Genomic DNA, 144,179 nt, shown 5'->3' with positions numbered 1-144,179 from the left:
AGAAATAAGCTCAGGATAGAAATAAAATGTGGCAAGTCAGAGCCACAGAAAAGATAAATAATGAGATGTGCAGCCTAAGGATTTTCTCCTATTTTCAATGGCTCCCCCAGCCAAAAAGGAAAAAATAAATTGGTGTAAATTTTATGTAATCATATGACCTTTCACCTTTTCCAGTGGAGCTAAGGATGCCAGTAAGCTGATAAAATGGAGTCTCATTCAGAATTTACAGGGAAAGAAAAATACCTTGTGTGTGGGGTGCGTGTGGGGGGGGGGGAGAAAGAGGATGAGAGAAAGAAAGAAAAAACTTTGATTGAAACAAAAGCCATATAACGAATGATTGTTGTCCTTAATGTACTATGTTGTCTCTCATCTCTTTTGCTGTCCCTTGGGTATCTCATATTGTTACAGTATCTCACTTTGTTATCTGATATATTGAATTTATTTGTATTTGGTTATTTGAAATTTGATAGGGAAGGGGGGAAAACCAAGATGGGTGGAGGGTGTGGGGGGGAGGGTAATGGGTACCAAGACATGTGAAAGGGTATCAATGTATGTGAATTAATGCACCTTCTATCTGGCAAATATCATGTAACCCTTTTACTAATTACAATAAAAAAAGAAAAAATAAATAAAAATAACACAGAAGATTTAAATTTTAGATCAATTTCAAACCAAATATCAAGAATGAAGAATGCTAACTGTACCCCCCAAAAAAGGAGGAACACTGTGATTTCTGTTTTAAGAGAAGAGACAGAGAGATGAGAAGAGACAAAGAGACAAAGATAGGGAACAGATTTTAATGAGCTTCCCTGTTCACCTTGATTAAATCAGAGTCTTGCAGAAATTAACCTAGAGCAACTTCAGAAATGTGAAGTTCAAGTTCAACTAATGAAGGAACAAAGAGCTTAATTTTAGCTGAATGGTCCTCCCATTTCTGTGTCAGTTTCGCACTCTATTAGATCCTAGGAACAAAGGGCTCAGACCCTCCCACTGGGAATCTTTCAGTGGAGCCCTGGGTTCCATTGTTGATTTTATCCTAAAGGGCTTGGGAACACATTCTACAAACATGAAAACAGAGAACAAATAAGTGTGAGAAACATCCCATGAAAGACGAGTGAGCGAGGGAAATAGCTCACACGCTGTCAAGGCCCCACTGAACTGCTTTCAACATGATGTAGGTAGATGCATTTCTGGTTGGTGAGTTCAGTTAGATATGGACCTGAAAATGATACTCAATCGTCCCTTCCCTTATATGTGAAAAAGTAATCACAGTTTCTCAAGGAAGCCTGCCCTGCTCCTTTGCCAACCTCCAGGCTCATCCTCTCATAACACCAACTATATTCTTTCCAGCCCAGGACTCAAAGATGCCTTCTTTGGACTAATTGACATTGGCTTCATCCATGGAAATTCTCCTTAGGACTGCCCACACTGCAAGTGAAACCCTGGAATTCCCTGACACCTGCAAGCCATTTCTGCTCTTCTCACCAGACCTGGCATTCAATCTAATTTGGCATGGCCAAGCCTGGAATCAGAGCCGGGTCACCTGCCAACTGAATGCTACTGCAGAATGTCTTCGAAGTTGTCATTTTCCTTTTAAACAAAAATGAGAGAACAAATCACATGATAACACCACAATGAATTCTACACATGACAAAAATATAAAAGAGAGATGATTTTCTCCACCTTCCCATACACACAAAACACATTTTGTACTGAAATAATGTGAAAATAAACGCATTATATTCACAAATGGCATGTGAATGGAACAGTTGCTTACAAGACGCCGAAAGAAGAGAAATTCCATCCCTTCGCAGTGGGCTGCCAAAAGTGGATATTAAAAACCCCAACTCCTTTTCGGTTTAAGTCAAGAAATAAAATTAATCTTCTACAAATCCTACCCCTAAGTCAAAAGATGAAAATCATTCAGCTTTTGTACACAGACCTTTCCAACTAACCCTATGAATAATTCAGCCTAAGAAAGTCGCTATTGTCTAGCCTGAGTTCACTAATATGTAACAGAGAATTTTCCTGGAATTTCAGGGGAATTCCAAGATTGATTTTCTCAAGACAAATAATGGTTATGACAGACTTGAATTCCACCCTTGAATATAAAGATGAGGACAGACTTGCAGTCATCCAACATTCAAGTATGAACCTGTCAGAAAGGATGCAGCCAGTACAAAGCAAATGGTATCCAGTCGTCTATTCAGTACCTATCGGTTGAGGGCCTACTATGTGTTCAGTACCATGCTGGGAGTTGAGGTGTGAGCCAGACCCACATGGTGCTTTTCGCTAGCAGGATAAAAGGGTCCCCCTTCCTGATGTCAGACTTGCCTATGTCAAGTGACTGTCATCTCAAATTGACAGCTCAGGTCAAAAATGGTACAATTATTATCCTAGTGTGGGCATGACACAATGCACTGATAGAATTCTCCCACGGCCAAACCACGGATAGAATTGCAGAAGAAAAGCAAAACTATGCTCCAGTCACTTTTTTTTAGTAATCGTAATCATGTGGAGTGCACGTGAGCTGCTTTTGGTTGTTTTGGCTTCGTTACTGTTTCCTTTTGTCATCTCTCCCTGTGATCATGTCACAAAACCCAGGACTCTTAACTCTCATTTAGAACCTTTTGCACAAAGCGAATCCAGATTCGTTATCATCAGAATCATAAAAAAGGCCCATGATGCCTCGTCATCAATTTTACCTGAACTTCCTGCAGAACGTATATTACTATCACCAAAATGGCAGTCAGGACTCACACAGAGAACACTTTACAAGGCACAACTGCATCCAGGTAATGGATTTGGTATTTGAGGAACTGCAAATAGGCTGGAAATGAAGATGGGCTGGGGCTTTATGAAAATGTAATATACTTCTAATAAAACCCTTGCACTAACTTGCACATCTGTAGACAGATGGGAGGCATTATAAAATACAGGTCATTGTTCCAGCAACCTTGACACCCTAGTTGCCAGCCCTGGGCCAAGGTTGAGTACAAAGGCCCCTGTGAGTTTTCCTTCTCTGTCAGCATTCAGAGGAATCGTTTTTAATCTCTCGAAGATGAGCTATTAAAACAGACAGCCTTTGACCCACACCCATGAAAACGACAAGCAAAATACCTCAAATCTTTGACCCAGGACATAAGGCCTCACTATTTGTATTTGTTTGTTTTATGAAAACATAATATTTCCATGAACACATTTTAGTTATTTTTCCAGAAGGTTCTGTCTCTGACAAACACACTACATGGTGCTGGCTGAGGTGGACTCTTCAATGTCACGTTGGGGAGCCATTTCAGAAGGGGTCAACCAGCTACACAAACCACAAAACAAGATGAGAGATAGGTCTGGAATTTTTTAAAAGGCTTCATTTCACCAGACTGTGAATAATAAGAAAGTAATACTTTGAAATTCCCATTTGAAAGAGATTGAGGATGTATGTGTGGGTGTGGGTGCGTATAAATTTTATTGGATTCTGGAATAACATTAGAATTTCCTCTTTCCATCTATTGAACATTCTTCAACATGATATTCTGGAATTTCTTTTCTAGATGGAAATCCTATCTCCTGGGATTCCTAACACTTAAGGTGGATGAGTCTGGGAAGCTGGGGTGGGGGGCAGGGAAAGAAAGGGAGGGAAGATGTCAGCAGCCTCCCAGTGAAAAGCCACTGGAGAGAAGCTGAGGAACACTGATACCCCTCCCATGTTTCTTTCCCTCTTTCCCTTAAGATTCTATACATATGTGAAATCATGCACTAATCCTTTTTTCCTGGAACTTTCTTTCTTCCCTTGGCATAATGCCCTCTAGGCTCATCTGTATTCTAGGGTGGGTGTGTGTGTGTGATGAGAGACAGAGAGAGAGAGAGAGAGAGAGAGAGAGAGAGAGAGAGAGAGAGAGAGAGAGAGAGAGACAGAGAGAGAGACAGAGAGAGAGAGAGAGAGACAGAGAGACAGAGAGAGACAGAGATAGAGAGAGACAGAGACAGAGAGAGACAGAGACAGAGAGAGACAGAGAGACAGAGAGAGACAGAGAGACAGAGAGAGACAGAGACAGAGAGACAGTCACTATTTCTTTATCTGTGCAAGATCCCATCTCAATCATGGCTGTGCACAAACCCATAACTGTCACCCCAGCTAGAGAAGAAGCAGAATGACTGGATGTTTTGATGTACACCGTCATCTCAGCAACTTGGGACATTCTAATAGGAGGATCACAATCCAGGCAGGCCAGACAAAGAAAGACGCTATCTTTAAGAAAAAAAAAAAAGACATAAAAAGGGGCTGATGAAGTGACTAAAATGATAGAGTGCCAGCCCAGCAAACCCAAGGCCTGAGTTCAGTCTTTGCTAAATGGGAGAAAATATGATGAAGAAAGCCAATTTTTAAAAAATGAATTAAAATCCCTAGCAAATCGTGGTTGTTTCTGTTTGCCTGTTTATAATCATAGCTGCCAGGAACTTGAACTTCTTTTAGCGACAGATGAGTCTTATCCTCTAGGAAGAGTGGTGTGCACTGTGTCTCCAGAGCACAGCCACACGCCAGGCTGCCTTGCGTCTGCGCCTGAGAAAACACTGGGAAGGAAAAGGAGGAGAAGGCGAAATGGTGCTTGAATTGTGCTCATTCTTTTTGTCTTAATTCCTCCAGTTCATTTATAAACTTAGACTATTCCATGCGGAATAAAAGAAAACAATATCCTTTACCAACTCCACTCACTTTGTATTCCTGAAATGACCAAGCCCAGGGAGGACTGGTGGTGATGGGGAGCAGGATCACAGAGTCTACCTCCTGGTCTAGCTTGAGGAGGGCTGCACATCCTTGCTCTGGAAATCCAGGTTCTCCAAGTAGAACAGTCCGCCCTACAGAGCAGTAACCAAATGGCCAGTTGCTGTCCATTAGTCTTTTCTTAGCCTTTCCTGATGTTTGGGGCAGACTCAACCCTCATTCTTGAACAGGCAGCTGCGAGCTTCTGTGCGTCTTTGTGCCAAATACAACAATGCACACCCTCGAAGTGGGTTCCATACATTGGTGAATTAGTAAAAGGTACCCCTGTACTCCCTTAAAAGAGAGAGCACAATGCTTACAGAAAGTAGCCTGTGGCAAGTAAGAAAACAAAAATGCACTCATTCACTCGTAGCAAATTTAGCCCTCAGCCAGGGTTTTGGCTTGGCAAGTGTGGTGGCTCTGAACACAGGCCCCACCACTCAGCCCTCAGACTAGTGCATAAAGACAAGTAAGAGTGACAACCCTGCATTTGACATTAAGCACGGGATGCAAAACTCTCATGTCAAATGTGTTCAGATGTATATTTTCCCCCAATACATTTCATTCTCTGCTTCTTCAGCCCAGCACTGGCTGGTTTAATTAAACTTGGCAATGACGTGAGCCAGCCACTTGCATCCATTCTCTATTAAGAAAGGAGCCTGAGGTAACGCAGTGGTTGGAGCACAATAAGACCTTTCTCTTCCCTGTAAGCAATACATCAGGTGTCTTGCCCGCCAATGGGCTGGAGCTTGAGGGGCTTGCTGGCTCTCTTTTGCAGTCTCTTGCTCCCTCTCTTGCTCTCTCTCTCTCTCTTCTCTTCTCCCTCCCTCCCTCCCTCCCTCCCTCCCTCCCTCTCTCTCTCTCTCTCTCTCTCTCTCTCTCTCTCTCTCTCTCTCTCTCTCTCTCTCTCTCTCTCTCCTCCTTCCCTTCCTTTCCCTCTCCCTCTTTTCCTTTCCCTTACCTCTCCCTCTCCCCCTTGCATTTTTCTTTTCTTCTCCCCTTTTCCCTCTTCATTTCTCTCCTCCTTCTCTTCTTCCCTCCCCTCTTCTCTAATTTTGAATTTTCTTCCCCTTTCTTATTCAGTCCCCCACATTCAGATCTTTATCTTTTCTTGAAAATTGCCAACAACACCGGGAAACATTTGCAGAATTTTCCTCCAGACACCTGCTTCAAGCCTCACACGTGTGCGGCCCGGGCTATCCGAGGAGTGCCCTGTGCTGTCGTAGTCAAGAAGCAGCTCTGTTTACTGTTGGGAAAAGCCATTGCCCAAAGCATTTCAACAGTCTGAACTGTGCTTTGAGAGCTGGCTTTTTATGTTTGTACAGTTTCCATTTTGCATGTGTGTGTGCACATGTGTGCGTGTGTGTGTGTGTGTGCGTGTGCGTGTGCGTGTGTGTTCAGTGGTGACTTGATGTTCTAAAGATTCCTAGTTACAGTAATAGCACCCATGAATTAAGCAGAACCACCTCATCAGAAGTCATACAAAGCACATGAAATGGAACGCGAAAACAAAGGTTTGTTCAAATGTTGCTTGGTGCCAAGGTATTTCAGTGTAATGTGAAAGTTTATCTTTTGCATTACATTGTTTTAATTGTTTAAAAGGAAATCCACGTATTCACCTAATAGAAGATCAATGTGACTCCTCTTTACAATGTAGTCAGACTAAGTGTCTATGTCTTTAAATAAAATAGTGTACACATTTTTAATGCATCAAGATCCTCCTATGGTCTTTGCCACTTGATTTTGATGTGACGATTACAATGGGATGTTTCCACTTTAAGCAATGACAACTCAAACCAAACAAATAACAAGATAATAATAATAATAAATGATAGGCCAGGCAAGAAGGTAGACATTGATAATTTCAGCACTCTGGAGACTGAGGCAGGAGGATTGTGAGTTCAAGTCCAGTCTGGACCACCTGTAACAACAGTGAAACCCTCTTTAAAGCCCAAACAAGAGATTATTGCAGGCAATAAGAGAGAGTGAGGATCGTGGCCGGATTGGAAATCTTGGTGGCTGATGTTACTACCAATGCCATCCTTTGTGTTGGCTTTAGTTTCGAGCTGGTTCTAGAACTCATGTCCTAATAAAATACAGAAATGAGCTTTCTCTTCTATGTCTCTCCTTTAAGACCAAAGGAAATTCGTACAAGGCCCCCTGAGGGCTTCCACACACCATTCCCAACCCACTGCCAAGAGGAGTGCAGTTCCCTGAGCCTAGCTGGGTAGGTTTGAGCCACCCCTGCGCACAGGGCGCCCCTGCCGTCACTACCACAAAGGTTGAGGTCCAAAAAAACAAAAAGAAAAGAAGAAAAAGAGGAGAGGACGTGGCACTGTGGCTCGAGGAGTAGGGCGGTAGCCTTGAGCTGAAGAGCTCAGGGACAACGCCTAGGCCCAGAGTTCAAGTCCTACAACTGACAAAAAAAAGAGAGAGAGAGAAAAGAAAGTGGATGGCGCCGGGAGTTTGGCCTAGTGGTTAAAGTGCTTGCCTAGCATGCATAAAGACCCGGGTTCAATTCCTCAGTACCACATACATAGAAAAAAGCCGGAAGTGGTGCTGAGGCTCAAGTGGTAGAGCTCTAGCCTTGAGAAAGTCCAAGGACAGTGCTCAGGCCCTGAGTTCAAGCCCCAGGACTGGTAAAAAAAATAATAATAATAAAAGAAAGTGGATGGCAAATGAAGACCCATGATCATCACAGAGTACAACATGCACTAATGATTTTAGAAATCTCAGTAAAAGTGGCACCAAATGACTACTGAATTGAAAGCTCTCTCAAGAAATGAACCACTTTCTTCATAAGTCTTTAAAAAACATAAATTCCTATTCATTCATTCTGAAGGATACACTGATTTGGATATTTACTGTTATATTATTTCTTATTCTTATTAAATAACAATCATATGAATTGTTAAACAATTATTAGATTTATCATTTTAATAATTATTAATATCAAAACATTCCTCCCAAATTTTTAACAGGGCTTCCTTTTTAATTTTATTTTTTTGTCAGGGTGGTATATAGAGGGGTTACAGTTATATTTTTCAGGTAGTGAGTATATCACTTCTTGACTATTGATATCCCTTCCCAAGGGCTTCTTTTTTCCATATATTTTTATTGTAATTAATAGAAGGATTACATTATATTCACCAGATAGAAGGTGCATTACTTCACATACATTGATACCCTTTCTCATGTCTTGGTCCCCATTTCCCTCCGCCCACCCCCACCCCTCATCTTGTTTTCCCCCCTTCCCTATTCTATTTCAAATAACCAAATAAGCATATATACAATATATCAGATAACAAGGTAAAATACTGTAACAATATGAGATAACCAAGGGACAGCAAAAGAGATGAGAGATAACATAGTACATTAAGGACAACAATCACTCATTATATGGCTTTTGTTTCCATATCCTGGAGGTCCTCTCATTTAGCATCATACTATATGGCCTTATGTATCTAGGTTTTGCTCTATTGTAAATCTCTGCTAGTAGAGCCCAAGGTTTCTACTGATTATGACAAATGAGGGAAACCATTGAGCCTATGTTCCTTTGAGTCTGGCTTACCTCACTTACTATGATTTTTTTCTAAGTCTTTCCATTTCCTTACAAATGGGGCGAAGTAGTTCTTTCTGACAGCAGCATAGAATTCCATTATGTACAAATACCACATCTTGTTGATCCACTCATCAACTGAGGGGCATCTGGGTTGGTTCCATATCTTTGCTATGGTAAATAGTGCTGCAATGAATATCGTTGTGCTAGTGGATTTAGTCTGTCCAAGGGCTTCTTTTTAATTGCTGCACACTCATACATATTTGAAGGAAGCTAAATAGATTTATGGTTAATATGAAGACTTACTGAAAAGCTTCTCAAAAGATAAGGGAAACATTCCCAGCTTAATGTTATCTGTTCTCTTCCTGACCTGATCGCTACTGATTCTCATATATTTGGATTCTGAGTAAGCTGACAACTTGCTGAGCCAATAGCTTTTCTGGCAAATGATTAGGAGTGCAGACTCTCAGTCCTCACCTTCAGCATCCCTACAGAGTTGCCCCAGGGATTTACCCATGAATTGACACTTGAGTGTGACTAGCACAAGATCTGTGTTCTCACTCCCATGGCTCCATGTTATATGTACATAATATAATACTAAAAATATGCACTATATATTGCATATTGTGTAGATGATGTCTAACATTATTATATATAATACATAATAATATGCATTACACACACATAATAAGAAATCTTGACCAAGTTGCTGCATAGTATCAGCTGTACCCACAGTCATGTGAAACTCTCATGGCTTTCATGCAGACCTTGAAGAACCAAGGGAATGTAACACACTCAGAGAACAAAATTCCTGTTCATCTCTTATCTTGTTACAGGAATGCAAATCTATGGAGATCCGGCTTAAATCCATAGGCTCAGACATGTGAGAGATAGCCGAATAATGTCTGAGCTTCTCTTCTGATGACATTAAAACAGTCTGGACATTTATATAAGGGTTAGCAGTACATGGTAGGGAAAGTAAAGATCAAATCTCCTTGGAGACATTTAGATAAATACTGGCACTGTTTCTTCCAGCCACGGACTCAGAAGACATGGCGGCCAATGTGTAGCTGGTGCCTGATACCTCATGTGAAGCTTTCTAAGTGATAATGCAGCTACAGTTACAGGCTGGAATCCAATCCTACCAGGTTGGTCGTTTGGACAAGTACAGTATGTTCATGGGCTTATCTACCCCACATTTAGCACACTCCCCCTCTTGGCATTTTTCTCATTTCCTCGAAAAGCCTTTTCTAGAGAACTTTCAGATCAGGAGCCAAAGAAAATTCAGCTCAATTTGCCCTGCTCCCCTTGGAGTTCCCAGTGACTGAGGGCTTTCATTCCCTTTACTCCCACATTAATTCTGGTGTGCATAAGTCACTATCCAAGTTTCCTCGGGTTTGATGAGGAAGTGCTGGGCTAGTCTAGACTAAGTTTGCAGGCTGCTGCTTCACCTTTATGGGCAGTTGTTTTACTTGGTTGTGTTTGTTGTTATAGGTTTGTTTAACTGTCTACTATCAAAGAAAATTACAGCCAAAGATTTATTTTTTAAAAAAGAACAGTCAAATGTATGAGCAGCAAAAGATCTACTAGCACTTAGCACCCAATACCTTGGTTGCCTTCTTTGTCTGCCTTTATCAACCTGTTGTGTTACATTCATGTCTCTGGCAGTATTTCATAATTTGCTTTTCACATTCTGTCCAATCCCCCACTGCCTTTCTTCTGGACAGATGCTCTGGCATCCTGTTTTACAGAAAACATAAAGCTTCCAGGAGAAAACTATTTAAGCTCCTGATCTTCCAATTTCTACCAACTCCTAGTTCGCCCTGCTCTCTGCAGTCAGGACGGAGCCATATCTCTTCTCCATTGCACACTTATCCCTTCACTATAATGAGCTGAATGGCAGTTCTAACTAATAAATGTGTCTACCTTTTAATCACTGAAGCCTGAGAATCTGGAAAAATAATCTTTTCAGACGAGATTAAGTGAAGGTGTTTGAGATGAAGTCTTCCTTGTCTGCATGCTTGCTTCCCTCTCAGAGTTCATGCTGCTTCACTTGGCTTCTTCACACATCACGGTACCAACATGCTCTTTCCAGGCTCGCCTGTGTTCTCATAGTAACGCCAGTGGCTCCTTACACCTGCGCTTGACAGTAGTGCCAGTTTCCTTCTTCAAATGTTTCTTTCTTTCGAATACTAAGCCCTAACTCCTGATTTTCTTTCTCCCCTTGACAATTTCTTCTTACATTCCTATTGCTCCTTAGCCATATAAACATGTTTCGCTTCCCAGCTTCCTCAGGGAACTGAGCAAATACAAGAATCAGTCTGCCAGTTGTGGCACCAGAAAGATGGCCCCCACCAATCAGATCCTGCTTCCTGCTGCACACAGCAGAGACTCTCCAAGGCAAACCAAGTGGGCAACTGGTGATTGATATAAGAGGAATGCCAAGAATCAATAAGAAAAACTAATAAAAACGATCTTTCTCTAGTCTTCTGCATCTCAGTTACAGGCACTATTTTCCATCCTTCGAGTTAAAAACCAAGGAATTCTGTTACATTCTTCTCTCCTAACCTACTGTATGCAGTTGGTGAGTACACCCTACAAGCCCCACTGCTAGTACATCTCCATCTCAGTGCCTTGTCACTGTCCACTTGCATGGCTCTGTCAAGCTATTGTTACTTTGCACCTAGGCCCGTGCTATGGTTACTTAAGCCTTCTCTTTCCCGTAAGTCTGGCTTGGCCTCATTCTTATCTACTCCACTGTGAAACACATTCCACCGGTCCCTCTGCCTGCCTGGAGCGCTTCTGGTATTCCAGTAATGCCCACAAGATAAATTCTGACTTCAGATATGACACAACAACAACTCTCCAGCCTTTCCCTATATCTGCAATTGTATATTCTTTCCTTGCTACTCACTGAAGTACCCAAAACATCGAACTATCTCCAGTTCTCCAAAACACCCAAACCTTTCCCAGCTCTGCCTTTCTCATGCTGCTTTCTCTACTACTCAGTTCTCAAAATAACCATCACAGATGTAGCCTCTTCTTTGACGTTTTTGTCCTGAATTGGGATCCTAATTGGATTCTGTACATTATTCAAAGTACCAATAGACTTTTCATTTATACATTTACATTACCAGTTCCCTCCATAGCAGATTAGTTGATTTTTTTTTGCCAGTCCTGGGCCTTGAACTCAGGGCCTGAGCACTGTTCTTGGGCTTTCTCAAGGCTAGGGCTCTACAACTTGAGCCATAGCACCATTTCCAGCTTTTTTCTATGTATGTGTACTGAGGAATCAAACCCGCATCTTCATGCATCCTAGGCAAGCAATCCACCACTAGGAAAAACTCCCAGCCCAAGTTGATATTTTTTTTTTAAAGTATATCTTTGTGCTTGGCACCTTGCTCTGTCTGGTCAGAGTAAACCCTCAAGAAATGCTGGCAAAATACATTAATAATGAGTATTCTAAATACAGTAAGAATGTTTCTTAGATGGATGTTGAGTACATTAGAGTGAGTTAGAATGATTGAGGTACTATTTTTACATATGGTAAATGAAACATTATACATTAAAACAAGCAAGGACTTATTGTGCATTCTAGTAAATAGCACTTAAGCTAAAGCATTCAAAAGCCATTTGAATATGATTTGGTCTGCTGTGGTTCAAGGCCCACAGCTCCCTCGGGCAGACACACTGTGCTCATGTTCTCTAAGGCTAAAGGGGTTCCAGTGTGAACACTGCAGCAATAATGGTTCGGGAGTAGTATATTCATTGCAGGTAACAACATGGAACTCACGAGACTGACATTTTGAGCTGGAAGACAAGGAATGTCCGGCAATTGTGAGTGGCTGCCAAGTTCTGGATGTTGGTGTCCATTCAAAATCCACGCATTGGAATCTGGGGCTTTGGGAAACTGGAGCTGGTGCTTCGAGAAAGTGGTTAATTCACGAGGACTCCACCTACCCAAGGGAAGAAAGAGGCTCAAGCTCTCTTCACTCCTTCTGCCATGTGCGACGGAACAGGAAGAGACCATCTTTAAGGCAGAGAAGAAGCCTACACAAGACTTCAAACATGCCCGCACTTTCAACAAGAACTTGTCAGCAACACATTTCCATAGTTTAGAGGGACTAACACAAGCACGTACATCGATGATAGCTAAGGTCTGGATTTACACCCTAAATGGGTTTTACAATAATCCTTTCCATAGGGAAGGAGAAAAGGACTCAGTAGAGTGCCTTCTCCAAAGGCACTTGAAATACAGTTCCAGCTACACACATGGGATCCTTCCCAATATTTTATAAATATGAACATTTTTACAATCCCAGATTTCAAATCAAGTCTGAAGTCAGTGCTAACCCATTCAGAGGCGGAACTGAGTAGGTGCTATGGGCTCAGCTTTTGTCAGAAATCTTGCTTCTCTGGTCCACAGATAACCCGTCATGTAAGCTAGACAAAAAGTGGAACCCTGATGTCTCTATAAATCATGAGTTGAAATCAGTATTCAGTGAATTTAATCACATGACAATGTAGTTAAGAGGACAGAATTATATTAAGCAGAGATGATCAGGTTTTAGTCTACTGCAGAAGTTTTTTTCTCTCTAAATTCTTCTTGCTAAAGAAGAAACTATAAAAACAATTTTAACTATGGGAGAGTCCAACTAAAGATTATTTTCCAAATAGAATTAGACAAATTCGAGGAGAGGTAAGTACATATGTTCTGAGTAATTATATATTGCTAGTAAATAATTTTGCTGCCGTTTGATACTTTCTGAAGCACTAGTATAAAAGAAAAAAAAAACTCAAAGTGGCCACAAGAGTTAAGAAACAAGAGAAATCCAAAAACACAGGGTGGAGGCAGCTGAAAAATTACAAGTTGCTCAAAAGACTATCTTGGGTCAATGCAAGAGGAAAATCTGAGAACATGTTCTTAAAAAGAAATAAATAAAAGGAAACGGAGCATTGCAACTCCGGAGCTCAACTTGTGCCTCGTCTCTCTGTGTGGGATTTTTTCATTCCAACATGCACCTCCCAAGACAAGCACAAAAGCAATCTCTACATCATGTTCATCTCGGAGAAGAGTGCGCAATAAACAGAGCCTTCTTCAAGGAGATATGTGGGTCAGGGCAAAACACACTGTGTATCTTCCATTTTGCAAATCACAAATGTTTATACAGATAATATCTAGTGAAAGCAAATAGTAATAGCCACCTTACTTAGGGAAAGCAGAAATATAGATAAAGCAGAAGAACACGTGGCTTAGGGAATAGGAAAGGAATGAGGAGGTTCATATAACAAGGTATATATATATAACACTGGAGCATTGTATGAATTTTATCCCTAGTTCTTCTTCTGACTGGGGTCAGGGGTCACTGTCACAGATTCAGAAAACAGTCATGCCTCTCTTCTAGCAACACCTGAAACTATCTGCATGGCAAATATAGCACTTGAAATATGCTTATTTACATTGATGGATATATATATATACATGTATATATAATTGTGTCTTTGGAAAGTATTTAGTATATAGATCCTCAATCATTTGTAGATTGTCCCTTCATTGACTTTTTTTCTTTTCTTTTTTGGCAATACTGGAGTATGAACTGAGGACCTTATGCTTATTAGGCTAGAGTCTTCCTCCTGAGACACATGTTCAGCCCTGTTTTGTGGCTGGTTATTTCTGAGATAATGAGTCTCGCTTCCCACCTGGGTGTATGGCTTGAGCCATGGTCCTCGTATGGGACTCCCGTAGCTGGTGAGCTCACAGGAGCTACCCCCCAGGTTCAGCTTCCCTTCATGGAGGTAAGGTCAAAGTTTTTCTGATCAACTTCTTCCCAGTCTCAGCCTCTAAGCCCCTAGAACTGCCAGGCATGGGCCACCAGTGCCAGCTTAAAACAAGAAAAAAAAATCAACAAACTAGTTTGTGTACAGCTCAAAGAAATTTCAGAATAAAAAAGATGACAGACATATTACTATTATTCTATATCCAAGTGAAAAGACAAAGAACAGATAGGAGCCTCCATTCCCAGCCACGAGATATTTTTATCACCCATGCTGTAGTCTTCTGGAAACGGTTTCCAAGTGGTATGGATTGGAAGCCAGGAGGTACAAGTGCTGGAGAAATGCCCTGTTGTGCCATGAGGTGTTTCTCTGGGACACCTGCTATGTTTCACTGAAATTCAACCCCCACAGCCCCATCTCTCCAATACTCACACCTGGGAGCTAGTGTAGGGGAGGAAGTTCAAAATTCCATCATCTGCCTTCATTTCTGAATAAATAACTCTTGGAACTCTATGGTTTCCTATGTCATTGAATTTGGGTCTAACGATATGAGGGGATTCATATGCTTGTGCTTTAATTCACACACACACACACACACGGGGGGGGGCTACTGAAAACAATATTTGGCAGGGCATTTTGTTGTTACATTTATGAAGTACAGCCTAATAGTGTTGTTACTGTAGCACTGCCTGCAGATTGCTTTCTTCTGCTCTTCAAAGGACAAATTTATTTTCTCTATATGCATTTGTTGGCAAGCAGCTCTGGTAGGACCTCCTTGAAAAGAAGCCAGAAGATGTGAGTTTGGAAAAACTGCATGCTCTCAAGCGCTGGCACACAGTTGTAGGAACGGGACAAACACCACCCATTCCAACAGAAACCAGCGTGGCCGCATCAACTCACCAAAGGGTACAGAGGGAAACAGCGTACCCCACCACTCAGACAGAAGCCCAGTCAACAAAAGTGCTCTCCCTACTCTCCATGTCTGAACAATGAAACAATGGCCAGGGCCCTGGTTGACGTGGTTGGCTAAGCAATGGGAGATATGCTACAAGTTTGCTGTTCTCACAGCCAATGTCCCACACAAAATCAGAAAGGGGACTTTTTCCTTCTGATGACTTCCCCTTTCTTTATGAAGGAAGAAAGGAAGCTATCAGCTCAGAGTGAGGGCAGAAGTGACAGAGTTGAAAGACTCCCACGCCCAGCCTACCACTGTCCTTATTCTACGTTAGATACCCACAGGTGATGGTGTAACCGGTTCTCTCAAGAGAAGCTCAGTAGTCTACATTACATTAAACAGAGGTTTTAATGAAGGAAAATTGTGCCTTTCCAATGTGAATCCTAGAAAGATGAATTGTGTCATCATGGGAAGGTAAATAGACAGATAGTGAGTAAGGAATAATTTTTGTGGAATAAATATATGTGAACAATGAATACAGAATGGGATTGATGGGAGAAAAAATACTAAATCAATGCTTTCTCATAACCAACTATAGCAAGTTCATTTGAAGTAAAAGAAAGAAAGTAGCAAGGCCAGGCAGGCACCGGTGGCTCAGCCTGTAATCCTAGCTACTCGGGAGACTAAGATCTGAGGAGTGCAGTTCAGAGCCAGCCTGGGCACTGAAGTCTATGAGACTCTTATCTCCAATTAACCACCAGAAAAGTGAAAGTGGTGCTGTGGCTCACGTGGTAGAATGCTAGCCATGAGCTGAAGAGCTCAGGGACAACGCCCAGGCCCAGAGTTCAAGCAAAGCCCAATGAAGAGTCCTGAAAGTTTATTCTTTTATGAACTATGAAGAGGTAGGCCCTTAGTAAGTAAGGATTGGGCCCTTAATAAGTAACAGATTAGCTTAGTCATCTCCAGAGGCAGTCTTCTCTACAAGACAGCAGGGCTAGGGCTCTCTTTAACCCTGTGATTACACTACCTCAAAACTGCAAGAAAGTCATCACCAGATGCAGCCCTGCCAATCTACACTAGCATCATGAGCCAAAATTTGTAGCAGTATGTTATTAGCACCCCCAAACAGATTAAAATAGAAAACAAAATTAAAGTGTAATTGACAGATAAATCTTTTTTGGATCACTTTTTATTGTAATTAATAGAAAGATTACATTATATACAGCAGGTAGAAGGTGCATTACTTCACAAACATTGATACCCCTTCTCATGTTTTGGTCCCCATTTCCCTCCCTGACAGATAAATCTTAAGTATAATAGAAAACAACTAGGAAGTAAGGAGAAAGACTAGATTTGCTGAATTTTTAATCAACATACGGCCCTAAGCAGTAGTTCTTAGTCAGGAATGACTGCACATTCGGTAACATCTAGACTCATGCTTAATGTCACAGAAGCCAAGAAACGCCACCAAACATCCTACACACTAGAAATGATCTGGCTGGAAATTTCAAGAGGGCTGAGGTCGAAAAACAAACAAATCAAAAATTATGTAATATAGGAATTATTATGAAAACACATGAAGTGTTGCTGATAGCTCACTTCAATCACCACAGTTATTCAGGAGACAAAGACCAAACAGATCACTGTTCCAGACTAGAACGGGCAAAAAAATCTAGATATGCTGGAATACATTTGTCATCCCAGATATGGCAGGAAATATAAAATGGGAGAATCTCAGTCCAGGCTAGTCAAAGAAAAGCAAGAAAGACCCTACCTTGAAAATAATCAAAAGAAAAGCAAGAAAGACCCTATCTTGAAAATAATGAAAAGCAAAAAGGGCTAGGCCCATAGTTCACTTGCTAGAATGCTTGGCATTAAGTGCAAAGTTCAAAATATAACCCAAAAAAGATGGAAAGACAGAAGGAAGGAAGAAATAAAAGAAAAAGGGAAAGGAAGGGAGGGAGGAAGGGAGAGAGGGGAGAGAGGGAGGGAGGGAAGGAGGGAGGGAGGGAGGGAGGGAGGGAGGGAAGGAGGGAGGGAGGGAGGGAGGGAGGGAAAGAGGGAGGGAAGGAGGGAGGGAGGGAAGGAGGGAGGGAAGGAGGGAGGGAGGGAAGTCTTCCTCATGAGGGCAATTGCTCCTCCTGAGTAATTAGAAATAGAATCTATTATAATTGCCCATGTTTCGATATTCTGCTTATGCAAGTAATAACATTTTGTTATTCATCTGTCTCCTACCTATTTAAAAGATCTGGAAATAATTCATGCTTTTTTTGGATCAGAGTTCTGTGTCTTGGATTAGTGTCAAGAAAATCTAAGATTCCTGGGGAGAAAATGTTTTACAAATACAATCTCTGATAAACAGATAAAAAAAGAAAACTAAATAAACATTAAGTTGAATGCTCTGGAGAATAAAGTCCGTTCTCTATTATGTGCTAAAAGAAAAAAACCTCCAAAAGTTAAAATATAAGAAAAATATCAAATATACTAAAAAAATGAAAAGAAAAACCAGATACCACAAAATTCTTAATGAATGAGCCAAAACTCTTATATTACCAACATCAAACTATCCCAAAGGCTCAACATATTTTGATAATATGCATTTTATAGTTAGAAATATGGTAAAAAAAATAATAAAGAATCCCAAAGCAGAATAAACAATCTTTAAGTCACTTGAGTAGACAAGAATTTAGAAAAGGAATAAGGTACTCAATATAGACTTAAAAATGATCATTTTAAAGACTGGGAAATGACAAGCAAGTTTTTGTGGTAAGTAGTTTATTTTCATGAAGCTGAATTGAATGAAATGACACAGTGGAAACATTTTGTGTGGTCCTGTTCTTATTTCCATTGGATAGGCACTGTACAAATTCTAATGTGTGCTTTGTAGACAAATATGAGAAAATGTGACTTTAAACACCCCCACATCTATATATACATGTGAATGTATATATGTCCATACACATATATCTTTTATTTGCTATTTAAATATTAAGTATTACCTCAGAAGAATAAACATATACTAGTTGAAACACACACCCTTAACTATGTATGGACATAGAATCAGTTCAAATATTTTCTAAATGTTTTTGACTTAAGGTGGTTTTGTTTCATGTTTTTGTTTTTGTTTTGCTGGTCCTGGCGCTTGAATTTGGCATGGGCACTGTCCCTGAGCTTATTTTGCTCAAGGCTAGCACTCTACTACTTGAGCCACAGCACCACTTCCAGCTTATTCTGAATAGTTTATTGGATATAAGAGTCTCACTGACTTTCCTGGCAGGCTGGCTTCAAACTGTAATCCTCACAGCTCTGCCTCCAGAGTAGCTAGGATTATAGGCATGAGCCACTGTTTTAATTCACTGGCTAACACTACTTCAAAAATGCACTAAAATTTTATTTTGATAATACATAGTCAGATCATTTTAAAAGGCATAATTGGCATCATTTTCATGTAATGTGACTTAGAAATAAAGAAAAATGTGGAAAAAAATCTTAGAAAAATTGTTACCTCATGAGTAAACAGAAATGCCAATCTACTATTAAGGATAGTCTTAAAGTTTTCTTTCCTAAGAAGTAGAGAAAAACAAGATCTACCTACTTCAACTCTTGGGAATTTAGGAATTAATTATGTTCAGCCTGTTCCTATATTGCTACCTTTCTCAATTCTGAAAATTTCCCTGTCATTTTCTCATCAAATATGGTAATCACCATTCTTTTTTACTTTTTCTGTATTATTTTCTAAAACTCTTGATGAGACAGACATTAAAGCCCTTGTTTTACACATCTGGAATTTTTTTGTTATTGTTCAAAAACAGCCACATGTTCAGTTCAGAAACTTACAAACTCTAAGACTCTAAGATGAATAAGGGAGAAAGAAGGAAACAAATAGTATTCAGATCAACCTCAAAAATAATAAAGCTGGGCGCTGGTGGCTCATGCCTATAATCCTAGCTACTCAGGAGGCTGAGACTTCAGGGTCATGGTTCATAGGCAGTCTGGGCCTTATCTCCAGTTAACCATCAGAAAACCGCAAGTGGCACTGTGTCAAAGTGGTAAAGCACTAGCTGGGAGCTGAAGAGCTCAGGGACAATGCCCAGGACCAGGAGTTCAAGTCCCACAATAACAAAACCTCAGACTCAAGCCCGGATGTGGCTAGAAATTGGGAAGTGGGGCTTGGATCAAGGGCAGAGAGGTAGCCTTGAGCTCTTCAAACCCAGACTGAGTTCAAGCCCTATGACCGACAAAAACAAACAAACAAACAAAAAAAACCCAACAACAAACCACAGAATAACCCTGTTATTCAAGGCCTAAATGCCATTGAGCTGGAGAGATGGATTAAGTGTTCTGCCAAGCAAGAGACCCTAGGTTAAATCTCCAGTATCTACACACACACACACACACACACACACACACACACACACACACACACACACACACACGAGGATCTGGTGGACTGGACTAAGATCCAGCCAGGTATTAGTGGCTCAAACCTACGATCCATCCTAGCTACTCAGGAAATCAAGACCTAGAAAACTGGAAAATCTAGAAGAAACTCATAAATTTCCAGATACATAGGACTTGAAGAAAATGAATTAAAACGATGTAGGGAAAGAATACAGATTTAAAATGAGCAATTAGATTAACACAGTATTAAACAGTCAGTAAACGAAGAAAATGTCTGGACTAGCAAGGCTCACCACTGAATTCTAACACCAGTGCTTCTCAAACTACTCCAAGGGAAAGAGGAGGGAAGGAGAGGAGAAGAGAGGGGAAAGGAGAGGTGGGGAGGGGAGAAGAGAAGCGGGGAGGGGAAAGGAGGGGAGGAGATTCCTAACATTTGGAAGACAGGGTCCTTATTGTACATTCTGGCTCCCACAAACTGTATACAAGCTGTTCAAGGAACGTATGAAAGGTGTTTAATCATAGAGCTGTGGTGGGAGTGGAAGCTGGTACTGAGCAAAGAGCCAATATCTGCCGAAATTAATTGCAATTTGCCATCCAAGTATTCTTCAGGAAGTTTCAAGCCTTCTATTGACTGTAGAGTTCCAAAACGATTTCACACACATATTGCCAGTGGATGGCTGGGCAGGGGAGAGGCTCCCCAGTCCCGCCTGCTCTCTGACCCCTCCCTGTGGTTAGACATGGCAAGGGAAAATGGTCCCAAATCTCAACACTTCTGTGAACTGAGGGGGTTTCTTTCTCTCTTTTAAAATGGGGAAAGAAAGGATTAACATTACCACCTGTTTCTACTTGGGAGAAATTCTAGTGTATGGAATATTGCTTCATGACATCACCAGAAAATACTGGTTGACTTTACATCATTCCCGAATCACACGAATATTCCTCTTAATGAAGCCAAGATTGTGTGATTCAAGCTGTGGGGGAGAGGGACTGGACGCAGCCCTGAAGTAGAAGGAAGTTCAACATAGGAGAAGTCTGCACTCCCGCAGCTCCGGAGCACAAATGAGTATCATTTACAGCTCTACTCCCTCATCCATCCACTCAGCCCATAAATACTTACTGTGTGCCACTGTGTGCCAAGCACTATCCTAGATGAGGAATATGAATCAAGGTTAGAAAGACAATGTCTACCTCATGAAGGTTACATATAGATAGACACACACACACACACACACACACACACACACACACACACTAGACAGTACAAACAAGCTATAGCTTTTTGTCAACGGCTTATCCTAGAAGAAAATATAAAGCAAGGAAATGGAATCATGAGTGAAGGGATGACATATGTGCGATTTCTTTGTTTTTAATATAATTTTAGTATTATTATTATTAGGGTGTTGTATAGAGGGATTATCGTTTCACAAGGCAGGTAGTAAGTACATTTCTTTTCTGGACAGTAACCCCTTCCTTCGCTCTCCCCCAGTTTCTCCATCCCATCCCTGCCCACGAGTTTGAAAGAACTACTTCTTATAGTGACTGGGAAAGCCCAACCTCACTGACACAAACAGTATATATTTCAACCACAGTGGATTCATTCAGTAGTCAAACCTTCCATCGGTTAATGTGCAGAACTGAAATTAGCCTAGCTTTCTTCACCTAAAGATTCTTTTGATCATTTTTTTCTCATTAAATTAAAATGTGCCCCCCAAATCCCGTGTCTATTGCATAGTGCCGCTCCGATGTATGAAAGGCTGAATAAATTCCCCCCTTCAACACTTCCCTTAAAGCCGAACATAATTATTAGAGTGATTCTTTAAAGGACTTGTTAAAATGCCAAAACAGTGCCACAGAAAACACGTCAAATAAAGATTTGAGTTTTCTTTGTGGAAAAAAAAAGTGTTTAACGAGGGTTTATAGGGTTTTAGAAAAACACCTTAACACCTTACAGACCTAAGGGAGAAAAAGCTCTGTTTGAGTCTCATGCACCCATACCAGACCACCCAATACTGGTGACTAGAAGCCTCAAACAGCCCATCCTTAGGAGCCTCTGTGGAGACCCTTAATTTTATGGGCACTTTAATTGTATTTGGGTTATTACCTCATGCCCCAGCAAACACCTACAGTATTTCATAAAAAGTGACTGCAGAACACTGTTCTAGTTCAAGTATGTATTAACCCAAATCATAAACTAACTATGTTTCACCATAAATTAACTGGGTGTTTAGTGTTTTGCCTTTAAGTTATATTTATTTTCTTATAGCATGGTATGCTTTGCTATGTATCAAAGTCAATGAACTTAGACACTGCTATCTCTAGCTCAAATACACCTGTCCTGCTTGTTATAAAGTGCTAAGTCGGCTAATCAACTCTACTGATACTCAGAACAACTACCAAAGATCAGTGCAGTGGAAAAGCAAGCAAATCTTAAAATGGAAAAAAAAAAAAACAACAAACCAATGTTGGGGGCATGGCTTAAGTGGTAGCACACCTGCCTACCAAGCACAAGGTCCTCACTCAGTTCAAACTTCAGTGGAAACTAAATAAAAAGAACAGGGAGGAAAGGAAAACAACTTTGCAATCAATTTTACAATTGCCTAAAATCCAGGGCTGGGAATCCAGTGCTTAGTGGGAGAGTGCTTGCTTAGCATGCATGAAGCCCAGGGTTCCACTCTAGTACCACATAAACAGAAGAGGCCAAAAGTGGTGCTGTGGCTCAAGTGGTAGAGGACTAGCCTTGATTAAAAGAAGCTCAGAACAGTGCCCAGGCCCTGTTCAAGCCCCAGGCAGGACTGGCAAAAAATCACTTAGAATCTAACATAAGTGCTTATTCTTATATCAGTATTGTTTCCCATACAAAAAGTCTGTCTTGCATAGCAAACAGAAAGAAAATCTTTGACCATGGCCTCTTTCATTCAGTATGTATCCCTAGACTTCAAACAATGGAGTCTAAGTTTTTGCTTCAGTGTTCTGCTGAAAAAAAATTAATATGTAAGGGCCACATACGGAATTTGAATTAATATTTGCCATAGTAACAGCTATGTTACATCCCTATGGCAAGACACGAGGACACTTCCTCTCCACATCCTCCCTGATGCTTATTCCTTCAGGCGTGGTTTAACACCACCCACCTCTAAGAGAAGACGACAATCTGAGGCTGGCCCAAGCGAAGTATGAGGCACTATCTGACATGCAATCTAAAAACAGAAGGACCAGTGGCAAAGCTCAAGTGAGAAGTTGCCTGAGTTCAATCACCAGTACAACACACACACACACACACACACACACACACACACACAAGCTAAGATTATCCAAAAGTAATATACGTGTGTATCACATATATAGATCACATATATAGGTATGGATATCACATGTATCTATATTGTGTATATATACATATATGCAGTGCACACATTTCCCAAAGAATACTCTGGTAGCATTCAACATGACTAGGACCCAAATCTTGGTTTCTAAATGCCATTTTTCTTATGGCAAAAGAAGTCTGTTACTCAGTTTTTCATTTCTGTAACAAAATACCTGAGATAATCAATGGAGAAAAGGTTTTACTGGCTCCCAGTTGGGGAGGTTTCAGTCCAGAAACTTTTGCTCTGAGGTGTCTGCCATGATAGGAAGCAAATGACCAACAAAAACTGCTCGCTTTGTGGCCGGCAAAAAAGACAAAGAGGAAGAGACCAGAGACCTAAATCTCCCTCCAAGGTAGGCCTCCAGTAACCAACCCCTCCACGAGCCCAAACCTTTCAAAGCCCTCCCACTTCCCAAGAGTGCCAACCTGGAGGCCATACCTTTCACACATGAGCATTTTTCTAGTCTAGATTCAGACTAGAAAAATAAGGACCCCAGGACTTTAGTATGGCAGATGGTGAAATTTCAGTAGGTCTATAGATCTCTATCAAAGTTAATTCACTGATTTTATTATACAATGGGTACGATGAACTATATTTCAGGACTACTATTTTGGAAACATTTTTAAAACCCAAATTTATTCCAAAATTAATTTTGGATTAAATTAAATTAAAATGTTAATAGGTTAATGGTTATACTATTATATATCACCATCTGTCCCTCCCCACTTCTTAGTTCTGTCAAGATGCTCTATCTCAGATGATAGCTCGGCATCTGTGGCTCCTTTCTTTATGGCAACACATGCTATTCATTTCTAACAGATTTGGACATTTATATCATAGAATATTTATAGGAAAAAAGTTAATAACTTTGCAGTTCATTATTGACAATGGAGATCTCTGTATTACCAATGCTAAGATATCAGCCACAGGAAGACAGACCAACAGATATAACATAATGAAATATCATGGAATATTTTCTGGGATGGGCCAAGAGATGGTAGAATTGGCATTAAGAAAGTCCTGCCAGGCAGTGGTATGACGTCCTACGTTTGGAAGGAAAGCGGATCATGACCAGGCAACAGCCTATGGATATCTTAATGGGAGGGGGTGGAGACCCAAACCCTGGCAGGCAGTTAGGAGAGGAGGGCAATAGTAAAGAAAATTTACATTTTAAAGTTCGGAACCTGGTGGTTGCATTTGAAATGGAGTCACAGATGCTTAGCCCTCCTTGGAGGCAGGAGCATCTCCACAGAAATGCGCAAGTTGGAAGGGACAGATGATGAACCCAATTTTGGCCATGCTGAACTTTAAGGAATGACAGAACATTTGGAGATATGAGGCAGGAACTCAGAAAAGCGATTCAAGCTGGAAGTACATGTGTCACCAGCAAAATGTTAATTGCTAAAATCATTAGCATGGATGAACTCTTCAATAAAAAACTGTTAAAAAGAATTGCAACAAAGAAAATCACAGGCACTGGGCTACAGAAGAGAGTGGCACGTAAGATTTCTATGCCAAATTGTTAACATAAAGCTAATTTTAATTTAAAACCTATCAGACAACTTTTAGGATGGTACCTGCCTGAAGAAGACCCTCCATCTCTGGGACTGCCTTATGCCCAGAGATAAGACTGGAGCTCCCATGTCTGTTGTGTGACCCTGAACTTGACTCCGGATGGTTAAGGGGATGAGAGCCTGACTAATTCACTACCACCAACAAGTATATTTTTCTAAAGCAATGTAAATCTAGGAAGAACAGTATGCATCCTGGGGTCCTCTGCTGACTCCCCGCCTTACCAACGGCTCCCTGCCTGGGAAACGTCTGTGGTGAGTGAGCTTCCTTCTCATGCCTAAGCAGAATCCAGTAATTGGTCCAGTGTTCCTTCAGGTAAATTGAGACCCCTGGGAATGGAGCTATGACTGGCCTTCTGCCTAGTTTCTGGTTTTCATCCCTAGCTCCTGGCTGGGATAGGAGCCCAGTTATAAATTCAAGCCAAAAAAATGGTAGGCTTTGTACTATTTAATTCTTGCCAGTCGAAGGCACAGACTCCATAGTGATACCAGTACTGTGGCCATCCTACACTCTCCCCTCCCCCCAGATACCCATCCACCTGCCCAAGGTGAGCCCAGCGACCACGCCCTATCAGCACAGTAGCCAGCACATTGAGGAAGCTCCCCCCAGGCATGACACCAGCCGCAAAGACCATCAGCAGGTGACTTTTTTTCACTCACTGCTTAGGTAGAAACATGGCAGCACATTGTGAAGGTACATTTCCTATACTAAAAAAGTAGCAGCCACTAAGTTTAGGGAGTGAGATGTATTTGCTTTCCAATTGACCACACACACACACACACACACACACACACACACACACACACACACAGAGAAACACTCACATACATACCTTCTGGATAGATGATGCTCACAAACATTGAAATTGAATTGAATCTGTAAGTAAATTGCAATTGTAAGTAAACTGAATTTATAAGTAAATTTCCTTGCCAAATAACTGCTTATTGCTGGGACCTATAACAATGGCTTGCTTCTGTCAGGTGTACTGCAGCTAGAGAAGGCTCGGCTTGTATAAGGTTGTATGACCAGTTGTCACCTGAGCTTTTCTCCTTCAGTTCCTCCTTCTCTGTAGCTGGGTATCTATAAGCACTGACTAGACTGCAGACATTCACAGCAAACATTTCTAGAGTACTCCACAGACTAACCAGACTTGCTAAATGAGCTTTGGCTAGAAACCAGGTATATTCAAACGCCCTGGCACCTTGAGCTCCTTTGGCTATGTGATGATAGGAAAGTGAAAAAAAGTAATTATTTTATAGATCAATACAGTCCACCTTCTAAAGAATAGAAGGCAGTTCTGCAGCAGATCAAGGAATGAGAACTTTCAAGCTCCTCTTCACTGAGACTTAAATATCCTGCAGCTATTTCTACAGAGAATGGAGGAAGAAAGAGAAGGAGGGAGAGGCGGTAGAGTAGAAAGAAGAGGAAGATGAGGTGAATGAGAACCTCAGCGGTTCCTTAGATCTTCTGATGAATATTTTGTACACTACATAAAGAATTTTATTAACCCATTAGAAAAAGAATGCTTGAGCCCACAAGAAGAGAGAATTGTTGAAAAGACATTTTAAACAAAGGCAAACTCATACTTCCATTCAAGTACAAAAAGAAGTACATGTTCAAGATTTATGTTTCACCTAGGCCTATGATATATAACCAGTTCCAAAAATAATGTGAAAGTGGTACAAATTTATAAGTAGTAAAAGAATGTCACCGTGAACTATCTACAGAGAATCAATCCCCCATGTCGGGGAAGAGATAAAGTTAGATGAGTCAGAATGTACGTATCTGTTGGTTACCTACAGATCAGTCGACACATTGCTCAGAGATCACTGGGCAAGGATCCAGTCCTGTAAGAAATGCTGGAGAGAACATTCATCTCTGCACTATTCACAATAGCCAAATGATGGAAATAACCCAGATGCCCCACTACAGATGAATGGGTATAAAAAACATTTGTGGTACATATACACAATGGAATTCTACATAGCCAACAGACAAGATAAAATAATGGCATTCACTGGGAAGTGGATGGAACTAGAGCAAATTGTGTTGAGTGAGATAAGTCAAGACCAAAGGAACAAAAGGCACATGGTCTCTTGGATATATGGGTATTAGATCCAAACAGTACAAGAGCAATGACTCAATAATCAGGTACTCCAGGTCATTGACATGAATTTGTAGATATATCTATATAGACATATAAATCTATGATGGGATATAGTCTATAGACATATAGATTGTTATGTATCTATGACATACAAAGACAGCTTAATTTTAATTATGTTCTTAAATTTATGTGCCAGTGATTGCATATAGAGCTTCCCTTCTTGAATACTTGTTTGTTAAACATGACGTTTGAAATGTGATGTAAAAGCTCAGTGTTAATAAAAACCTTTAAAAAAGAAAAAGAAAAAAGAAATGCTGGGGAGAATGCCGTGCTTTCCAGGGGCCACAGGCTCTTTCTAGACAGTTTACTTGACCACATGAATCATGCAGGTTCCAATCATCCTTTGGCACTAGTGTTCGTTCATAAATGAGTTCTGGTATCTTAGATGCCAATGTGGTTGTTACAAAACCACCACATTTTGATACTAGAGAGCTATGTGCGGCAGAATTGGCATTCTCGTGTGGGTGCAGAATAAGTTGGCGGAGGCATGACTTACAAAGCAAGGCTGAATTATTCTCCCACAAAGTAATGTTGACTATGCTCAAATACTCAGGTGAGCACCATGCCAAGACTCCTGGGCTGTGTGGCTTTCTGCGGAAAGGCTTATTGGTGTCTGAAAAACACCAGCGGTACCTCGCTGGCAGCAGGCCCTGTGCTTCCGAAGCTTCAGAACCACTCTTGGTGGGCCTGGGATCATCCATTGCTCCAAAAAGGAAAGGAAATCTGCCTCTGTGTGAGAAGGCCTAAATGTAGGTGCAGAAAGGAGGGGAGCAGCTGCACTCTTCTCTTCTGTGTCAACCCTCACCCACACACCGTGACCCCGCTGCTGCCTGGCTATGCTCCTCAGGCACCACTGTGGTCGTCTCACCAGGTCCTAAGGAGGCTTTGTTCACTCATCTGAACTTGTTCTGTGGGTGCATCTATTCTTCCTGCTCCTTCCAGGAGTCCCATCCCACACCCTGCTACCCATACACGCACACTCTTTTCCTGTTCATGGCAGCTGACAGCTTTATTCAAATCTAAAGAATCATGTCATCTTGAGCAAGCAGCCTGGGGGAAGGGATGGACCAGGAGGAAGAGTGGGTCCTGAAAGCCAACTACTCAAAAAAAAAAAAACAAAACCACCAATTGGATAGCTAGACCATAAAAGCTGTGCAGCCTGGCCTTTGGTATGTCTGTTTTAAAGAAAAAAATAGAATTGTATACTCATGGACCCACAAAGTAAGTTAGATGCAAAATACACGTTCAAATAGCTGAAGGAGTTGACCTGTTGTATGGGGTTATTTAGTATTGTTCATTTAAATGCTAGAGAATGTCTGTCAAACACAATGGTTTTCATTGTAGCTTGTTGATGTTAAACTGTTCTGACAGTAAGTAGCCAATAGGTTAAATATCTTTGAAAAGAAAATCTTGGTTTGTGTTAATAAAGCCATGTCATCAGCACAGAGGAAGGTACATAATCTACTATTTGTTGTCTTAAAACATTCTCTCCATTGCGTGAACAGTTGTATCACAATGTATTGGAGTAAGCTATGATAACAAATTAGGACACTATCCTGGTTTTCTATTTAGAATTAGAATTGTATCATCCCTATGAGAAACTGACAATGTACTACAGGAATATAGAACTTTACTTATACATCAAAGATATTCACAGATACTCATCATTGTTATATAGTCCAGAGAAACAAAGGTGAGTAAGATATGATCTTTTTTCTGGAAGAATATAAGGTCTAGGGTTCAAGGTCAAGTCTAATCAAGTGTTTTAGCCTTTCCCAAGGAAAGGCTATGATGTGACTGACAATCACTGCTGTATTCTTGGTGCCTTAGAGTTGTGGACTTTTATTAACTTGAACTTAAATAGGAACAAAATCCAGTGATGGTGCAATTATACACGGTTTATGGGAGCATTAACCAAGTGATATGCTCAGAAAATACTATCAACATAAAAAGTTATTACTCTGTGTTCACTTTTGATATTTCTTAATTGAAAATCCAAAAGCAACACTTGTTCACTGTAAAAAAGAAAAAAATTATCATCCACAAGCCAATCATACTTTGTTACTCTTAACTAGATTTTTGGAGGTTATATCTTCTCATTCTTCATGTATGTGCAACATAGCCTTACAGTTAATTTTTTTTAAAAAAGAAAAGCTATGCTGAAGAGAAGTTAATCTCATTTTTATACTGTTTTGTTTTTAAGCTATAAACTATAAGAAGATATCAGGTCCCATTTAGTAAAAGACTTGCACTCTTTGAACACAGAGACAATCACGTGACTCCAGTGCCCTCGCTGTATCTCTCTTCACAGGAAAATTTCTCCTACGTGTCTTCCTGCCACGGGCTTTATGTTTTCTGTTTTCATTTTTCATACTGGAAGTTCAACCCAAAGCCTTGTGCTGTATTCAGTTATAATCATTCCCTTGACCAAAAATAATATGTTAACTATGAAAGGATTCAAACTGAATACATCAATGTGTCGAGCCAGGCAAACAATTTGAAAGGTCGTTCTACAAAACAGTATCTGATTTCTCTGAAATCTTTGTACACGAAGAAACATTAGTATGAAAAAGACTCGTTTCAATTTTTCTTTTTCCTCAGTACCAAAAGGAACAATTGAAATTCATTTTCTTCTTGCTTTTTTAAGAGAGCTTTTCCTTTCATGATGAAATTGCAAAGTGGATGCAGCAGCAGCCATTTCTCTAGGCTACGCACATCTCCTTGGGTGGTAAAGAGCCCTCAACGTCCAGGGCACTGGAGGTATATATTAAGGGCTTAGGACAGCGAAGTATCTAAATGGTATATTTACTAAAGCACTTAGTCTACTTTTGGGGGGTTAAAGAGATCAAGAGCATCCCTGCTGAAGCTCAGGCCCGCTGGAGTGGGCCAGAGTTCATACACTCAACCTGTCTCTCTGATAACCTCAGTGTGTCAAATTAGAATTCATCACCGGGCAGTTTGAATTAGATTAGACATTTCATCAATAACTGTCAATCCACACCTGGCAATGAAAGTGATACAGAGTTAAGCAAAAGACTTAATTCAAAACGCAATCCATAAAATTACTATGAGTTGTTTCTCTATTTCACTACTTTTCAAGTCAAATGCAACCAAATACACAGGAGTCAAGAGAGTCACTCTGACTTGAGACACATCTCTAGTTTCCCTGGCCACTCATCTGTGTGATCCTGGCTGCCTAATATAGCCTTGTTTATTAATAAAGGTGATGAAACTAAATAGTTTCTGAGCTAACAATCCTAATGTATCATTTCCCCCCCCCCAGTAACTAGAACTTGAAGAACAACAAAGTAAGCCAAATTGTCAACCTCTTCTACCCTCTTCCAACAAAACAACAAAAAAAAGTGTCTGTGGCATAACAAAACCTTCAGATATACATTTCAGCAGCACTCCATTGTAACATATGTATGTATCCATACGTCTTTACATATATATGAAGAGAGAAAGACAGGAAAGGGAGAAAAAAATCACAGCCTTGGGACAGAAACATTTAAGAACCTGCAGCAACACAGAAAAACAACGAGTGGAAAATAAGTGTATAAAAAGGACCACTGGAGAGATGAAGACTAAGCTATTTTGAGATGGCCAGGAACAAAGAAGAAAAGCAAGGCTGTCATTATCTGCTACGTGACAAGTACTACCATGGTCCTCAGAAGCCTGCTCTGCATGGCACATCAGCATCTTTCTGCACGGAGATAATCAACTTCCATCTCCTTGAATTCCCCAGGAGGACTGTGGGCACGGCACCCACTGCCCAAAAGACTACAACCACCACCGCCTCAACTACACAGACACTCCCCAGAGCTGCCCCTGCTTATTTACATTCCAGCTCCGCCTGGACCTAGCATCATACCATATATATTTACACAAAATATCCTCACTCTTGTTAGGATGCAAAAGATAATACAGGTTGGCAAGGACAAAGAGAAAAGTGAATCCTTTTACTTTTGTAGCCCAATGGACCCTTGTTGTTAAGAGATATTAAATTAATATACCATGTTGGAACCACATGGAGGTTCCCCCCAAAAAACTCAACACAGAACAAAATAGAACTATTTCTGGATATATATGCAAAGGAAATAAAATTAGTATGTCAAAGAGCCATGATATCAAATCAACCTAAGTTTTCATTGACAGGTAAATGAATAGAATGTAATAAATACCTAAATACTTGAATACTGCAGAGAGCAGATCTTCAGTTCCTCACCATAAGAAAATGGTCAGTGTAAAGTGATGCTAATTAATTTTATCATTCCAATTATACATATGTTAAAAGTGACATTGTAAACAACTGTAAATTGTTGCAGTAAAATAAAATTGACAATTTTGTTAATTAAAACCTTACAAAAACTGAAAGTTATTAATAAATCCATATTCGAGTTACCATAAAAGAATCAAACATGTAACTAGCAGCATTTTTAGTGTAAACAATAGAAAGAAAATTTGAGAGTTTTTTTTAAAGAAAAAATGTTCTAAATGCTGGCATATGAAGCTATAATAAAATGCAACACAAAATCCAGATGTTCATTCTGGCTTTTCTTAACAATATTACAAAGGACAACACACTCAGTCAATAACTTCTGAGCCAGGCAAAGCAGAATATACAAGAAACTCGGTTTTAGAACCAAGGTATAACAAAGAATGTCTGGCTGATTGGTAAAGACCAAGTAGTTTTAGCTAAGTCATCTATCTCCATAGGTGAGCTGCTCTTACTTTGAAGTAGAGGATTCAACTAGCTATTTTTTTTTTTTTCTGGTGGTAGGGCTGGAACTCAGGGCCTGGCACTATCTCTGAGCAATTTTGTTTAAGGCTAGCAAGCACTCCACCACTTTGAGCCACTTTGGGTTTTTGAGAGGTTTACTGGAGATAAGAATTTTATGGAGTTTCCTGCATGGGCTAGTTTTGAACCCCAACCCTAAGATCTGAACCTCCTCAATAGTGAAGATTACAAGGGAAACGCCAGCACCTGGCACAAGTAGCTATTTCTAAGTTCCTTCAAGTCCCCCCTTCTGTTGTTCACTGATTCCTTGAATTTTCAAGGATTTATGCCAGAGTTGACAGTGCACCTTTTCCAACAAATCCGAGCTCATTTCTGCTGAGTTCCATCTAGCCTTCCTCAGTGTATTCAGGATTCCAGAGGCCACGTTTTCACTTCAAATACTTCACCCTTTAGGAGTACCTAATGGACGGTTAAAGAATTGGCAACGAATAAAAGAAATATTTCATAAGTATTTTTTATTTGGGTCAAAAAAAAAATCCCAGCTTATTTTGATTCACTACTATTGTTCTTAGCCCTCTCTGGAATAGCAGTTGGAGCTGAGATTTTTGTTGTTCAGATTTTCTCTGGGCTACCTGAGTCATTAAAAATGTGTCCCCAGTTAAGCCCAGGTTAATTCACTGCTCTTTGCAAAATGCACCAGGAGTACAGAACCCCTTTTCTTTGTCATTCAGCTTGTGATCTCAAGGTATGTGGTGCTCATGCTTCAGGCTCATCTTGACCCAATTCTCATAAAAACAAACACTGTGGTGTTCACACCCTTTAGGCACCACGGTTGCCTGTGTGGTGCTAACATCAAGTACAGTGCACCAAGTCCTGAGAGGAGGTAGCTACAAAGGCTCCCATTAATTAAACCTTATAACCTCAAATTACAAGGCTAATTGCACATCAAGTTGAAGTGTTCTCTGAAGCTGCCATTTATTGTTATGCTTACCATCTGCACTAGTAAGTGAAGGAAGGACTCGATATTTATCATTCACACTTGAATTTGCACTCTGAGACCCGGAACAAACACAGGAAGGAAGATAACACAAGCAGACAGCTAACCAGCTATCAATTATTGTCTCCCCTCCAGTCAGCTTTACAGTCCTAATGATTCTGCAAGGTTTCAAATGGGCGATGTCAGGAAAGTCAAGAATGCACAATAAAATGGAAGCCTTCTCTTGCTAGGCTTGGGACAAGGTAAGACATGGGAAGAATACTAGGAGTCAAGATACCTGGCTCACAAGCTACCTGTGGACTCTCATTTCATCTTTTCTATGGAGATGTTTGCCCAGTGGGGTTGATTGATGTGTGTGAACATTCCTTGTAAATGACAAAGCTCTTCGTAAAATATGTATAGTATTTGAATAATTCACTTTCCCCTTGTGTTTCCCCTTTATTTTAAAAAGAAAATGTGATTAAAGATTTCAGTAAGACTTCCAAACAATTCCTGAAAGGCAACAGTTGCCCCAGAACAAGAAATCAGAAAGATCTGACATCCAGGGACAGCACAAGAAATCCTTGAATCTTTCCATGGTTGCAAAAAAAGGAAACTCCAGTGTTCCACATGACTTGATTTAAATTTAATTACTGATTTTTAAACTACAAAGCAGCAAAATATTCAAGTGTGAGCAGAGGTATTTATGGGCCACCCCAGGGCACTTGTCCTTCCACTGGCCCCTTCTTGCATCTTTATGATGCTTATGGACACCTGTGAAATTCTGATGGCAAAAGAAAACATCTGCTTACACTCATGCCTCCGGGGCTTAAATGCCAGTTTTAGTAGTAAGGGTGTTACCATAACAGGACTGGGACCAGATCACATATAGCTAGTACTAGTCCATTGGATAGAGGCAAGCATTATTTTAAATGAGATTATACTAACTTGCATATTGTTTTTACAATGAAGAACCCCTAAATGTCTAAGTGTCATATACCCCAAATTACTTAAAACAACTATGCTGCCGGAGTATGAAGCAGAAACAACAGTTGAAGAAAAAGTCTGGAAATAAATTTCCCTAAGAAAGATTGAGAGAGCCAAATGTTTAGAGAGTGCAGGCTAAATTATGTCCAAGTGTCGTAATTTAAATAAAAACTACTCCAAATAAAGTTGTAAAGTTGTGAAAGTCATGCAAATATCTAATTTACTTAAGACAACACAGAATGAAATTTGTCCACATTGTTTCAATCACTCCTCCCTTAGGTTCTCACTCTGTCCTTCTTTCCTTCTCTACACATAATCAGAGTACTACTTGTCATAGTTCTAGTTCTGTCTCCACCCTGTACCATCTCCTTTCCTAACAACAGAGATGTGGGGAACAAAGCTTTTCTTTGATTAGGTCAAAGGTGAGGATCCCAAGACAAAATTCCTCTTTTAATGCTCTTTGGTATGACAGAAAACATAAAATCAGAGGCCACACACCTACCTTATCGGAACATGCCATCGCATCAGCAGTATTCCACACCACAGCCTGGCGCTGCTGCTTCTCACACAGATTCTGCACCTGGACTTGCGGCACCACCCAGGTCTCCATCACCCAGGGTTGGTTTGCTTGGGTTTGGCTTGTTATTTTCTCTAACCGCTAGTCCATTCCTTGTAGTTTTCTCATACATCTATTGGTAAAAAGAAATCTGCTAAAATCTTACAAATCCTAACAGCTATTTAAATCCTTCTAATGTCCAGGCTGTATTACATTGTTTCTGTGGTACCTACTATTATACAATATGATACGAAAATGATAGGTAGAAGATAGTCACGTATCAATATAATGTATATGTAGATAAGGTGGAGAAAGTTAAGACTTACTTAGAAGTGATTATTCTAGAGTTAAGTTTACTCACTACATGGTCCAATCCAATTACTCAAACCTGTATTTCCTTCAGTCTAGAAAGGAATATCATAGGGATTAAGTAGTTCAAGAGAAATAATTTTTGTATGGCTGCTACAAAGGAAGCAGTCAATAAATGTGAACTACTTTTGATGGTGGAAGGATGAGATGGTCTGTACAAGGGTGGTGCATGGACTCTAACAGATACCTACCTGGCTCAAGGACCCAAGGCCCAGGTCTCTCTAGACATCAATCATCTTTCGTCTCTCATATCCCAGTGTTAAAAGACGACACAAGTGAATGAGATCACTGAACATCAGCTTTTAATTGCCAAAGAAAAACATCAGAGAACTTTGTGGTTTAAACACATATGAGTCTTTTTTTTTTTTTTTTTTTTGCCGTAGAAGCTGGCTCAGAATCAACAACCCATTGCTGGATACAGTGCTAGAATTTCTACCCATGTGTGAAAGCATACTATTGTTCAGTGGTTTAATGTTTTCAACAACAGAGGAAAAAAGCAGATTCTAATCTGGAATAAAGTTAAATCCTTATAATAGCCTCACTTAGGGACAGAAATGTGCTTTTACACTTGTCAAAGGCACATGACATGCAAGCAATACCCTGTGCATCTTCTGTTATATGAAATTAAAGATCTAGAACTATTTTCACGATAGTAATCATTTAATACTCATTTTCATTATGAAGTATTCCTCATTTATTAAAATGTAGATCACATAATGAACCCATGGTATACACTATTAGCGCAAGACATAAAACATTACAAATATAATCAGAGTTTCACTAATGATCTCATTTCTTCATTCCCTTTTCCCCTTGACCTCAGGGTAACCATTACACTGCATTTCATGTTATTTATTCACATGGGATAAGGTTACTTTCTCAGGCCAAGTTAAAAAGGCTAAGCCTCTATCAATCTTCAGAGTTAATTATTTCCTTTGTGCCTTGAATAGAATTTATGATGTAGTAAAGCTTAATGATATCAAAATTGGGTACTTTTTATTAACTAGAAAGAAGGGGGAAATGCCAATCTTAAATGTAAAACAGCATTTTACATTTCAATTGTAAAATCAATAAATTGTAAAACCAAGTTTTAAATGTCATTTAAAGAATCCTGTTTTTAAAAACTGATATCTAGAAGAAACAAAAACAAGTTTTTATAGATGTGGGAAGAATTTGAGAAATGTCTTTCAGCAATATGAAGAATCATACATTAAAAAATGCAAGGAGTGACGTTGACACACTGTACTCATAAACTGACTTGCTAAATTGTAAATTCTGTGCAACTACTTAAAGATAATAAAACTGTATTGCAAATCTATATATAAAAACTCTCCCATCAGAGCAAGCTCAAATACTAGGGAGAGGGATAATGTAGCAACTGAAAAGCAAGGGGCAAGTAAGTGGCCAAAAAGTTTGGTTTTAAAGAAAAAACAAAGATGAGGTGAACTTCTCAGATCCTAATATAAAACCAGAATGGCTGCCCTCAAACAGGGAAGAAAATCTACTGACCAGCCAAAGAAGACAACAGGCAGTACAGAAACTAGAAGTCTAGATCCTTAATAGGGAAAAGGAATTCCTTGAGAATTCATAGAATATGTATGTGTAACACATAGGACTGAATTTATGTCATGTGTGGTCTTGGAAGGCACAGGTAAAGGAGTGGGTCTTATATTCACTGTTGTTGAATATAAGTTCACAATCCAAAGTTAAACAAGAGGAAAAAAATATGAGGATTCAGATTGAAACATTACCACACATTTTAACTAAGTAGTCTAAAATCTCTTAAGATTTCAGTAAGGACTATAAATTCTGCATTCCTTAATATATATGAACACTGAAACTGATGAACAGCTATAAAGATAATATAAAGTTACGAATGCCTCTCTATTATATAAAATGCTTTCTCTTGCAAATTGAAGATCTTTCCTTAGGAATGTATACAAAAACACTGATAGAACAAGTTACTCTATATATAGGATCTAGAGGATGTTGGTATTACATACCAAAGATAACATGGCAGCTGGATACTGTGGCTCATACCTATAATCATAGCTTCTTGGGAGGCAGAAAGCACTATTAAAGACAAGGATACATCAAAATAAATGCATTTCAGAAATATGCATTATAAACACATCTTATAATTTCTATTCTGATTCACTAGAAAGATGTAGCAATTCTAAACACATATGCAACAGAATAATGTCTTAAAATACATAAAGATAATTGGCAGACTTACCCAGGAACCAGATAATTCCATAATAATGTACAAGATTTCTCACATAACGTAAGCAGGAACAATAAAAATCAGTACACTATAAAATACTGGATGATACCCATAGTTAGCAAATTGATAAATTTAAAACTTTGTACCCCAAACTCAATGCGTAGTTTTCTTCAAATTATCTAAATAAACATTGCACAAAACGGCGAAATCTTAAAAAAAAAAAAAGTGTTCCCATTGAGATTAAAGATGAGAATGTCTTCTTTCAGAGCTCTGTATCCCACCTCAGTGTGATACAACTTGTGGGAGGGCCAAAAATAGACAAAAGATATGAGAAGGAACTATTACTTATATATTTTTAAAACAGAAAGGTACCTGAAGAAAAACAATACTAAAGTTAAAAAGGTTGTTGCAAAGGTATAAAACTAATTTTCTTTCTACTAAACCAAATATTTTTGGAGGGTTATGTATTACTAAAAATACCTAATTCTTACTGAGATATATCCTGAAAAAACTATAAAACATACTGAACCTATTAATGATCCAAAAAAAAGTTTTCTGAAATTCAGAAGAAGACTCAATATTGTGTCAGTTCTGCTCAAATTGAATACTGAACCAATGCAAATTCAATGGAAATTCTATCAGCATGTGTGTGTGTAAAACTTGGTAAGCTGAATACAGTCATGAAAAAGGTAAAAGGGGTATTATTGAGACAGTTAAAAAAAAAAGCTAGGAAGAGATGACCTGCCTGACATCAAAACATATTGCCAATCGACAGTAATTTACACAATCAATATTTTGTACATCTGTATGTACATACATTCACATATACATACACATACACAAAATCAGCCAAGGATTATGACAGACAGAACTCCAGTTCCCATGTAATTCCTATAGCACTAAGTTGCATCCTTTCATGTTGCAAATGAATTATAAATTGAAAAATATTCAATATAAAACATTTACATTATAATATTGTCTTTTTTCTTCTTTTTCTTTGTGGTGACAGCACTTGAACTCAGGACCTGGGCACTGTCCCTGAGCTTCTCTTGTTCAATACTAGCCTTTTCTGAGTATTTTATTAAAGATGAGTCTCACAAGCTTTCCTGCCTGAGCTGACTTTGAACAACGATCCTCAGATCTCAGCTGCCTGCGTAGCTAGGATTATAGGTGTGAGCCACTGGCACCCAACTAATGTCATCATGTATACTAGCAAAACTATGAAGTACATGTAAAAATGATTACTAGTACTGAAAATAAGAAACCTTTCATTATATTTTTGTTACTCTCATGTCACTGATTTGTGCTTTTACACCATGGAAAAGGATTATGGCACAAATCATAGTCTCAAAGATTCAGTTTTAAAATAAAGTTTGTTTTTTGGAACCCAAAAAAATCAACTTGAGGAAAACACAAATTGTATTGAAAGGGACCAAGCTGTGTTCCTACTAATGCAGATTTTATTTCAAAACACAATGTGCCATATTCCCAGGACTCACATACCCTGTGCTAATCAGTGGAGAGCTTTTTATTTGGAGTTCTTTATGGCATGTGATGATTGTCCTCACAGGTGAATTCTCCTATAATTTCCATTTATTATCTATGCCAGAGAAAATCTGGAACAATGAATCAAAGCTGAATGAGCAGCCATGACAGTACCTGATCTTCACAGCTACCTACCACTCCCCAGGTGCAGCTCCAAGTCCCTGCATTTACTTTGCTACTCAGTCTTATGAATGAGAAGAGGACAACTGGATGGACAGGCTACATGTGAAAAGAGATTTTCCATTTTCTACCTTGTCCCCAAACCTCCTCCCTTCATCACAGCCACTTCTTTGGTTTTCCAGGGAGGCAGTGTATCTACCATGGCAATGACACATTTCTCTGGTGAGGATGGATGTATAAACCACAGGAAGTAAGGCTAGATTTCTGGTGAACTTGTTCCTTCCTGTCAAGACTGATGTGACCACAGACACTCTTGTTTGTGTTGCTGCACTTGGAAAAAAAAATTTAAGCTATCTTTTCATCATGAGAGACTGATAAAAAAATTCTCAGTAAAATCCTATTAGGCTGCTGGTATAATGAAGTAACCGTGGACAATCCAATTTCAATACAAGAGAAATGCAATTATTTAGGTTTCTACAATAGGGATTTGTTATTCATAATCAAATGTAATCCTGGTACAATTTTGTGAGAATGAAATAAAAGTTGTCAACATTTGTCCAAATATTTGTCTAAGTACTCATTTATATATCAGAAGTATGCAGAGCATACCGATGAGATGCTGGGAATTGTAGGAAAACATATATAGAAAATAATAAGGCTGCTTCCTTGCTTCAGAAATTAGTATTTTACACAGTGAAATGTCACTAATTAATACAGTACTGTCAGATTATACAAATACTGAATAGAATAAAAGAACTTACCAGAGCTGGCGGCATGATTCAGTTGGTAGAACACAAACCAATAAGCAAAAGCATTATGTACTAAGTTTGAGTCCTAATCTCAGACCAAAAAAGAACAAAAATACATTGCTTCAAAATCAGGCAAGTGGGGGCCGGGAGTTTGGCCTAGTGGTTAAAGTGCTTGCCTAGCATGCATGAAGACCCGGGTTCGATTCCTCGGTACCACATATAGAAAAAAAGCCGGAAGTGGTGCTGAGGCTCAAGTGGTAGAGCTCTAGCCTTGAGAAAATCCAAGGACAGTGCTCAGGCCCTGAGCTCAAGCCCAGGACTGGCAAAAAAAAATAAAAAAATAAAAAAAAATAAAAAAATCAGGCAAGTGAAACCTTCTAAGGTCTGTCTTCTAAGCAAATTGGTAAAATAGTAACATTACAGGCCATCTGATATTACACATTGAAATAGTACAAGGGAGTTGTGTGTTTAACATAGACATATTTGCTTGGCTAGAACAGTCCAAATATATATATATATATACATATATAAATATATATATACTAATTAACAGTTATAAAAGGGCAAGGAAGAGAGAAGTATGGCTTTCTTAAATGGACACTGTAGGACTTTGGTTAATTTATATAGGTAAATATGGAGTTACTGTAGGTATTTATTTTAACATATTTTTAACATAAGCTAAAGCTAATCAATAGCCTAACTGGAAGTTTCCTATCGTTGACCTAGAAGGCTGAAACTATTGCTAAGAGAACAATTTATCACTAAAAGTGATGGTGCAGAGAAAGAATATGCAGGACTTAGAATTACTGAACATAGAATAAATAAAATAGGAGTCAAAATAACATCCAATTACCTGACAACTAAAAATTTCAAGAAATGAGATGACTTTCGTACCAAACTGCCTAGTGGCTTAGAAAAAAAAAAAACAAGAGAAAACTTCTGAAAAATAGATGACTGGAATCTATTCATTCATGAGTGCTGCCCTACAAAATAAGCACTATTTTTTAAATAAACAATGAAGTCCCTACTGTCCTTCGTAAACACTTGACTCTGTTACAACCTACTCCCTGATTGGTTTATTATCCTCTTTTACCAAAACCATTCTTGTTTCAAGTCCATTTACAAACTTTAACAGTTGAAAAACAAACAGCTGGCTGAACTCTCTGTTTTAGTCTTTCGGATACTTCATTTTTGGTAAGTGATCAGTATTGTGATACTGCTGTAATAATAACAGGAAATGATCTGTTAAAATCTGGATCTCCTGCTACTAATGAATGCCAGTGTAAAGAGGAGAGCTACTCCGAGAATAGTCTATAAAAAGTTTTCACAATTACTTCTAGGACCATAGGGAGGGGAACAGTAATTTGCTTTCAGCACTGGAAAAGTGAACTCCATAAAAGGATATCTTATAGGGAAGACGGAAAGCGCATGAGTAGAAAGCAATGGTCATCCTTATAGCAATGTTGACTAAGAAAGTAAACGTTAGAAATTACATTATAATAATGTTCAATAGCATTTCCTGAAATAACAGTTGGCTCAGAAAGGCTACATGCAGGTTGAACAATTGTAAGTTGAGGTATTAAGTTTGCTTATTTGCAAAACAGAAACTGGTTCTAATCACCAGAATAGACAGAAGACAACCCAAGATTAAAAAGGTACTTGTGGAGTACAACAAGTTGTGGAGTACACACAAAATTAAAAACTAGATAGGTTAATAGTGTCAAAGATAACACTATTGACTTATAAAATATAAATACAAAATCATCATGGATGGTAGATATTGTCATAGATTTATAATGTCAAGTTTTCCAGTTAAATTAAGCTAAAGATTTCTCCTGTTAGAACAAAATAGTATCTTACACAACTAATAAACTAATCCTTTCCTATCCTCCTCTGCCCAAGCTTCCTGGGTAAAACTGAACATAGACCCAATTAAGTGGCGGATTATGAGATGGAGAATTTTCTTGAAGTCTTATACAGCAAAAAATTCCCAAAGCCATATCCAGAATCACAGAAGTCAAGACAGCCAAAACAATGCAGGCAAAAGAAGATAATCTTAGTCAGCAAGATCTACACAGTAAAAAATCTCTAATACAACCATAGCTACATAAATTATATTTCCTAATACTTTGATGTACTTTGAAAACTGTTTTAAAGGTTAATTGGTAAATTAAAACAAATAACCAACAATTCAACTAACATAATAAAAATATTACTTAAGAATATATTAGGCAGCAATAACTTTCTAACACTAGATGCATGTTATCAAAAAAAAGTTTTGTGTGTGTGTGTAATTCTGTATTAAGGAGGCATTGTATCTAAGTACATCAATATCTGTGTCTTAAGCATTGAACACTTCAAGCAATGTACAAAACATCACTTGGTTCTGAACACGCAAATCACCTGTTTCCAAATAATTGCTGATTGCAGATTCAAGAATGGGATTGAAAAGTGATCTAGCTACTATCACTTTAGGAAAGTCTACTTCCTCTGCAATATTTTCCTCAGCTTCACCTCATTTCCTGAACAGGAAGTAAACTCCACTTTCTGTTTTACAGCTCACTCACCTATCAGATCCTACCACCTGCTACTTTCTGATTTGGCTAGTTACACTTAATAGTTCCCTAATAGACTATAAACAGCCAGAGAGCATTAGATTTCTCTTGGTTTCCTTATGTCTAATTCAACATCCAAAATTTTGGCACCCAAATCACAGTGGAATGACTTAATTCCTTTCAGAGTTCTGCATTTATTAATGTTTTGTGACTTGTATAAAGTCCTGTAATTTTTAGAGTTTTTGTAACAGTATTTCCTTAGATAAATTATTTTCAAAGTGTTATACCTTAGATTACATGTGAAATTAAATTTTAATATTGTAATTATATTTTGTCCAATACTCAAAGTGATTTTCTGTCACTGCTTTAACTGTTATGATATGGTTTTTCCCATCTTAGTTTTCTACTGAAGCTGTATGTAATAAAGATATTAAGCCAAGCACCAGTGCTCACACCTATAATCCTAGCTACTCAAGAGGCTGAGATCTGAGGATTGCAGTTCAAAACCAACCCAGGCAGCAAAGTCCAAGAGATTCTTATCTCCAATTAACCACCAGAAGTAGGCGCTGTTGCTCAAAGCAGTTGAGTGCTAGCTTTGAGCAAAAGAGCTCACTGATAACATCCAGGCCCCAAGTGAACGCCCATGACCACAAAAATGAAAGAATAAATAATTTATAATTATTTCAATACTAGCATCTTTTAGGTGATTCCTACTGAAACAGAGTAATTGATTTTAACCATTTATTGATATACAATTCACATGCAGTAAATGCATAAATTTAAGTATGTAATTTGATGGATTTTGACATGACACTTTTAAAACCATTTTATACATATAATATGAATATTGTCTTACTTGCCCTCTCCTGCCTACAAAATAACTTCTATATTCCTGTTATTTTAGATGTTCACATTTCCTATCATTTTAAAAAAATGGCATCATGCATATGTACTCTTTTGTACAGCTCACTTGCTAGCAGACTCTTTCCCTCTCCCACCCCCTCAGTGGTTACTGGGATTTGAACTCTGTACTCTGTACTTGCTAGGGAGGCACTCTACCACTTAAGCCAACTTCCTTGTTTTTGCCAGACCTTGGGCTTTCTCAAAGCTAGAGCTCTACCACTTGAGCCACGGCACCACTTCCACTTTTTCTATGTATGTGGTATCGAGGTATCAAACCCAGGTCTTCGTGCATACTAGGCAAGCACTCTACCACTAGGCCAAACTCCTGGGCCTGTTTTTTCAGACAGGGATTTGAGTTCATGCTCAAGCCAGCCTGGAAAAGTCTTCCTGTTGCTGTTCCACATGTATCTACCACTCAGCTCTTTTTCTAATTGGTTGAGAGGGAGTCTTGAACCTTTACCGAGGCTCACCTCTATCTACAATCTCCCAATTACTGCCTCTTGAATAGACAGGATTATCCATGTGACTCATCAAGTTCACTTCAGCTTCTCACTTTAGATTCACCAATGTTATTTCATATATAAATATTTATTCATGTTTAATGTCTAGTAATATTTCATGATGTGGATAAATCAGTTTCTCTACAGTCTCCTGTTTAGCCAGATATGGTTTCCAGAATCTTTTGAACTATAGATCGAGTAACTCTATTCCAAAAATCCAAGACTCTAAAACCTGAAGCTCTTGAGTGCTAACGTGACATCACAGGTAGACAATTGCACATCTGATTTCGCATGACAAGTCATGGTCAAAATGCAGGCACACTATTCACATAAAAACTACCACGTTCCCCCCAGTAGATACAGTACAAAAACAAGTATATGGAATCAAGTATTCATTTTAAACACATTCTTAATAATAATTTCTTATGTTTTCACATTTTTCACAGGACATAGTAACCCCAGTGAATGCTCTAATGTTACATGTAACTCGGAAAGTCTACTATAAATGTATTATCAGAAGTCACCGCTAGAAATAGCAGTAAATTATTATAGAAATCCTCAACATAATGTTGTTAGGTTATACCCAAACTAGGGCTATTTGATGGAAGTAAATTTGAGACAACTTGGTGTATTCTTGAAATCAGATTCTCTCTTTTCTTTGTAAACTCAGTTTCTTTGAAACCGTGTTACTATGTGGTCCAGGATGGCCTGGGATTTGTGTACCTCCTGCCGTATCTGTCCACGTGCTGGGTTACAGGTGTGTCCCATCAGTCTTGCCCACATAGGTTTTTATCAGACATCTGATCATAAGTTCATTCGGACATTAAAAGAGATCCATTCTAATATGTAAAGAAAATTAACCTTGTTCTATTAAAGGTGATGTACATTGGGGAAACATAGTTTTGCTCCTAAATATTTAACAACTCATCATCTGGTTGATGAAAACATGTGTACATCTTCAAATTTTCACGATATTCTACTAGTTTCCTTTCAACATAAGGGGAAAAGATGATTAAAATAGTAATTAAAACATGTGATCTTTCTTATATGCTAAAGAAAACAAAAACCATTTACACAAAAGTTATTTATTCAAGTTCAAATACTTTTAAATGTATACAAAACTATAAAATAACATATCTTTTTCCTACAGTTATTGGATATGATATGAAAAGTCAAGATAAAACAAAGACCTACTAAAGCACACTCATTTCTTCTATTGCACAGTCATCTTATTGAACGATACATCATGAAATCAATAGTTGTGCACCTAGGAAATTTACCAATTGAACTTTCTTCTACTGGTGTGTATATTTTAATTTGTCTCATGTGGGTGTCTCTTCCATTTTGGTGATTGGCTAGGACAGCGATCTGTATCATGAATGTTCGTGTTGGCTTCTTAAGATTGTCAGTTAGGGGAACATGAATCCAGCCACTTGGTTCCACCAATTCAAGTTGCTGACAAGAAAAAAATACATGAGATTATGCTTTCATCCAGTAAACAGAACTCCCAGTGGTAAGCCTATGTGAAATTAAGTTATGAAGTAACATTTTGGTCGCCAAGAAAATGACAATGCATTAACAGATATTACCAGTTATGGGCAACTTTACCTGATTTACTTTCACAATTACTAATCATTTTATGTATATAAAAGAAGAACAGACACCTCCAATCTTGGTGTGCACAAAAACCTGTGTAACTTACACAACATTAGAAACTACATATTTCAACAGTCTTGACAAATAAATGACACATTTTTATGTCAAAATATAATTTTATAAATACCACACATTCACACAGGTTATTTATACACCAAAAGTAGCCAGTATAGAAAATAACTGTGAACATTGCTCTTACAACTGACAAAACACATCACCTACTTCTCAACCTTCTACCTATGTTCAGAAACACAAAAAGTGGTTATGAGTGGCACACAGTTGTAATCCCAGCTATGCATGAGGTATAGGTTGGAAAATTGCAGTCCAAGGCTGGATATGATTAAAAACATAAAGTTTTATCTGAAAAATAACCAAAGCAAAAAAGGGATGGGGCATGACTCAAAAAGTGCCTGCCTAAAAAAAAATTAAATGACATTTCAAAAAACAAACCAAAAAAAAAAAAAAGTGCCTGCATAGCAAGGGGGAGACTCTTAGTTCAAACCCAATTAATACCAAAAAGTCATCATTAAAAAGGCTATTAGCTCGGCATTGACAGCTCATACCTGTAATCCTAGCTACTCAGAAGGCAGAGATATAAAGATTAATGGCTTGAAGCCAGACCAGGCAGGGAAGTCTGTGAGTCTTTTATTCTCAGTTAACCACTAAAAAGCCAGAAGTGAAGCTGAGCCTTCAAGTGGCAGAACACCAGCCTGGAATGAAAAACCTAATGGACAATGCCCAGGCTCTGAGTTCATGCCCAAGTTCACTTTCTAAAATAAGTCAAACCTCAAAATACCATGGTATTTTGATAAAAAAGAAACCACAGACTGTGAATTAAATGAGCAGTAATAATTTTGAGAGGTCTGGAATTCTTCAAATAGTACTTCTCCACTTGCTGGCATGGTTATCCAGGAAGTCATCTTGAATGAGAAGCTGAGTCAAGGCTCATGCTTATTGGTAGCATAGGCCACTGGTGTGTGCTATGTGATAGGTTTGAGGGCTCTGGGCTCTTTCACTGTGGCAGATCACAATGCTTTCCTTTCACAGTCTGGGACGTTGTCCTCAAGCCAGTTTGTTATCCTGTCCAAAGTCTTAAAGCCCAGCACTGACTTGGCCTCCTTATGGAAGACAGTTCTTTCAGGCATCTGTTTTCAAAACAGGTGGTTGCATTGAAGATAGCACTGAAGATCTGCTCTGTAAGCAATCACACACACACACACACACACACACACACACACACACACACACACACACACACACACACACACACACACACCCTTCTCCCAGTCAGCTTTAATTGCTAATAAATTCATCTGCCTCACATCAGTACCTGGGGACTTACTAGTCACTTTAAACTACTAGAAGAAATAAAATCAGTGCCACCATAGGCTCCAGTCTTTGCTTTCAACACCACAGCAAACTTTGCTTTGGCCGTGATCACTGTGGGCTGAGAAGAATAAGATTCTATGCTGTCTTCAATGCAGGTCACTGAGTTCCTTCATATCTCTTACAGGACCTCTCTTGCAGAATTTTTGTTAGTCTCAATACTTCTAAAGAAGTATTGCTGGGTGCTGGTAGCTCACAACTGAAATTCTAGCTACTCAGGAGGTTGAGATCTGAGGATCCAGGTTCAAAGCCAGCCCAGGAACAAAGTCCATGAGATTTTTTTTTTTTTTTTTTTTTTGTCAGTCCTGGGCTTGAGCTCAGGGCCTGAGCACTGTCCTTGGACTTTCTCAAGGCTAGAGCTCTACCACTTGAGCCTCAGCACCACTTTTGGCTATTTTTTCTACGTATGTGGTACTGAGGAATCGAACCCGGGTCTTCATGCATGCTAGGCAAGCACTTTAACCACTAGGCCAAACTCCCGGCCTCCATGAGATTCTTATGTCCAATTAAACACCAGAAAAATGGAAGTGGCACTGTGGCTCAAAGTGGTGAAGTGCTAGCCTTGAGCTGAAGAGCTCAGGGACAGCGCTCAGTTCCAGAGTTCAAGCCCCACGACCGACCAAAAGAAAGAAAAGAAAAAGAAAAAAAATCCTTTAAAGCTTTCTTTTGTTCTTCAAGTTTATAGCCACAGCAGCATAGGATGTACTGAGTGAACAACAGCAACCAACAGTGATTTCCCACCCAATGAATTACACCATATGGAGTCTCTAATGGGTAAATTTTGTGTGCCTTGGAGCCATCATAAACAAAACAAGTCAAAATTAAATTAAGGACATGAGCAAAATGACACAATCCAGGGACATGGTAAATGGGCTGGGAATGTGGCAAAGTGGCGGAGTGCTTGCCTAGCATCAAGTTCAAGAATCTTCAGCACTGGAGAAACAGAAAAAAGGGATGGAGGGAGGGAGGACAAGGAGGGAAGGGCACAGAGAAAACAAGTATTATTAATATCCTCAGTGTCCTGATACATTGTATCCATGAAACAAAAATGTTATTTTTTTAAAGACCAAGGAATAAAAACAGGTCTTAAGAAATTTAAAAACATGCAAGTAAATATTTCTTGATGTAATATTTGTTCAATTCATGTCTTACAAGAGACAGAGAGACAGACAGAGAGAGACAGAGACAGAGACAAAGAGAGACAGAGAGAGACAGAGACAGAGAGAAAGAGAGACAGAGACAGAGACAGAGAGAGACAGACAGACAGAGAGAGACAGAGAGAGAGAGAGAATCACAAAATTGATGGGTCAATACAAGAGGTGAGCTAACAAATGTCAATTCAGAAGAAGCAAACAGAGGAAAATGGGAAAGAATCAAATCTAAGTATCTTCCCAAACAGAGGTGGTGCTGCCAAACTGAGGAAGCAAGCAAACAACACAAAGAAAGAATAAATACCGCATAATGTACAGTACCAGGAAACTTCAGAGCATTAAGTACTGAGAGATTATAAAAGCTACTAGGGATAAAATCAGATCACATGCAAAACATGTGATATGAAAAGTGGCGCTGTATTTTTCAATATTTACACTGAAATGATGAGGCAATAGAGAATGTGTTTAAAATTCTGAGGGAAAATGATTTCCAAACTAGAATTCCATACCCAGCCAAATCATGCCTCAAGGGTGAGATTAAAATAGTTTTCGGTCATACAAGGTTTCAACTATTTACCTCCCATGTGGAGGATGAATTCCACCCAAAAAGAGGGAAATGAATAAGAAAGATGACCTGGGATGCAGAAACCAGGGCTCAACCAAACCAAGAGAGACTAAAAAAAAAAAAAAAGAAAAAATTCCCTGGATGCTGCTGGAAGACAGCTTAAAAAATAAGATAACTATGCCAGCCGGAGAAGCAGATACAAAGAAAAGTTTTGAATTAGAGGAAATGTATTAGGGGAAGAACTGAGAGAGAAGATGAGGAGGGAGGCTGGGGAGACTAAAGAGCTCCCAGTAGATGACAGAGGTCTAACATTAGGGGAAGGAGGCAGGGAAAAAAGGAAGGCTGGTTGAGTGAACTCATGGTAGGCTGCCATGCATATCTAGACAATGCTACTCACTGGCAGATTCAGAAAAGACCCTCCTTTTAGTCCCTATTGTGCTCAATCATTTGCTACAAATGAGACCCTACCTAGTGTAGCCAGGTGCTAATGGCTCACACCTATAATTCTAGCTACTCAAGAGGCTGAGATCTGACAATTGTTCAAAGCCAGACTGGGCAGGAAAGTCCATGAGACTCTTATCTCCATTTAACCACCAAAAAAAAAAGAAAAAAAAAAAAGCCAGAAGTGGTGCTGTGGCTAAAATGGTTCAGTGCAGTGCTAGTCTTGAGCAGAAGGAGCTCAGGGACAGTGTCCAGGAGTTCAAAACCCAGGACAGGGAGGGGAGGGGAGGGATAGGGAGGGGAGGACCAGGGAGGGAAGGGAAAATACTTGAAGATATATGCATAAGCAATCACTTTCTAAACCGATTACCAACCACTCAGAAAATAAAAGAACCTGCCACATGGAATTGCAGTAAGCCAAAAAGCTTATGCACATTAAGGGAATTAGTTACTAAAATGAAGAGAACCTACAGACAGACAATCTTTGACAAGTATTCTCCAGACAAGAGATTGATATCTAGAATATACAGAAAGCTTTAAAAAAAAAAAAAAACACCACCAAAAGGACAGATAATCTAATCAACAAGTGGGACAAATGAACTAAATAGACAGTTCTCAAAAGTACAAAACTAAGGAGATACTCGATATCCATAACAATCAAAGACATACAAATAAAAAATACACGAGATTCTATTCCCTACCTGACCCCCATTTCCAGTCAGAATAGAAATCATCAAGGAAACAACAGATACTGGCAAAGACGCCAGGGGAAAAGGAATTCATACACTGTTGATGGTAATGTACTAAATAGTTCATCCAGTATAGAAATTAGTGTAGAATGTCTTCAAAAAGCTAAAAACAGGGCTACTAGAGATGGTCTGGCTATTCTTCTGCGTGTATACCCAAAGGAGTCGAAGTCAGCATACAGTAGAGATACTTGCACGCCCATATTTACTGAATCACTGTTCACAATAGTCACTACAACAGCCTACGGTGATCATCAATGCTTGAAGAGATAAGTAAAATGCTACATATATTAATAATGGAATAGCAATCAATCATAATAAAGAATGAATTATGTCACTTGCTGAAAATTTCATGGAAGTTGAGATCATCATACTAAGTCAAATAAACCAGATTGAGGGAGACAGATTTCACACACCTCCCTCATGAGAGAAAAACAGATCATATGTGAGCACCCGGACATCAAACAGGCATTGTACTTCCCAACGTTTACAACACAAACTATAAGACCATGTAGAATGTGTTTAAAATTATGAGGAAAATTATTTCAGAACTAGAATTCCAAACTCAGCCATGTGAGAGGTTCTTAGTGCAAGGCATCACAAACTTTAAGAAATATTGACTAAAAGGCAATTGCTAATTTGGCACTTTGTGGAAGTGCAGATCTCTCCAAGGTGTTGGAATGAAGGCAGTGAGGACTGTTAGGACTGGATGAAAAGATATCCACAAAAGCTTTCTCACTTTATATTTCCTTTTCTATGAAATATTAATAGTTAAACATCATTGCAGCACTTAGACCTTGCCAGGCATTGTTCTTTTTAAAAAAAATTTTTTTGGGGGGGGGGTCAGTCTTGGCTTGAACTCAGGGCCTGGGCACTATCTTTGGGCTTTCTCAAGGCTGGAGCTCTATCACTTGAGCCTCAGCTCACTTCCAGCTTTTTTCTATGTATGTGGTACTGAGGAATCAAACCCCGGTCCTCATGCATGCTAGGCAAGTACTCTACCACTAGGCCATACTCCTGGCCCCAATTGCCAGGCATTGTTTTAAGCATTTATATATCTGTAGTTGTATCTCAGTCCTGCAAAAGCCCTAGAGAAGTATGTTGTTTCCACCTTCATTTTAGATTTAAGAAATGAAAGGCACCAACAGGCTGACTGTGCAAGGTGCCCAGCTGTGGCACACCTGGAATTCAAACCCCAAAGGATGACTCCAAAGCCTGTGGACTTAGATCCTTATCAAAACAAACATATGTTTGTCCAACCATTTTATCTAATTAAGACTGTCAATTTCATGAGATTATATAGCAACGCATACTACTGGATATTATAAAAACATAATCCATTTTCTAGGCTTTGCTTTTGACTACTATGTGTCATGCTTTCACCAGACGCTGACTCAAACATCTTAACACTGCATCTCTAATTTACAGCAAAGGATCACAGAGGTTACATAATTAGCCTGAGGGTCACCTAGCTGCTGAAAGACAAGAGCTAGTATTTCTAAGTAGTTCCTCTGCCAAATCCCTGATTATCACAAAGGTGAAAAAAAAAAGTAGTCTTCGGGCTGGGAGTTTGGCCTAATGGTAAAGTTCTTACCAAGCATGCACTAAGACCCAGGTTCGATTCCTTGGTATCACATACTGAAAAAAGCTGGAAGTGGTGCTGTGGCTCAAGAGGTAGAGCACTAGCCATGAGAAAGCCCAAGGACAGTGTTCAGGCCCTGAGTTCAAGCCCCAGGACTGGGGGGAGAAAAAAGTAGTCTTCAAATACAGCTATCTAGAATGAGTATAAGATAACATATTCAGAAGATGAGCACAAGTAAGTATACACTAACAACTCAAAAAGCCATAATTCTCTAGAGGCCTTAATGAGAGGCAGAAGTTATATAGGTTATACCAAGAAGAAAACAAGAAATGAATTGTGTCAGAATACTGCTTTATATTAGTTACTGTCCATAGAATAAAGCATGACAAGGACTGGGAGTTTGGCCTACTGTTGGGGACCGACTGTGGGGTCAATGACCTTGGACCTGACCTTGGACCTACACAACTGTATACACAAGGAAGTAACTCTTATCAGGATAACTTTAAGCAATGTCAATCAGTTCTTATCAGGATGACTTTAAGCAATGTTAATCCTTTCTCATTTATCCTATAGGTGACTTGTTTACTATTTTGTATGAATGTAGCCTCTGGCAGTTCCCTAGTTTTAAGAAGAGTATTTAAGGTAGGAACTTAAAATAAACAGGACAGTCTTAGGCGGCAGTCTGGAGCTCACAGCCTTCTTGGACTGCTGACTTGGGCTGTAGTCCTCCCGAACTCCATCTGTTTGTCTCTTTTAATTTTTCCTAGTCCTTGCCCCTATTTCAGAAATCCCAATCTGCGAACCCTGGTTTGCTGCCGGCTGGCCTGGTAGAGTGCTTGCCTAGCAGGCAAGAAGACCCTGGTTCGAGTACTCAGTACCACATACACAGAAAAAAAAAATAACAGCTGGAAGTGGTGCTGAGGCTGTAGCCTTAAGAAAGTCCAAGGACTGTGCTCAGGCCCTGAGCTCAAGCCCAGGACTGGCAAAACAAACAAACAAATAAAAACAGAATAAAGCATGACAAGGAAAACAAAAGTTCTTAAGATCCAGGCAAAGATGAAAACCCAGTACACATCTTCAGTTTAAATATGTGAATACAAACAGAACACTCCCAATATTAGGTTTCCAAAACAAGTAAAATAACTCCTCACACATACAAACACACTTTGCTTATAAGATCATTAATTTGCACTATCCGTAATTCATATGTAATAGGTCTTGATTATAAAATACAAAAGGCCAAAACAATTCACTTCTTAATTTACTTTCACAAGTTGTTAGCCAAATCTAGATTACCTGTTTAAGAATCAAAGTATACAAGGTAAACATTTTGGCATAGACACAACTAATTTATTTTACAGGAATGATAAAAACATTAAATTCACTCTACTACTTATGGCATGGTTATCATGAAGTTGGGCCACATCTTGATGTGAATACCATCATTTTGAGGGGAAAAAAAAGTTAACTTCTTCCTAAAATTGCAATCAGTAATAAGTAAGCAGAAAAGGCAAAGGCATTTTTGTTGTTGTTGTTGTTCTATTCCAAAGTACCAACAAACAGCCCAATGGGGACATGGCAGTGTGCCAGGTTGCCCTGTGAGCAATTAGGATTTCTGGCAATCAAGAGGCAGGCCTCCCCTGAATACCCCTCCCCCACCCTTCAGAAAAGGGATGTTAAGGACTTGATGGTTTGATTTCCCCTCCCAAAAACCATATGTGAGATAATTTTGTTTAAATGGCAATCTTGCTCTCCTCTATATTGAGAAAAACAGTACAAGAGCTGGTAAGAAGTATATAAACAGAATAAATGAAGGACTAGGAAGCATACTATCAGACCCACTGCTAACTACAACTTAATAACTGCATCCCCCATACAGTAATCTCACTGGAGTAATTAGAAGAAATAAAAGATTCATAAAAAGACTATGAAACGTAAAGGTATTCATTAACTGATCAAGAAATTCAAAGGTAAATTGAAATAGTAAAATGCTAGTTTCAGTGACTATATTCTAAATTTACTCTTTTATATTTAATGGAAAAAAACCAATACTGAGTGGTTCCAATAAATCCTTGTGGGAGAGTAAAGGTAATTAATTAATTTCACCTTTGAATGTTTCATGGATCTAAATGGAGGGTAAGACCATAAACACACTGGACTACATTTTGCAAGTTTGCTTCCTGAGTCCAACTCTAACCTAATATTAAAAAAAAAAAAACAGCAGATAAGATTTTTTAAAAATGAAGACTTCTGGGGCCGGGAGTTTGGCCTAGTGGTTGAGTGCTTGCCTAGCATGCACGAAGACCTGGGTTTGATTCCTTGGTACCACAAACATAGAAAAAAGCCAGAAGTAGTGCTGAGGCTCAAGTGGTAGAGCTCTAGCCTTAAGAAAGTCCAAGGACAGTGCTCAGGCCCTGAGCTCCAGCCCAGGACTGGCAAAAAAAAAAAAAAAAGCAACTTCTGAGCCATACTTCCTAATATATTCCTCGACTAGGAAGGTTAGTTGAAAAAAATCTAACTCAAAAACAATATTACCAAAGGCCAAGATATTTATGAATCTCAATTTTAAGTAAAACCCAGGACATAAAACATTTCTATGTTCATGTAGCTAAGACATATTTCACCTACAAATAAAACAGATTTTAGAATATATTTTAAAATGAATATGAATTAATCATTATATTTTTCAATTTTTCATTATTTTATAATGCATATATGAAAAGCATTCTTCTAGATTTTGATATGCCAATGACCAGAGTGTAATGTAATTTCATGATAACTTATCCTATATACAGAAATCCTCACAAATTGAAAATACAAAGATTGATAACCATTTTCCTACAGTCAGGAAAGAGTTCTGAACCGGGAAGAACTCAGTTTAAAAAAGATGATTTGTGAATGGCAGACACTGATAGTCTCCTAAGACACTGCAGACAGCCCAGCAGGAGATTTTCTGGGTGTTTTGGATTATGCCGTGGAGATGCTGGCACAATGAAATTTCAATATCATAACTCCTTATTTCTGTGTGTATCTTTAAAATAATAGGTATAGAAAGAAAAATTAAGTACAAAATAGCAAAATAAAGTGGTTTTAATTCTTCCTTCCAAACGATGTAATTTATAACCATTACACAAATAGAGAAGAAGCACAAAGGGGAGGGGGTAAAGTAATGTTCCAAAGGTTCAGTTTACAAGGACCTCACACAAAGTTTTTTTTTTCTCTGTAACTCTTACTAGAAACAGTATTATTTGTTAAAAATGCACTAGCTGCCAAGAGCTATGGTCCATCTAAAGCAAAATGCTCAGGACAGAAATAGAGTGTTAATACAAAAAAAGGGGGGGGCAGGGTTTAGTATACAAATTTCTGTAAAACCTATTAAAAATAAGATGAAAATTTTATTTTGATCTCTTAATCACTAAAAGTAATAATAGATAAAATACTAAACTACACAGTACTGTATTAAAACAATAAGAAGTAATGAAATTTCAAACTTTCTAATTAAGCCTTTTTTTTTTTTTTTTGGTTAAGTTATTGGGAATTCAACACTAGTCTCGGTTCACAGGATAGAACAATGGGAAAATTTTCCGAATGGTTGAACACTAACCCTGACAAGTGTGGAGAGCCAACTACAATACATTACATGGTAGCCTAACCTGCCACCCACGTTGCTGAGAACAGCTTTCAAGCACACGCACTGCACTGGGAAACCACAAAATCCCTCACTCCACATTGTCTTTCTTATTCTAGGTGAAATACACCATCGATTCCTTCCGTTATAAATCATGTTTTATCACTATTTTTGAAGCTCATTTATAATCTGCTGTTTTCTGACAATGTAAAATGTCTTTTTAAAAAAAGAAAATGAAACCAGAGAGTTATCTCCCTCCTGGAAGATTACAAATGACGGATGATTTTGCAGCACAATTTCTCATAGATTTTTTTTTTGTGGGGGGGAGTGGTGCAGATGATCCAAAATGAGTTTTAAGATAAAATTATAATTGATTTCTTCCTTTTCAGAAAATGATTTACTGCAATAATGATTTCCAATGACTACCAAGTACAAAAGGCTATACGTGAACACAAAATGAGAAGGGTAGAAACAAAATGGAATATCTTACTTTTTCAAACATTCAAAGACACTAATTTGGGGGATGAGAATGGTTTAAATCACTTCTCTGTAGCATTTTGCCAGAGTAATCCTCCTGCACATTTTCTATCCCTCACATCTCCTTCCCTCCAATTCAGTCCACCATGACCCACCTCCACCTAGAGGCGGCTAACCAAATCACAGCACCCCAAAGGAGAAACAGGAGAAAACAATTTCCTCTGAAGTTTTCATTTGCAATGTTGTTAGTAAAGAGAATTTTATTTCCTAGTGTTTCTACTAAAAGAACAAGGTCAATTAAGTCTATGAACTATTGGTCTTCCTGCCTGTCAGCTTGGTCCACTGAAGTGGACCCTTTATAAACTGATAACTGAACGTCCCCAGTTAACCCCAGAATCAAACTACCACTTGTCATTCAATGAAATTTTAAGTTTCTTTTAATAACTTACCAGTTACATAATTTTCCCAAAATTGGTAGGATTTTTATCTGATAGAAATCCTACATTTATCCCAAACTGATTTATAGATTAAGATATATGTTTCAATGTAGTTTTTATTTCAGATAAGTTTATCATAAAAATGTGGTTTTCTGAAAGTAATAATCAACTATTATGCCTTTATTTTTATATGTTTACATAACTAAATAAGCTTTATGAGAGCCATATATTATATAGCACCCAGTGGTCTATTCAGATTTCTCCTCAAGATACAGAAAGCATGAGTAGTTTCCTGGAAGCTAATAGAAAAACAAATTTGTATTCTACCTCAAATGATGAAAAATAAACTTTAATCTGTCAAATACTTGATTACTTTTTTAAAAGCATATAAAAACTCAAGTGTCACAGGCGGCTGAGATATGAGGATTTAGGTTCAAAGCCAGTCTGGGTAGGAAAGTCCATGAAACTCTTACTTCCAATTAACCAGCAAAAAGTCAGAAGCAGAGCTATTGCTCAAGTGATAGAGTGCTACCCTTGAGCAAAGAAGCCCAGGCCCTGAATTCAACTTCAGTACCAGTACACACATACACATACACCCACACACACTCGCGTGCCTTTGCGTGTACATGCACACATGTGGAAGGAAGGAAGGAAGGAAAGACTTAAGGCGCAGTGGCTCATACCTATAATCCTAACTACTTAGGAGGCTGAGATGTGAGGACTGTGGTTCAAAGCTAGCCTCGGCACTAAAGTCCATGAGACTCTTGCTTCCAATTAACCATCAGAAAACCGGCAGTGATGCTGTGGCTCAGGGGCAGTAGCCTTGAACTGAAGAGCTCAGGGACAGCACCCAGGTCCAGAGTTCAAGCCCCATGACCAACAGAAAAAAAGAAAAAGAAAATTTGTACTGAATGTTTACTGTGTGACAGACCATTTGAACAAGTCTTTCTACTTTTACTTTACTTAATCATCTCAGGAATCCAGCAAGATCAAATATGAGAATAGTGAGGTTTCAGAGGCGTCACCGCTATAGTATATGGCAAAGCTAAGTTTGGAACTAGATCTGTCTAGTTCACCAAACTGTGGTCTCTCAACATCATTTGGTCATCTCTTAGTGTCATATACATCAACAGGTGTGGGGTGTCAATTTCTTTGTAAAATGTGACATTTTCTTTGCCAGTTCTGGACTTGAGCTCAGGGCCTAAGCACTGTCCTTGGGTTTGCTCAAGGCTAGAGCTCTACCACTTGAGCTACAGCACCGCTCGCTGGCTTTTTTTTTTTTTTTTTTCCTTCCCTATGTATGTGATACCGAGGAATTGAACCTGGATCTTCATGCATGCGAGGGAAGCACTCTACCACTAGGTCAAATATGTCATTTTCATGTTCCTTAATGTTTGACCATCTGATTTTAATGAGCTAACATATATCCTGGCAAAAATTGCATTATGCTTACCTCTGCCTTTATTTATACATTTTTAATTTGTTCATTTGCTATGTCACACTGACTTAAAGCCAAACCACTAATATAGAGGCACACTGAGCATTTCCAAAAATTGTTATTACTTCCACCCCCTCACTCAACTTCACTCACTGCTTTGTGTGACATCTGGAAAAATACTTGTGCAATTAGGATAGATAGGCAGAACTTTTACTAACTACTGGCTTGGCTAAAAGTCTTGGCTGTAAATTTTAATGTGAATAAAGCACTTTTTTAAATGCTCAATTATATCCCCTTACTCTATAAATTTATTACTGTAGATATTTACTTTAAAACAATACATTCTTCAGAAAAAGTGTAAAGGCTTACAAGTAAAATCTGGAGTCATCTATATTAAGTCAACTTTGCTTGTTTTTAAAATAAGTCAAGTAAAAATAAATTCCAATGCATAAAGCATTTTAAGAGTAGGGTACAAAATCAAAGAAAGGATCCAAAAAGTAGTAAACAATTAGCTTAGTAAAGAAAGAGCAGACATTCTGATGAGCCAGAAATGAGTCAGAATATGCTCTAGTAGACGTTTATGCATTTGATTATAATAGAATGTTTAAAATTGCCAAATTACTCTTTGATGCATGCTGCCAATGACATCAAAGAGCCAATGGATTTGATCTATATTATCAAATTCACACCCATGAAAAATTCATTAAGTTAAAGTAACAAGCCCCAGGCGATGTATTCACTATTCAACTGTGAATACTTGATCTTGAAATGTCAAGTATCAACAAGTATCAAAGGTCTGCCACAGCAACATTTCATACTTAGATCTACTAGTAAGATATTGAATCCTACACCCCTTCACTAAAGTATATGCATAGGGCACATGTATTCCAACAGTGTTCATCTTGTATAGTCATGTACTAGTAAGAAGTATTCAATACAAAGAAGAGGAGAAAATGTGGAGGACACAAACATCCTGGATGAGAATCTGCTATGCATTACGTAAATAGGTAGAGTTTTACATAACTTATCTCATTTAATCTTTGAAACCACCCAAACAAGATATGACACTCTTTTTTTTGGGGGGGGGGGGTGCCCGTCACTTGACCTACGGCTCTACTTCAGTTTTTTTCTTGAGTAACTGGAGATAACAGTCCCATGGACTTTCTTTCCTGGGGCTAATTTTGAACTTGTGATCCCCATGTCTCAGCTTTCTGAGTAGCTAGGATTACAGATATGAACCACCAGCACACAGCCTGAGATATTCCTTTTAAAGTAAATAGAGGCTTTGAAAAGACCCAGAAATTCTCCTGTATCACAAAATAAGAAATGATAATATCAAGATCCTAACTCTGTTTTGACAGAGTCCAAACCCCATGATTAAAGCAGCATGTGGCAAAGACAATCTAGAAACTCACGGTCCCTTCTCTGGCTTGGGTCTAATCCTTCACTCCTACTCTGCAAACAGTATTTAAAGCCCAGACTGCTGATTATGAAACAGACAAGGTTTTCCCCCAGTGAGCCAAGGCTAAAGAACTTTGTGTTCAGTGGTAAGTACAAATAAGACCCCTGGGGAATATCACCAAGTTTTAGATGATTACAAGCTCAGGTTAGATGGAGTTCAGTGAGTGATGGCAATTCCATGCTACTGATAATCCCGATTTTAGTCAACAGAAAACTCTTCAATTGGAATTCCATATTTGTCTTAGGCAATTCCCCCTTAACCTAACTCTTCTAACAAAAGAAGTACTTAAAAGCCAAGAGCACCTCTCAATGCTTTCTACTGATCTTTCTTAGCAAAATAAAATGGTAATTTTAAGTTCACAAAGCTAACATTTACCAACTAGACATTATAAACTGACTGAGATGAATTTTGATTTTCTTTTCACTCTTTCATGATTTTTAATGTGACATAGCAACCTAAGTCCTAGAGTACCGAGTGAAGGTAGGGAGAACTTTCTTTTCATTCCTCAACTTGTATTTATTCCCTAAACTGCCTTTCTTAACCTGCTGAGCCCCAGTCTACCACCTTGGGGCTACGATAAGAGGCAAAGACTATCCTAGATTCTACAAAGTTCACTGCATTCCAGTTAGTCATCATCTTCTCTATGACCCTGTCTACCCTAAAGTAGGGCAAACACAGGAGAAACTTTTAGAACTAATCTCGCTTGCATTCTATTTGTCAGTAGAGTCAAAACAAATGCCATTACTTCTCTACTTTCAACATAATTACCAAGGGCTACTTGGAGGTGGGGGAGAATAATTGCACATGACAGTAACTAAGCACCTATATCCTAGCTACTCAGCCTTGAGGGTGATCAAAATAGATGTACTAATGGAAGCTATCAAATATTCTCTTCCTCTCTCTCTCTCTCTCCCTCTCCCTCTCTCTTTCTCTCTCTCTCTCTCTCTGTCTCTCTCTCTCTCTCTGTCTCACACACACACACACACACACACAAATCTGTTACTAAGCAGGACACAAATTTGGCTCCAGAGTTGCTGACAGTTAAAGCAAAATAGGTATCATTATTGGTTTTGATACAAACCAGAGACCCTTCTGCTTATAAACAGATTAGTTTCCAAAGGGCCATCATTAAGTCTACTTAATCACATGTGTAAATTTTAACTGCAGAAGTGACCGCTAACATCATCGGCTGATGGCTGACAGAGTTAACATATTACCCCTCCCCACATACACCTTTGTGGGCATATGGATGAATACTAACCAGAAATTCTACCAAATGATGTTGCCAGTAAATTGTGTTTAATCATTGTTTAAGAATATGCATGTCAGGAGGCTGACATCTGAGGAACTTGGTTCAACGCAGCCTAGGCACTAAAGTCCGTGAGGCTCTTATCTCCAATGAACCACCAGAAAACTGGAAATGGCATTGTGGTTCAAGGGGCAGGTTTGTCACACACCCAGGCCCATGACCAAAAAAAAAAAGGAATATGCATATTGAGGCCGAGAGTGTGGCCCAGTGGTAGAGTGCTTACCTAGCATGCACAAAGACCCGGGTTCGATTCCTTGATATCACATACCTAGAAAAAGCCAGAAATGGTGCTGTGGCTCAAGTGGTAAAGCTCTAGCCTTGAGAAAACCCAAGGACAGTCCTCAGGCCCTGAGTTCAAATCCTAGGAACTAGCCAAACAAAAAAAAAAAAAGAAAGAAAATGCAGTTCTTATTGAAAGATAGGTAACTCTACTTTTGAGAGAACATTCTAAAGATATAAGAATAAGCTTTAAGACTATTGGCACTACTGAATTTCTTTGAAGTAATTCATAAAATAAAGTAAAATGAAATTTAGCAATCATTTTCCAAATGAGTATAACAGTAGAGGATAGAAAATGGATTAAAAGAATATTCATTTTTCTCATCAGTCTCAAAGAAATTACAATAAGAGAAAGTCAATCAGAGTTAATATTAATATAATTATTATTTGAAAAGATATAACTTGCCAGGTGCTGGTGGCTCATGCCTGTAATCCTAGCTACTCAGGAGGCTGAGACCTGAGGATCACGGTTCAAAGCCAGCCCAATCAACTGCAAAGGCCGGAAGTTGAGCCATAGCTTGAGTGGTAGAGTCCTAGCCTTGAACAAAAAAGCTCAGGGACAACACTCAGGCACTGAATCCGAGCCCCAGGACTGGTGTGCACTCATGCACTCACACAGACACTTTTTCCTTAAAAAATGATACCTGTTGTTTAATTTACCAAAAAAAGAATTACATACAAGGCTGTATAATACTTCATGTTATTAACTACAAAGGGTAAGGCACAAGTATTTTAAAGAAACATTCAAAACTAATGGTTTCTTAGTGAGAACGATGGCAGAAAATCAGTATGCTCATTAACTCTGTCACAAAAACATCATACAAGAGCTTTCATCATGTGATTGTTGTTCTTAATGTACTATGTTATTTCTCTTCTCTTTTGTTGCCCTTTGATTAATCTCATATTGTTACAGTATCTGACTTTGTTACCTGGCATATTGTATATGTTATTTGTTTATTTGAAATAAGAAACGGATGGGGGGAGGAAAATGGGGATAAAAACATGAGACAGGGTATCAATGTGTGAGAAGTAATACACCTACTACCTGGCGAATATAACTGTAACCCCTCTATACATTACAATAAAAGATTTTAAAAAATCATATGTTATCATCTGATAATATACAGGATTATTGGTCTGATGAGGTTATCTGGTCACTACATCAAAATATAAATATTCTAAGAACTAAGACTATCAATAAAATGCCCTTTTCAACCAGTTAATGCTTCAACATTTGCATGATATTATAGAAACGAAGACTAAATTAAAAGTATTTCCTGTCCAGGAGCATAGCCTAGTGGTAGAGTGCTTTCCTAGCATGCATGAAGCCTTGGGTTTGATTTCTTAGTACCACATACTCAGAAAAAGCCAGAAGTAGCACTGTGGCTCAAGTGGATGAGTGCTAGCCTTGAGCAAAAAGTGTCCAAGGAAAATGCCCAGGCTCTTAGTTCAAGCCCCAGGACTGGCAAAAGATAAAGAATATTTCCTTCAGGACACTGGTGGCTCATGCCTGTAATCCTAGCTAGTTAGGATGCTTAGATCTAAGGATTGCAGTTCAAAGTCAACTTGGGCAAGAAAATCCATGAGACTCTTATCTCTAATTAGCGGCCAGAAAACTCGAAGTAGAGCTACAGCTCAAAGTGGCAGAGTTCTAGCTCTGAGCAAAAACAAAACAAAACAAAAAAGTATTTCCCAGTGTTCAAATATTAGTTACAGTTTTGCCTAATAACCTCTCAAAACTCTTGTTTAAGACTTTGAATACAAAACATTTTTAATACATAGATATAGAAATCGTATTGGAACACATCCATTTCCCAGAATTATCAAATTTCTTTCAATAGATGTATATATAAGTATATATATATATATATATATATATATATATATGTACACACACACACATATATATTCTCCAGGAAAAACTAGTACAAGAGTATACTTGAAGCAATGAAGTTCTAACAGGACCGGGAGAATAAAAAGCAAAAGCCAACAGTGACCTCTAGTGGATATTTCAATACATCATATATATCAAATGAAGAACAGCAAAAAAAAAAAAAAAAGAAAAAAGAAAAAAATCAAACAATATCTAACCCCAAAGAAATGGAGATCCATGAACTGTCTAAAAAGATTTCATAAAAATTTTAAAGAAAAATTAACAAGCATTATAGAAACAAAACCAGAAAAACAAGTTGAGAACCAAGTTGATTCACTCCCATAATTCTGTTTCTCAGAAGACTGAGATCAAAAGGATCACAGTTCAAGGGCAGAAAAGTTCGAGAGACTCCACCTCAGAATAACCAGCAGAAAGCTGAGAAGGAGTCATAGTTTAAGTGGTACAGTGCCAATCTAGCAAGTAAGCTGAGCAAGCACAATGCCAAGTTCAAGACCCAGTACTACAAAAAAAAAAAGAGGAAAAAATCAGAAAACAATAAATGAACAAAATAAGATTTTCAGAGATTGATTTTTTTTTTTTTTTATGGGTTCTGTGACTTGAATTCTTGGCCTGGGCATTGTTCCTGAGCTCTTTAGCTCAGGCCCTAGTTACTGAGCTACAGCACTACTTGCAGTTTTCTGGTGATTAATTGGAGGTAAGAATCTCACAGACTTTTGTGTCCAGACTGGCTCTGAACCACAATCCTCAGATCTCAGCTTCCTGAGTAGCTAGGATTACAGGCATAAGCCACTGCACCCATCATTGAAATTATTATTATTTTTTTTTGGCCAGTCCTGGGCTTGAGCTCAGGGCCTGAGCACTGTCCTTGGACTTTCTCAAGGCTAGAACTCTACCACTTGAGCCTCAGCACCACTTGCGGCTTTTTCTATATACGTGGTACCAAGGAATCGAACCCGGGTCTTCGTGCATGCTAGGCAAGCACTTTAACCACTAGGCCAAATTCCCGGCCCATTGAAATTATTTTTTAAAAGAAACTCTACAACTGAAAAATATGATTAAAAATGTTTAATCCAGGGGCCGGGAGTTTGGCCTAGTGGTAGAGTGCTTGCCTAGCATGCATGAAGACCCAGGTTTGATTCCTCGGTACCACAAACATAGAAAAAAGCCAGAAATGGTGCTGAGGCTCAAGTGGTAGAGCTCTAGCCTTGAGAAAGTCCAAGGACAGTGCTCAGGCCCTGAGCTCAAGCCCAGGACTGGCAAAAAAAAAAAAAAAAAAAAGTTTAATCCATACAGTAGATCACCAACATCATAACTGATCAAGCAGAAGAATATGTGACAGGATATTCACAAACATACAGCAGAGGAAAAAAAACCTGTTGAAATTGTTTTAAAAAGGGAGAAAAGATTATGGAAAACTGATAGAAGGGGTAGTTGATAGAGTATATATTATATGCATGTGTGTAAGTGTCACATTGAGTTCCCTTCCCTCTTATACAACTAATGTATGAGTCTTTAAAAAAAAAAAGACTTATGAACAATGTCCTTACTTTATCAATATATACGCAAATTTCAGAACAATAAAACACTTCATTCAATGAAAAAAAAACAATGGAAATATTGTTTTTAAGGAATAAAATGAGGGTGAATTAAAAAGAAATCACACTGAAAGATGACTTACATAAAAATTACACCCTGTATGATTCTGTTGATATGACACTCTAAAATTAAAAAATATATCTATGGAAACAAAATCATAGCGATAGAAATTGAAAGAGTTTAAGGGAATTTTCTAGTGAGACAGAAAAATTCTATATCTTAAAGGAGTCAAAGGTATACAGGTGCATGCATTTGTCAAAACTTACCAAATAGGGCCGGGAGTTTGGCCTAGTGGTTAAAGTGCTTGCCTAGCATGCACGAAGACCCGGGTTCGATTCCTCGGTACCACATATATAGAAAAAAGCCAGAAGTGGTGCTGAGGCTCAAGTGGTAGAGCTCTAGCCTTGAGAAAGTCCAAGGACAGTGCTCAGGCCCTGAGCTCAAGCCCAGGACTGGCAAAAAAAAAACTTACCAAATAATCTAAGATTTGAGCAAAATTGTACATAAAATTTACCTTAGAAATGAGCATTAGGTAAATACTGGTAATGCTACTAACACATTATGTGCAAAATGCAGAGACATTTTTAACTTACTTTGAAATGTATAAAATATTAGAATTGCTAAGATGGAGAAGATGGCTCAAACCTTGAAGCCCTAGATATGGACAGATCAGAGGATTGTGGACAGGGGTCAGTCCAAGCACAAAACTTCATGAGAGTCTATGTGAATCAGTGGGTGGGTGCAGAGGTATGCACTTGTCATCTCAGCAGTAAGAGGAAGCACAAGAAGTTCAGATGGACATCACCCCGAAAACTTAAAAAAAAAAAAAAAAGCAGTCCAGATGGGCCCAGGCATAAAACAAGACCCTATCTCAAAAATAAACTATGTAAACAGGGGCTGGGAGTATGGCTTAAATAGAACAGCACCTGTTTGGCAGGCATGAGGCACTGAGTTCAAATCCCAGTATTACAAAAAAAATTGGACAGGTTTTAATATAAATATAGCAAAATATTAACAATTAAACTAGAAGTATATTGAAGTTCACTGTCAAACTCTTTTTACTTTTCTACAGACTGAAAATTTCCATAAGAAAATATTGACAAAAGATGACAATCAGAATTCAAGAAAGTAAAAAAAAAATATTATATGCAAACACGTTATACCCAAACTGTTGTCTTCAACATTAGCAACTGCCCCTCGGCATGTTAACATTTATAACTGTGATCATTACAACAAGAATTAGATGAAGACACATTTTAAAAACTCTGAAAAACATACCCGAATTTCTTGAAGGTTGTGAAAATTATTTCCTACTCTGACTGAGATTTTGCTTGGAGTGTAGCTTTCATCAGATTTATAGTCTGCATAAATACACAAAGTCTTCACTGTTGTTTTTCTTCTAAAATAAATAAATTAGTAAAATAAAAACATGTACTTTTATCACACTGAAAGATTAATGCCAAGCCATCTTCTTTTCTGATGTTAAGAGATCATATTTCAAGTATGGAAAATTTTCATTTTCTTTCATTTCAACAATGAAAATGGAAAACATAAAAGTTCAGGTATAGATATAACAATTTACTTATACACATCTCTTATGTAAAACATGGTCAAGAACTAAATCTAAGTAGAAATTCATATCGCTTAACAAGCAAGACTGTCATTTTTTAAAAAGTCAAAGCATCTACTTCATGGATGATCTAAAAGAGATCTGTATGTATTTATTTATTTTTTGCCAGTCCTGGGCTTGAGCTCAGGGCCTGAGCATTGTCTTTCGACTTTCTCAAGGCTAGAGCTCTACCACTTGAGCTTTAGCACCACTTCTGGCTTTTTTCTATGTATATGGTACCAAGGAATCGAACCCGGGCCTCCATGCATGCTAGGCAAACACTCTACCATCTGGCCAAACTCCCAGCCCCTAGAGATCTTTATTTTCTTCTTTATGATTTCTATATTTGTTAAATAATCTCACAAGATCATCCATCATGTGCCATTTTCCCTTCAGGAAAAAATAAGTAATTTTTAATACTGAATTCTACTGAAATGTGCTTAAAAAATAAGTTCTAATGTAAACCAGCACTGGCTCAATCACAATGATCTCCTTGAACAGAAGCAGTTTGTGTTAAAAGTCAGCCTATAAAAACAGTAGGGGGTCTAAAGCTCTTCTTAAGGAAACCAAACTTGTAGATGAGCCTACTCATCAGAAAGGAAGAAGAAAAGTTAAGGATTGTTTCTGGGAGCAAGATGTGAACCACTCAATATGCCTGAACTGCTGACAGGACAAATACCATTAAAGGGTTCTCAAAAGAGGCAACAAGTATCAGACTAGCTTCTTTTTTGCCGGGTCAGCCAAAGGACAGGAAAGAAAAGGAGAAAGAAAAAAAATTTCAAGAGCATACTAGTGACTTTCTCCTGGATAAGCCAGAAGTAGAAAGGAGAAGAGATAAGTCTGTTAATATTTTTTTAAATAATTCCAAGGAACCAAGCTTTTCATTTAGAATAACTTTACTTCTCTAAATTACAAAATTCAAGAAACATAATCACAGAAGTTGCAAGATAATGTTAATTTAGGAAGTCAAAGAATAATGACATTAAAAACAACAGCAGTACAGGCAAGGTTGGTGGCTCGCACCTGTAATCTTAGCTACTCACGAGGCTAAGATCTGAGGATCAAGGTTCAAAGCCAGAGGTTCAAAGCCAGCCCGGGCACTAAGGCCGTGAGACTCTTATCTCCAATTAATCACTAGAAAACAGGAAGAGGGGCTGTAGCCTTGAGCTGAAGAGCTCAGGGACAACGTCCAGGCCCAGAGTTCGAGCCCCATGACCCACAAAAAAAACAAAACAAAACAGCAGTACGTGGTTGGCAGATGATCAGTTTCTGTCTGGCCTCCAAGTACTGCTTTGTATGTGTTATTTCATTGATTCCTCAATCCCATGATACAGGAGCTACTATTATGATTTTACTGCTTAAAAAAATAACACATTAATATCTAGCTTAAATCAAAACACTTAACAAGTGAACACAATGAGAGTTTAAAGATGTACTTTTCACATGATCTTAACTACAACTACCTCCTTTTAATTAACTGAATTTGTTTAAATCATTGATTCCAGTTTACAGTGACATGTAGCTGCTTAATTTCAATTTTACCTAAACCACAGATTTTCCCCTCTGTGTTCATGCATCCCCAGAAATTGTATGCATAATTGATGGTACATAGTCATATTAGACTTACAAAAGAAAGTGTGACTTCATGAAAAGTTTAAAATTGCTACTCTGAAATGTACCATAAAATTTTTGTGAAGCTTCTCTCTCAATGAACCAAGAAGTTATAGCATATAGAAAGAAAAATCATACTTTCTCAAGTACTAACAATATGGGAAGATTAAACAGAAGTCATTGTGGAATCTACTCAAATTTCTCAAGTCATCTTTCTATGTTTAATGCTTACTTCAAACAAAACACTTTGCCAAACACCTACGTGAAGGTGTTTCAGGACAGGAGAAGGAAAAAGATAATACTTCCATTTCTGATGACATAAGTAACACTCCTGAATTCCCTTTCTTGCCTCACCCACTACACCCCACTGCAGAGAAAGCTGCTGGCAGAAAGCATACCCTCTCTTTTGTTTCTTCATGCCATGAGTTTAATAAAGGCAAGCATACCTGATCTAGCAGTCTCACAACTGGATGAGTAAGTGTCTAATTCTAGGGTTCCATATTACGAAACATGCTTGACTGAAGAAGCAATGCAGCTATGATGCTGTCAGCATAAGCTGCCCGGTTTTACAAAGATGACATGTCATCTTCTACTGCTGACTCTTGAATAATTTCCCCTCTAGTTGGCGCCTACTAAATTACAACAGAAACATCAGTGACAGGAATTTCTAGTTGCTTACTACAATCACCTTATTTCTTCTTTCTTCACAGTATCCAGCTAAAGGACCCAACTTTACTTAAAGCTAATTATGACCATGTGGCTAAGTAATAGCCAGTAAAATTTATATAAAATAAATGTGTGCTGTGACACATCTCCCTTTCATCTTTCTCATCTACTCCTTTCTGTTGCCAAGGAGTATAGACATAAGTGGAGATGCCACTAGGCATCTTAATATTATCTCATGAAAGAATGAAAGGGTGAAAAGAGAAGGAATCGTGCATCCATAAATGTGCTATCGGGCTACCATATCACTCCTGAACTGCCAGGTTTCTTTTACATTGAGAGAAGTGTCCACCTTATAGGAAACATAGTGTACTAGAACTCTCCCGATTAAAATAACATTTTATGTCCACTTTAAGAGTAAGCAATAGTCCTTTTTTATACATCTAATGAAATCCTTATATATACATCAAAACCAGACTTTAATCCAGGTCTATATGACTATACTGCATAAAAGTAATCAATTTTGCCAGGCACGGTGGCTCTTGCCTGTAATCCTAGCTACTCAGGAGACTTAGATCTGAGGATCAAGGTTCAAAGTCAGCCCAGGCACTAACGACCATGAGACTCTTATCTCTAGTTAACCATTAGAAAACCAGAAGTGGCGCTGTGGCTCAAGAGGTAGGGCAACAGCCTTGAGCTGAAGAACTCAGGGCCAGCACCCAGGCCCAGGGTCTAAGCCCCAAAACCAATGACAACAACAACAAAAGGTAATAAATCTTAAATTACAAGCCTTAAAACTAAAAAACTAAATGGTCATTTTCTATTAGCACACTATACACTGTTACTGGGAGACTGAGACATAAAAGAAACATATACTAGATACTTATCTTTAAAAAGCAAACATGATTCACATTCTTTGTTACAAAACTAAAAAACAAAATGGTCATTTTCTATTAGCACACTATACACTGTTACTAGGAGACTGAGACATAAAAGAAACATATACTAGATACTTGTCTTTAAAAAGCAAAGGAGTGATTCACATTCTTTGTTACTGATACAATGGCTGAGGTCCTTAGTTAATTAAGCCAGATGAAAGTACAAATGTGAGGAGGTATATAAATACTCCGTATTAGAAGTACTGACTATCACCACTCTGCGTTTCCTTAATACAAAACATAAGGACACTGCTTTGGGTCACAAGCAAAATGTACATTCCCTAGTATTTTCTAAAATGCAATCATGTTGAAAAGTATATTTGGGAAACACCTATGTACAAGTACCATAAATTCATAAAGGATAAAGCAGAGTAAACTCAAGTTGCTAGCAATCAAGTTGAGCAGAAAACAGCCTCCAAAACAAAGAATCTGAAAGTAGAATTGAGTATATTTCATTTTAGTACTTACACTTCTTTAAGTGTTCTGAAAATAAAGTAGATTTCCTTATCACCTACACTTGTCAAAACATTCAACATTCCTTACCTGAATTGGATGTTCACTAAATGTGGCTGGGAGCCATCAGATTGCCAGTATGTTTCTAGATTGTCATCTCGTAACTGATCCACTCCAAACCCTAAAAACACCAAGAATGGCAATAAATTTTGGTGAGAAATAGAGAAATGTATATTTAAAACATAAAATCACCAGAAATATTTATCCAGAAATTTTGATTAAAAAGATGACTAGAAATGTGAAAAATTATCAAAATTATTCTACTTTTTTGTCTAAATCTTGACTGATAAGAAATAGTATATGCATGCAAAACTTATGACAAACATTGGGGGGGAACTGTTGGTTTGATACATACTCTGAATGTATTCAAATTCAGGTTCTCACACTTATTATAAGTGATCATAAAAATGATCCCCACAGCCTACAAAATCCTGGAAGACAAGTAGATTCTAATATATTGCATGTGTCTTACTATGACAAGAAAAGAACAAATCAGAAGTATTTCCATAAGAAATACACATTCTGAAACCAAGTGCTTCTATTAACGAAAGTTAAATTTATCCAGAATTCCATAGTCTAGTCACTCAACAATACTAAAATAGTGTTGTGTCTTTTCCTGATTAAAACCACAGTAATTCAAACTCATCATATTCTAGAAATGTGCATGATAGAATGGTAAATCAGATTTTTTAAAATATTTTTTAATGTGATTAATAGAAAGATTACATTATATTCACCAGATAGAAGGTACATAACTTCACAAACATTGATACCCTTTCTCATGACATGGTCCCTGTTTCCCTCCCGCCCTCCCCCCTCCTCCCCATCTTGATCCCCCCCCCATCCCTATCCTATTTCAAATAACCAATTAAGCACATATAAAATATATCAGATAACAAGGTGAAATATTGTTAACAATATGAGATAACCAAAGAATGGCAAAAGAGACGAGAGATAACATAGTACGTTAAGGACAACAGTCACTCATTATATGGCTTTTTGTTTCCTTATCCTGGAGGTCCTTACATTTAGTGTCATACTATTTGGCCTTATGTCTCTAGATTTTGTTCTATTGTTAATCTCTGCTAGGAGAGCCCAAGGTTTCTACTGATTATGACAAATGAGGGAGACTATTGGGCCTATGTTCCTTTGAGTCTGGCTTACTTCACTTAATATGTTTTTTCCTAAGTCTTTCCATTTCCTTACAAATGGGGTGATGTCTTTCTGGACTATTGGGTAAATGCCAAGTAGTGGAATTACTGGGTCACAGGGGAGCTCTATGATTAGTCTTTTGAGGAACTGCCATACTGCTTTCCATAGTGGTTGAACGAGTGTGCATTCCCACCAACAGTGTAGTAGTGATCCCTCCTGGCCACATCCCCTCCAGCATCTGTTGTTATTAGTTTTCTTGATCCTGGCCATTCTAACTGGAGTGAGGTGGAATCTTAGAGTTGTTTTGGTAAATCACATTTTTTATAGTTGAGAACATACAAAACTAAAATTGTTATATGTTGTGCCTTTTCCTGATTAAAACCACAACAATTCATATTCTTCTCATACTCTAGAAATGAGCATGATAGAATGGTAAATCAGATTTTTTATAGCTGAGGACAATTTACATTTACACTTCATTTTTGAATTCCTAATGTTTTCACCGCGGATGAAATTGAGGAGGTACATAGGGGCTGGGAGTTTGCCCTAGTGGTTAAAGTGCTTGCCTAGCATGCATGAAGACCCGGGTTCGATTCCTCGGCACCACATACATAGAAAAAAGCCGGAAGTGGTGCTGAGGCTCAAGTGGTAGAGCTCTAGCCTTGAGAAAGTCCAAGGACAGTGCTCAGGCTCTGAGCTTAAGCCCAGGACTGGTAAAAAAAAAAAAAAAAAAAGAAATTGAGGAGGTACACAAAAGAACATGTAAAAAGTCACTCCACTACATCCACTTGTCCCTACTCCAAATAACACTCAGGTTACAGCTTCTTGCCTCACCTTTCAAAGATGTCACATGTACATTCAAAGAAGCACATGTTTTCTTCCTCTCCTCTCTAGCACGAATGATGGCATACTACATGATTCTGTATTTTAGTGGACTTTTTTTTCCATTGTACATATCTGGCACTGAATTAACAACCACAATAACTACAGAGATAATACATGTATTCTGTTTTATTTATGTTAAACTACTTAATATTCACCAATCCATATGTTATCTTAAACAGCTTCTTCACTTTTAAAGTTTATATAGTATATTGATGTCTGGGAACATCACTGTTACTTTACTAAACCTCTAGAGGACATGCAGCTTGTTCTCAATGTTTTGCTATATACAAAATATTACAATAAATGCCTATTTATTACACTAAATGCCTATAATTTTTAAGTCTATGTTACTATTTCTGGAGGATGAATTTCTATGAATAGAACTCAGAGTCACTGTAACTTTTAATTTGATAAATATTCTAATTCTCCAAAATTCTTCCTCACCAACAACATACTGGAACACATATCTGGATCCCAGCAATAAGAAATGTTATGTTCTGAAATTTATGCAACAGGTTTTGCATAAGTCTCTACTTAATAAGTTTTTATACTGGTTATAGGCTGCTACTTCAACTTTTCAAAAGTTTCTTCCTATAAAATAAAATACGAATTGTTTAAGGAATCTTGCTATGCTCAAGTCTCTAGCTATCTAATTTCACTTTACCATTTACCTAGATTCTGGTCTTACAAGTTCTTACAGATCTTAAAATGAGCTGTGTTTTGTCTAAGTTGCATATTATTGCAAACACTATATGTATTGAAATATCATCAGGAAAAGAATGGACAAAATGAAAAGTATTTTTGAAGTGAAAATGGCTGGGTATTTTTCAAAAATGATGACATCAACCACAAATCCAGAGATCATCAAGCAAGTTAAATACCAAAATAGCAAAATATTTACATGCAGACACATTATATCAACTGCAGAAGATGGAAAAGGAATAAACCTCGAAAGAAAGAGAAATAAATTCCCATGAGAAAAGGAGAAATGTATATTTAAAACATAAAATAACCATATATATTTACCCAGAAATCTTGATTAAAAAGATGACTAGAAATTGTGACAGCACACAAATACAGCTACATGATGTATAGTTATGTTTATAATGAAATTCTTGGAAAGGCAAAACCATTAGTAAGACTCAAAACAGATGAGACTTGGTCAGGAACCTGGAGAGAGCAGAAGAGTGATTACAAGAAGCATAAGGATGCTTTTCTTTCCCTGCAGGGTAGATCATTTACCCCAGGGCATTGTATACACTATGCCAACATTCTACCACTGAATTACATCCCTAGCCCAAAGAACCTAAAGTTTCTAGGATAACAGAGTACACAATACACACATACACTATCCTGCCAAATTGTAGCAAAAATCTTGAGGTCCAGGAATAAAGAGTCTTGGATACAAGAGTAATTAGGAGACATAACCATAGGGGAAAAATAGGTAATGAAATGGCCTTGACAAGTATTTGAGAAAAAAGAACTGCTCTGGGGCTGGGAGTTTGGCCTAGTGGTAGAATGCTTGGCTAGCATGCACAAAGACTGGGTTAAATTCTTCGGTATCACACACATGGAAAACAGCCATAAATGATGCTGTAGTTCAAGTGATAGAGCTGTAGTCTTGAGAAAGCCCAAGGACAGTGCTTGGGTCCTGAGTTCAAGGTCCAGGACTGGTAAGAAAAAAAAAAAGAAAAAAAGAAAAAAGAACTGCTCTGCTATACAAATCAAAAATAAAGGAATTGTTTGGGGATGTGTGAAGACCAACACAAAATGCTTAACATTTATTTTTTTTTTGCCAGTTATGGGCTTGAGCTCAGGGCCTGAGCACTGTCCTTGGACTTTCTCAAGGTCAGAGCTCTACCACTTGAGCCTCAGCACCACTTCAGGCTTTTTTCTATGTATGTGGTACCGAGGAATCGAACCCGGGTCTTCATGCATGCTAGGCAAGCACTTTTAACCACTAGGCCAAACTCCCGGCCCCAATGCTTAACATTTAACAAGTGAATCACAGCAGACATCAGGGAAGATCAAGGAGAGACCTCATGAGATAAGTAATTTAAATCTAGGGAGCTATTAGTAAAACAGCTGATCAGATAAATGCAATTGGAGCCCAGTGGCAACTGGTTATCACACGGGGTACTTATATAGAGGCATGCAATACATGAAGAGAGGTCGGTGCACACAAAAATTGTATTACCAGCATGTTTGGCTTGGCTTTACCTGGTTTGCACGATGAGAGTGACCAAACAGCTTGTGACCCAATTTCTCTTACTGTTCCAGTCCTTTCCAGCTGCTTAGGATCCGCTCCGGGAGGAGTCTTGTTTGTCGTGGTCATGTTTCAAGTGTTCTATGTAGAAAGGATACATACATTATGCCAACATCTTTCTCCAAAAGGTAAAAGTAAAATTTTCATAGCAAAATAGATCACAAAGATCACATCATATATTCATCATTCGTGTCTCTTGTTTAATCTTAGTAAATCTACATAAACATGAAAAAAAAGTACTTCGCCGAATGCTAAGGGTGTATTAAATAGATTCAGTAGCGCAGTCACTACTATTGAATATTATTATAAAGACTAAACAGGCGTGCGCCGGTGGCTCACGCCTGTAATCCTAGATGCTCAGGAGGCTGAGAGCTGAGGATTGAGCTTCGAAGCCAAGCCGGGGAGGAAAGTCTGTGAGACTCTTATCTCCAATGACCTACCAAAAAAAAAAACCCAAAAAGCCAGAAGTGAAGCTGTGGCTTAAGTGGTAGAGCTACAGTTCTGAGCGTCTGAAAGAGCCGTCCAAAGCCCTGAGTTCACAACTTGTACAGGAGCCCAATCCATCCGTCCCCCCATCTGCTGGACGCCTCCCGTTGCAACCCCGGCCATTCCCAGCACCCGGGAGCTTCCGGGAGGGCGGCGGCCACCGCCCCTCTGGAGACCGGATGCCCCCCCCCCCCAAGGACATAACGAAACAAGCGGCGCGCGGGGAGACGCGAGCTCCGGGCCTGGAAGACCTGACCCCACAGGCGGAGGGAGCCGAGGCCGAGGAGACCGCCGAGAACACGGCCGGGACTACGGCAGGCCCCGCTGGACGCGTCCGCTGAACCAGAATGACTGAGGCGGCGACGCCTGACCCACCGAACGCGAGAAGGCCGCGAGTGGGAAACGAAGAACGAGGCTGACGTCGGCCCCGTTCTCCGGGCCGCCGGGGAAGACGGCCACCTGCAGAACCCGCGGCACTCCCCCTCGGCTGGCGGCTGGATGGCCAGGCTGCCCCGATGACGTCCAACTGCGGTCGCCGAGCAATGACGTCAACACACGCTTCTCGTCTTCCCTACCGCTCGGGCTCCGCCCCCCCACCCCCGCGCTCTGTCTGCGCAGGCGCGCTGCGCCTGTGTGGCTCGCGCGAGACAGCGGCTGGGCACCGCCATTTTGGCCGGTGTCTGTAGGAACACGCCGTGTGGCTGAGGGACGCGCGGGCCTTCCCCGTCCCCACCGCCGGGGGAATCGTCAGCTCCAGGTACGTGGATGGCCGGGAGGGGGCCGGCCTGGGGCCGCCGCCTTGGAAGGACGGCGGGGATGTGGTCCCGGAGCCTGTGCTTAGGCCGGCGGCGGCGCGTGGCAGCCGGCTCCGGCGGAGCAGCTGGAACCGCCGGGCCCCCGCCTCGCACGCCGCCGCCCAGGCCTCGGGCCCGCGCCCCGGGGTCCCCGCTCCCGCCCGGCTCTTCCTCCGCGCTCTCGGTGACCGCGGGGGTGATCATAGCATCTGGCCGCCCCGAGTCCACTCCCACACCTGAGGGGAAGCGGCGGACGGACGCCCCGCTTGTCCCGGCCCCGAGTGGAGTCGCTCCCCCGCCCAAGGGCCCCACGTCCGCCGTCTCCCCCTCCCTCGGCGAGGGCGCGGATGGGGCCTTTCCCGAGCGAAGGTCTCAGTAGACGTCTCTCCCGCGCTGGCGTGGACTCAAAGCCAGCGCGGAGCGTCCCACCACCACCGGTGAAGCTCACCCACGGCTTCCCCGTCCCGATGGGAAAACCGATGACGAAGGGGTTAACTGTCACCGCTCTTCTTCTCCACGAGGCTGCTAACCAGGCCCTTCCACGAGTGCTCAGAGAATAGGCATTCTGTAGCCGCCACCCGAGCATGGTGTTTTACCTTGTCACCAAAACCCTCTTTAAACGGCGTTTAAACAAAAGGTTTTGGTTTTTATTTAAAAAAAAAAAAACAAGCAAAACGTGGTCCTTCCACACTTAAAAACTTCAGGAAGAACATACACCGACTGCTCAAGGGAAAGGACCCATGGAAGTCAAGAGTTGTGCTGTCTCCCATCTTGTTTGGGGACAGTAGTCTACTGTAGCAATAGATTAGAAAAAATTGTTCTGTAACAGCAGTCTCTCATCAGTACTTTTATACAGCTTTATCATTATTTTATCCCTAAGCTAGAAATGCTTTCCATGTAAGAATATATTCATGTTTCTTAAATGAATAATGATTTGTCACTGTTGGATAAATCGACCAATGCCACCTTCGGTATAATCTTATACTGAGGTAAACTTTTCAATTCTGATTTTCAAAACAGTTGAATAATTAGGTGAAGCATTTCAGTCACTTGGCAAAAATAAAGTTTAAGCAATTTAATAGTAAAAGGTTTATCTCTTAAAGGGGAAAGTTTGCTAGCAAAGAAGTTTGCATTTAAATTGGAGTAGTGCCCAGTTTAATAGGTAACCTAAGTTAGCATCTCTTCTTGTCTTTTTCTTGCTGATTTTTATTTGTTGGTCTTGTTTTGTTTTTGAAGCTAGGAGCTCTTTGGGTTCATAACTCAAGTCATTTAAATTCTTTTAAAACTTCAGGAGACCTGGACCAGTTTTTAAAGAAGTGACCTTGTTTATCATCATAGCTCAGTTTATTATACAACTACTCTGTTCCTTTTTGGTGATTTTTTTTTCCCCACAGTTTATAATCTAGTGAACATCTGTTACCATATTGGTAACATGCAAGTCTTGGAGTTAGTATAACCTAAGAAAAAGTTATTTACCATGTTTAAATCTGCTTTCTCATTCAGCAGGAGTGTGGGAGCTCCCATTATGTGTTGGGCACTGGTCGAGCCTCTAGAAGGAACACAATTCCTTTTTTATCATATTAATGGGGTACATTCTACTTGGAAAATGAAAAAATATGTAGAGTGGATGCATATATGTATAAACACATCCGTAAATCTATACATATAAAGCATGAGCATATGAAAAATGTAGTACGTAACTACGTTTCCCTAAGTAATAGCTTACAAAAATGAAAAACTGAGCTATGTGACACCACCAGCAGAAGGAACAGTGCCAAACGTTGAAGCAGGAACCTGGAGTGTACTAGGATCAACAGTTTTGTAAACAAGAGTCAGAATAGTCAGTGATCAATTTAGAAAGTTGACAAGTGTTGACTGATAATGTACTGGGTCCTTGAAACACTGACTTTTACTTAGAAGGGAATGGATCACTATCAGAAGCTAGTGATCATATGTTTAAAGAATGAGAGAAACTAGAGGTTTGTTAATGGATGTCATGTACTACAGCAGTATTCTGCAAGGATAAGGAGTCGTAGTTGGAGAATGGGTTATTCAGAATTGAGGTCATGGAAGGATTGCAATTATTGGGAATGACAAGGTCAATGAATGAAAGGTTGTGATAGAATGCATAAGACTAGAAGAGAGTAGTTAAGCTGAGAGGACAAGCTGCTAGTATACTAATGATCTATGGGCCCATTGGACTATCAGAATGTCAGGAGGTATAAAAAGAGGATATTAGTAAACTACCAAGCAAATGACGGAAGCAGTTGGATGGAATGAGAGGCATAACTTTTTAAGGAGGAAGGAAAGGGAATCATCTGAGGCAGAATGAAGATCCAAGATTTGTTGTCCTATCCTGGTTCTGGTGGCTCAAGCCTATAATCCTAGCTACTCAGGAGACTGAAGCCAGCCTGGACAGAAATGCCCATGAGATTCTTCTCTCCAATAAAACTGTGCAGAAAAGGCCAAAAGTGGTACTATAGCTCAAGTTGTAGAGTATTAGCCTTGAGCACAAAGACTCTCAGGAAAAGTACCCAGGCCCCAGGACTGTCAAAAAAAAAAAAAAAAAAAAAAAAAGTCCTGTTCCATTGGAAAAAGACCTAAGAAACGTAGTCTATCAAAATAGAGAAGAGTTGGGGCTGGGAGTTCAACCTAGTGGTAGAGTGCTTGCCTAGCATGCACAAAGACCCGGGTTCAGTTCCTCCGTACCACATACATAGAAAAAGCCAGAAGTGGTACTGTGGCTCAGGTGATAAAGCTCTATCCTTGAGAAAGCCCAAGGACAGTGCTCAGGCCCTGAGTTCAAGCACTTGGACTGGCAAAAAATAAGAGTTGAAGATCACAGAAAAAGCAAATGGGGGCGGATCTGTAAATGTCTTTTGGCTTCAGGTTCGTCACATGTGGAGATGAATTGGTGTAGAGTGTAATGTTCTTTGTAGCATGACTTAATTACCATTCTAATTAAATTAGCATCTGCACCAGTCTCAGTACTGCAGAATATTAATCAGTCTGCTTTGATCTGCATGTGATGACGCTGTTTATATAAAAACTTAAAGTGAGCACAGTCCCAATTCTTGTTTTGCCAGTCCTTGGCTGTTCTTTATAGTAAATACTGAAGTATTGTGTCATTTAATTTGATAGAACTTTTTTGCATTTACTGTTTAGATGTATATGTTTATGTGTATGTGTGTATTAAGGATATTCCTATGCATTTTCTGTTACTATTTTAAGTGACAAGATTTTCTTACCTACATCTTAAGATTACATTAAATTTTATTTCTCTAACTTCACTACATTATTTAGCTGTTTTTAAAAAAGATCTTGTTTTTACATAATCATAACATCTCCAAATGAGGAAGATTTACATTGTTCATTGTAACTTCTATGCTTACGAATTATTTTTCTGAAGTAATTGCATTGAATTCACCGTATTTCTCAAATTTTTCTTTAACAGAAGAACTGGATATTATTACTTTCTTACAATTATGGCGGACAAATTAACAAGAATTGCTATTGTCAACCATGATAAATGTAAACCTAAAAAATGTCGACAGGAATGCAAAAAGAGTTGCCCGGTGGTTCGAATGGGTAAGCTATTCTGTGGATTATCTAAGGGTAAAGGAAAGTTTTAAGGCGAGGTGCTTATGGCTCACACCTATAATACTAGCTGCTGAGGAGATTGAGATAGAATTATGATCCTGGTTTAAAGCCAGCTGAGGCAGAAAACCCCATGAGACTCTGATAAGCCCCAATTAACAGTCAAAAAAGCTGGAATTAGAGCTGTGGCTCAAGTGGTTGGTAGAGTGCTAGCTTTGACCACAAAAGCTCGGGAAGAGTGCCCAGGCCCTGAGTTTTCAAGCAGTAAGACCAGCAGGGAAGAAAAAAAAAAAATGTGTGTCTGTTTCTCTATTTTAAGCTTTGTTGTATTTTTACTAAACTATTTTCTTCCCCATAGTAGATTAAATAACATACTAGTCATCTGCTTATAGCGGTCCAGATTATTTCTATAAACTGAGAAATTTGTCAGAAGTTTACCCAGACACAGCATTGACTTACAGCATTGTCTCAAGTGTATTTTTGTATACTCTGTTTTGAAAGTCTGTTCTGTGCAATGTTCAGAAAATTCTGAAAGATCCAGGGAAATTACTTAGTTGTATCTTTTTTCTTTACCAGGAAAACTGTGCATAGAGGTTACACCTCAGAGCAAAATAGCATGGATTTCTGAAACTCTATGTATTGGTTGTGGTATTTGTATTAAGGTAAGTGGAAATATTTCATTTAGGATCAAATATATAATCCAAAAGTGATATCCTAAAATTGTGGATACCTATTTTTAAAGTTATAAAGTATAGGGCAAATGAGTTAGGAAAGTGGTATTTTTATGAGAAAGCTGTTGCTTTTTAAATTCATTAAGCCATGTTTTCAGGAAACTATTCTTATCATATTTATTTTCTACTGATTCATATACTTCAGCATGGCTTTACCAGAATGTTTTAAAAATACATATACAAAAGCATGACTGTCACATATCATGTCTTTCATGCCTTTTAATTTTAAATAAACTACTTTTACGTAGAAATGAGCACAACAATGGAAAATTTAAAATTTAATCCTTAAATACTGCTTCTACTCTACCCTAGGTATGCTTCTGTTAAATTTATCCCAAAAGGAAATTTTTAAAGAGTTTACTTCATTTCTGTTTCACTGAAAAGTTTGATTAGACTTTTGACTTATAAATGGTTAAATTTCCAACTTTAGTTCATAAGAGAGAGGAATCACTGTATAAAGTTCTTAATTTAGATATTTTTATTTGTAGGTAATATAAAAAGGAACTTCATCAGAGTGTGGATACCATCCTATAAATTGTTCAAATAAACCATAGGTATATTCTACTTCAGTTTCTGAATCCTTGGTTAAGTATCCAGAAAAATTACATGGATACCTGAGAGTATTTTCTTCCCTTGTTTTAAAAATAAATTGGAAGTACTTCTTACAATGAATATCTGCTAATCTTTTATTACATATGCTTTTGTATACCCTAAGGGCTGGGTACCTGGTTTGAACCATAACATATCATCTGTGCCATTTTTTTTTCTACTATATGAGAGTGATACTTCAGATTTTTTTTATTTGCCTTTTTGTGACAGTGCATACTGATGTTGTGACTATTTGAAGATGGATAACGTGTATAGTTTCTGAATATCAAGATAACTTACCTTATTTATGAGCAGTATGGATTTATTTTTAATGTAGAATTAGAGAAGCTTAAAATCAGTTTATAGCCTACAAGTATTTTATATATGTTGATGAAAAAAATTGTACGTGGGTCACACCTGTAATCATAGCTACTCCGGAGGCTGAGATGTGAGGATCAAGTTCAAAGCCAGCCTGAGCACAAAAGGTCCTGAGACTCTTATCTCCAATTAACCTCTAGAAAATGGGAAATGAGACTTGGCTCAAGGATAGGGTGGTAGTCTTAAGCTGAAAAGCTCAGGGACAGCACCCAGCCAGGCCCAGGGGTAGGGCTCAGGAAGAGTGCCCAGGCTGAGTTTAAGACCCATGACCCACAAAAAAAAAAAAAAAAAGAATGAAAGAAGAAAGAAATTGTTTATATTTTAGTTTATGTTGGTAACTCAAAACTTCAGACTTCCTAAGTTGAGGATTTACTTGAGCCATTACAACCCTAGGAATATATATAATGATATATATGGTGTGATATAAAAAGAATGAATGACTGTTTTGGTTAAAAGGTGGTGATTATTAGACAAAAGAGGTTTTGTTTCAGTTCTTTTTACAGTTTATAAAATGGAGCGGTCTCTTAAATTCACTGGACAAATCTAGAGTATGAGATTATACTGTTTGGATATCCTTATCATTGTCTATAATTCTGAGCTATTCCTGTACCTTCATTACCACTCTGAAGAGACCTCATGCTTACCATTATTGCCCCATGATTATTTGTCTGATGATTAAATATTTTGGATATGATTTTCTATGAATGTTTTCTTTTTAAATATGAATTAATGTTGAAATATCTATTCTGTGTAGGGTAGATGTAAGTCACACACAAAGGCATTGATCCATGGCCTGCACACTAATGCTAGCTATTGATAAGATAGAAACAACCCCGTAACAATTTAGAATGCAAGACTGTAAGAGGTTTTCCCGAAGCTAGGAAAGAAAGCATACAAGGACAGGAATAATTAAATAAAGGAAATAAGAAGAAATAATACAAAAGAAAGCAACTGCTACAAACATGAGTTTAAATGAATGTAATACTCACTAAAGGAATGTTATTTAGGATTTTATCAGTTGTGAAAGGAAATACTAGTCAATAGTTTGGGCATTCAAGGAACAGAAGGAAATCATATTTTACATCTTTATGAAACTCATGTTTGGAAGATTGTTTTAAAAATCTTAATCCTTTTTACTAACATGATGCTTCTGAAAATTAATACAAAATGTATTCTTTACATAACAGAAATGCCCTTTTGGCGCCTTATCAATTGTCAATTTACCAAGCAACTTGGAAAAAGAAACAACGCATCGATATTGTGCCAATGCCTTCAAACTTCACAGGTATATTTTCTAGTCAGTGATCCTCTGGTCAGTATTTATTCAATCAAGAGTTAAATACATTTGGAATTTTCAGAAAAATAGGGGAAAAATGTACATTGACCATGTACCAAAGGTAAATCACATTTCAAGGCATCATGCAAAATTATGGACATATGAATACATACATTCATATATATATAAATAATGTGTGTTCATGATTTGTTCTGCTCTTGTTAGTCTCTGGACTTTTAAACAACTAAGTGCCATATTTTAGCCCATTTTGATTATAATTTCTGGATTTAGAAACTCAGCTTAAGCAAGTGGAAAAGTTACAAGCTCTTTCTTTTAAGGCAATTTGCCTTTGTTTTTTTTTTGTTTTTTTTTTTTTTAGTCCATTAATCTTATGACCTACAAAGAAAAGCACTCTGAACTTGGACATATTAAATCACAAAGTCCTTAGTTCTTTGAGGTTTTTATCTGCTGAACAGTAATAGTTTGAATCTGGGAAACTAGACTTTACTAATGAAAAGGTATTTTTCAACCTGCCAGCTTTAAGGGCCAACTGCATCAGGGAGAAAGGAGTGGATATTTCTGGTTGATGTGACACTTCTTTCCTTGTAAGTAAAAGGCAGGCTAGGAATTTTTACATGTCAGTGTGAGGCTGCACCTGCTATGAAAGCATTTTTTACCCAAAGCATTTTATTGAACATAAAATGAGACTTAAGTATAAAGAAGAAATTTTATTTTATAATGTGTTTTAAATGAAAATTAGATAAAGTTTGAAGTAATGAATGCATTTCTAACAATTAACAGTTTTTTCTTGGCTGTTTTTTCCTAATAGACAATAACTTTTTCACCTTATTAATGGGTGCGTGTGATGTGCAAATGCATTAAAATGCATCATTTTTCTGTTCAGTAGAGGTGTTTGGTTTTTTTTTTTTCTGCATAAGTCTGAGTTGGGTTTTGTTTTTGTATATTTTAACAGGTTGCCAATCCCTCGTCCAGGTGAAGTTTTGGGGTTAGTTGGAACTAATGGTATTGGAAAGTCAACTGCATTAAAGATTTTAGCAGGAAAGCAAAAGCCAAACCTTGGCAAATATGATGTATGTATTAACACATAGAAATTTATGTTTTGGGGTGCTTTTATTAGAAATATTGGGTTTAATGTTCTTTCTTTGTGCGTTCTCAAGGCTAGAGTCCCACCCCTTGAGCTACAGCACCACTTCTGGCTTTTTCTATGTATTTGGTACCAGGAATTGAACTTAGGTCTTCACGCCTACTAGGCAAGCACAGTACCACGAAGCCAAACTCCTGGCTCCTAATGTTCTTACTTTGAAGATCATTCTGAAGAACTATTAACAGAGCTCTTTCATTTCCTTTTCTAACTAAAATATGTTACTACCAATTAAAAATGTTTCATTTTCTTGAAATTAAATCCTTCACCTCTCCTTAAAAAGGTAACTTAGAAACCAAGTATCATATATGTACTCTTTTATAAAGCATTCATCCTTGTTTTGGTTGCATTATTAGCGTGAATTCAGGTCATTATTATGTATGTTTCTAGGATCCTCCTGACTGGCAGGAAATTTTGACTTACTTCCGTGGATCAGAATTACAAAATTACTTTACCAAGATTCTAGAAGATGATCTAAAAGCCATTATCAAACCACAATATGTAGACCAGATTCCCAAAGCTGCTAAGGTCAGTGACTTGTTAAAAACAATAGATATACTGTAGAATTTATACAAATTTGTTCCTTTTACTAGTAAAATAACAGTAACTATTTCTTATATTTTATGACAGGGAACAGTAGGATCTATTTTAGACCGAAAGGATGAAACAAAAACACAGACAATTGTATGTCAACAGCTTGGTAAGTGCTTATTTTGTATATGTTGTGTTTTCCTTCCTCCCACCCCCAAGATGTTATATAAAGGCATTTTATTTCAACAAGTCAGATTATAAGTACAGTGCATCTTGAACAATATACGTATGTTTTAATAGACTATACTTAGTTATAAAGATATACATCTTTATATATACATTATTAAAGTAAATGAGGTAATTCCTATTGCTTGATATATTACACAATTTTTAACTGAAATAACACCAAAACCCAGTGATGACATGCAGTCTACATTTTGCCAGAAGAGGTAAGATGGAGTTTGAATGCAATGCTTATATTTGTTTTTTTTTGTTTTTTTTTAGATTTAACACACCTAAAGGAGCGAAATGTTGAAGATCTCTCTGGAGGAGAGTTGCAGAGATTTGCTTGTGCTGTTGTTTGCATACAGAAAGCTGATATGTAGGTTAACCTTTCAAGCTTTATATATCTTGAGAAATGCTCAATCTGAACTAATTCAGATTGTATAAAGAATATTTTTCATGAAGAAGTGCAGTTTAGAAGTAACCCTAAACTGAGAAGTTCTCAAACTTCATATGCATTTCCCTTTCCGTAATTGTTTACTTCTACTTCAGAACAGAATATAGAAAATTTTACCATTAAAGGTAGCCTCTCTTCATTAGTATTTGAGGAGATCTTTGGTAATTCAGAAGCTATTAGTGTTACACTGCTTTAAAACATCATGTAAGGCAGAAATGTATTAGGTGTATCTGAATATAATAATTGTTGTTTGTTTTCTTAGTTTCATGTTTGATGAGCCTTCTAGTTACCTAGATGTCAAGCAGCGTTTAAAAGCTGCCATTACCATCCGGTCACTAATAAATCCAGACAGGTAAGTATACCTCTGGGATATTCCTATATTGTTTTAAGAATTTAGATTTTTGTTGTTGTTGTTTTTGTTTTCAAAAACATTTAGCATGTTGTGAACGTGTACATATTGTTCATCTTTGCTACTTCGAGCTACCAGCAGAATTTTAGCTTCCTCTACACTGGGCATGGTGTCTCACATTTGAAATCCTAGCTATTTGGGGAGCCTAGTCCAGGCATAAAGGAAAGTAATTTGGAGCCAGCTCACTTTTAGTTCCTTTTGTAAATGTTAGGCGAGTTACTAGAAAATAAGACATCGTGTACTTTTAATGAATAAATTTAAAATTAAACAATTAGACTTTTAAAAAAATAGGAAAATGGAGAAAAAGGTAAGGAAGGACTTCAGAACAAACGAAATAGTGAGAAAGTCATCCCACCAATGAAAGAGTGAGAAAGTCATCCCACAACACTTCCTCCAGAAAGAGATGACAAAAGCTTTACCAACACACTTGTAAGAGGGTGAGACAGATTCAAATCTCATCTACCTGAGAATATATTACATTTCTGTCCCATTTTCAGACATCAGTGATTCTTGTTTATATAAGATAAAGTTAGCCATATATAGTGATACACTGGTGAAAGAGAGCAAGAGGAAATGAACTTCTCTTGTAAAATTTTCCTGTGTGTCAAAGCATGTATTCAGTTTTTTTATACAATAAAAGGATTTTGGAGATGATTAGAAAAATATCTCAGCAGGGAGAGAAGTGGAGAAAGGAATCATAATAAACTAGGAGAAATGCATCATAACAGACTTCCTGAAGTTAATTATAGAGTGTTAACTATTTACAACACAGATTTCTTACTGTGCTATAAAATTGTATTCCCACATTCTCACAAAACAGTGGCTGACTACAGTCAAATCATGGACTTCTGTCTTTATCAATGTCATTTAAAAGGGATAGAAACAGCCGGGTGGTGGTTCACGCCTATAATCCTAGCTACTCTGGAGGCTGAGATCTGAGGATCAAGGTTCAAAGCTAGCCAGCATAGCAAAAGAACCTGAGACTCTTATCTCCAGTTGATCCCTAGAAAAGGGAAATGAGGCTTGGCTCAAGGGTAGAGCAGTAGCCTTAAGCTGCCTTTGTACCTGCTGGGTACCTGGTTTGAACCATAACATATCATCTGTGCCATTTTTTTTTCTACTATATGAGAGTGATACTTCAGATTTTTTTATTTGCCTTTTTGTGACAGTGCATACTGATGTTGTGACTCTGTTTGAAGATGGATAACGTGTATAGTTTCTGAACATCAAGATAACTTACCTTATTTATGAGCAGTATGGATTTATTTTTAATGTAGAATTAGAGAAGCTTAAAATAAGTTTATAGCCTACAAGTATATTTTATATATGTTGATGAAAAAAATTGTACGTGGGTCACACCTGTAATCATAGCTACTCCGGAGGCTGAGATGTGAGGATCAAGTTCAAAGCCAGCCTGAGCACAAAAGGTCCTGAGACTCTTATATCTCCAATTAACCTCTAGAAAATGGGAAATGAGACTTGGCTCAAGGATAGGGTGGTAGCCTTGAGCAGAAGAGCTCAGAGACAGCACTCAAGCCGAGTTCAAGCCCCATGACCCTCAAAAAAAAGGGGGGGGTAGAAAGAGGAAGATTGACAAATACCATTTCACATATTTACAACAGAAGTTCAAGAATAAGAAACTATATCGTAACAGAGATCTAGTGGGTGACATTTGAGAGGGTGCTCAATAAAAGTTGAGTAGCATTGTACCAGGTTAAATGAGAGCCTGAAGATGGAGAGATGGAAAAGGAATAACTGCAACTAATTTGGAATTGTAATAAAGTACTACTTCCCTGAAGGCTATTTCCTTAGTAGCTTCTCTCCTGGCAGTGCTTTGTCACTTAAGTCACATTACAGCCTGTCTCATGTATGAAGTGCGATGGCTGATCAGCACCAGGTCTCATTTGAAGAACATGCTTTGCCATATTCTTTGGTGGCTGATATTATTTGATAGCCCCCATCTTGCCCAGTAAATTCAAAATTCTTAGGTAAAGGATCCTGCTTTTTAGGCATCTCCTACTATAAACTAGCACAAGGTACAGAACAAGTAAAAGGGCTAAATAAAGTTGTATAGCAGAAAATCCATCTGAATGGAGTGTAAATTGTTTCTGCTTTGTAGCATTTACATTTCCTTTATATGTAAGCTTTCATGTTAGCTGACATTTTTTATTGATGAAAAATTAGTATCATTAGTAATGAACCATAACCTCTTTTTTAGCATTGTTTAATGTTTTTTACACTTTTGTTTTTTTTAATATAATTTTTCCTAAAATTTACAATTGAAATAATCAGGAATAGGTATGTGAGTCTCAAGGTCTTTTAGTACCCAGGCTGGCTTTGAACCGCAATCCTCAGTTCTCAGCCTCGTGAGTAGCTAGGATTATAGGCATGAGCCAACGCACCTGGCTAGGTCCATGAGACTTACCTCCAGTTAACCACCAGAAAACCAGGGGTGATGCTGTGGCTCAAGGGGTAGGACAGTATAGTCTTGAGCTGAAGAGCTCGGACAATGCCCAGTCCCAGAGTTCAAGTCCCACTATCGACAAAAAAAAAAAACAAAAAAATAGGTATGTGAAAGTATTAGCTAATCACACATGTCATGTTAAATTAACAGTGACACTCTTCTGATTTTCAGATACATCATTGTGGTGGAGCATGATCTCAGTGTGTTAGACTATCTCTCTGACTTCATCTGCTGTTTGTACGGTGTGCCAAGTGCTTATGGTGTTGTAACCATGCCTTTTAGTGTAAGAGAAGGTAACTGAAAAATCTGTTTTAGCCATATGCTATATTGTCCTCTACTTAGAAAATGTGTTCCTGATATGGAGTCATTTTCTAATGCTCTTTTAAGCCAAAAAGTGATCTCTTGGAATTCAATGACTGTGAAAATTAAATAGTTAATAATCCATTTTAAAGGCTATACACCATTGCTGTAGAAAAAGTATTTCCTTTTATGGAGCAATTTCCATTAGGTGTGCGCAGTAAAAATGTATGGCTATCGTGTATGCAGTTGAATGCTCATGAAGTGTTTAAAACGTCCCCCAAACTTCTGTTTTAATTTTAAATCTGTTTGTGAAAATAACTTCTTATGGAAGAATATAGCAAAAATTATATTTGTGCTACCTTTTTTTGCATAAAAAAATGGTGTAAACAAATAGTAACTAATTGTAGGTTATCTAAGTGACTTTTGTGTGAGTGGGTGTTCACATTTACATTGTTTAAACATAAAAAACATACATAAACCTGCAGATTATTATAAAAAGTCCACAGAAATTTTAAAACTGTACCTAGATTGTTCTCAGGAGCTGGTCTTTTAAGTTATGTTTACTAACATCATGGCACTTTTTCCTCTCAATAGGTATAAACATTTTTCTGGACGGCTATGTTCCAACAGAAAACTTGAGGTTTCGAGATGCATCACTTGTTTTCAAAGTTGCGGAAACAGCCAATGAAGAAGAAGTTAAGAAGATGTGTATGTACAAATATCCAGGGATGAAGAAAAAGATGGGAGAATTTGAGCTAGCAATTGTGGCTGGAGAGTTCACGGATTCTGAAATCATGGTGATGCTAGGGGAAAATGGTAAGTTTAATCCCAGAACATTGCTTCCATTTCCCCAGTAGCTTTACCTATTCCATGGTAAATTTTAACTCAGTTGTTGGTTAGCAGATATGTCTATAGTAAATTGTCATTTTATTGGTGTACCTTCTCATTTTTGTAGCATAGTTTATTTCAACTTATTGTCCATCCAGTTAATGTTTCTCATTTTGTTTTATAATTTCCTTTAAAAACAAAATGTCCTGTGCAGCTGCTTTTTCTATGTATAAACGAGGAAGAATGGGTAAGGAAAACAGGACATGTTGGTAAACTAGACATAATATAGTATAAAGGTGCTTTCATTGTATGCATACATTTGGAACCTTTTTTTTTTTTTTTTAAATGCCAGTGTTGTTTCTCAGTGCTGGTCCTAAGGCTAAGGCTTGAGCTGAGTGCCTAGACAAGATCCCTGCGTTTTTGTGCTCACACCTAGCACTCACCACTTGAGCCACAGCCTCACTTTAGACATTTTAATAGTTAATTGGAGATTAAGACTGCCATGGACCTACCTGCCCAGGCTGGCTTCAAACATGATCCTCAGATCTCAGCCTCCTGAGCAGCTAGGATTATTGGTATAATGCCCAAAAATGCTGACATTTTTAATACTGTCATCATAAACTACAATGTGAGTTAGACTGCTGCATATCTAGTGTTACCTTATGATTTTAAAAAATTTTATTGCAATTTTATAGCTTACGAAACTATATATTGAATCAGACTTGAGTCAAAGAAACTTTTCAGTGTGCAGTTTTAATGGTGTCTGCATCCCACGAAATAGATTGTAGTACTGTAGCTAAGTTAAAACTATCCTAAGACTTGAACTGTAAACTTTGTTCTTACTGTGTATCAAATAGTCATTATAAGATTGCATGAGGGCAAGCTCTGGTGATTCGTACCTGCTTGCGGGGGAGGCTTGGAGGAGCTTGGTTCACAGACAACCGCACACTGCAGTAAAATACAAGACTCTTAACCAACAAAGCTGTCCTGGAAGAATGGCCGAAATGGTAGAGGACCAGAGGCAAACAAAAACACTGAGCTGGTGTGAAGCTCTGTTTGCAGGCGTTGGTGCTGTCTATCCCTGTCACTCACACACACACACACACTCACACGCACACACCACAGCCAAGAATTAAACAAAAGCTTTATTCCTCTAATAAGCTTGGGTTTATACAAAGATTTTAATTGTTTTCTATAAGATATTTAGAATTTCTTAATATTCAATACGAGTGGAACATCATACTTTACTTTGGATATGAAATATTTCTTCAGTCAGTCTTCTGTTTCCAGGTACGGGCAAGACGACATTTATCAGAATGCTTGCTGGAAGACTTAAGCCTGATGAAGGAGGTACTGTCATCCTTTTATTCCATTCCACAAAAAGATCTTTAGAAGTCTGGGCTGTTTTTGTGTCTTATATACCTGTATTGTGTTGCAGGAGAAGTGCCAGTTCTCAATGTCAGTTACAAGCCACAGAAGATTAGTCCCAAATCAACTGTAAGTTGTTGTTTGATTTATTTAATTACTAAGTGTGTGTGTGTGTGTGTGTGTGTGTGTGTGTGTGTGTGTGTGTGTGTGTGTGTATTTATTAAGGACTAAAGTGCACCCCTTTACTATATTAAAGTCCACCAAAGTAAACTTTTTACAGCCTCTCTGACTGGCTTAGAATTCGATATGTAGCCCCAATTGGTCTTAGATTGGCTCTCTTCCTGACTCCCTCAGATGTTGGGATTACAGGCACCATTCCCTGCTTGGAAAATACTTTTAAAATGTTTGTCATCTTTCCATAGTAAATTATTAAATACCAAATACAAGGATCCTCTTGTCCAACAAAAGGACATTTTTCTAAAGAAGGAGTACAGATAGCAATAAGCACAGTGATTAAAAGCATTTGTTATTAGCGACATGCACATCAAAACCAGCAAGATAGCACTTCATACCCACCGGTGAAGAACCTGGAACCTCATGTTGCTGGAACTGTCCATTCTACAGTATAGTCATCCTAAGTGCCAAAAGTTCTGCTCATAGCTATGCATTCCAAAACAATGAGAACATACCCTGCACCAAAACTTGAACACCCAAAACAGGAATCACCCGAATGTCCATCAAGAGCCATAGAATGCAAAGTTATTCAACCATAAAGAAATAAAATGTGCAGATAAAACATGAAAATATTCAGGACAGAAATAATAAGCAAGCCATCTTTGGATTTAACAGAACATTCCATTGCTTTTTCTGTTACCTCCTACTGATTGCCTAACTTGACTCTTTAAATACCAACTTTGACAATCAGGAGTGTTCCTGCTCAAACATTGTCCTCAGTTTACTATTGGCCTTCTTTTCCTTCCTTCCTTCCTTCCTTCCTTCCTTCCTTCCTTCCTTCCTTCCTTCCTTCCTTCCTTCAGTTTTTACTGCCTCCCTCTCTTCTTTTCTCCCTTCCTTTCCAAATAATCAAGAGATTTCCATGTGAGCATCTGGTAAAAGCTAATGATGTGTTTCCCAAAATCCATAAATAATGCCAAGATTCCCTGGAAACAAGAATTGTTGATACATGAATTTTGTACAAAGGAAGGGAAATTCTTCTTAGTGGGGAGAGGCAGAATTGGTGTTTGAATCTTGAGCTTAATCAGCTGGTACACTACCACTTGAACCACACTTCCAAGCTGATCTTTCATTGGTTATTTTGGAAATAAAGTCTAACGAGATTGCCGAGCACAGTGGCTCTCACCCCTGTAATCCTAGCTGCTCAGGAGGCTCAGATGTGAGGATCAAGGTTCAAAGCCAGCCGGGGCACAAAAAGACCTGAGACTCTTATCTCCACTTAACCTCTAGAAAATGAGAAGCGGGGCTTGGCTCAAGTGTAGGGTGGTAACCTTGAGCTGAAGAGCTCAAGGACAAGGCCAAGGCCCAGGCCCAGGAGTAGAACGATAGTCTTGAGCTGTAGAGCTCAGGGACAGTGCCAGGCCAAGTTCAAGCTCCCAAGACTCACCAAAAAAAAAAGAAAGAAAGAAAAAATCTAGCAAGGTTTTTCCTTGGGCTGGCCAATATGAGATCCTCCAGGTCTCAGCCTCTAGAGTAACTAGTATGAGTAGCATGAGCCACCTGTGCAAACATCATTTGGCTTTTGAGAGGAAGTCTTGCTCATACTTCAAGCCATCCTGCAACCTGCTATGTACCTCACGCTGGACTCCTGAGTCCAATTTGAGCTTAAAGCTGCAAACACAAACAGCCACACCTGGCATTGCTTATTAAATACTTTTTTTAGTTTTAGAGTTCTTTCTGCCTTTTTCCTTGCTAGACATATGGATCTTTAAGAAAATTGTAAAACATGCCATAAATGGTAGATAAGCATTAAAGGTAGAATTGGGCTGTTAGCTACATATTGATTGCTCTGTATTCTCACTTTAGTAAATTTCATTTGTAGATTATTCTCCTGAATTTTTATCACTTAAATATTTGTTCCATTAAAACCAGGGAAGTGTTCGCCAGTTACTACATGAAAAGATAAGAGATGCGTACACTCATCCACAGTTTGTGACTGACGTGATGAAGCCTCTGCAGATCGAGAACATCATTGATCAGGAGGTACTGACAGGATGAATCTTCCTTATTCCTTCTATCTTAGCATTTTAGAATATGATTATCTTTAAGTGTGTTTGCCAACTGTTTTGAATTAGGTGCAGACCTTATCTGGTGGTGAACTGCAGCGAGTAGCTTTAGCTCTCTGTTTGGGTAAACCTGCTGATGTTTATTTGATTGATGAACCATCTGCGTACTTGGACTCTGAACAAAGATTGATGGCAGCTCGGGTTGTCAAACGGTAAACACCTTGCTCATAAGTGTCTTTGGGGAGCATAGAGAGGCATACACGTGTGCTTAATATAACAGTCGACAGTTTTGTGATGCAAAGGAACCGAGATTGTCACACTTGTGTTGTAGCTTCATACTCCATGCGAAGAAGACAGCCTTTGTTGTGGAGCACGACTTCATCATGGCCACCTATCTAGCGGACCGCGTGATCGTGTTTGACGGTGTACCTTCTAAGAACACAGTGGCCAACAGGTACAATTGTTAATTTCCTGCCCACATGTGCACCCTATAGTCGTAAGCAGTGTTACATGTCTGTATTTTAATTTGACAACCTAACCAGAATTTTGCTCTCATATTCTGTGTCTCCTAAGAGACTGGGTGGCACATTATAGTAGAGGAGTTTTTACACTATAGAATGGAATCCTTAGGCCACCACTCTTTTTCTTTCACCTTAACGTTTATCAGATTACCTGGTTTTCAGAGAGATTTCTCATTTTGTAAATCATCCCTTACAAACCTTCAGTTTTGATGTATGTGAAAAGAGATCCAAGCAGTTAATACTCAGGTGGTTAAGCTAACAATAGATCCCAACTATCCCACACTGATTCACAACAGAGGTAAAATGAGTGGCTTTGCCGCCGCCGCCGCCTCCTCTCCCCTGGCCCTCTGGAGGAGTGTTTGTCATGTACAGAACCCTAACATGAATCACTTCCTGGGAAGCTTCATTACCATTAGGACACACGTGTATTTTGTTAACTATACAAATCTACTGATACACCTTGGGTATGTAAGACAGCATTTCAAGTGTGGTGGCCAACACTTGGAGTTTAAGCCTCCAGTGAACCTTGAGGTCAAAGGAGTGTCATGGTTCAAGACCAGTCTGGCCAGGACGGGAGGGGGGGGGGAATCATGTTTTGCAGGACCAGCACAGTCAATAGGTGGGTATGGTGTACATACTATCAGGAAAATTGCAGTTCTAGACTAGCTTGAACAGAAGATTCACAAGACTCCGTCTTTACAGAAGGTAGACATGGTGGTGCACACATCCCATCTATGGCATGAAGTGTGTAGCAGGAAGCTCCAGGTCCAGGCCTGGGCATGGGCAAAAAGCAAGACCCAACCAAGAATAACCAGGTGAATAAAGGCTGAAGGAGCTGTGACTCAGTAGTAGACTGCTTACCTAACAATATTGAAGCCTTGAGTTTAAATCCTAGTATATCACTCCCAAACTTCGCGTTTTCTAGAGGTTAGTTAGAGATAAGAGTCTCATGTTCTTTACTACCTTTAATGCCAGGCCTGGCTTTGAGCAGAGATCCTCAGATCTCAGCCTCCTAAGTAGCTAGGATTCCAGGCTTGAGCCACCGCGACTGGCTGAGAATTAGAATTTCTTAAAGAATTTGTTATATGCCAGGTGCAGTTGGCTCACACCTGTGATCCTAGCCAATCAGGAAGCTGAGAACTGAGGATAGTGGTTCAGAGCCAGACCTGGAGCTAAAGTCCATGAGACTCTTCTCTCCAGTGGCGCTGTGGCTCAAAGGTAGGGCAGTGACCTTGAGCTGAAGAACTCAGGGCCAGCACCCAGGCCCAGAGTTCGAGCTCCACGACTGGGGTGGGGAGGGAGACAAAAAATAATTCATTATATATAAAATTTGCTTACTCATAAAATGTGTGAATATGAAATGCTTCGAATGATCCACCTCTCATAATGTGGTGTAATGAGTAGATAGGAGCAAGGGGCAGTGGCTCACTCACTCGTCATCCATGCTACTTGACAGACCCAGGGGATCATGATTCACAAGCAGCCTCAGCAATAAGTAGAGTTCATGAGATCCATCTCTCACAGTAGAAGCTGCATATAGTGGTGCATGTCTGTCATCCCGTGTCTACAGGAAGCTTGAATAGGAAAAAGGTACAGGCCACCCCAGATACCAACTTGAGACTATTCAGACAATAACTAAGGCTTTTAAAAGGGTTGTGAATCTCAACTTCTATTACTCCACTAAGTGTTGGTTTGAGATTTTGAAAATACCCTTAATAGTGATCTTTTTGAAAGTACTACGTATGGGACTAGGTGTGTCTCAGTAGTAGAGGGCTTGAGCATGTCAGAAATAAATACTTCTGATGTTTATTTTATATATCATACAGATTAAGCTGTTTATTTTCCACAAAATCACCCCTGACAAGCTAATCTAAGCAAAGCCATTTGTGAACATAAGCCTTGAAACAGGTTGTGATTAGAATTAGAGGGAGCAATGGCAGTAGTTTTCATTCCAAAAAGGAATAAAGTTTTATCAAATTTGATCTTTATTTTCTCCTCCCAGTCCTCAAACCCTCTTGGCTGGTATGAACAAATTTTTGTCTCAGCTGGAGATTACATTCAGAAGAGACCCAAACAACTATAGACCACGAATAAATAAACTTAATTCAATTAAGGTATGTGGGAAGACTGTCTTTAAGTCACAGGTAACTAACATTTGGGCCCTCCGGAAGCAACCTACATCATTGTAAGAAAATTAAACTCCTAAAAAAAAAAAAATTAAACTTCAATAAGCATGGAATTTTAAATCGGGAAACCATATCAAATTAATCAGCAGTGATTTTTCTGTCTGTAGAACATATTTTTTTCTTGCAATTGTTTTAGCCCATAAAATGCATTTTTAGATGGAAAAGTCAACTGTCATTTTGCTTACAGTATTTTTCATCACTCCATCCATCATTTTTAACAATTGAAATGTCTCATTTCTGTGCTATACAGCACTTGTGGTATCGGTAGTCCTAACAGTGCTACTATACTGTGAGGTCTTGGACAGGCTTTGTAAGAAATCTCTTGCACAAAAATGTATTGAGCACTTAACACAACTTTTGGGGGGAGGGGATTGAACTCGGTCTGGCGCTGTCCCTGAGCTTTTCAACTCAAGGTTAATGCTCTATCCCTTGACCACAGCGCCACTTGCGGTTTCTGGTAGCTGATTGGAGATAAGACTCTCACGGACTTTAGGACACTAAAGTCCCCAGGCAGGCATTACGCCAGGATCCTCAGGTCTCAGCCTCCTGAGTTTCTAGGATTACAGGTGTGAACCACCTGCTGTGAGCACCCAGCAGGTTAAGAACTTTTTGTGGAGCATTTAACTTTTTTTTTTTTTTGGTAGACTCACAGTTCAGTCACAGATACATCCATTAAAGCATTTCTGTGTGCTCATAAGTTTAGCACATAGGTCAATGGATTAACAGTGCTACTATTTTCTGAGAAAGCCTATTTTATAATTTTTTTTCTGTTTTCAAAGTGTGTTCTTTTGTGCAAGCACTGTAAATCGAAATTTTTTTTCATGGAATTTGATGGTTTTCCCAGGAATATTCCAATACATGTCAGATATTATGTATCTAAACATCTTACGAAAAGGGACTTTCCTTGAATACTAGTTTTAGAGGTAAAAATAATATTCTAGTTAGTAGGAGTGGGTGGCAAAGCGTACTGATCCTGCTTTGGAAGCGTGAACCTAGCGTGGAGGGCATAGGAAAGGTTACACAGACACTCCCTGGATGTAAATCTAGAGTGAAGGAGAAATGGTGTGACTGATTTTTGTTGCTTCTGTTTTTTCTTTCAGGATGTAGAACAGAAGAAGAGTGGAAACTACTTTTTCTTGGATGATTAAACTGAATCTAAGAATATCAATAAGCCATTTATTAAAAGAACATTTCCTGGGATTTTTGTTGTATAAAACTTTAATCAGGTTTCATGGCCCCACATACTCTGGAGCTTTTAAGTATGATTTACTTAATATCAAAAGCCAGTTAGACTGTAAATTGTACACAGAAAAAGGCTCTTTTCTGTTCTTAATGATAAGGCCCTTTTGTGTATAATATGCTAAAGTGAAGACATTTCAAACTATACAAATTACCTCCAGGTTTTCATGATGTATGGCAATATTTTCAGTAGGTATATTTCTGTACCACACACTGACCGGTGTTGCCACATTTAAAAAAAAAATGTTGGAAAAGATTTCTGTGCTTACCTGGTTGCCAAGTACGCCAGTATAATTAAACTGCCCTATTTTCAAAGCTGGTCAAAGACTACACTGGTAAGATTTGATAAATAAACATCAGGATTATATTTGTCATTTGTTTGCAGTCTTTGCACTATGCTATCAGTGTGTAATTTCCAAGGAAGATGTCTACTACAAAACACCATTGTTGGAAAATGGTATTTATTATCAACTTACACATTGCTTTCAATGTTTTTTGGTGCTTTCAAACATCTTAATGAAAAAAACATTTCAGCACCTCCTCACTGGGTAGGGGGAACCCTAACTTTTCAGTTTTTGCACTCTAAGATTCTATAATTATTCTCAGTCATTTTTTAAAAACATATGTATATAACAATCACTGATCAAGATGTAGGAAACAGTCCCCTAAGCTGGTGCCTACTATCTGTGTATTTTTAGACTAGTTATCTGAGGGGCAGCCAAGGACTGTACAACCACTTTCCCTGTTGTAACATTAATGCAGGAAAGCAATGCAAAGTACCTTTTTGTGTACCAAGCACATTAATTTCTAAATTTGCATACAGAGAACATTAAACCTTACTAATGCACTGCAATTAACCTATGAGGAAGAGGGTTTATTATGAATAAGTGATCGGGCCAAGCAAAACAAGAAAACTGGACATTTTTAGATCTTAAACCTTGATCATGCAAACAAGGGATGGAAAGTTTGGTTTATCTTGACCCAGTAGACCTTCTAAAAATAAAGTTATGTGAATAATCCACAAATGTTTGTTGTGAAAATGCATATATACAGAAGTATATGGAATAAAATATGATCTCCCTTATTACTACCCTCTCAGATTATCAGTGTTTATTTCATCCTTTGTTCCAGTGCATATACCTAAGTGTAAGTAGTTTGTTCTATATATAATAAAGTTACACTGGGGTAATTCCTATCTCTTAAGGGCAATTTTAATTGAAATGTTTCCAAATTTGAAATAATTTTAACTGTCCCTAAAACAACACATCATAAAGTCACAACTCTTTATACCAATTGTCAATGGACAGATGTTTTAATCATAAGGCAAGTTTCATATCTGTATAAAAACATGAACTGTGAACATTTATACATAGCTACAGTGTCCTACTTGATCCAAGACAGTCAAGACAATCCTTACAGTATAAAAGTTAAGCCACATGACCCAGTTCTGGCCAGAGATCATCAGACACTGAGGTCATCTTGATATTTCTGGAAAACCTGCTTTCCTTAAAGGTAAAGTGATGGTGTAGAAAAATCTTGAAGGCTGCAAAGATGAGGATGTGCTTTCTGAGGCCAAACATTGCATGCCTGCCAGTAGCCACTTCACTTATATTTGCACATTTGTGGGCAAACTTCAAACTTAAGTGTGAAGATTTTCAGTTTAGTGGGAAGATTGGTAAGGTTTGAAGCCCATATCCATACTGGATCTACCTAAAAAGCTCTATGGAGCATGTATGTGTGATATCTACGTATCTAATGTAGGCCTTTCACAAGAGCCTATAAATTAAGATGGCACAGGTCTGTTGATGAAAAGCATTACTATCTTATTTACATCCTCAGTGCTTCACCTTCTCCAACATTCCATAAGTGCTAGCTCATCTTCCATCCATTTATATCAAGTGACCCATTCTGTAAGAGCTGTGAACAGTGAAGACTTCCCTCCCTTTAGCCTTCAGATCTTGGTGTGCTCACAGCAAGAAGATAACATTTCCCTTTTCCCTTGTTCTCTCCACGGGGTTAAGACCAGTCTCTCAAGATGTCAGCAATTGAGCTTGGGGCTTATCCACCATCCAGGGCCTACACCAATTTCCCATCAAACTTAGAATGAACTTTTTACATTGTTTCCTGAAGGCACTTTGGTTAAAAGTTCACAAAAAGCATACAATATGTATGCCTTTTTTTTTTTTTTGCCAGTCTGGGATTGAGCTTGGTCTGAGCACTGTCCCTGAACACTTCAGCTCAAGGCTACTGCCCCATCCCTTGAGCTACAATGCTGAGTTTCTAACCTTCGGTTTTCACAAGGATACCACTTTACCATTTGAGCCACAGCACCACTTCTGGTTCTTCCCCCCGCCCCCAAGTATGTGGTTATCAAGGAATTAAACTCTACCACTAGGCCAAACTCCCAGCTCCTGCATAAATACTAAATGCCACTAGAAGTTTATAAGAGATAGCTGAAAGTCTAGTGGGACATTTTGCCAAGTTTTTAATTGTAGCCATTTGAATTCTTCTGGCTGGAAAAATACCAGGGAAAGCCATCTTTTAGGAATGGACTGATTATAAGATTTGCATTCTGAGCTAGACATGGGTGGCTCAGCCTGTAATCCTAGCTATTCTTCAGACTGAGATCTGTATATCACAGCTTGAATCTAACCAGGACTGGGCAGCATGGACTGTAAGCTAGTAAACTCAAGAGAAGGCCAGACGTGGTGCTGTGTGTGGCTCAAATTGTAGAGCACTAGCCTTGCTTGAGCCACAGGACTCAAGGCCCAGTACCAGGAGAGGAAAAAAACTGGTTATGCTGGGACCAAAGAACCACAAACAGAATCAGCAGACAAATTTAATATACACACAGTTTTATATAGAATGCAGCATCACACCATGTAGGGCATTTACTCTTATTTTATACATTCAGAATATGTTCAAAACACTTCTTAAGGCTACAAAACAGAACATAGAAAAATAAACAGGAATATATTCAACACTTACAAAAAGTGATATGATAAAGAATATAAAGTACTATTTCTTTAAACACTTCAAAGATATGTATTTTTTACAAGTAACATCACAAATGATCACATCTTCACATGCTTGTATTATTTGCACTCAGTGTAAGGCTAGTATTTTTCATACATAAATTTTTTCTAGCTCTGTAACAATGCAATTTTAATCCCATTCAAGTAAATTCAACCCCAAAGTTGCTGCCTCCAAGCATTAAGACATGCACCCACCCCACAAAAAGGTCTTCCTAAAATCGCATGGGGAGGGAAGGGGATATCTTTTTAAAAGAAGTCCCAATCAGAAGGAGTAAATAAAACTTTGAAACTGACATACTGGAACTGAGGCATTAAGATTTTAAAACAACGGCATAGAGATATAAAATAGGGAACAAAACACAGTAAACAGAGAGTGTAGCCAGATCTGCATTTTCTCCAGCTACACACTAGAATGGACCTTGCTTAGTACCCTAAGTGAAAGACTGAAGGTAAAACAAATGAGGCAAAAATAAATATTGCTAGTATCTAGGATGGCTGAGTATTTTCTAAACCAGAAATGGTTAGAAAGGAACTTTATTGCACCAAGTCAATCATACACAAGTTTGCAGTTAACAGCATTTTTAATTCATCCTTGAGTCACAAAGGAAACAACACACTGCAAGTACGAGTTTGCATCATATAGGCTGAATCAGCGTGGTGATCTGAGGAAACCTACTACTGTCAAATGGAGGCAGGGACTGAGCTCCGGTCTGCCTCGGAAAATGGACGTGTAGGTGATCAGGAAGCATGGTGAGGACAACACAACTGCCAGTATCCTGCTGCAAAGGAGCACACGGGCAAGAACTGAAGACAGACTTGAGAGAAACAAACCTGAAGAGACCTAACTCAAAGCTAAAAGAAAAGAGCTACACACAAGTTCAGCAGAAGCACCTAAACCAAGCAAGCTTTGGTTAAATGTTTTTCAAAATGTATAATATGAATTTCATAATTTCAAATCTAAAAAACGATCCTCAGTATTCTTTTTTCTATGGGAAGATGTCAACATACAATGACATAGTTAATATGATAGAGGACGCTTGTTTGGCCCTGGTCTGACCTCAGCGTAAGGCAAAATCCCCAGGATGACTAATTGAAAAACATAAAGAAACAAATCTGACCTTCATATAACAATGATCTTAAATGCCCAAATGTCAAAGTTCTTTCACTGTGGAAAATGCCACCTATCGGAATTCTCTGAACATTGCTACCACCATCCTAGCTAGACCGGGAAAAAAAAAAAAAAAAAAAGGAAGCAAATCTGTGCCTCCTCTATTCAGTTCTTTAACTAAGGTACAATACAGTAACAGTAAAGAAGCAGACAGTAAGCATTCTTCCTTATCAAATTTTTAAGCACTTCCAGAAAGCAATAAAATGGACAGTGGAACAGCAATTTCTTTTGGACTACTGAGCTCAAACTTAGATAAAAACTTTTAAATCTGGTATCTGTATGAAAATGTGATTTTCATAGCAAAAAAGTTGTCAAGCAACCTATCCTACATCTAAAAAGAAAAAAAGCATGGTCTAAACTAAAAGGACCCTCTAAACTTCTCATGCCATAATTTAGCCATTTATATTAGCAAAAACCTGGCTTAAGCAGGCAGTACCCTCAACAATTGCTTGTTTTAGCTTAGATGGTGACAAGATTCCTTTCAACAAGGTCTAATCTTTGCCATACAACCATCCCAGTCTTCACAAATTTTAACCTAGCACCGTCAAAATGAAATGCTATCTATCAAAGTGCTCTCTAAAATTCTATGTTACAAAATATCAAAATGTTAATCACTACTCCAATCAGCAGTTACACAGACCATTAGGTAATTAAAACAGCACAGAGGTAAATAACCATTATTACAGTACAGTGGAGAGCTCAAAGCCTTGCTGACATCTAAACATTCCTACAGGTTATCAGAACCCAGAAAAACTGAAAAGTTTTAGTTTGTCAAATTCAAGTGAATCATGTTTTTGTTTACAGAATCTGTTATTTAAATGAATGAAAAGAACCATCACATCTATTTTTGAACAGACATATTCAGGCCATGCAAAGAAAAGTAACTAGTATATTACTGCATAGCATTCAAAATTCCTGATCAGAAGGTATTTCAACATTAAAAAAAAAAAAAAAAGTAGGAGCGAGGCGAGGCACAGGTAGCTCATACCTATAATCCTAGCTTCTGAGGATCACAGTTCAAAGCCAGCTCAGGAAGGAAAGTCAGTGAGACTCAACTATAATAAATTACAAAAAGGGGGTGGGGGCAGAGAAAAAGAAAAAAGAAGCCAAAAGTGGAGCTGTGGCTCAAGTGATAGAACCCCAGCCTTGAGCAAAAAGTAGCTCAGGACCTGAGTTCAAGACCCAGGACCCAAGAGGGATGGGGGGAGAATTGAAGGGTTTTCACATTGGTATATACAAATCAGAAACACAAGCTACAGTTATTTTTACAAAATAACACAGATGAATGAATACTGTGCTAATTAAGAGTTCAATCGCCAAATAAAAACAAGAGTGCATCATGCAAAGGGAGCTCTAATGAATACTGCAAAACCTGGAAGCAGGATCAGAAACATACTACCCCAAGAACAGCAAACTAACCAATGCAAAGCAAAATCATCATCTAGCAGCGTCCTCTAGAAAAAGAACTAGAAGTCACAATCATATTTTGTACAGTAATTCCAGCCATAACAAGTAGAACATGCAAACATAAAAGTGATAAACAAAACCAATGGTGCAAGGAGAGGGAAAAACACACAATAATCTCTCTATAGAAACCTGTCAAGCTAAAAATTTTTTAACATTTCTTCTCATAAAATATGTAGAATCTGTCAGTGCATTAGTGTCAAAGTGGCATTAAAAAACCTCTGCAGTTTTAACAGATGCAGATTATTTTCAAAATGCATAGCATCTACATTTCTTTCGAGTAGGCACCATGATATTTACACCAGTGCTAGGAATTCTTGGTGGAAACAGCCGTTTCACTGGATTCCCTACTATTTCTTAAACATCTATTCTTGTATGCAATCTCAAGTTCAACAGATACTCACCAAAATTCAAAAATATACCCTATGGATATTAAAAGAACTATATACAACATTTCTAAGACACAGGTTAATAGGCTGCCTTATTCAAGTCTGACAGATATTGAGATGAAAGGCCTTTGGGCTGGAAGCATCTTAAAGACAGTGTTTGAGGCTGAGAACTGTTTGAGCCAGTTTATGACTAAGGCATTGCATAATAAAATATACATTTCTATTTGGTGCAATGTTACGTTTTGGAATCTATAGTGTTGTCAAATGGTATTCTTGTCACTATAAAGCACACATTTCCAACATTTGAAGTCAAACTTATACAAGGAAAAAAAACCAAACACTAAATCTATCTTTTATATTAAGTCATTTATAAAAAATACTTTAACAAACTTAGGTTCTACTTTTTATGGGGACAATCACCCGATAAAGATTTTGAATAAGAAATATGGCAATGCCAGAAATTCACCTGCCCCTTGAACTCATGTCCAAAATCTTGTCCAGAATGGGAATGAGGGTAAAGGGGGAGGGGAGGAAATAAGTTCCAATTTGGGTTTTCTCTTCAATCAGTTCTTTTAAAGCCGTCGGAATTATTCCACCTAAGAACAGGCTTCTGCTCTACTACAGCATAAGGAGCCACCATCAAGTGTGCTGTCCCCTGTGGCCGTCGCCCATGCCTGACCTCCTCCTATCTCCCCTGTAAGGCCGTCCTCTGACGTTCCGATGGTACTGGTATCCTTCATCTCGGCTTCTGCTCGGCTGCCCTTTCCAGGACTCCTCGCCTCTCACATGTTGATATCCACCCCTACCAGAAGAGCCCCAATCACTTTTGTACTTCCTGCCTCCGTAAGTTTGGTTATAGAACTGCTTGGATCTGCCACTTCTCAGAATGTTTGACACTTCATTTTCATCCTCTGAGCTCTCTTCTTTTGGTCTCTGCACTCTGTTATCCACAGAGTTGGCCCCAGAGCTAACCACATTAGCAGCAGCAGTCTTACTATCTTTTACTTTTTCTGGTTTTTCTTTCTGAACTGTCCTCTTAAGCTCAAGCTCAACAGGCACAGTTTCTCTCTCTCTGTTTAGAATCTGGGTGGGAACATGAGCTTTGCCCTCAGCTCCAGGAGGAAGGGAAGCCAGGGCTAGATCTGCCTTTCGAGTCTGGGACGACTGCTCTGCTCGACCTTCATGCTTGCTGCTCACATCTGCTTCAGGTAAAGAATGAGCACCTTCACCCCGGGCTTCTGGGAACTCACTTACTGCAGAGCTGGAAGCACATTCTTTAGACAAATCTAGATGTTCCAGGGGCAGATCCAATTCTTTTTCATCCGAGGGCATGACAATATTCTGCCTCATGACAGGATTTTCTATGAATCCCTGGAAAGGGTACCCATACCAAACATGAGGAAAGAAAGGAGGTGCAATGGGAACTGGGCCCAAAAATGGACTGGGCCCAAAGGACGGTTGTGGATACATGTTCTTGCCACTTAGTGATTCTTCATATTCAGCATGAAGAAGCTGCCCAGGGTTCTCAGGCTCAAGATCAGCCTGGTAAGACAACTGCCCATGACTTTCAGACACCTGAGATGGAGGGATAACCAGAGGTGAAGAAAATGCCGGTGGCCCCATTTCTGCCTGTGGCATTTGACCATTAACACTGGCCTCGGTCTGCATAGGAAAGTGAGCATCGGCACAAGTACATTCACTTTCACTCTGAGCAGGAGGTGCTTCTTGGAACCAAGGGTTATGAGGATACACAGGGACAGGGACCTTTGGGTACATCCTGCAGGCTGCCAGGTAGGCCTGGTGCAGAGGGTACAGGTAAGAATGCGGAGCCCACATAGGACAACTATATGCCTGAAAGAGACATAAAAAAGTAAAACAAACATTTGAAAGGGAGAAACATTATGCTCAACCTAAGTTTCTCATGGCTGTAAAAGAAAGCAGTCCAAATATGAGATCTAGATATGAGAACATAAAGGAAAATGAGAAAGACATTTTAAGGCTCTATTTCTTGCCCATCTAAAAAAATACAGAGGCTGACGGGGAAAAGTATCTCAATTATTGGCAATTTGACCTAGACTCACATCCTAGCTTTCCCACTAACATGCTGTATGACCCAGTAACAGTTCACTTGCTTAAATCTAGTCTACAGGAAAAGGCTACAAGAATACATAGTCTCCAGTGGTAGGGTTTCACAATTCTTGGACCCTGAGACCACTCAAAAGGCAAGGACTAAGTTAGACTTCTGATCAAGGTTAAGTTCGAAAGGGAAATTTTCCAAATCCTTATATAAAGAAAATATAACCAGCCAACTGGCTAATTAATCAAAGACAGAAGAAGAAAGAAGAAAGAAGAAGAGGAAGAGGAGGAGGAGGAAGAAAGGAAGGAAGGAAGGAAGGAAGGATGGATGGAAGGAAGGAAGAAAAGAAGGAAGAAGGAAGGAAGGAAGGAAGGAAGGAAGGAAGGAAGGAAGGAAGGAAGGAAGGAAGGGAGGGAGGAAGGAAGGAAGGAAGGGAGGGAGGAAGAAAGGAAGAAAGGAAGGAAAAAAAAAGAGAAGAAAAGAGCAAGCTAGGCTTATATATATACTACTAAATGGCTTTCCCAGGGCTATATACCTGCAAAGTAAGCAAGTAAGCATCACTTTAATCTAGATCTTCATCTAATTCTTTAGTGAAAACTTTCTTTGAGCTATATGCAAAAGTGGCCATTTACTGAAGGTCTTCCCTTCCCTTCTCAAAGTTAAACTAACCACCAAATTAAGAGGAAAAAATAAGCAAACTGAAAACTGTCCAACCAAAATGTAAATATTAAGAATGTTATAAAATTTAATAAATCTCAGATTAAGTTACTAAACAGAATTAAAAGTTAACAATAACTTTGAAGTGATAAAATATAAATACCTTCACACCAAGATTGAAGAAGAATCGAAGAATGTTCTTATCTGAAAACAAAATAAGCACTCATTGAAACTACATATTCATAAAGCATTTCTTCATCATCCTCAATCAATACATATCTAATCAGAAAGGGTTGTTTTCTCTAGCCTGTGATTTGTTTTCTCTAACCTGTGATATACAACACAAAAGTGGCAGTAATACTAAAAACCAAATTTTTCTACAGAGTTAAGTCCAGGTTTGCAACACCTTTTCTATATATTAACATCTAAATCCCAAAATAGTCCGCCTAGGGACTTGAACTCGGCCTGGGCACTGTTCCCTAAGCTCCTCAGCTTAAGCACAGTGCTCTACCATTTTGAGCCACAGCACCAGGTTCAGTTTTCTGATGGTTAATTAGAAATAAGAGTCTCACAGACTTTTGTACCCAGGCTGGCTTTAGACCATGATGCTCAGATCTCAGCATCCTGAGTAGCTAAGATTACTGGGGTGAACCACCAGCGCCCGGCTAGTGTAAACTTTTTTCTGACTAGAAATGATTCAACTTTTCTGTAGCTTTTAAAAACATTCTATGGGGCTGGGAGTTTGGCCTAGTGGTAGAGTGCTTGCCTAGCATGCATTAAGACCTGGGTTCGATTCCTTGGTACCACATACATAGCAAAAAGCCAGAAGTGGTCCTATGGCTCAAGTGGTGGAGCCCTAACCTTGAGAAAATCCAGGGACAGTGCTCAGGCCCTGAGCCCAAGCCAAAGACTGGCAAAAAATAAATAAATAAAAGAAAATCTAAACTGCTGTCAATGTTGTGAAATTAAAAAAAAAATATTCTAAGGTAAAAATGATGAGAATGTTTAAGATTAATGACAACAATGTCAGATATTAGACATGCCTATAACATCTGCTCTTCTGCTAAAGGCAGAGGAGCTTAAAATTTAAAATTAGCCTGGTCTACATATCAAATATCAAAACTCTATCTCAAAAATTAATAAAAATGGCCATTTTTAAAATGATTTCAAAGTTGCTTAATGAAAAAAAAATGGCTTAGGAGAATCACTACTCAATACATATAACAAGCATTTTCTAACAAAACCAATCTGAAAAAGGAGTAAAAGACCAAATGGCTAGGAGTGAATACTCAAACTTCTGCTGTTTTTTCCAAGTCCTTCCTGACTTCTATGTACCTTTGCATTTCTCTTTAAATCAACTTGTGAAATAGATTAAAAAAAAAAGAGGATCTCACCTTTAGGTAGGTCCTCCCCAGTCTGACACAGTGAATAAGGTGGTGCAATGGCTCGATCTCCCTTTTCATTGCAAGGAAACCCAGGATAAAGTGGGTCTTGGTAAAGGCTCAGTGTCTGAGGCAAAGGCATCAGGGGCTGGTTAACTGCCTGTATTGACACAGGAACTGGAGAGGGTGTTAAATGAGCTTGGGACACAGCAGAATCAGGTCCAGTGGTCAGAGTCTGTGTCACTGGTAAAACTGGAATTTGAGCAGGAACACCTATAACAGAGAAAGGAAGGAATCAAAAACTGTCAGGGGGTTGGGCACAGTGGCTCAAGCCTGTAATCCTAGCTACTCAAGAGGCTGAGATCTGAGGATCAAGTTTCAAAGCCAGCCCAGGCACTAAAGAATGCTTATCTCCAATTAATCACCAGAAAATGGGAAGTGGGGTTGTGGCTCAAGGGTAGGGCAGTAGCCTTGAGCTGAAGAGCTAAGAGACAGTGGCCAGGCCCAGAGTTCAGGTTCCATAACCCACCAAAAAAAAACAAAAACAAAAACAACAACACAAAAACTATAAGGGCAAAAATATTTCTACTCTAGAAACACAAACTTGTAGCAAATAATGCCGTTCATTTACCATTTACACATGGTAAATGATGTATAGGTTATGGAATCAAGGATTTCTTACTAATAAAGGTACCTTGGGAACACAGCAACTAAGCCTATCCATGCCTTCTAACTACAATTCTCAAAAACATGTGTAAGACACAGGTCTTGTAAATTGTCCAACTAGGGACCACAACTGGGTGAGACCAAAGTGAAGGCACCACACCTTGCTGCCACATAGTATTGAACAAACAAAACCAACAATGGGGATTAACTAGCTCAAGCACACAACTAAGATATAGGCTCCTCAATGACCACCACCCACATGAACGGAAAGCTCCAACACTAAGGCTCAGTGCAACAGAGGACCAATGGGAAATGGAGACTACACACTTGAACCCTCCTCCCTGTGCCTAAGCCTCTTGGGTCACAGAGATGCTGTAGACTCTGGAAAGGGTTGTATTGACTGGTAGGATTTTCTAGATTTTTCTTCTTACCTGTTGGTCCAAAAGTTGTAGGTTCACTTGGCCAGGCTGGCACAGTGGCTGGTAAAGAAGGCACCGCAGGAGTTAGGTGTACCTCTGGAGAAACTAGCAGGGGTGTTGGATTTGATAAAGACACATGTTCTGCTGGCTTCTTCAAAGATGGGGTGTTAGAAAAGGACAAAAAGATATTTGTGATCAGTTATTCATTTTTTGTACCTGGAGTCTTGCACTCTTGCTTGACTTTTTCACTTAAGGCTGTAGTTCTACCACCTGAGCCACAGCTCTATTTCCAACTTTTACTATTTACAGTTGATGGGAGAAAAGTCTCAGACTGAATTTTCAGCCCAGGCAGGCTTTGAACTGTGATCCTAAGATACCAGACTCCTAAATAACCAGGATTAGAAGTGTGAGACACACCAGCACCTGGCTTCAGACATTAATTTTAATCATCTCTTGTACCCTGAGTTGCTTATCTTTTGTAACAAAAGATGTCTAAAATGTCCTTTTGGTTTCAGAAAAGAAAAATACATAGTAGCTAAAAGTAATATGCAAATATATGTAATCCTACCACAAGCAACAGAAATCACTGTCAGAGCTAAACACAGTGCTTTCAAAGCAAGTGAGCATTCACTGAAACCATCTTGAAATTCTTGAGTTATTTAGGAAAGATCCTCACATGAAGACATACTATTTCACTACTCTATGTCTTTTAAAGGGAAGGATGTGAACTGGACCCCATTTATCAGTTACATTTTTTTCCTACTCTTGTATTAGACCAAGAATCAAAATGTCTAATAGAACTCATTACTTCATTTAATTTGTAAAGTGGCAGTATTGTTTCTATGGACATGTGTGAAATAAAGGTTAATGATACAATTTGAAACTTAAAAAAAAAGGGGGAGAGGGGGATTCTTCCAAAACACCATATATAAAGGTAAAGAAATAAAAACTTATTCAAAGCTGAGCACAAGTGTCTCATGCCCATAATCCTTATCTCAGAATCAAGGTTTGAAGCCAGACCGAGCAGGAAAAGTCCATGAGACTGGCACCTCCAAATTAACCGCCAAATGGCCAGAAGTTGAGATATAGCTCTAGGGGAGCAAATAAATTCAGGGGGCAGTGTCCAGGTCCCAAGTTCAAACTGCAAAACTAGCACAAAACAAAACTTACTCAAAAGTCCAAAAAAAAAAAGCTATATAATAGTTACTACATTGTATAAGTGCTGACAACAATTTAGACTGGCTCATCAGAATAAAAATATAGAAAACAGGGCCAGGAGTTTGACTTAGTGGTAGATTGATTGCCTAGCATGCATGAAGATCGGGATTCGATTCCTCAGTGCCACATACATGCAAAAGTGAAGAATGGTTCTGTTGTCCAAGTGGTAGGGCACTAGCCTTGAGGAAAGACCAAGGACAGTGCTCAGGCCAGGAGTTCAAGCCCCAGAACTGGCCAAAAAAGAAAACAAAAAACAAAAAACAAAAAATGCTCAAATTATTATTCTCTCAATCCTCATATACACACTGTTTTTAAATGACAGTTAAGAGAGCTAGAGAACAGAACACTCCATGTCAATTACAACTTACTTGTTCTGTGGGAGGAGGACACTCTAATTTCTTTGATTTTGATGGTGAAGAAACTCTTGTACATTTATCATCGCTAATGTTCTTGAGGAGTAAAAGAAAAAAGTAACTGTAATTTTGTGTCTCAAAGATTTGGGGTAACTGTGGGTTAACTTTGGGTAACTGGTTGCTTCTATAATTCACTTTGTATTTTGATGACATTCTCATGATTAGTTTTTCTAATATTATCTGTCTTCAGTAAGTACCTTGCTTTGCTAGGGTATACTTTCTTTTTTTTTTTGTGGCATGGCTTCCAACAATATAAACCACCCCCATTAAAAGTATCAGTCTATTGTATATAGTGAACTGGAGGGGAAAATCAACTTTGGAATTGGTTTAGAAACAGCAACTTGAGACGGTAGACTACAATTGGTGAGTAATTTCTCCTTTTCCTCGTTTTCCCACTTTACTAGAACAACTATAGAATATTTAAGTCTATCCTGTGTTATCCTTTTACTTCCCCCAATACTAAAGATAAAATTATATTTTAAACCTTACCTCCAATGTGCTTGGCTCGAGCTTTTTATCTGAATGAGTATGTCCATGAGTAGACTCTGTAACACATAATAGATCAAGACAAAAATTAAATTCTAAAACAGCAGTTGCAACTAACAGGCTTGAATGTAGAAGCCCAAATATGGAGATAAGATCAAAAGCACTATTTGAATAGTCAGCGAAAAAGGTTTTTGAATGATATTTAACATTCTGCTCAAATATTCCTCTCCAACAGTCAGATAAATATGTAACATTACTCAGTAACTTTAAAGTTTATTTTCCCAATTAATACAGCAGTCCTCTCCCCAACTCCCCAACTTTGGGATATATTCGATAGTTAGTGGAAGCCGGAAAATGAAGATATTATCTAATCCTACAAATACTTTTCACACACTCACACACACACACACACACACTTTTATTTATAAAGCAGACACAATATAAGACAATAGCAAAATGGATCGACTCTACCGATACAGTGAAATACATGTCACAAGAATTAGATCAGTCTCCTAAAAAGTATCTCCCTGTGCTTTTCTACCTGTTTACTTGAAGCATTGAAGCACTCTATGGCTTTTCTTTGGCAAGAGAACTATTGCATTCCTCTTGCACTTTGGGACCATTACTGAGACAGAGCACTGTTACCTAGACTATCTGTCTATAGATAGTAAAACAGCTAGTAAATGACAAAATGGATACACAGGCCAAAGGAATGAGTCATATCAGAACAGAAGAAGCAAGATTCCATGAGATTTCAACATGAATTCTAAGAACAAAACTCAATTTAAAACATTTCTGGAATTCTAATCTAGTATTTTAGAAAACAGCTGACTTTGGATTACTGAAGCTGCATGAGAAAGAATGAGTAACCAAAAGACAGCAACTACTAACAGCAAACAACATATATGAGTAAAGGGGCACATGTGATTTCAAGTGCTGAAATGCATACCTTTGTCTTTTCGGTCTTCTGTATCCATTCTCCGCCTGCTTCCTTTCCTATCACTTGCATGTGAAGGTTTTCTCTGGACACATGAGTTGGTACTCTGAGAAGCTGACTGACTGACAGATGAGCTCTTTAAAATGAACAAAACACATTCTGTGTTGAAAATTACACTAGATTTTAGAAGTTTTACAACTAACTAAAAATCACAAGTCATGGGCTGGGAGTTTGGCCTAGTGGTAGAGTGCTTGCCTAGCATAAACAAAGACCTGAGTTCCATTCCTCAGTACTACATAGAAAAAAGCCAGAAATGGTGATATGGCTCAAGTGGTAGGGCTCTAGCCTTGAGAAAGCCCAAGGACAGAGTTAAGGCCCTGAGTACAAGCCCCAGGACTGGTTAAAAGAAAAAAAAAAAATCACAAGTCATAGCCCTGTATTTTTGTACTTCTGAAACAGTACTATCTAGAATCCTATTTACTTATTATAGGTTCTACATTATTAACCTGATCACTGAATCAAAGCAGTAGGCAACTAAACCTTCAGCACAGTAGTTAAGACGGCTTGCTATCCCCATTCACAAGCTACCTTGACAAATTTTCACCTTGCAACCAATTTCTTTGCACAAATGGTACGTAACACCCATCAACCAACCGCTGAAGAATCCACTGAAGAAGCAATACTCATTGGAGAGAATAACTAGGGGTAAATTAGCAGCCACAGCACCATTAGTGTATTATGTCAGTGAAAAAGCTTTCTGAATAATAATTAATATTCTGCTTAAGTAACTGAAATGCTGTCAGGAGAAAATCACATAAGCTCCGTGTGAACGCCAACCTTCTACAAGGAAACTGGAATAAGTCAGCTTTTTAAGCTTGAACAATCACTAAATGTTCCATTACTATTACCATACTCTTGGTAAACTTCTCACAGTAATAAGAGGCTCTCCACCCTCAGCAATCATGCTTACTAAGACTAAAAATGAGTAACAAAAACCACCTAATCATCGACGGACTTAGGCACTTCTAGTCATCAATTCCTAAGGACTAACCCCTATACCACATCTTTTCAGAAGAGCACCTCCACAGATCTTTCAGGAATTTCACAAACAGAAGGCAGAGAATTAGAAATTGAAAATTTCATCCTTTTATCATGAGTAACCTCCCATAACATTCCATTGTGTGTGACAACAAAACATGAACCAGTTATCATTCTGCTATCCTGCCAGTAATCCCATATACTTATATGGTACTGGATGGTTCCTTCTTGAGGAATCCCTGAAATTAAAAAGCCTGAAGGTTCACATAACATCTTTCATTAGAAATGAACACTATGAAAAACAACTTTCACTAGTCCCGTTATGCTTAGTAAAGTGCCAAGTACTTTCCTGATTACATGCATAGACTCTGGGAAGTGTTAACTGATTAATGAACCTCCATGCTGTGTATTACTTTTGCTAGCAAGTTAATATGCTTGGTTCAAAAAACAATTACTGAGCAAGGCACAGTGGTACATACTTATAATACTAGTTTTAGGACCTGTAAGTGTAGGGCTGGCACTGATAAAAAGCACAATGCCCTATCTGAAAAGTAAGTGAAGCAAAAATGGTGGGCACAGTGACTCAGGTGTTTGTAAAGAGTGCCTGCCTACCAACTGTGAAGCCCCGAGTTCAAACTCCAGTACCACCAAACTAAAGAAGAAGAATGAACAAAGTACTTTTTGTGTTGAGACTGACATCTTGCTATGTATCCCCTGACTAGTATGAAGTCCAGGAACCGCCTGGCGCAGCCTCCCAAGTGCCTATAATTACAGAAATGGACCACCACAGCTGACTATGTTTGTCTTCAAGGTACAGTCTATTTAAAGCTACTAGGCACTATCAGGACCTATGGCTTAGGAAAGACTTCCAAAACTGGAGGCATGGCTTAAGCGGTATACCACATGCCTAGCAAATGCTAAGTACTGACTGAATCCAAAATCCATAAATAAAGGAGGGGGGAGGGGGGTGGAATGAACCTTTAGAACTGGGTGCAGTAGCTCACGCCTGTAATCCTAGCTACTCAGAAGGCTGAGATCTGAGGCTCTCAGTTCAAAGCCAATCTGGGGCACTAAAGAACAGGAGACTCTTACCTCCAATTAATCACTAGAAAACAGAACATGGGGCTGTGGCTCCAAGGGTAGGGTGGTAGCCTTGAGCTTAAGAGCTCAGGGACAATACCCAGTCCCAGAATTCAAGCCCCACAACAAAAAACTCCCAGGCTTAGGGAGTTTGGCTAGTGATAGAGTGCTTGCCTAATATGCACGAAGACCAGGGTTTGATTCCTCGGTACCACACACATGGCTCAAGTGGTAGAGATTTAGCCTCGGAAAAACCCAAGGACAGTGCTCAGGCCCTGAATTCAAGCACCAAGACTGGCAAAAAAAAAAAAAAAAAAAAAAATTCTCAGCCTGACACAAGTGGCTCACTGCTGCAATGGGAGATGGGAAGGATTGCAGTTTGAGGCAAACTTGGACAGAAGTTCATGAAACTCCACCTCAACTACAAATTGAATACAGTGGCACATAGCAATCATGACGGCTATGGCAGGAAGTATAAATTTTAGGACCATAAATCAAGGCGAGCCAGAGCAAAGAGAAACCCCACCTTTTAAAAAATGTAAAGAAACAAACAGGAAGGGCTGAAGACATGGCTAACTCAGAAGAACACCTGCCTGGTAAGTGAAGCTAGGAGTTCAAATTAAAGTACTGCCAAAAAAAAGAAAATCTGTTTTTACTTACAGAAAGGGCTGGGAAAGCCTGTTCATCTCTGTTCTGAATCTCATAGAGTAAACGAGATTCTTCAATAGCTTGCCTTTCTCTGCGTTCTTCTGGGGAGAGGCCAAAATAATGAGATTCTCGATTCATGTGATCAAAATCCTCAACTCTCTCACGATCAGGTTTTCTGTCAAATGAAAACATCCTTGTCAATAACAACAAAAATCTAGAGTAGCAAAAATATATATGTAACTATTTGACATCTGACATTTTAGAATTTGTTGCAGAGCTTTGTTCAATTAACATTATTACCACAAACAATTATAACTTACCAAAACAAAGTAAACCAACACTGCTAGTTGCCTTAATTTCCTGAACAAATGGGAGCACCCTTCTGCTCCAAAAACTTGGAAATACAATTCAGAATTCACTATTCCATTCTAGGGACTATTAAGTACCAGAATAGGGTTTGGCTAGAATTACAATTTCCTACAGTATATGAAAAAACTTGCTCCAAAAAAGTAAAAAGTCTCCTTCCTACATTATTTAATAATTTGCTTTAAAGAGGATTACAAAAAACTGAAAGCCTCACAGTTTTTAAATATTACACATGAACAAAAGATTAAATGTGCAGAATATGGCAAAGACATCAAAAACCTCTTAGTTTATTTTCAGAATTACCTTATGATCTGTGGTGTCCTGCTGAGATTCTTGTGCTCAATGGAGGATTTCTGAGTCTGGGACCCTGAATAACTAGAGAATGCATGCTGTTTCACTCCCGAAGGATGCTGCAGTCGAGGAGGTAGTGCAGACGGAGCTTTTATTGGCTTACTTGGGTTCTTTGGCCCTCTGCAATCCATGTCTATGGCAAAAGTCCAGAAGTCACTCACAATATTCCTATTATGAACAAAGTCAATACAACTATGCCTATCCCAAAGAAATTACAATTGGATTGGATATGCTCTTACCAGAATGCAAATTCTGTCCAGGAGCAGGAGGTTTTCTCATCTTCTTTCCTGACACTGTGTTCCAGCTTTCTGGGGGAGGTGGTTTGAGGTTCTTCGGTACATTTCTTCACAAGGACAAAAAGACACAGTATCTTACAATACTCCCAGTGAGAACACTAAGACAAATACCCTATTTTATTGTCAACTTATCTAAAAATGTTCACCGTTATTTCTCGTATTAGCACACACCAAAACTAAAAACAGAATTTAACAAGTCAAAATTCTAAGTCAAAAGTACATTTTCTAACTTAAAAACAGAAGCCTAGCCTTAAATACAACCTAAAGAAAAGACTAAATAGGGCTGGGAGTTTGACCTAGTGGTAGAGTGCTTGCCTAGCATGCACGAAGACCCAGGTTCGATTCCTCGGTACCACGTGCGTAGCAAAAAGCCAGAAGTGGTGCTGAGGCTCAAGTGGTAGAGTTCTAGCCTTGAGAAAGTCCAAGGACAGTGCTCAGGCCCTGAGCCCAAGCCCAGGGCTGGCAAAAAAAAAAAAAGAGAAAAGACTAAATAAAGGACGTCCTTCTGCTTTTACCTATCGTTATGTGGCTAGGGACATCTTACATTAGAGACACGTGTAAACTTCAGACAGAGGGCCAGGAGTTTGTCTAGTGGTAGAGTGCTTGCCTAGTAAACATGAAGACCCAGGTTCAATTCCTTGGTACCACATACATAGAAAAAGCCAGAAATGGTTCTGTGGCTCAAGTGGTAGAGCTCTAGCCTTAAGAAAGCCCAAGGACAGTGGCCAGGCCCTGAGTTCAAGGCCCAGGACTAGCAACCAAACAAGAAAACTTCAGACAGAAAATGTAATGTCTAGATTTGCTTTCAAATAACCCAATGTTATTCCCATTTTCAAAACCAAGTATTGGATAGTATTTTTAAATATTGCTAAATGCTATGCATTGCTAATACTGGGTGTTTGTAATTATATTGAGTCTACTGTACTATATTCCTTATATTTATGTATGTGTAAATTTTTTCTAAGCTGAATGTGTGACTTATTACCATTTTCTCTGTAAAGAGCAAAAATAACTGAATTAAACGAAATCTATTAACAAGTCAGTAATAACCACCTGGCAAGCACTTACAGAATGTTAAATGCATGAATTCAAGTACCATATGAAAGCAGAAATAGATAAGACCAGTTCTTCAAAGCTCCTATGGTTTACAATCCACTCATTTCTCAAAACTGCATTTGTGAACTATCGTATATTTTAAGTAATACGAATACAGCAAGTATTCTTTAAAACTTGCAAACATGGCAAATACTCATTTTGTGAACTCCCTATTTTTCTGAAGATCTAACCAAATTAACTTTATCAGGGCAATACTTTTCATTGAATTTGTAAATACATAGGGCCACTGAGAAATGCTCATGACTATTACAGGTTAAATGGAAGATGTAGTGAGTGACTCAGCTGAGAACAGTACATACTTTTTTCCCATTTCTTCAGCCAAAACTGGTCCGTTTTCAGAATGACCCCCTGGGGTGTCTGCACTGGGAAATTTCCCATTGTGATCCAACTTAACCTGCTTGAATAATGCCAGAAATAAAAAACAGTCACTTGATTCCAATGAACATTGTACCAATGATCAATTAGTTACTAAATTTGATTGTCTTCAGATTAAAGTGAAAACGTTCACCAAAAATAGAATTTCAAAACAGTATACAAATAAATGAATCTGTCTCCTAAGCTAGCTCCCCCACATCTCCCTATCTCTACTTGGAAGGAAAACTTTCATTAATCCTTTCAGTATTTTTTCTAACCTGCTTTTCTAAATAGCTCAAGAAACACACAATCTACTAAATATCCAAATAGGAGATGAAATTTCATGACAACTACCCAGTCCTGGATTTCAATCTTCAGACCTATACAGATTCTTTTTATTATCAATAGAACCTTGGAAAAACAGAGGCATGGCTCAATTGGTAGAGTGCCGGCCTTGTGTGAAAAAGCCAAGCATGAGAAGCTAAGTTCAAGCCCTGGTACCAGCAGACGCAGATACAGACATACAGACACGCACACACACAGATGGGACAGTGGGTACATTACTCCTTCAGTTTTCTACCTGACTATATCAGAAATTTCATGGAGCTAATTTGCATACAGCTGCTACTCTACAAATAAAAAACTATTAATTTCCCAATTTTATGAGTGCCCTAGTATTGGCACCTAAAAATAAATAAATAAAACCATAATATACAGTGGGGTCCATTAATCTCAGCTACACAGGAGGCTGAGTTTTGAAGCTGACCCAGGCAGTAAAGTCTATGTTACTGTACCTCCAGTTAACTAGCATAATACTGGATTGGAGACATGGCTCAAGTGGAAGAGCACTAGCCATGAGCAAGAAATCCAAGAGGAAGGTCTCGAGTTCAAAGATGTATGTATAGTACCATCATGCAGGCACTCATTTATACACATAAGGCAAATACATTCTGAAATCCAAATTTACAAAACACTCACACCTGAATGTTTTTTAAAATACAGTCCTTTGTTAAATTAATAAAAAGCACTTACTTGATACTTATCTCCAACTTCATATTGTAAGCCTGCAGCAATGGAATAATCACGTTTTTGTTGGGCTGTTAAAAAAAGGGGTGGGGGGGATGTAAAGTTTACTTCATTATTTTCAAGTGCCACAAAGCAATGTTAAGGGAAATGTGAATTTTTAACCTACCTTGTTTAGACTTGAGCCAAATTTCATACTCCACATTTCGATAGACTGTTGGGTTAAGTGACTTCAGAACCTTTCTGGAGAAAGGAAGACTAGCAGAGTTCCCACTGTTCTTTGGGTCCTTAACCAAGAAAGTAAGGAAGTCCAATTAACACTTAAATCTTTAGAAACATTGTTTCAGATGAATACAAAAATAAAATTTAAAAACTTCAAACATTAAGGAGCCACCTATAAATTTTATAACTAGTAATGTAGTCCTAATGCTAGTAAAAATGTACCCCAAAAGATCATAAATCCCTGTGAGTTTATGTTAAAAGAATTAAAATCTTGGGACTAGGAATTTGGCCTACTGGTAGAGTGCTTGCCTAGCATGCACAGAGACCTAGGTTCAATTCTTCCGTACCACATATGTAGACAAAAGCTAGAAATGGTGCTGTGGCTCAAAAAGTAGAGCTCTAGCCATGAGAACACCCAAGGACAGGGCCAGGCGCTGAGTTCAAGCCCCAGGACTGGCAAAAATAAATAAATTAATTAAATTAAATAAAAATCTTGCTGGGCGCTGATGGCTCACACCTATAACCCTTGCTACTCAGGAGGCTGTGATGTGAGAATCATGGTTCAAATCCAGCCTGGGTAGCAACTATCCAATTAATCACTCAAAAACAGGAAGTGGTGCTATGGCTCCAGTGGTAGAGTGCTAGCCAGGAGCACAAACAGGCTCAGGGATAATACCCAGACCCTGAGTTCAAGCCCCACAACTGACAAAAAAAAATTTTTAGTTGTTTTTTAAATACCTCGTCACATGATGAAGGCTTAAATCCATTCACATCAGCAGCAGTGGTGGTTTTGTTCCTACAAGGGAAGAAATATAACCATTAAATTAAGAACAGAAAAGCCTAGTAGAATCCAAACAGACTATACTCCAGTTAAGTTAGTCAACTTTTAGTATAAATATATACATGTGCATCTGAAAGTCAAGACTCATCATCAACTATTCCTAGATACTATTCAACAAGCAATATGGTTATTTCTAAGATAAAATAATTTTGTTTCTAAGATAAAATAATTTTGTTTTGGTTTTTTCTGTTTTTGTTTTTTGCAGTCCTAGGCCTGAGCACTGTCCTCGGGCTTTCTCAAGGCTAGAGCTCTACCCTTTGAGCCACAGCACCACTTCTGGCCTTTTCTATGTATGTGGTACCAAGGAATTGAACCCAGGTCTACATGCATGCTAGACAAGCACTCTACCACCAGGCCAGCCCAAGACAGAATAATTTGATTTATAAAAGCTAAAAGCACAACATAAACTTTCAAGAGCTGAGCACCAGTGAGTGGTTCATGTGTATAATCGTAGCTGCACAGAAGACAGATCCCCAGAATCAAGATTCAAGATCAGCCCAGAAGAAGAATCCAAGAACTTATAACCCACAAATACAATATTTCAACATATGAGTCAACTAACTACCAATATGTTTGTATGTTTTTTCTAGTCCTAGGGCTTGAACTCAGTGAACTCAGTACCTGAACACTGTCCTTGAGCTATAGCACCACTTCTGCCTTCTTCTTTGTATGTGGTACTGAGGAATTGAACCTAGGGCTTTGTGCATGCTAGGCAAGCACTAGGCCACACTTCTAGCCCCAATGTTTTTTTTTAATGGTCCTTGAAAGATATGATATGATTTAAATTCACTCTTACTTGCAACTGTCATCCTCTGAATCTGATATTTCACTGTTGTTTTCATCGACTACTTCAGAGGTTTCAAGTCCCATCATGATCTTACTGACATCTGTTTTAAATACCTTCTCATACAACAGTTCATAAAGAAGAGCTGTAATTAATGAGAAACATTGTATATATTAGCAGGCATTTACCAAGAGTAGGAACAGAATAAAAGTGATTATACTGCTCAGTTTTCTAAAATTCTAAGTGAACATTTGCACTATCATATGGTCAGTAATATAACCAAAAATCACCTTGAGATCAAGAAGAATTTCTATGAACAACATACATAGTTTGAAATCACACTTTTTAAGAATAAGAACATAAAAAGGGTACTAGAACTGTCAATCAGGTATAATAACAGAGAAAGCTAAAACATGCATATTGAGCAATTATTACATTCCACTAACTGTGCTTAAGCTTTTTTATCTTCTCATGAAATCTCAGCATACAAAGTGCAATACAGTTGGTATACATTTAGGGATGTCACATGCCTAATCAAAAGATTGGTTTAACTACAACCAAGCAACATTAAGATGTAGTGAAAGAAAAATAAAAAACAACATAATATGCTAGTTTTCCCACCACCTTGGTCAAGTTACTTCTCATGTTTCTATAAAACAAAAAGGATGAGCTGGGATGTCTATAATCTTATTCAGGAAGCTGAAATCTGAAGATCACGGTTCAAATCAGCACAGGAAAAGTCTGTGAAACTCTTTTGTCCAATAAAACACCAAAAATGCTGGGAGTGAAAATATGGTTCAAGTGGTAGAGCACTAGCCTTGAGCAAAAGTTCAGGGAAAACAAGGACCCAAGTTCAAGCACAAGTATTGGCATACAAAAAATGGATGTTTCTATCCTATCACCTGGCTTCAGATTTTAATTTTACATAAAAACTCAAAGTAGATTCTCAATCCACTTTGAAAATTTTATCAAAAATTGAAAAACCACATTAAATTTGACAACTGTTTATTAGCTTTATTACAGTGAGCTTTATGGAAACAAGTGCACTAAGAATTCATGCACGGTGGTCCTCACCATCTAAACTAATCCCCAGAGTCCCGCTTGTCACAGACCATCTTTCTTCCAGATTCTGGTAAAAGGAGATGCACCCCTTATCACCCACACTTTGAAATACAGGAGGGGGGCAGGCTGCACAGGCCTTTTTCCCCCACAAGTTAAATCCAGATTATGACAAATAGGGAACGTGGGGGAAGACACAGCCCAAGACAGAGTAGACTTTTATTTGGGGACTTCTCAAAATGTAACATGGTTTTTAAAATTTGTATTGTTTTTATTACAAGCATCTTTACTGGCCACTGCTGCCTTAAGAACAGAAGAAAATCTGTTACACGATTGGCACCATTCCATGGCTTTTTATGAGAAACCTGTACTTTCTCACACAGGTAACAATGGACCTAACAATGAAAAGATCCATTTATCTTCTCTCCCACAGCATTATCCTCAAATGAATAAAGAAGTTTCTTAAAAGGAAGATTTAAGAAAACCTGGAGATTCATTGTCACAGGTAGCACCTTCTGGTAGAGGCCAGGGATGTTATCAGACATCCTAGAGGACACAGGAGAGCATCCACAAGGAGAACTATCTGACCCAAAATGTCAACAGTGCTGAGATTAATGATCCCTATCTTTCAAATGTTTGATTTGTTCAGTGATTTGGACTTCCACAGTAAGTATTAACAACTCAAAAAAAAAAAATCTTAATACACAAATTCCTAGTAAACCTATATATAGTTCAGGTATATAATTTCCTACATAAACAGAAAGTGGTAACTTACATTGACACATAGCAGAACTTTCTTTATGCTTTATAGGATAAACAATATCATAATGGTTTCCATTTGAAAAACACAGCAACACCTGAAAGGGAAAAGTAAGACATATTTCAGTCATATCCATATACACATTTACAAAACAATAATAGTTTTCAAAAAACAAAAACAAAAAGTATTTTAGGAGCAACCTTAAAGAAAATGTCAAATTGTGGTATACTTCAAAACTCTACAGCATGAAAATCATAGCCGGAAGATTAAGGTAGGTGAATGGAAAGAGTTCAAGTTCGGCCTAGCCTATAGACACTGTCTCCAAAAAAGTAAAAGCATGAGAGAGTAAGAACAAACTTCACTAATAATGCTATGTCTCTAAAGTCAAAACTCAAAGATAAATTTTCTTGCCTTAAAATATTAAGTATTGTCTAATTGTTAGTTACTTTAGAAAAATTTGCTTAATTCATTTTGTTTAGAATGCCATATCCCCAAAACTATAGTTGGAAAGGTTAGATCCACAGCAAAGGCCATACAAAACTGCCAAGTTCTTAGAATGTTGTCTTTTCTTTTTTGGTACTGTGGATAGAACCCAGGACCTTGCACTTGCTAGGCAAGCGCTTTGCCACTGGGCTTTGCTCAGCCCTCTCCTCAACATTTTTAGTATGGTGACATACAAGTCTCTTCAACTTAGCCTATATGATTCTGAAACAGCTAGTCAAAGCAAACTTAATGGATGCAGAACTTAGACCCTACATTCACAACTTTATTCAACTCAATAGTAGCAAGGGAATACAAGATTACATGTCTCAATTAAAATTCTATCAGTTCTTCATAGAAACATTTCAAAAACTCATCAAAAATTATAGTTTAAGAGGTCAAAGTGGCAAATAACTGGGTATTTCACTTAAATCCTTTACAAACAGAAAAGTCTTACCTTTTCAGGAAAATTATTTTCAGTTACTTGTGATGGAGAAACATTTGGCTCCCGATATATCACAAAATCTTTCCTGAAAATAACAGTAAGCATTACTTAAGGAATATATCGCATGACTTTTACCCACTCACTATCATTAATTCAACCTGAAGGCCCTTGATACAGAACATGTTCTAGGCACTTGATATATACTAATAAAAACGCAAACAATAAAAGTCATAAAAACCCAGTGCAAAATACCTACAGAAAGGTATATTTTCTAAAATATAAAATTTCAAGCTGGACACAGTGCTCACCCTATAATCCTAACTACTTAGGAAGCTTACATCATGGTTAAAAGCCAACCAGGCACTAAAGTCAGTGAGACTCTTATCTCCAATTAACCACTATAAAACTGGAAAATGGCGCTGTGGCTCAAGTGGTAGGGTGGTAGCCTTGAGCCGAAGAACTCAGAGACCCAGGCCCAAAGTTCAAGTACCATGACCAACCAAATAAATGAAAATCCAGACAGAATTTGTATATAAATAATTTCATATACAATTCTAAAGGGAGATCTCAAAAAAATAAAATCATATAGATTCCCTTCTTGAACACTTGTTTGTTAAACTTGTCATTTGAAATATGATGTAAAATTAATGTTAAAAAAATTAAAAATATATAAATAAAATCAGATATTTTAACTATGAAATTTTAATATTCTGAAAATAAAAAACACTGGTCTGTTCCTTCCTGAACAGTAATCGTAAAACTATGCAAGATGTTATTTTAGTTCTATTCTGATGGCCAGTCACTGTAACAGGCCCTGGGAAAAAGTAGGTCATTTCTCTTACAGTTAATTCGATAGAACATAGCTCAGAAAAATTTCTATATCCTTACCCAAATACATTTCAAGAAACTTAAAATCCTGAATATTGATATCTGAAAAGCAAAATCTAACTGAATCAATTCAAAAATAAAATAAAGCCAAGCACAATGCCACACACCTATAATAATCTAGAACTCTCTCAGGAGCATGTAGACAGAAAGCTGGGGGTCAGCCTGGGCTAAAGAACAACAACTAAACCAACAGAGAACAGAAAAATACTCAAGGTATAAAATGGCTTCGCTAGTCTAACATTTTTATTTAAACGTAGTTTTCCTCCAGTGATTTTGATTTATTTATATTGTCTTTACCTGTACATAAGAGAAAGGGCACTTATTTCCACTTCTCCTACCCATTCCTGTATTAAAGGAAAAGAAAGTTAGATACCACATTTTTATAATACACTGTATAATACCTTTATATATACTCTTTATGCAACATACCTAATGAGCTTAGTCTCTTTTCTTTTCTTCCTTTTTTTTTTTTTTTTTGTGGGTCATGGGGCTTGAATTCGGCCTGGGCATTGTCCCTGAGCTCTTCAGCTCAAGGCTACCACCCTACCCTTGAGCCAAGCCCCACTTCCTGTTTTCTAGAGGTTAATTAATTGGAGATAAGATCTCAGGTCCTTTTGTGCCCAGGGCTGGCTTTGAACCTTGATCCTCAGATCTCAGCCTCCTGAGTAGCTAGGATTACAGGCATGAGCCACCTGAGCCACCGGCGCCCGGCATTAATATTGTATTAAAAAATCATTTAATAGAACAGACCATAACTTATTACACTAAAAAGCAGTCTGCTAAGTATCTTACTGAGAACTTACTGAAGAAAAGGTTTATCTTCCAACCTAGTCCCCAGAACAGAACCCATTTCAAGAAAACAGCAGAAAATCAGGAAGCGTTTAAAGAAAAGAAAAAGCAGTTTTTTGAGGGTACCAGTGGCTCATGCCTATAATCCCCACTACTCAGAAGGCTGAAATCTGAGGACTGAGGTTTAAAGCCAGTGTGTACACAGACGTAAATCTGAGACTTCTTAAAATTCTAGACTAAATGCTATTTTTGTCTGGTTAAGTAAACAATGGCTATCATAAATTATTCCCTTTGGGATTATTGAAAATTACTTTAAAAAATAATAATAATTTTAGCCAGGGTGCAGTGGCTCACGGCTACTCAGGAGGCTGAGATCTGAGGCTCTCAGTTCAAAGCCAATCTGGGGCATTTACCCCATGAGACTCTTACCTCCAATTAATTTCTAGAAAACAGGAAGTGAGGCTATGGCTCAAGGGGTAGGGCAATAGCCTTGAGCTGAAAAGTTCAGGGACAACACTCAGGCCCAGAGGTAGGGCTGTAGCCTGAAGCTGACAAGCTCAAGACAGCATCCAGACCCAGAGTTCAAGCCCCATGACAGACAAATAATAATAATAACTTTAATCAATGTTCTATTACTAATGCCTTCACTTACTATGAGCAGTAATTTTACTTAGCACTTTTTCTGTATAATGTACATCTTAAAGATAAAAAGTTGACAAAAGCTAGGCACTGGTGGCTCATGCCTATAATCTCAGCTACTCAGGAAGCTGAGATCTGAGAATAGCAAGTCAAAGCCACCTCTGGCAAAAAAGTTTCCAAGAGACTCTCATCTTCAATTAACCACTCAAAAACCAGAAGTGGAACTGTGGCTCAAAGTGGTAGAGCTATAGCTCTGTGCAAAAGACTGCAGGACAATGCCCAAGCCCTCCAACCAACAGGTTGAGAGAAAAGAATTTCTGCAAATTTGTTAACTAATGACCATGTAATATCAAAACTACATAAACTGCTGAGTACTGATAACTCATACTTATGATCCTTGCTATTTGTAGGAGGCTGAGATCTGATGACTGAGGTTCACAGCCAGCATAGGCAGATAAGAGACTGGCTTACTCAATTTCTAATTGGAGACCCCAATCTCTAATTAACCAGCAAAAAGCCAAAACCAGAGGTGTGGCTCAGGTGGCAAGCAGAGCACCTGCTGTGAGCAAAAGCTAAGCAAGATACTAGCACTTCAAAAAAAAAAAAAAAAGAAAAGAAAAAAGATTCAGTGTCATTAGAAAACAAAATCACAATGAATTGTGTCAAAATTGTGGAACAATTGCAATCCTTATACACTGCTCATGAAAAAGTAAAAGTAAACCTCTTCAGAAAACATACAAACCCCTGTGTCAGAGCTTAATTCTAATAGCTAAACAAAATACATAGTATGTCTTCCCAATATCAAATACTCAATGTTAGGACCTAAAAATGATCTGGGATAAGTGCTATAGAAGCTGCAACTTTATGGACACACAGGTGATCTTTATGTAAATAATCAAAACAGATTCCATTTTTAGTCTTTTAAACATAACCTCCATTCCAGGCCAAACTATCTACTAGAGCCAAGCAACACAGATTTACCTCTCATAACTTATCTTCACATGCTCCACACTAACTTCTGGTCCTCTGAACTTCCCTTACTCAGTTTTAACTTTGAGAATACCCTTCAACCAAGGCATTGCTTATTTAGAATTTATTCAGAGTTCTAATGTGAACTCACTGTCAAGCTAGCTGGAAATAGTTGTGGTACCTGTACTATTATATGGTACACATACTTTTCTAACTTAAATGTGATTTCCTTTATTATAGAAAAATTCTTGGTCATCTCAGATATCTATATATCAAGATGACTAGCAATTCTTAGCCATAACTCAAGCACTCAAATTAGTGCTAGAATATCAAATGGACACACCCAATTATTCACCAAAACATCTTTCTTCCTATATTATATTTCTTAAGGCATTCCATGAGTTTAAGACTTTTGCTTTGTTTGCATGCTAGGAACTAGTACCTAAAGCCTTGAACACAATAAATGCTCTGACACTGAACTAAACACCACTAATTGGATCTTTATTGTGAGAACAATAATTTTGTAAGAAGGAAAAAGAACAGCAAAAAAAATTAACATGATTGAGCAAATAAGGTAATAGACATTCTTCTCCATGTATCCATACTCCACTAACAAGAACCTTCAAAACAGAAATCTGCCTTCTTGCCACCCTGAGCAGAGGTTTTCTGAGACTCCTTCTCCAAATTAAAAATGGTACTGCAAGTGTGGCTCAAATAGCAGAGCCAGCTATGTGTAAGGAAACTGAGGAAAGACCAGGAGTTCACGAGTATTTGCCTAGCATACACAAAGACCAAGGTTCAATTCCTTAGTACTACATACATAGAAAAAGTCAGAAGTAGTAATATGGCTCAAATAGTAGAGCTCTAGCCTTGAGAAAGCTCAAGGACAGTGCTCAGGCCCCGAGTTCAAGCCATAGGAAGAAAGGGAGGGAGGGAGGGAGAGGGACCTAGGTCTGGCATGTGAGAATACACATTATACATACATACAAATTCTGCCTTTTCAATTACCTAAGGAAGAAATCAAACCTCACCTTAACAAATCCCACACTCTCCAACACAGCACTATAAAAACCACCAGTATTAAGATTTTATATACTATATTCACAAGCCATTGTGACAAAAAATAAAAATAGAGCTCTATCCTTTGTGAGGAAACCTCTGATAAATCATGCCAATTATTACCAATTAAATGTTCCACAAAATAGGCACCTAAGATGTAGAAAATGTTTATAAGCAATCACAGTATTGTCACTTGTAACCACCATATCCCATGTGTGTGTATGTGTGCATACACATGTGCATGCCAGCCCGAGGGCTCGAATTCAGGGCCTAAGCACTGTCTCTGAACTCTTTTACTCAAGGCTAGTACTCTGTCACTTGAGTCACAGCTCTGCTTCTAGCTTTTGGTACTTAACTGGAAATAAGAATTTCACAGACTTTCCTGCTTAGGCTTGCTTCGCCTCAGATCTGAGCCTGAGTAGCTAGGATTACAGGTGTGAGCCACCAAGAACCAGATTTCTACCTCAATAAAGTTTAAATATGTATTGATATATACAAGTAAGAAATAAATGTATTAAGTTACCACATACCTGTGGATTTTCTAAACGTTTTAAATATTCTTCAAATGACCCCGCTATAAACTGCAAAAAAAAAAAAAAAAAGCATTAGAAATACATTTAAGAAATACATAAGAACAACACTACTATAACTGTTAGGGTTCACTTTAAATTACTGAGTTCTTACTGACCTAAAATACATCGGTATTAAAATATATACATAACTTCATGACAGTATATACAAACCATTAAAACTATAAACTTAAAAGTGTGTGTGATAAGAGTCAGCAAACAGCATAAATACACACAAAAGAAAGCAGGAAGGCTTTCTACAAAGAATGACTCAAGACAAAGACTAGCCAAAATCTAACTGGACACAAGGAGTGGATACTCCAAAAACTGTCACAATGGCATACTGGGAAGACAGGAGCAAACCTGACCAGATGTAATCGAGCAAGTTGGTAGGCAGTTGAGAGAGACAAATCAAATAGGGGTCAGTAGAGGACCTCTAGCCCAGGAGGATTTTTATATTACAGAAAAAGGTAATACCCAAAATCATTGCACACATTATAAACTAGAAATACGATGAAAGAATACGATTAATGTGGCAAGCTGGGTGAGAGTAGTTCATGTTTGTAATCCCACACAAGAAGCTGGGATCTGGACAATCAAAGTTCAGGTCCAGCCCAGGCAGAAAAATCCAGGAGATTCCATAAAATAATGAGCAAAAAGCCAGATTTTATTTGTGGCTCAATGTTTCAGCAACAGCTGAACAAGGAAACCAAACCAACTCAAGACCTTGAATTCAAATCCTAGTACCTGCAAACTGGGTGTCAGAAGAATGAAAATAAAGATATACTAGGTAGGAAAGGGTATGTCTTTAAAAAGTACTCCTTGCCTCTTAGGTCAGCCATGATAAAGAGATGCGAACCAGATAACACTAAATTGGAGATTTTAAATCAATAGCAAAGTGTTTCTAATACTACCTTGCTTATTATTTTAAGATAAAATAGATACTATCTAATTACCCTAACTTTTTTCCTCGTAACAACTGCAGTACCTTGAAAAAGCTCAAGGACATAGGCCAACTCGGTAGCTCTCGCCTGTAATCCTAGCTACTCAGGAGGCTGAGATCTGAGGATCATGGTTCAAAGCCAGCTCAGGCACTAAAGACAGAAAGACTCATCTCCAATTAATCACTAGTAAATAGGAATTAGGGCTGTGGTTCTAGGGGTAGGGCCGTAGCTTGGAGCTGAAGAGCTCAGGGACAGTGCCCAGGCCCAGAGTTCAAGCCCCATCACTCACCAAAAAAAAAAAGAAAAAAGCTCGATGACAATCATCTGATCTTCCATATTCAATTTTTAAATTGCATGCCCCACTAGTTTAGCAACATGGTAATAAAAAATATACTTCCTAGTCTACAAGAATCTCTTTAAGCACCCAGAGACATTTTACAAACTTGGATTCATTCTTTCATACATTGTATACTATCAAATTTCCAAAAAGTTTCCTCAGTCAATATAAAATTTAAATATCTCACTAATCAGATACTATTCCAAATTAGATGATTACAACTAAAAATAAAAATAAGGAACCATTGCAAGTTACCTTCATCTAATCTGAGTCTTCTTTCTAGGCAGAAAGTATCCATCCAGACAACCTTGACAGTAACAAATTGTATGTCTTCCCACAATACCCCTCTCCCAATTCTTGTCAAAAGAAACTTCTAGGGCAGAGAATTTGGCCTAGTGGTTAAAGTGCTTGCCTAGCATGCACGAAGACCCGGGTTCGATTCCTTGGTACCACATACATAGAAAAAAGCCGGAAGTGGTGCTGAGGCTCAAGTGGTGAGAAAGTCCAAGGACAGTGCTCAGGCCCTGAGCCCAAGCCCAGGACTGGCAAAAAAAAAAAAAAAAAAAGAAACTTCTAGAAGGCTATTATTATGAAAGTGAAACTTTTCCCCTTTATTTTCACATAACCATACCTTATAAGATTATATGAACAAAACAAATATATAAAAAGCAACGAAAACAATAGTATGTATCCAAAGTTAACAATGCCTACCACTATCAGTAGTTTTACCCTCTACTTGTACTTCAAGTATTTACTTACAGGCCTTCCCTAACCTCTTTACCACCACCACCACCACCACCACATCAGAATCTTCTACATTACCAATGTTTTAATATAGACCTAGAATCAAGGGATATAGGGGCTAGAAGTTTGGCCTAGTGGTAGAGTACTTGCCTAGCATGCACAAAGACCAGAGTTCGATTCCTGGGTACCACATACATAGAACCATTGGAAGTGGAGAGCTAGCCTAGAGGAAAAAGCCCACGGACAATGCTTAGGCCCTGAATTCAAGCCCCAAGACTGGCAAAAAGAGAAAGATAAGTTTCATTTGAATATATGTTGAAGCAAGCAGGTAACTTTCTTTCCTACAATGTATTACAACCATCCTAAATCACAGAACCCAAATTTGCTTGAATATAGGATTGCTTCATCATCAATCCAAGAACACATTCAAACTAAGAACTCTTGTATTTTGATTCTGCAAAGTTTCAGTATTCCTTACTAGTCAATGAGGGAAATGCCACTACAAGTTGTCAAGTTAAATAATTCTCAGTAATAAAACCAATAATTAATATATTGTAAGGCGTTAAATGTAAAATGAAAATAGGTCACTGTCACTTTATTCCACAGCTTACGAAATACCAGGGAAAATACACTAGTTGTTATACAACATTTTAACTATTAACCACCATTTACATAATTGCAGTGTTCCGATGTGATTTCACAATGAATCCTGCAAAATTAAACCTCTATAAATGCCTCTGACAGGGCCAGGAGTTTGGCCTAATGGTAAAGTGCTTGCCTAGCATGCACGAAGACCTGGTTCAATTCCTTGGTACCACATACATAGAAAAAAGCCGGAAGTGGTGCTGTAGCTCAAGTGGTAGAGCTCTAGCCTTGAGAAAGTCCAAGGAGAGTGCTCAGGCCCTGAGCTCAAGCCCAGGACTGGGGAAAAAAAAAAAAGCCTCTGACAAAATTAAAGGTTGAGTCTAATTTTAAAACCCAAGTCTGAATGTTTTAATTCACAAAGAATTACCAATCATAGAGACCACTGTGAATCCATACTTAATTCCCTGACCACGTCAATGCAGCTGAGCATTGTATACAGGTCACCATTCCACCCACCACTTACTATCTTATCCAGCATAGAGCTTTCAAAGTGTACAAACTAACAAATATAATACATAATAGCCTAGAAAATATCACAACTAAACCAATTTTTACAAGGGTCATCTTCATAGGCTGAGTTTATATCTAACCTATAAAATTTCCTCTAAAACATTTCTAAAGGCCAAAATGGAAATGCAAATCAAGATACTATCACATTTGACATTTTAAATTACCGCTTCAAATTTCTCTCTGTTTTCCCGAAGATAGTGAATGCAGGCCATTCTAACTTCAACATGGCGAGACTGTGAGTGCAATACCTAAAAGGAAAAAGCAATATATTACTGTTTGTTAAAAGTGGGTTTAAATTCCAATGCTTTCTCTCGCACTCAAAAGAAATCCAACATATACTAGTCTCTCCATTTCCCTTTCGGTGATTTCAAGATCATCTTCAGGTCTTTCTCTACACGTGACAACATGACATAGAAAAAAAGCAATATTCTTATGCAAAATGTCACTCTAAACAGATCTCATTACCATTTCTCCTACAGGTCACTAAAATCAACTTTTTGAGGATATCTTTGTAATCTTAATTACACAAATCCTTGCTAAATACTACTGTGCCTCATCCTATACTTACCAGAAAACAAACTTGGTCACTAGTCCTCCAGTGCCTGAAGCCTATAATAAATGTTTTCCCCCAAAAAATCTTGAGTATACTTAAGTGTCTTTCTATAGAAACTGAAATCCACCTTGGTTTCAGAAAAAAAATAAAGCAAAGGATGCAAACTATGTTGTCATCAACTGAACTGGGATTCGTTCTTATGACCAAAATCATAAAGCATCAACCTAAAAGGTATTTTCCAAATCCTCCCAGTACTTTACCATGCTTATACAGACTGAAATCCGTTTCCATTACTGGCTATCCCAAATGATGACACTGCGAAGGCCCTCTAAACTATTTATATTAACTAGAACTAGCTTTAAGGGTTACAGCTCCAACTCAATGAGTCTCCCTAGTATTTCCATTGAAAACTGAAGAAAGGGAAGTCTCCAGCTGCCCATTTTACAGCCAGCATCCATAGGACTACTGGAACAACTGCCTGGACAGCCAGTATGTCCTATGATACTGAAACAAATTCTATCTCCAATTAAGCAGATAAATGCCAGTATCTCAAGTGGTAGAGCACCAGTCTGGAGCAAAAAAAAAAAGCCAACCAAAAAATTCAAGGCCCTAATTTCCAGGCCGAGTATCAGCACCAAAGAAACAAAAAAGAAAAAAAGAAGCCTAATATAGTGTACATTCTCTGCACTGGACTGTCCAACTATTTCATAAAACTACCAAATTATTTGCCATTTCAACAAATGACAATTTATATCAAAACTTTCCAAAAATTACCATTAGACTCTGTTATGTACCAAGGAATTAATAGCATGAGTAAACCAATGACATCTGATAGGGCTTTTCCTGCCATTAACAAGTGAGCTAGCATTAAAGCCACTTATCTAGCAATAGATGGCAAACATTAAGTTAGGAAAGCTTATTTCTTATCTAATAAAAAAAGGAAGCAGATTTAAAGGTTCTCCGGGATTTCCAGCTCATAGAACCAATCTGATCCTGCTGCTAGAAGCAAAACACAGCAATTTGCATAAAGTGTGAGGCACTGATAATCTATATAGCCAAATACTAGAGGTGAAAAAAAATTTTTTTTTAAGCAAGTTACTTTGCAAGTCCAAGAACAGTGAGGTCAGGAAGAATTCAAAAGATAATGCTAAGCCGGGTGTGAGCCACCATGCCTGTAATCCTGGCTACTCAGGAGGCTGAGATCTGAGGATTATGGTTCAAAGCCAGCCTGGGCACTAAAGACTGTGAGACTATTATCTCCAATTAATCACTAGAAAATGGGAAATGGGGCTGGAGCTCAGAGGTAGGATGGTAGTTAGCCTTGAGCTGTAGAGCTCAGGGACAGTGCCCAGGCCCAGAGTTCAAGCCTCATGACCCATAAAAACAAAAAAAGATACGGTAAATTCCTTTACAAACTATTATATACATAAAAATAAGCTGAAAGTAAGACCTTCTCCTGGTTATTTAGGACAAGAAAGTGATAGACATTAGGAAGACTGAGACACATTTTTAACAAGTCCTCTAAGAGGACCCTATTTTTAGCTTCACAGCTAGGAGCTTACTAAGTCAGGCTTCTTGTGGGCCCAAATCCACAAGTGTTAAAAAAATAAACCAGAGGGCCCATCTATATTAGATAAATCGGGGGGGGGGGGGGGGGGGGGGGGGGGGGAAGAAGTCTACTCTTAATTGAAGTCTCCTCCCCTTCTGTAAAGACTGCCACTGAGATTATACCTCTACGCCTTAGATTTACAAAAGCTTCCCCCCAAATAAAGCCTTTGTACAGTGTGTCATGGGGCTTGAACTCAGGACACTGTCCTTAAGCTCTTTTGCTCAAGGCTGTCACTCTACCCACTTGGAGGCACAGCACGACTACTATGTTTCCTCCTGGTTAACTGGAGATAGCTGTCTAATAATACTTTCCCACCCCAGGTGGCTTCAAAATATGATCCTCAGATCTCAGCCTCCTGAGTAGCTACAGGATTACAGGCATGAGCCACCGGGGAGTATAGCTGTACCTATCTTTTAGAAGGTTGGTAATACTTTCCTTTTCCACACATATACTTTGCCTTTGGCCATTATGGTCACACTTATGTCTACTTCAACAGAGCATCTTCCAAAGTTCAGTCTTGAAGTAAGCTCAATATACTCAAAATAGACTGCATGGCTAATGTTAAGTACCTAGTAAAACTAGTCCTTACTCTTTAAACATACTTAAAGGTCAAGACATCACTACAACATGAAAAGACTTCTATGTGATCAAATGCACCAAGTCACCAAATATCTATGGCATAAAATGCAGATAGACATGCCTTTCTGTTTTAACACAACTAGACCTGGATATTTCATCTCCACAACATGTTCTTCCTAACCAAACTCGAGTCAATAATTATGGGCTGACTTTTCTAGAAGTTAAATCTCATAATCACAGAAAAAGAAATGAAGAGATGGCTGATGTTTTGCTGGTGGATGACAGTGGTGGTGGAGGGAGGAGGAGGAAAATGGAAGAGGAAGGAGAAGAGGCTGCAGCAGAACAGGGCAACTTACAAAACGGGTTAGATCTATGTAGTAAGAGTTGGAAGTGGGTGTGTGAACATAACCCAAGCACACTGGACCATCCTGCATTTGAGAATGAGAGACGAGGAGGAAACTGAGGAGGCTAGAGGTCTGGTCTGTGATGCCCCAGGAAAAATGTCTTACGGGGCAACGCAACACAACACAAACACGGGTTTTAATCTATGCTAAGAAAAATATAAAAAGACAGTCTCTGAAAACAGCTAGCCCACAAATGTCTTGTAGGATGGGCATTAACTCCTATCTAGATGGAAATACTAATTTGCTTTCTTTTTTTTTTTTTTACAAATTATAACAGCTATTTTAAAATAGGTGGGGCGAGGGGGGGGGGGGGAATCACCCTTCAGGGTGCAGGGAAGAGTTCTTAAGCAAAAAACAAGCAAACTATAAAAGGTATGAAATTTACCCCAGACCAGTCATGTACCACTTTTTTATACAACTTCTCTGGCAGTGGCTTTTCAAACATGGGATTGGTTTTGGTGACTGCACACCTACAACACAGTGTAACAGAATAAGCTTGTTCTCGAAAAAGAAAAAAAAACAGAAACATCCTTTAGGCGAAGAAATTTTCCTATCGATTTTTAATCTCTTAAAAAATTAAACTTTTCTTTTTTTTTCCCTCCACTGCCCCTCAAAGCGTAAGCTGGAGTGGAGTCGACTCAAAAGGCAGCTCAGCACGGATGGGTCCCGGCACAGGTAGCCCCAGGCTGCCGGTGGGTGACACGGGTGAACCTGACACCCCACATTCCAAAGTCCAGCAAGCGGAAAAGCGCGGCGCCCCGGGCGCGGCGCCGCCGCCGACAGGGGAGGCGAACGCGGAACCCAACCGAAAAGCGGCGGCGGTGGCCGCCGGCTGCAGCCGTCACGCCGCGCGCGGGCCGCCCAAGGGGTCCCCCAACTCGCCCGCCCCGTTCCGGAGCGACAATGGGGCGAGTGTGACGCCGGCGGGCCACGCGCAGCCCGGGGCGGGGGCGAGCGCGGACGGCGACGGCGCCCACTGCGGCCCGGGCCCCACCCCGGCCCGGCCCGGGCCCCCCGCCGCCGCCGCCCTCACCCCGACCCCCGGCCCTTTACCTGCTCCGCCACAGCCCGGAACAAGCACGACCCGTCCTTGGCCACCAGTTTCCGATACAAGCCCAGTTTCCGCAGATAGGCGTCCATGGGCGTCGTGCCCTCGCGGGGCCCCTCGCCACCCACGTCCCCGCCGTCGGGCGCACAGGCCGCCGCCGCCGCCGCCGCCTCCGCCGCCTCCATGTTGCCGGTGCGCTGCAGCAGGCGCGAGGCGGGTCAGCCCCACATGGCCGCGCCGCCGGCGGCTCGACGCCCGGGCCTGGGGCAGGCGGCGGCTCGGGCTCGGGCGCAGCGAGCGGCGGCGACAGGAAGAGGCGGCGACGGCCCGAGGCGTCGGCCCGCGCTCCCCCGGAGCATAGGGGAGCCCGGGCTTAGTGCATGGCCGGCCGCACGCGGCCTCCCCGCGGAGGGACCACGCGCCCCGGGAGGCCGCGGAGGAGGGCGTCAAAGAAACGCCGAGGGCGCGGAGCCGCTGCGCGACGGCCGCGCTCGCCCGGCTCGGGAAGTTTCCTGGTTCCCCGGGCTGGCGTGAGGCGAAAGCGCGGTACGCGCCGGGCCGGCTCGGGCGAACCAGCAAGGCCTGCGTCCGCCCGTGCGCGCCCCACGTCGGGAGCCGAGGAAACCGAGTGAGAAAGACGCAGCCTTCCGTCTCCCCGCCGCTCAGGAGGGCGCCGGAGGGGCAGGAAGCAGGAGGGGCGCACGGCACCCTCAAGGCCCCGAATTTGTTTTCGCTTTCGGCCCCGCAGCGGAGAGGATGATGGGAAATGTAGTTTTGGGGCAGCGGCAGGAAGTCAGCGTGCGGCGGGCGGACACGCCCGGGCCGGGAAGGAGCCCCCAAGGGAAGGAGAGACCCGCAGACTACAAGTCCCGACAAGCTTCACGCCACCGCCCTCCCGAAGCCGGCCGGGCGCTTCCCAGGTGGCGTCCGGGAGCTGGCCGAGGGGTCGCCGCCACCGACGCGGGCGACCTGCGCGCGCCACTCCACCTCCTCCTCGCCCTCCCGCCCGCCCGCCTCGCTCTACGCCGCGCGGCCGCCGAAGTGCGCGTGCGCACCGCGTGCGTGAAGTTGCCAGGGCCACGGCGCGCCTCGCCGGCCCTTTGTGTATTTCCAAACAGAGGGCGCACCTGTCTACCCGCGGGGCGCGGCCCGGAGGCCCGGGCGGCCTTGGCGGGAAGCCCGACCTCGGGCGGGACGTGGCCCGCGCCCCTTCCCCGGCCGCCGGACCGCTCAGCTCCCGCCCGGCGGCCGCGGCGGCCTCCACCTGCCGCCGCAGCTGCGCACGCCACGCCGAGGACGGCCCGGGAGTCCGGGCGGGGCTCCGCCGGGCGCTGGTGGCCCAGGCCCTGGCACCCTAGCTGCCCTGGAGGCTGGGGTCCGGGGGCCGGGGTTCGAAGCTCGCCCGGACCGGAAAGTCCGTGGACCTGTCAGCTCCCGTTAACCGTGGAGCGTGGCTTGAGCAAAACCAAACACGAAGGGAGGGCCTCTAGACCCTGAGACGGAGGCCCAGAAGAAGAGCGTGCGCGGGTGTGTGCGCGTGCGCGGGTGCGTGCGCGGGTGTGTGCGCGTGCGCGCGCGCGCGCAATTGTCTTTTATATTCTCTTTAGGTGCGTGTAGGGGTGACCACTCAAGTCAGTTTATAAGCAAACACATGCTGATCTATGTCACCCTTTTCATCCTTCTCCTCCCCGCCCCTGGCAGGATTGCCTGGAGGTCTGGTAGAGCTCAGATTTTATTTCCTTTGGTGTAGGTCATGGGACTCGAACTCTGAGCCTGGGCGCTGTCCCTGAGCTCTTCAGCTCAAGGCTATACCACCTTGTCCTTGAGCCAAGCCCCACTTCCCATTTTCTAGAGGTTAACTGGAGATAAGAGTCTCAGGTCCTTTTGTGCCCGGGCTGGCACCTTGATCCTCAGATAGATCTCAGCCTCCTGAGTAGCTACGTTTACCGGTATGAGCCACCGTGCCCGGCTAAGCTCAGATTTTAGATTCAACTCCTACCCTTTGAAACTACAAGACAGGAAACTGACAAAGTCAAATTTGGCTTTAGAATTTTGCATTTATCAGAGTAACACCAAAATTTTATTTTGCTTTAAAAAAATAATGCAATGTGTGGTATCTTTAAAATACCTTAAAAGATCTACTTCAGTCTTAACTTGTAGAGAGGAAATGCTGAAACTTTTTTATTTTTATCTAGTTGCGCGCAAAACTTTATGCTGTATGTATGTACCTCACATTCTAAAAAAAATTACAGTATTGCCACAACTTAAAACAGCCTTTTAGACCTGTAAAAACAAAATAATTGTAGAAATTAAGTTACCAGATTTCTGAAATGAATTCTGTATTAATTTCGTAAGCAGACTTTCTTCCATGCCAAGAGAAAATAGACTTCCTGGCATGCCTTTCCTAACACTTAGTATTTCTTCAATGAGAATTTCTGAAGCAAATTTCATATTCAGTCTATACTTATGGATATGTCTATGCACACTAACACTGCATTGTGCAGCGTTGAAGAAATAACGCTTTTGCAGGGACTTCACGTGGAAAAATTTATTAGTCCTTGTTTTGTAATTGAAAATTTCAATACTCAGTAATTCTTTTACACCATCCAAATAAAACTTTGTTGAATTTTATATATACAACTGTTTTATTTCTTAGTGGAATTTGGAGCATGCTTTCCATTTTGAGGCATAGTTATTTAAATCATGTAAATGTATTTACATATTTCCTTAATGAAGTAATATCACCATCCTCTAAATCTCTGAACTACGTACAGCTAAGTACATCTGTTATATTACTTTCATCACAAAATAATTTATTGGGGATAGTATAATCTGAGCAATGGTAAACAAGACCAGTGGTTTAAATATTATAATACAGAGTTCAGCATGTATTTTTGTGAATTCTTAAATCCTAAGAAAATAGAGACTTTAATCAGCATTAATTTTTTAAAAATCTTTTATATAAATTGTGATTTGATATCAGAAGTAGTAAATAACACATCTGGTGTTTTCTACACTGTATATTATGGCAAATTTGCTTATGCTGGTTCTTGCTGAATGAATACAAAACAAACTCAGTTCCAAAATTAGAAATGTTGCACCTGTTCTGTTTTGCCCTGGGCCTGCATAAAGAGGTATTTTGAGACCTGATCCAAGACAGACCCTCTCTGTATGCCAAGTCCCCAAATACAGCTCCACGTTCAGGGACATTAAAAGACCTTGTTTCTTTAAACAAGAACATAAGGTAAAGAAACTCATTCTCAAGTGATCTTGTTAACGTTCACTTTTGAAACTTTTCAAAATAAACTAGAAGGACTTGAAAATGTTTATTCTGAGGGAGCCATTTCTGACTCCCCCTCCAAAATATGGAGAACTCTAAACAGACTTTTTTTTTTCAAATAAAACCTGAAAGATTCAAAGCACCCAAGAAACTAATGAAATTAACAAAATAAATCTTATGCAAACATGTCAACTACCTTTCTGTACATAAATCAAAACAAAACATTAACTTCCAGCCCGTCTTAAAGAATGGTGACCCTCCATTCCCTCCTGGGTGCTATGGTTAAACTAGTCAGCTGTGATCATACAAACACGACACCCTAAGAGATTACAGAGCCCTGATAGTGATTTAATTTCATATCATAAATGCTACTTGCTTGTGAGATAATCCCATTGACGTGTCCAGGCTCTGTGTTGCTAATAAACTTCACAGCTGACTGGAGCTCTTCTGCAAGCACCTAATCATCATCTGTCATACTACTTGGAAATTCCACTGTCACCAAGCAAACTCACAAAGGTCCATGGCAAAGTATGTGTGTGAACTTTCTAATGGGATTGTATACTCCCTTTATGCTTCTAGAATTTAAGATTCTTTGGTCTTTTTGTGGTAGTATCTATGAATGTATTTGCTTTGCCACTCAGATGGATGATTCAGTACATATTGTCTCATGTGCTCCCAAGGAAACTTGGGGAAATATTCAGAGCAAAAAATGTACAGTTATAGAAGTATAACTGGGGCCAGAATAATAGAACACAGTGGACTGAGAGTATGCATTAATGGAAGATAAGCTAGTAAATTGTTGGAGACCAGTTTTGTATGTCCATAAAATTAGAATGTTATTGAAATTGTATAATGCTGTGTGAGATCACTATCATTCAGAAAACTTAAAACCATAGATAACTGAAATTGAATAGTGATAAATGATAGTCATGGTCACGGAAGTTCATTGTTCTGTTCTCGGGATTTTATAATTGAAATAGTAATAAGAAAGCTTGTAAAACCAAAGTTTTTTTTAATACTGCTGCAACTTTCCTAAATCAGAGAAAAGATAGCGTACAATAATACATGATATTAGAATCTTCAGGTGATTCTAAACCTCTGTCAGAAACATAAAAAACTTGGGAAGCGGAGACACCTACCTGAGAAAAGGACATTACAGATAGTGCAATTGATTTAAGAGCAGAAAATGAATGCTGACCTGTAGTCTGAGTACATAAATTCCTGTTCTGAATTACCAGAAAAAGTCCTTAAAGACTCCAATTTTCATGTTATACTCAGTTTATGTATGTCATCGGAGACATCTAAAGATAAAGTTGTACTTTTGAAATGGTTAATAAATGAAATATTGATATGCAGCTTTTCTATTACAGTAACAAATACCTGAGAGAATCAGCTTATAAAACAGAAACTCTAGGCACTGATGTGTAATTCTAGCTACTCAGGAGGCTGAGATGTGAAGGTTAATGTTCCACGCCAGCTCTGGCAGGAAAGTTTTTGTGGCTCTTCAATTAACTACCATAAAGGTGAAAATAGATCTATGGCTCAAGTGGTAGAGTGCAAACCTTGAGCAACAAAGCTCCAGTACAGTTCCCAGACCTGAGTTCAAGCCCCAGGATCAGCACCAAAAAAAAAAGTACAAAAATACAAAGCAACATAGATGTAGAATTAAAAAATTTGAAAAATTACATGAATTTTTAACATCTTTGAGATACAATTGACACACAATAAACTACATATATTTAAACTAAATGTCCAGTAACCATACACCCAAGGAGCCATCGCCACCATTAAGAGAACGAATCTATCATAGATATTTGAGTTGCTTTTAGTTTGGGATTGTTCAAACAAATAGAAACAGCTCAAATGCCTATCCATACAATGAAATATTAATAGAAATAGAAGTACTACTACGTCCTGCAAAGTAAATGAACTTTGGAAATATTATTCAAAATGAAACAAGCCTACAGAAAAAGCCATTTATAAGAAATTTCTAGAATAAATCTATGTGGGCAGAAAGTAGAGGGCAAGGGAGGATGAGTTTATTGCTAATAGGTAAAATTGTGTGTGTGTGTGTGTGTGTGTGTGTGTGTGTGTGTGTGTGTGTGTGCCAGTCATGGGGCTTGAACTCAGGGCTTAGGTGCTAGCCCTGAACATTTTTGCTAAAGGCTAGCGCTCTACCACTTGAGCCACAGCTCCACTTCTGGCATTTTGCTTGTTAATTGGAGATAAGAGTCTCATGGACTTTCCTGCCCAAGTTGGCTCCCAACTATTCTCAGCCTCCTGAGAGGCATGAGCCACTGTGCCTGGTGGTAGGACTTTTTTTTTTAATAGAGATGAAAATGATCTAAAATTAGATCATTGTACAACAATGTGAATATAATGAAACTCTGAACTTACACATTACAAAAAGGTAAGTCTATTGAATTGAAATTATTCCCCAATAAAGCAAAAGTATGTAAAATAAAAGCCAAAAATAAATGCATGTGATTATTTTTCTCTGGATCTACTACAAAGCTCAGTTTCATAAAGTAACTCCAATTAGCAGTGATTTCATTTTCCTCAATTAACCAAAACAGTTAACTGCTTAGGCAGATTAGTCCAGTAATGTAATCTGTGTGTTTGGCATTATCTTCTAGGTTAAATAATCCATTAGTGTCCTAATGATAATTTTTATGAAAAACCTTACCCATAGATAATTTTGGGTGTAGAAGTAGATAAAGTGCCAAGAAACAAACACACATACATCACACACACACACACACACACACAGTAGCATGAGAAAAATGTGGCAGAAGCTGAACTTTCTCCTTATTTTAGTATTTTCTTTCTAGTTCTCTGCAACAAACATAAGGAAGAAGGCGTTTTCTACTGCTACTTCTAAGAACATGAGTGGTAGTGAGGTACAATCCATTGGAGTGTATTGTGAATGTGTGGAAATGTAATGAGGAATAAAAGGATATTTCTTACTTTTACCTGCTTAAAAGCTGACATAAAATACAAGTTTAGTTGCTATTAGCTGAGCATGTATTAATGACATCAAGATTTGTCCTGAAAAAAATTCAAGTATAGCCATTCTAAGCAGCGAGCTCCCAGTATGCCCCAACCAGCTACTCCTCTCTGCGTGGGACTCCATCTTGTCCAGGACCAGCCACCTCCTGCTGAAATGAGTACTAAAGTCAACCATGCTCCCTCCTCCAGGGTACTGAGACTCTACATTCTTCCCTCACTATAATACCGGGAGAGGAAACCAAAAAAGAAGGAAATAATTGGTAAGTCATACTCCTTTACTAAGCTGATTGTTGTTTGTTTGTTTTTAAACCTATCAGCTTTCAACCCCAAATTACCCCTGTTAAAACTTCTGGTATTTTTCCCTTTGCCAGAGTTGTGATTTCAGTTGATCTATTAAGTTAAGGAGGCATTAGAGGAAGAAAGGAAGGCAGAGAGAAGGTCCTTCTATCGGAACTAACTGCTGGGCCTGGCTGTTTTCACTATCCCCAGACAAGCCTCCTTGCCCTTAAAGAGGTAAGTTGGTCACAGGCATCTGGCCCCTCCTAGAGGCCTTATCCCCAGGTCTGGAGTCCTCCAAGGAGAGGAGGAGCAAATCCCTTCATGACTTCAACATTGAGCAATCCATTCTCCATGTCAAATTGCCTTCACCTTTAGAGGTGTTTGCCTCTCTCTCCCTGCTGGCTGCTTCTCCTGGTCAATACTGGCTGACCGTTATTTTAATTCTGTTTTGGAAGGGGCTTCAGTGGAGTAGGATTCATGATGATCACTTAACAAGACTTGTCTAAGTCTTTGTGGCCAGAGGGGTCATCTGTCTTGAGGAGGCGCCATTGGTCTTTGGAGTTACTTCCAAGCTTTTATCATAAAGAGCTTTTCACTCAGCACTGTCCTTCCTGGACCCCAAGGTGATTGTCACGTGTCTGTAGAGAGAGAATGGCTTAGAACAGAGACACACACAACATGGAGTCGAAGATGCTGAGCGTTGCTCTTGTGTTTATTTCATTCATGAATCCAAGTAGGTTGTCAGTGCTTTTCAATACAAGTAGCTTTTAAGCATCTCTTACAAGCTCATGATGTAACTTGTTAAATTACACAGTTAATATGTGTTAATAAAAATTGCTTTCAGAGACACTTCAGTTTTGATATAAAATTAAGTTCAGTATATAATGATTATGAAACGACACCTCTCTGCATTTGCTCAATAATTACTGCACCTTGAAGAGGAAGGTTATTCAAGTTAGGGTATAAGCCAATCATACTTTTTAAGATTGTTTCAATTAGGAGAACCAAGGTCTGAAATTCTCCTTTTGTCCTAAGCTACCTTGTGCAATTATCCATAAAAAAATATATTTGCTGGAGTCTTTGTTGCTAGTTTTTTTTAATGGCTCAGTGTAAATAATAATGGTTTGCAGTTAACACCACAAAGCCTAGAGAGAAGCTTAAAGAGAAAGATGGGGCTGTATTGACTTCTTAAGGTCAGAAAATGTTCCTGTGCTGTATTTATGTTAAAACAGGTGAACAGCAGTCTTTGTTCTCAGTCAAGTTTTTGTTCTCAGTGTAGCAAATAATTGATTTGAGTTACTTTCACACAATAGGCTAGTTTTGCTTTTATGTTTTCTCTCTCTTTGAACTTTACAAGTTATCAACAATTCAAAGAATTGTATGTACTAAAGAAACTGAAGATGAAATCCTTCATTCTGGAAAGCATTATAAAGCAGAATCAACTAAATCAGACCTCATTTAACTCTGGATGTGAGTTTTGCATCCATCTATAAAAGAAAGCAATTCTGGGGGAAAAAATTATTAACTCTGAAGCTTTTCTTGTTTGAATACTTCCCTATTGTTGGGCCTGCATGTAGAAGACAGGTCACCTGCAGAGGGCCACACAGTGGTTCCACACTTGTCAACAAATATTCCCACAATCAGTGCAAGCTCTTGTGAAAATGTACATGTTCACACCTGGCTTCTGAGGTTTCACCCCCCAGACCAAGTTTTGAACTCAAGACATTATACTAGCTTGTATTTGCTTGCTTGGTTTGCACAATACCTTTTGTGCCATGGTTCTTGCCTGTCTTCTTACTAGTTATTTTGGAAATAGGGGCTCTTGGACTTTTCTGCCTAGGCTGACTTTGAAACACAATCCTCCAGATCTCAGCCTCCCCAGCAGTTAAAATGACAGGCATAAATTAGTGATGTCTGGATCAGCTCCAATATTTTTTCTATCATTATTAATTTGTTTTATAAAGGGATTACAATGCCATAGGTCAGATTCTCCACAATGTTACCCCGTCCTTTGTTCCTCTCCATTTTCTCCCTCCTGTCCCTACCCATGAGTTATATAGTTCATTTTTGACATAGTGTGCTTTGCATATAATGACTGCATTTGCTCACAGAATGACCCCTGCCCTGTGAGATTTTTCCAATAGCTCAGTTGAGTTCAGGTTTCCATTACTAATGCTATAAAAAAAAGACAATTGAACAAGTCAGGCAACATTTCTTGTCTTTGGAAAATAGTTTGTTACAATTTCAGTGTAGGTAGTAAAATAAATTTAAATGCACTTAGGTCACAAGCAGCCATAGGAGAAAATAACAAATATTTTTCACATCAAAGAAAGGCTAAAATCTAAAGACAAACTCATAACCCTCTCACAACACCATCAACCTTTTCATGTTCTGCAAATGAAGAAAACAAATTAATCTCTTTCTCAAGAGGCAAAGGGCAGAAATGAAGAGAGTCTCAGGTAGCAGAAAAATAAACCTCAGATACACACTAGCAAATGCCTATATCCAACAGTCCCACAAGTACTAGTGGTAGGCAGTGTCTGTGCCACTCGTTTCCCACATGGAATTTTGATCTCGTTCCTATCTAAAAGACAGAGTGGGAAGAGTATTTGAATCCAGAGTTTTTACTGTTATAACCTAGGAACAATAATTTGAGGCTTCTAAGTAAGTAGGTAAGTGTTGCTATGGAGACAAAAAAAAGCATTCTCTCTGAGATTTCCTCCTGCCTAGAGCTTATCACTTAAAAAAATAAGGAAGGAGAGACTGACCAACAAGCTTTGTACTCATAACATTAAAAAATGTATAGCTAAAACGTATGTGTGAATAGACTTAGAATGTTGGGCTTGCGGAACCCTTGGTCAACTAAGTTAATCCTGAGAAACTTGTTTTAAATGTCCAGATATATTACTTATTGGTCTAAAAGATAGCATCACTTCTGTTGAGTTCAATTCACATACCATCATTCAAATGACAATTGGCTGGTCTTTACCCTAACAGGTGCTAATGAATTCCTCTAGGAATCTATTCTATACATACACAGAATTTATCCTATAGTTAGGGATGTATACACACACACACACACACACACACACACACACACACACACACACACACTCTACATGGATGCCTTCATACATTACATTATTGTAGCAAAAAAAAAACCAACCTAAAACTCCATTATTAAGGGACAAGTTAAAGTATGGAATGATGTGTAGACACATTGATATATAGGATACATAATAAAGCAAAACTAACAATTGCAGTAAAAGCCAAGTGTTGAGTAAGGCACATGGTATATTTTCTGATGGATTCATCATGGAGTCCCCACACTAGTTGCCTTGCATAGAAGGGAAGAATGTAACAAGATGCCAGGTCAGGAGGCAGTCCTCTGAATGCAGACCTCTCAGTGGATCCTGTGAGAAACCTTTACCTGTTCAAGCTTAAAGAATGGACTGGGATGATTGTACATAGAGATTCCCTTCTTGAACACTTGTTTGTTAAACATGTCATTTGAAATATGATGTAAAAATCGATGTTAATAAATTCTTTAATTAAAAAAAAAAAAAGAATGGACTGGGAGGTCTGGAAGTTTGGCCTAGTGGTAGAGTGCTTGCCTAGCATGCATGAAGACCCAGGTTTGATTCCTCGGTAGCACATACAGAGAAAAAAGCTGGAAGTGGTGCTGAGGCTCAAGTGGTAGAGTTCTAGCCTTGAGAAAGTCCAAGGACAGTGCTCAGGCCCTGAGTTCAAGCCAGGACTGGCAAAAAAAATGGACTGGGAGACAGGAAGTGAAGCAGGTCTCTCCTCTTCCTCATTAGTTGAGTACTTGAAGCAAAAGTGGAAGTAGAGCTCAAGTGATAGCATACCAACTTAACAGCACATATTTTGTCTCCCTCTCTCTCCCTCTCCCTCTTCTTCTTCCTCCCCTCCCCACTCCCTCATTTATATACACATAAACATAAGATAACAGATTAGGCATTCATATCTCTCTGACTCAAAAACTTGTGTTTAATCATTGTGTACTGTTAGTGTTTTTTCTTTCAAATACTGTACCTCAATTCTTCAAGGACCCTTTACTGCACACTGGCATATTAATACTGCGTAAGTGAGAAGAAACGTATACATGCCATTTGGCAACTGCTTATCTCATTTGATCAGTAAAAAATGTTTTAGACTGAAGAGGTCAACTATGTTGGCTGTGTTCTTGCATTCCAATGAAGTGTAATCTTGAAGCCATCTGGTCAAAATCACAAGTTATTAAATATAATTTGTGACTAAATGGGAACCTTCTACAAGAGTAGAATTAACCCTAAGGAGGAAAGGAAAGAAAGAATCTCAGTCCTTTGGTGGCTTTGTATCTGTAACCAGATGTGAAAACATCAGCTAGACTGGGGGCCTTGTGCAGCACTGACATTTTTTAGGTTCACTGGATTTGAACTTTGTGTGGTTCAAGTTTCACTTACTATTGGCAAGATTTAACTTTGGTTTTCAAAGGGGAAAGATATTTGAAAAGCACCAAATGTTTGATACCAAACAATCTGATTAGTTAAATATAAACAAACCAGTAACATCTGGGTTATGTACAATTTCACAATGCAAATTTAGGAGGAAAATAACCTAAAATGCTACAAAGAACATATTTAAGGGCTTGGGAAAAAATGTAAAACTTGGGACTTCTTTTTTTTTTTAATTTTCATTTTTTTACCAGTTCTGGGGCTTGAACTCTGGGCCTGGGAGCTGTCCCTGAGCCTCTTTATACTCAAGGCTGGCACTCTAACACTTGAGCCTCAGCACCACTTACAGCTTTTTAGGAGTAGTTTATTGGAGGCAAAAGTTTCATGGACTTTCTGCCCAGATTACATAAGGACAAAGCTTTTAAATTTATATTTTATAACATGATTAACTTGGTCGTTTTGGTTCGTTAGTCTTTCAAGACAGAGTCCAATGTGTAGTAGTCTTGGACTTGCCATGTCTCCTGTTGGCCCAAACCTACCTGGAAGGCAGAGAAATCAAGGAGTTGTGACCGAGTACAGAATGGGAAAGGGTGAGATGCACTGTGTGAGTCTCAGTCTTTGGCCATTCTTATCCTTATGCCAATGCAATGGCATTCTGCTACTGGGAGAAAGAAACCCATGTGGAAAAAGATACGCCCATCTGCCTCTCCACAAAGGGAGATACAACGTCCTGGTAAAGCTCATCATTGTCTTGGGAGCTGTTCCACATGATAAGCAAACCTGCAATCCTCCCAGAATGCGGTTCTTCTAGTTGTAAAATTAAGCATTGGGTATACATTTTTTTAAAAATACATAGCTGCTGGGCTCCTTATTTTGGCAATGGATTAAAGGTTAAGGGTGATACTGCTTCCTTCCACCACTACGGTTTCCTGCTCCGGATCCAGCATCTTGATTGGCTTGGAGTCTTTACCAGATTGGGTAACTACGAACTTTATACCCAGAGAGGAGTCCAGGTCTTATTGGATTACTTTCCATTGGACAGGGGAGTCATGAAACATCCCAGAAGAATCCCCAGGGTTCTAGGCTGGGTCTTCCTACAGTGTCAAGGTCACTCTCTTCTCTGCCTGTAGATGGCAGCCTCCATTTCTAATTTGATGGGACAGTATTGGATTCTTCACTGACCACATTTTTCTTTGGAAACAAAATTCTCCAAACTACCATAGTCCAAAGGTAAGAATGAGATAGAAAATCTTTGGGAAAGGTTGACAGAATATGAGCAGCAGTGAAACACTTCCATTTCTCCTTCTTGGCCTCTCCCAAGCATTATGGCCACGGCAAAAAGAACAGAGCTTTCCCTGAGAACTGCTTACTACATACTACTGCACAAAAGGTTGCCTTTCCATAGGATGGTGTAACTCCTTTCAGTAACGGTTTCTTCATTCTATCAGGTCAGCTGCTCCTGAGGGATGATTTATGTAGTAAGACTGGGGAATTCCACAAGTATGAATTGCTCCATTT

At 38.9% G+C, this 144,179-nt stretch overlaps 3 protein-coding genes across 7 annotated transcripts; 1 reads left to right on the top strand and 2 right to left on the bottom strand.

The window, feature by feature from the left end:
- Positions 1 to 42,631: 42,631 nt before the first annotated feature.
- Positions 42,632 to 73,362, bottom strand: Anapc10 (anaphase promoting complex subunit 10). Of its 2 annotated transcripts, none has more exons than XM_090356895.1 (5): positions 73,264 to 73,362; positions 72,357 to 72,483; positions 68,130 to 68,220; positions 64,044 to 64,164; positions 42,632 to 44,173 (listed from the first exon to the last, which is right to left on the bottom strand). In XM_090356895.1, the coding sequence occupies exons 2-5, from the start codon at positions 72,469 to 72,471 to the stop codon at positions 43,943 to 43,945; spliced, it is 558 nt and encodes a 185-aa protein (XP_090213021.1). In that variant the 5' UTR covers positions 72,472 to 72,483; positions 73,264 to 73,362; the 3' UTR covers positions 42,632 to 43,942. The 2 variants fall into 2 exon arrangements, with proteins under 2 accessions (XP_090213021.1, XP_090213022.1); XM_090356896.1 differs by lacking the exon at positions 73,264 to 73,362 and adding an exon at positions 72,843 to 73,048.
- Positions 73,363 to 73,398: 36 nt separating this feature from the next.
- Positions 73,399 to 95,263, top strand: Abce1 (ATP binding cassette subfamily E member 1). Its single transcript, XM_090356893.1, has 18 exons — positions 73,399 to 73,645; positions 77,137 to 77,270; positions 77,856 to 77,941; positions 80,164 to 80,261; positions 81,226 to 81,343; positions 81,805 to 81,942; positions 82,045 to 82,114; positions 82,450 to 82,546; positions 82,887 to 82,976; positions 85,669 to 85,790; positions 86,392 to 86,613; positions 87,916 to 87,975; positions 88,064 to 88,122; positions 90,100 to 90,210; positions 90,303 to 90,445; positions 90,565 to 90,687; positions 92,757 to 92,868; positions 94,041 to 95,263. The coding sequence occupies exons 2-18, from the start codon at positions 77,168 to 77,170 to the stop codon at positions 94,086 to 94,088; spliced, it is 1,800 nt and encodes a 599-aa protein (XP_090213019.1). The 5' UTR covers positions 73,399 to 73,645; positions 77,137 to 77,167; the 3' UTR covers positions 94,089 to 95,263.
- Positions 95,264 to 98,463: 3,200 nt separating this feature from the next.
- On the bottom strand, positions 98,464 to 131,859 carry Otud4 (OTU deubiquitinase 4). 4 transcript variants are annotated; one of them, XM_090356890.1, is made up of 21 exons: positions 131,645 to 131,859; positions 127,611 to 127,694; positions 124,228 to 124,278; positions 120,539 to 120,585; positions 119,366 to 119,438; positions 118,444 to 118,525; positions 116,622 to 116,754; positions 115,723 to 115,780; positions 114,932 to 115,049; positions 114,772 to 114,836; positions 113,685 to 113,779; positions 112,213 to 112,316; positions 111,926 to 112,106; positions 111,269 to 111,431; positions 108,503 to 108,626; positions 107,557 to 107,612; positions 107,023 to 107,103; positions 105,449 to 105,587; positions 104,364 to 104,624; positions 103,133 to 103,173; positions 98,464 to 102,086 (listed from the first exon to the last, which is right to left on the bottom strand). In XM_090356890.1, exons 1-21 carry the CDS (start codon positions 131,822 to 131,824, stop codon positions 100,875 to 100,877), a joined length of 3,348 nt encoding a protein of 1,115 aa, XP_090213016.1. In that variant the 5' UTR covers positions 131,825 to 131,859; the 3' UTR covers positions 98,464 to 100,874. The 4 variants fall into 4 exon arrangements, with proteins under 4 accessions (XP_090213016.1, XP_090213015.1, XP_090213017.1 ...); XM_090356889.1 differs by having other exon boundaries at positions 113,685 to 113,782; positions 131,645 to 131,858; XM_090356891.1 differs by having other exon boundaries at positions 105,449 to 105,584; positions 113,685 to 113,782; positions 131,645 to 131,858.
- Between the last annotated feature and the right edge of the window lie 12,320 nt (positions 131,860 to 144,179).

This window comes from Megascapheus bottae, chromosome 23 (assembly GCF_031878675.1).
Source record: "Megascapheus bottae isolate mThoBot1 chromosome 23, mThoBot2.hap1, whole genome shotgun sequence".
Lineage (NCBI taxonomy): Eukaryota > Metazoa > Chordata > Mammalia > Rodentia > Geomyidae > Megascapheus > Megascapheus bottae.
This window is presented reverse-complemented; position numbering and strand designations above follow the sequence as displayed.

What these genes read in the sequence shown, in the direction of transcription:
- Anapc10 (XM_090356895.1), bottom strand. Translation starts at nt 72,471, where the DNA reads ATGACCACGACAAACAAGACTCCTCCCGGAGCGGATCCTAAGCAGCTG. An exon ending in ACTCTCATCGTGCAAACCAG is followed by an intron (nt 68,221 to 72,356) that starts GTAAAGCCAAGC and finishes TGGTGTTTTTAG; the next exon opens with GGTTTGGAGTGGATCAGTTA. An exon ending in TTAGTGAACATCCAATTCAG is followed by an intron (nt 64,165 to 68,129) that starts GTAAGGAATGTT and finishes TATTTATTTTAG; the next exon opens with AAGAAAAACAACAGTGAAGA.
- Abce1 (XM_090356893.1), top strand. Translation starts at nt 77,168, where the DNA reads ATGGCGGACAAATTAACAAGAATTGCTATTGTCAACCATGATAAATGT. An exon ending in AGATTCCCAAAGCTGCTAAG is followed by an intron (nt 81,943 to 82,044) that starts GTCAGTGACTTG and finishes ATTTTATGACAG; the next exon opens with GGAACAGTAGGATCTATTTT. An exon ending in GCAGCTCGGGTTGTCAAACG is followed by an intron (nt 90,446 to 90,564) that starts GTAAACACCTTG and finishes CTTGTGTTGTAG; the next exon opens with CTTCATACTCCATGCGAAGA.
- Otud4 (XM_090356889.1), bottom strand. Translation starts at nt 131,824, where the DNA reads ATGGAGGCGGCGGAGGCGGCGGCGGCGGCGGCGGCCTGTGCGCCCGAC. An exon ending in AGCCTTCATCATGTGACGAG is followed by an intron (nt 115,050 to 115,722) that starts GTATTTAAAAAA and finishes TTCTTGGTTAAG; the next exon opens with GACCCAAAGAACAGTGGGAA. An exon ending in GTCCTCCTCCCACAGAACAA is followed by an intron (nt 105,588 to 107,022) that starts GTAAGTTGTAAT and finishes CCATCTTTGAAG; the next exon opens with AAGCCAGCAGAACATGTGTC.